General features: G+C 45.8%; 1 protein-coding gene across 1 annotated transcript; it reads right to left on the bottom strand.

The window, feature by feature from the left end:
* Positions 1-68542: 68542 nt before the first annotated feature.
* On the bottom strand, positions 68543-106315 carry SLC52A3 (solute carrier family 52 member 3). The gene is made up of 3 exons (XM_069243310.1): positions 104535-106315; positions 77371-77494; positions 68543-69889 (listed from the first exon to the last, which is right to left on the bottom strand). Exons 1-3 carry the CDS (start codon positions 105578-105580, stop codon positions 69677-69679), a joined length of 1383 nt encoding a protein of 460 aa, XP_069099411.1. The 5' UTR covers positions 105581-106315; the 3' UTR covers positions 68543-69676.
* Positions 106316-144179: the final 37864 nt, after the last annotated feature.

The raw sequence follows: 144179 nt of genomic DNA, 5'->3' as shown, positions 1-144179 counted from the left end.
TTATCTCTCCATGCCTAAAAAAAAGTGTAATGTAATCGAGCTTACTTGTAAAGTGCTAGTATGCCCTCAGACCAAGTTTGCTCTATATAAAACTTCAAAAAATACAGGTAGTATAACAAAAAACACAGCAGCTCATTTGCAAGGAGTTTGTGCTGCCATTGCATCATTTTTTTACGCAGGTGTAGCACTGTGCTAGTTCCAAATTTACAAAGTGACACATTTGGCCAAATGTGTCACTTTTTCTGGTCTTGCATTAAAAAAAACATGCGCAGGATCCGGCTGCATCACGTACATTTTAATGTATGGAGAGCGGGCATTCTGTCTGAAAACGTCACTTACAACTGATGCAGTGGTGTTTATAAGATTTTCTTCTTTTCATGCGTCTTCAAGATGCATCACACATTGCCTCCAATGTCTCAGACTTCCTATGCCACCAAAACCCAGGTGTGGGGACTGGTGAAGTGGCTTTATAACAGGAATCTGGACATTTGAAGTCACTTCACACCCTGGAAGATGTCTATTTTGCACCTCGCCACTGTTTGTAGTAAGCCTACACTTGTGCCAGTCATGTGGTAGACCCCTTGACCAACCTGGGACCATGTTCTGCCTTCCTACTTATCTCCTATCGGAGCTTACAGAACCTCTCTGGAATGCACTTCTGAGTTCAAAGAAGACCTTTATTGTTGTTAATTCTTCCCCACCCACAAGTTCTTGAGAGACGAATTAATAGATTTCAAGCACAAAGTAGTCGCAGCAAGAAAACAAAATATATCACAGTACTTCTCAGTTGCAATGTACACAGCATATATATATATACCTTTATATGATTATATTAGCAAAGCATAAAAATTAAAATTCATCACCGTATGAGCAAGTAGGACCTATCTTCAGCTTCATCTTTCTGGGGTCTGCAAGTTGATGACTCCGGTCAACTGCGAGAAAGAGATTATCTACCCACACGGGAGACTGGCAACTGGCGCCTAGTTCCAGCCTGAAGTCAAGCAGATTCGAATCTAACTCACTGTAGCCCAGAGTCATCCTTACAAAAGCGTTCCCCCTCCTCTCAGACTCGGGAAAACTACGCAAGCCTTTGGAGACTGGCCAGATCTCCTAGACTTCTCCTCTTCCCAAGCCTGAGCAGAAAGGAAAACACCAAATGTACTCTCTCTTATCAGGTCTAGTCTGGTGTGAAGAAAACAGCTTGGTTCATCTTGTGGAAAAACACAGCTTATGTTTCAACTGCAATGTCTAACTCCACGTTAAAGCCAATAGGCAGCTAACCTAAATATCAAATGTAATGTCTAGTGTCATGTCAAAGCCAATAGGCAGCTAACCTAAATATCAAATGTAATGTCTAATATCACGTCAAAGCCCGTAGGCAGCTAAGCTGAATACAGAATGTCAAAGCCAATAGGCAGAATACAGAATGTAATGGCTAATGCCATGTCAAAGCCAATAGGCAGCTGAACTGAACAAAACATATAGGCCCTCATTCTAACCGTGGCGGGCGGCAGTAGCCGCCCGCCATGCGGTAACCGCCATTTGGCCGCTCCGCGGTCAGAAGACCGCTGGGGCCATTTCAACGTTCCCGCTGGGCCGGCGGGCGCTGGCCAAGTTAGCACCCGCCGGCCCAGCAGGAAAGGGCCTGCAACACTGAAGCCGGCTCCGAATGGAGCCGGCGGTGTTGCAGGTGTGCGACGGGTGCAGTTGCACCTGTCGCGCTTTTCACTGTCTGCTATGCAGACAGTGAAAAGCATGCTGGGACCCTGTTAGGGGGCCCCTGCTCTGCCCATGCCAGTGGCATGGGCAGTGCAGGGGCCCCCAGGGGCCCCAGGACACCCGTTCCCGCCATCCTGTTCCTGGCGGTGAAAACCGCCAGAAACAGGCTGGCGGGATATTTGGCCAACCGGGGGAATTCCGGCGGGAAACCGCCGGACCCGGTTTTCTGACTGCGGCTTTACTGCCGTGGTCAGAATGGGCCAGGAAGCACCGCCAGCCTGTTGGCGGTGCTTCCGTCATTTGCGGCCCTGGCGGTCTTTGACCGCCAGGGTCGGAATGACCCCCATAATGTGCTACTGGTGAACATTGAACAACTAATATGCGCAGTGGTGAAACACAAAGTCATTGGTCAAACACAATTAATAGCATCACATTCCACCTTATGACCAATTAATTTTTGTTTCACATATCTCTTATTTCAAACAAAAACAAAAAACATCAGCACAAAAAAAAGCATTATCAGCAAATCAGATTTGAATGATCAAAGCAATCACTGTAAAGTAATGGAAGTGGATTAACATATTGATCTCATAACCTTTCACATCAGATACATCTACACAGAAAAGACTGAAACTTTTATACTCTGATTGAGATTATAGTGTCTCTAAAATAGCAATTTGATGTAGCATGAGTTCTACTCATGTAAAGGTGCACGGTCCACCTGAAAGGTTTGCTGGAATGTAAGCGAAAGTCAGAGTTCCACACGAAAAAAAACAGACAGTTAACTGTTAAGGTTGATTAGTTCCAGTGGAAGAATGTAATCAAACAAGTTGAGCTTGAACTGAAGGCGCCATTTGCGCAAAATGGATCCATGGTGCTTGCACTTTACTCAGTCAGGTTCAGGTTGGGGGTTCGGTCCCTTCCCCGACCCCACACGCACACACCCGAAGGGGGACCACACAGCACACTCAGGTACAGTGGCGAAACGTGGTAGGATCTGCAAAAGAAACAAGTATGACTTTTCTTGCAAATAACATTTGTCATTTGAAATGTACCCTTACTCTTTTCCCTGTTTTATAATCAGCAGGAGGTTTGTGGGGCCCCTTATTATAATTTCTGCAGGTTCTGGAGGTTCACTTGGGGCTTCAACCCACACCTCAGCACTGAGGTTTTTATCTGCGGCACCACAGCTTCCCTTTTCTTGCACTGTCAGAAGGGATGGGGCAGACTCCTTCTTTACCAAACCTCCATTCACTGCCTTTTTGACTAGTTGGGCCATTCTGTCTCCCATTTGTATGAATGAATCAGATTCTTTTCTAGTTATCAGCATAATTTTGATTTCTCCTTGGTAATCAGCAGCCATCACTCCCCCTAACACCTGATCAATTTGCCATATCTGTCCTGGTAACTTTTCTCTCCCCAACTGCTTTGTGACTGCTTGTGGGACAGATTGCTCTTGTGCGTGCTGGACAGTTTTTATCAAATCTAGGGGAATGTGCTTCTCTTTTATCTCTGCCCACCTGTAAGTGGCTTTTTCTCCCAGCTGTCCACATTTCTGGTGCACCCACTTAGCCATCCCCACTAAGTCACAATTCTGGGTGTACACTTCAGACTCTGAATTTTTCTTTTTAACATCTGCAAGGGAATTGAACCAGTTAGGTACAAGCCATGTGGAAAACCAAACGGCTAAACTATTGGCAATGAACCAAGAATCAGTGTAAAAATGACACATCTCACGCAGCTCTTGCTTTAAAATCTGACACACATTGTACAACACTGTTCCTTCTACTGTGCTAGAAAACAACATTTCAGTAAATGAATCATTAGTCAAACATGCTTTTTATCCTCAGGGGACACGGATTCAAATGGTGCACTCAATTTCACTGGTGACTCTTTTACCTGTGGTACTCTAGCCCTGTCTTGCAGGTACCAGATCCAGTGTATGATCCTAGCTAGGGGCACTCTTTTCTTCCCCTGTTCCTGATTTACATGTAAATCAGTGTTTCCCTCTTGCACTGCGCAGAAACCTAAAGTCTTCATTATTTCATTTGCCAAATCACAAGCGCGCAGCTGTATATAATTTTTCCTAGTGACCATATACCAAAGTGTTAGGATTTCACTCAGATGAGGGCTATTCTGTTTCCAAAAATCAAACAAGCTAATGAAACTCGGTGTCTCTTGCTTAGTGCAAACAGTAAGAAACTCTAAAATCTTTTATTTTACTTGTGCATTTTGCGATGGTATCTCGTAAATCACATTCTGAGCTCTGTTCTCTGTGTTGTCAGTTAAGGAATGCACTTCGACTGCCAAAAAACCTGGCTCACACGGAGGCTCAGACTGGCTCACAGCTGTCTTAACCCCCTCATTACTGGAATGGGAAAAGACAGATTCTTCTAAAACAGCAGTTTTATAACTTTCAGCATTATCTTGCATTAATGTATTCTGGCTAATTTGCTCACGTAAATTCTTATTTTCATGTTCTAACTGCCTACATCTCTCCTGCATTTTTCTGTAAGCAGATAAAAGTATCCAAACCCTTCTGTCAAAAACAAAAGGATCATCATTGCTTCCAAAAGGCACATTTTCTAAATATGCTTTATCACAGAAAGAAAACTTGTTTCTCACAGCACCATCAGGCAGTTTAACTACACATGCATTTTCAAACATGGTCTGCCGTGCTTCTGTAATTCTCCAAACAACAAAAAAGAATTACACTTTTAAATTGTGCATGTAGAAATATATAATTTGACTTTCAAGACTGCTGACTACGGCAAAATGTTCTGCCTTCCTACTTATCTCCTATCGGAGCTTACAGAACCTCTCTGGAATGCACTTCTGAGTTCAAAGAAGACCTTTATTGTTGTTAATTCTTCCCCACCCACAAGTTCTTGAGAGACAAATTAATAGATTTCAAGCACAAAGTAGTTGCAGCAAGAAAACAAAATATATCACAGTACTTCTCAGTTGCAATGTACACAGCATATATATATGTATATATATATATATATATATATATATATATATATATATATATATATATATATATATATACCTTTATATGATTATATTAGCAAAGCATAAAAGTTAAAATTCATCACCGTATGAGCAAGTAGGACCTATCTTCAGCTTCATCTTTCTGGGGTCTGCAAGTTGATGACTCCGGTCAACTGCGAGAAAGAGATTATCTACCCACACGGGAGACTGGCAACTGGCGCCTAGTTCCAGCCTGAAGTCAAGCAGATTCGAATCTAACTCACTGTAGCCCAGAGTCATCCTTACAAAAGCGTTCCCCCTCCTCTCAGACTCGGGAAAACTACGCAAGCCTTTGGAGACTGGCCAGATCTCCTAGACTTCTCCTCTTCCCAAGCCTGAGCAGAAAGGAAAACACCAAATGTACTCTCCCTTATCAGGTCTAGCCTGGTGTGAAGAAAACAGCTTGGTTCATCTTGTGGAAAAACACAGCTTATGTTTCAACTGCAATGTCTAACTCCAAGTTAAAGCCAATAGGCAGCTAACCTAAATATCAAATGTAATGTCTAGTGTCATGTCACAGCCAATAGGCAGCTAACCTAAATATCAAATGTAATGTCTAATATCACGTCAAAGCCCATAGGCAGCTAAGCTGAATACAGAATGTCAAAGCCAATAGGCAGAATACAGAATGTAATGGTTAATGCCATGTCAAAGCCAATAGGCAGCTGAACTGAACAAAACATATAGGGGGTCATTCTGACCCTGACGGGCGGCGGAGGCCGCCCGCCAGAGTTCCCCCCTCCGAAATACCGCTCCGCGGTCGAAAGACCGCTGAGGGTATTCTAAGTTTTTCCCTGGGCTGGCGGGCGGTCGCCAAAAGACCGCCCGCCAGCCCAGGGAAAAACTCCCTTCCCACGAGGATGCCGGCTCGTAATCGAGCCGGCGGAGTGGGAAGGTGCGACGGGTGCTGTTGCACCCGTCGCGTATTTCACTGTCTGCCAAGCAGACAGTGAAATACTTGTAGGGGCCCTCTTACGGGGGCCCCTGCAGTGCCCATGCCAGTGGCATGGGCACTGCAGGGGCCCCCAGGGGCCCCGCGACCCCCCCTACCGCCATCCGGTTCCCGGCAGGCGGACCGCCGGGAACTGGATGGCGGTAGGGGGGGTCGGAATCCCCTCGGCGGCGCAGCTAGCTGCGCCACCTTGGAGGATTCCAAAGGGCGGCGGTACACTGGCGGGAGACCGCCAGTGTTGCCTGTCTGACCGCGGCTTTACCGCCGCGGTCAGAATGCCCTGCGGGGCACCGCCGGCCTGTTGGCGGTGCTCCCGCCGACCCTGGCCCCGGCGGTCATAGACCGCCGGGGTCAGAATGACCCCCATAATGTGCTACTGGTGAACATTGAGCATCTAATATGCGCAGTGGTGAAACACAAAGTCATTGGTCAAACACAATTAATAGCATCACAGACCATGGCACCTACAATCCCATTATCCACTGCAACAAGACAGTGTGACTTTGTTTACTTTTTGCAAGGGACCGGCCAGAATTCTCCAAGGACGAATGGGACCCCGACTCCAGGTCTCCCTACTCCAAAGAACAACAGTTAAACACATAAGGTAAGTAACACATGTATTACCACTTCACACTAACATATACTTATATTCACTTACATTACAGTCACTCCCTACGGCACACATACTGAGGTCTCTCCATACACATAAGTAGACTATGCCCACTGTAATGTGACACATAACCATACTACATACATTACCTCTTACATCCAAGACCAATGTAAATGTGCAGATGGTGATATTCCACCATTTTACAGTCTTTTACATTGGTCCTCACACATTAGGCTCCTTTCGTCAATCTGTACTGACGCATCACCTCAATTTTTGATGCATTGCTGAAGTTGCAACAGTTCTGACACCAGCTTCAGCAATGCATCAGTTTTTGAGTGGATACCTTGCTGCATCCTTCCCTCTGATGTACCAATATTTCTGACGCATCCTGGGACCCTACGCCATGGAGTGCAGTATTGTAAATATGACTCATCCATGGTGTAGTTTTGAAGTGGCATACGTTTTTTGACACATCACTGCTACAACGCAGCAATGCGTCAGTCCTTGTAAATGGGGCCTACAGAAGGCAAATACAAAGAGGTCACTTTCACTAAACATTGAAAGTATTTGATCATGTAGATTGGGGATTGCCCAGAACAATTGGAAGGATTACCATAGGCCCTAATTACATAAATAAAATACAATTATTTTATGACCTTCCTACTTCAAAACATGATTGAACCTACCTTTCAGGCTCATTTGATATGAAAAGAGGCACCAGTGTAACCCACTTTGGTTACTGCCCTCTGTTCTAGATCAGGAACCACCAGCATGTGCCATCTGACAGAACCAGAATATTAAGCTTATTACTCCTGGTAGCCTTTCAGCCTATTGTGTTTATTTTCTCAATGTGCTACAACAGAACTCAAGCTGCACCTCACTGATGAGGCCCAACAGGTTTGAAAGTGGTCTGGAGTTGCTTCTGCTCCTGTTCAAAGTTGACTTGGCACAACAGATAGATCTGGACAGTTCCTACTGAAGCAGGAACAAGGCTGATTTGTATATGGTTGGCTTTGAGTCTAGTGGTGGATGCCAAGGAACAACTGCTGACTGAGGCTAATGATATCTGGGTGTGACTGGTGGTGAAGCTTGTTTCATAAGCGAAGGACCCAGTAGGCCACCAGGGCTCATGAGTGCATACTTATCTGGATACATTTACAATCATGCTTGGCTTTCCTCACCCTGCACTCTGAAGTAGCTAAAAGGTTACACTCTGTGCAAAATAAAACTCCTAAATTAATATGTATATAGATATCTATATATATATCCACACACATATATATATATATATATATATATATATATATATATATATATATATATATATATATATATATATTATTTTTTTTTCACTTAGAAAAACAAAACTTACAGGGACGTTACAGTTAGGTTCTGACTTTACTCGTTTTACTCGTTCAAAACCATAGAAATTCAGCAGTTATGTTATTTCAAGTAACTATAACCCACGCCCTAAGGTAACTATAACTCAGTCCTTCCACCATGCACAGTGTTTTCTTAAATAATTTGACTGCTAATGTTTCATTTATATTATTAATGATGTTATATAAGTTGTCATGAGTGCTGCAATATCTGAGGTAATTAGCAGTGCATGGCAAGGGCGCACGTTATAGTTACCTTAGGGCGCAAGTTACCAGGGAGGTGGTGGTCGCCGGTGCGTGAAGGGCCTGTGTGCTCCCCGCATATTTTATGAACATAGATCCAGAGGGGTGGGGATCCCTGGGGCTCCTGAAAACCCTCAGAACGTGGCCCACCGAGAGCAACAAAACAGAGAATCACTGGAGCCACATATTTTTTTTTTTTTACATCCTGCAAAATTTGTGTATCTGAGCAATTATCACCATGGAAATACTTTTAAGCCTTGGGGGGCTCCAGAGGGACCCGTGCACCAAGGCAAGGGGGGGTTGAGCGAATGTACACTGCCCACTTTTCTTTTTTGTCATTTATTTTTGAGACTACGCTTCAGCAGAGTCTCAAAATGGCTGTCAACACTTTGTGGTTGAAGTGTTGGCAGCCAATCAGATCTATGAAAGAGATCTGGAGTATCTGCGAAGCCTTCGCGTCTCCAGATATACAAATTTGGTTTTCTTTTAATATTTCAAAAACTACTGAAGGCTACCTTCCTGCCAATTCCCTCCAGAAGCTTGGGCTGTAGTTGTGTCTAAAATCTCTATGGGAATTAAAATGGAAATTTCTCTTTATTTTAGTCCTCTTTTTCTCTCCCTCCGCTTGACAGATCACTCCAAAACTGCCCATGCACAACAAGATTCTTGGGCAAACTTTTCTTGGGAAATTTCGTAAAGATTCGTCAACGGTCCCAAAGATACAGACAAGTCACTGCCGCGGCCGCGGAAATCCGCCACAGCTATTATGACCCACATGTCGGAATCCGCCAAAATTCAGACACCCACACAATTCCGCCACACCAAAGGTCAGTGATAAACTGGCGAAAACAAAACCTCCACCGTCACGCCAACAGAAATACGCCCACGCTATCACGACACACAAATCCACGTGGCGGTCTTTCAGCCGCGGTGTTCCATTGGCGGTACACACCGCTGCGCTCATAATACACACACATCTCCAAAACACCGCCACATAGGACAATTCAAAATACACACACCTGATACACATACACACACCTCTCCCACACACCCAATATAATATAAAACACATACCCACATCACCCACAAACCCCAACGACAAAAAAATCCGAAAGAAGGCCAGAGAGAGAGCACCAGCAAGAACAACAGCATCCACAGGCACACAACACCATCACCCACAGAACGTCCACGCCCCTCACACAACACACCACTACATATCACCCCACTTATCACCACACACTCCACCCCACACATCACCTACACCACCCCATGGCACGGCAAAGACACCCCAGGTTCTCGGAGGAGGAGCTCAGGCTCATGGTGGAGGAAATCATCCGGGTAGAGCCACAGCTATTCGGAGCACAGGTGCAGCACACCTCAATTGCAAAGAAAATGGAGCTATGGCGAAGAATGTTGGACAGGGTCAACGCAGTGGGACAGCACCCAAGAAATCGGGAGGACATCAGAAAGCGGTGGAACGACCTACGGGGGAAGGTGTGTTCCGTGGTTTCAAGACACCACCTGGCGGTTCAGAGGACTGGCGGCGGACCCCCACCTCCTCCCCCACAACTAACAACATGGGAGGAGCAGGTCTTGGCGATTCTGCATCCTGAGGGCCTCGCAGGAGTAACTGGAGGAATGGACTCAAGTAAGACAAATATAAACTATTACATCCCCCACCCTACCTGCATGCTATCACATACCCCCACCCTCACCCTCACCCCCAGCACCCAAACTCCTCACATATGTCCCAACATCACAAATCAGCCATCCCAACACCAAGCCCTGCATGCAACAACAAAGCATGGACACACATCACTAAAGCATTCCCACTGCACATACCCATACAACCCCCCAAACCATCATCAGACAAGGTCCCACACAGGAATGCAAGCACTGGGGTACACGGTCACCCACCCATTGCACACCATGACACACACAGATGTAATAAACATCCTTTTATACCCCTGCAGGACCCCTACCCAACGTCACCGGACAGGAGGGTCCACACATGTCCACACCACAGTGATGACAGCACCTCTGCCCAACTGGATCTAGATGTCCAGCCCGGCCCATCGGGGACCTCGGGACAGTCGGTTCCCATCACACAGTCACAGGCCACTACAGAGCTTCCACCCTCTGGAAACACCAGCACAGCACCCACCCAGCGGGCCCATACCTTCGTCCCCAGGACACGTCAATCCGCAGTGTGTCCACCACTACAGGGAACCCAGGATAACCCACCACCCCAACAACAACAGGGACCTGGGGGCAGTGGTAGTGGGCACACGGTCCAGGGGACGGAGGCCCAGGAACACAGGGGAACTGGGAGGGCTGCTGTGCGACAGGGGGCGGACAGGCCAAGGGAACCCACTCTCCACGAGACCCTCTCCTCCATCATGGGAGCATACCAACACTCCCAGGAGACGATGGCAACGGTACTGGCCAAGTTTCAGGAGACCTAGCGCCTGCAGGAGGAACAGTATATGGGCTTCAGGGAGGAACTCAGAACCATCAGCTCCACCCTGGCCACCATCGTAGGGGTGCTGAAGGAAGTACTCAACACCAGGAGGGACACTGTGGCACTACAAGGGGCCCCTGACACTAGCATGGACGATGAACTGCCCACCACCTCTGCCGGCGCTAGTGGACAGGAGACCCTGCCACAGGACCACCACAACAGCACCCCACCCCTGCAGAGGGAGAACCATCCCGCAAACGGTCCCTGAGATCCAGGACAAAGACAGAGCATGATGCCAAGACCCCCGCCAAGAAATGAGACCACCCTGATTGTCATCCTACTGTCCCACTTTGTCATCCTGTCCATCCTTAAACTGCCCCAGCTCCACTTCCTATGCCCATTTGGGCAATGCACCTGTGAGACTAATAGACTGGACTCTGCCATGGACATTCCTCCGCCATCACCCCTCACCATTTCACTAACCCCTCCAATATTGAGCACTTAAATAAACTCCCTTAAAGCACAAAACAATCTGGAGTCTGTCTGTGATTTCGAAATAGTGTATTAGCAATTACAGTGACAAAATGCTCTTTCAATTTTAATGTCAACATACCTATGTCACACAGCTCTAGTCCATGAGGAATCTAAGCAGATGTCACACAGTGGGACCCACATCTGTGAAATCATAAGGGAAAGTGACAACTCAGTGACCATACACTGGGTGAAAACGACAGACAGTCGAGAGGTAGTAGTGTGAAAGTACATGTAGTAGGCAGGACTGTACTCTTACCTGTGTCTCACTGGAAATATTGCTGGATCACTGAGTCCCTGTTGTGCATGTCTTCTTCCTCTGCTTCCTCGTCTTCACTGTCCACAGGCTCCACAGCATGTCTTCTTCCTCTGCTTCCTCGTCTTCACTGTCCACAGGCTCCACAGCTGCAACAACACCGCCATCTGGACCATCCTCCTGCAGAAAAGGCACCTGTCGTCGCAAAGCCAAGTTATGAAGCATACAGCAGGCCACGATGATCTGGCACACCTTCTTTGGTGAGTAGAATAGGGAACCACCTGTCATATGGAGGCACCTGAACCTGGCCTTCAGGAGGACGAAGGTCCGCTCGATCACCCTCCTAGTTCGACCATGGGCCTCATTGTAGAGTTCCTCTGCCCTTGTCCTTGGATTCCTCACTGGGGTCAGTAGCCATGACAGGTTGGAGTAACCAGAGTCACCTGCAAATGGTGAGGGACAACTGCTAGACACGCACTAACCTATAGGGATATCCCCAGACCCAGACAACCATTCCCACTGACTTGCCTCCAGGTGCTCACCTAATAGCCACACACGGTGCCTCTGGAGTTGACCCATCACATAAGGGTTGCTGCTATTCCGCAGGATGTAGGCGTCATGCACTGAGCCAGGGAACTTGGCATTCACATGGGAGATGTACTGGTCTGCCAAACATACCATCTGTACATTCATAGAATGATAACTCTTCCGGTTTCTGTACACCTGTTCACTCCTGTGGGGGGGGGGACCAAAGCCACCTGGGCCCCATCAATGGCACCTATGATGTTGGGGATGTGTCCCAGGGCATAGAAATCCCCTTTCACTGTAGGCAAATCCTCCACCTGAGGGAAAACGATGTAGCTCTGCATGTGTTTCAGAAGGGCAGACAACACTCTGGACAATACGTTGGAAAACATAGGCTGGGACATCCCTGATGCTATGGACACTGTTGTTTGAAATGACCCACTTGCAAGGAAATGGCGCACTGACAGCACCTGAACTTGAGGGGGGATTCCTGTGGGATGGCGGATTGCTGACATCAGGTCTGGCTCCAACTGGGTACACAGTTCCTGGATTGTGGCACGGTCAAGCCTGTATGTGATATTCAAATGTTGCTTCTCCATTGTCGCCAGGTCCACCAACGGTCGGTACACCGGAGGATGCCGCCATCTCCTCACATGTCCCAGCGGACTGTGCCTATGAAGGACAACAGCGAGCACAGAGTCAAACAACTCAGAGGTACGTACCCACAGTTTACCCAGAACACCAATCATACACAAAAGGTGGCCTGTATGTGTGTTGAGTCTAGGGCTAGGTATGTGTGACGCAGTTGGAAATGAAGCCATGTGGGCCCCTGAAATGGCGGCTGTCTGACCTGTAAAGTGGGACAATGGGATGTGAGGTAACTGCGCTGGCGTTGTACACCGTCGCGGTAGGCGGTCGAAGACCGCAGCACAATGCTGCATTGGTTAACATTGGACCCTATGGGTCCCAGGAGCCAATGACGATGTACGCCGGCGGTGACGGTACGCACCGCCGCGGACGTGACCGTCATTTTCTATCTGTTCAATCACTCGATACCTGATCTTCGACAGGAGAGGACCTACACTGCAAGTGCTGCTGTGACCTCGGTCTGGAAGAGACAATGGCTAGAGTGTCTGGGGAAAGGGCCCCTGCCTTCACATCGGAGGAGTTGGAGAAGCTCGTGGATGGGGTCCTCCCCCAGTACATGCTACTCTATGGTCCTCCAGACAAACAGGTAAGTACACAGGGAGCATGTTGTATGGGCTATGCCTGTGTGGAGAGGGCTGGATGTAAGAAGGAAGGGGGGAGAGTGCTGCGTGCATGAAAGACGGTGAATGCATGTGCCACATGGCAAGTGTAGGGATGGGGGCCAATCACTTTGACGGTGCAGTTGGTTAAAACTTCTCTTTTTCCCTGTACATTTCATGTAGGTCAGCGCCCACCAGAAAAAAGATATTTAGCATGCCATCACCAAGGACGTCCGGACCCTGGGGGTCTACCACAGATGGAGCACCCACTGCCGGAAAAGATGGGAGGACATTCGCTGATGGAGCAAGAAGCCGGCGGAGGCTCAGCTGGGGATGCCCTCCCAACGTGGGAGGGGTGCCCGTCGCACCATGACCCCCCGATGTTCAGGATCCTGGCGGTGGCCTACCCGGAGTTGGATGGGTGCTTGAGAGCATCACAGCAGCCACAAGGGGGTGAGTACACTCTCATTCTGCTGACTTTGCGCGCAGTGGAGGTGTCTGGGTGGGTGAGGTGGGCTGTGGGTTTCCCTAGGCCAGGACGAGTTCCGTAGTCAAGGCCCCTCCGTAAGGCAGGCCATCTGGCACCCCGCCCCACCTCTTTACAGTGCCAAGTACACCTAGTCATGCCCCTGTGTCATCTATATGTGCAGATGTCATCCATAGCCTTGTAGGCCATTTCCCAGGAATTGAACAGTGGAGCCCAAGAGCGCGGCGTAGTGCAGGGGGCTTCTGTTTCTGTCGTGTCCGCCAATCGTAGCGGAAATGCATGCACTCAACATGTCTTTCTTCTGTCGTCGTCCCCCCCCTTTTTGTGGTCTCCCTGTTCTTGTGTGCATTAGCATCATTAGGCAGAGGAGCAGTGGCACCAGAGCACGAGGGAGCTGCATCCCACATGGCCCTGGAGGGCGACACTACGGAGTCTGACTTCACCAGTGGGATGGAGGGCGAGGGGAGCTCCACAGCGGGGGCAGGAGCTGACACCAGTGACACAGACTCATCCTCTGATGGGAGCTCCCTTGTGGTGGTGGCAAAATCTGTGCCCTCGCATCTACAGGTACAGCCGCCACCCCCACACCAGCACCGCCCTCCCAGCAACCCCTCAGCCCCAGGAGGGTGGGCATCACCTTCGCCCCAGGCACCTCAGGCCCTGCCCCAGTCACCCCTGCTGCCCTCAGTGAGGAGGCTATTGACCTCCTCAGGTCCCTCACTGTTGGGCAATCTACCATTTTGAATGCCATCCAGGGTGTAGAGGCAGTTGCAACAAACAAATGCATTCCTGGAGGGCATTCATTCTGGTCAGGCGGCCCTTCAGCGAGCTTTTCAGACTCTGGCCTCAGCACTGATGGCAGCCATTGTCCCCGTCTCTAGCCTCCCCCCTCCAACTTCCTCCACCCGACCCAATCCCCTGTACCTCAGCCTATCCCAAGCACACCTACAGACCAACATGCACACACCTCAACACCCAAGGGAAGCTCAGGCAAACATAAGCACCACACATCCCACGGGCACTCACGCAAGCATCACACACATGCAGACACACCAACATCCACTGCCTCCACTGTGTCCCCCTCCTCCTCGTCTCCCTCCTCCCTCCCAGTGTCGTCTACACTCACACCTGCATGCACTACCTCTACAGCCAGTATGTCCCTCTCCAGCACACCCACCACCACACCCCGCTCACGTGCAGTCACCACCCCCACTACCATTCACACGTCCCCTGTGTCCTCTCCCAGGGTGTCTGTGATGCCCGCTCCCACGATACACAAACGCAGGCACACACCCACCCATCAGTCATCCACCTCACAACAGCCTCCAGCGCATGCACCTTCACCCAAAGTCAACAAACGAACACCTCCTACAACCACCACCTCTTCCTCCACTCCCAAACCTCCTCCAGCTACCCGTCCCAGTGTCTCCCAAAAACTTTTCCTGTCCAACCTTGACCTCTTTCCCACACCTCCCCCACCCCGTCTGTCTCATAGGTCCCGAACTAGCACCTCAGCCACAACATCTCCAGGACCAGTGGTGCCTATAGTCAACGGAATCTGGAGTGCACCGGCCACCAGGGCAGCCAGTGTGGCACGGAGCCACAGCACAGACAGTCCCCCACCTGTGAAGCATCAGAAGTTGGCCAGTGCCCGGCAGGAGAGGGGGAAGACTCCAGCCACTAAAGCTGCTCCCAGGGGTCCCGTTGGGAGTGTGGAGTCAGCTGTGACACCTTCCAAGGTGGGGAAGGGCCACAAGAAACCTGGCAAGTCTGGGAAGAGCAGCACGGCAGAGAAGACCGCCATCATCACCACTGCCCAGGAGGCCACCACCAGCACCAGCCCAGCTGCCCAGGAGGCCACCGCCAGCACCAGCCCAGCTGCCAAGGAGGCCACCGCCAGCACCAGCCCAGCTGCCCAGGAGGCCACCGCCAGCATCAGCCCAGCTGCCCAGGAGGCCACCGTCAGCATCAGCCCAGCTGCCCAGGAGGCCACCGCCAGCACCAGCCCAGCTGCCCAGGAGGCCACCGCCAGCCCAGCTGCCCAGGTAGCCACCGCCAGCACCAGCCCAGCTGCCCAGGAGGCCACCCCCAGCACCAGCCCAGCTGCCCAGGAGGCCACCGCCAGCACCAGTCCCGCTGGGCCATGAAGGACCACTAGCCCTGCTGGGCCATGAAGGACCGCCAGCAGCTGAGACCCTGCAATGGAGACCGCCATCTCAAGCACCGCTGAACAGGGCACCGCCATCTCAAACACCGCTGAACAGGGCACCACCATCTCAAGCACCGCTGCACAGGGCACCGCCATCTCAAGCACCACTGCACAGGGCACTGCCATCTCAAACACCGCTGAACAGGGCACCGCCATCTCAAGCACCGCTGCACAGGGCACCGCCATCTCAAGCACCACTGCACAGGGCACTGCCATCTCAAACACCGCTGAACAGGGCACCGCCATCTCAAGCACCGCTGCACAGGGCACCGCCATCTCAAGTACTTCTGCACAGGGCACCGCCATCTCAAGCACCGCTGCACCGGGCACCGCCATCTCAAGCACCGCTCAACAGGGCACCGCCATCTCAGGCACTGCGGAACAGGGCACCGCCATCTCAAGCACCGCTAGCCCATGAGCGGCAGGGGCACTGACGCAACTGAGTCCGTCACGGGGTGAATGATGCACTCTGGGCACCATGCCCCCTCCAGAACCAGTGGAGACTGTCATCCACTACCTCTGCCCTTAACAGGATGAAGCACTCTGGGCACAAAGCCCCCTCCAGAACCAGTGGAGACTGTCATCCACTACCTCTGCCCTTAACAGGATGAAGCACTCTGGGCACAAAGCCCCCTCCAGAACCAGTGGAGACTGTCATCCACTTGTGAGACTGGCTTTGCACTCCCCAGGATTGAACAGTGGGCAACCCACCCACTGTATAGACTTGTGAGACTGTGGCTTTGCACTCCCCAGGATGGAACAGTGGGCAACCCACCCACTGTATAGACTTGTGAGAGTGTGGCTTTGCACTCCCCAGGATGGAACAGTGGGCATGTGGCCCCCTCGTGGATTTGGCGTCGTGCACTCAAGCGGCTGAGATGCCCCCCCTTTCCCTCCCCCTGAGGTGCCTGTTTTATTGGTATCTGATGCCCCTGCAGTGTTCTCTCCATCATGATCGGGGATCTTGTGTGGGCCTCGCCCATACCGTGTGGTCCCAGTGTTCCACGGACTTTCTTAGTGCACTACCTGGACTACTATGCTTGGTATATATTTTGTACATGGTGTGTATATATATTTCTGACCTACTTGTTTTTAATATATTACAATGGTTACACTCATTTTTTATTGTCTTTGCATTCTTCCGGGGGGTTTGGGGGGTGTAACTGTGATGTATCAATATGCATTAGTGTGTGTGTTGTAGTGGGTGAGGGTAGGGGTGGGGTGTTGCGTGTGTGTGTCCCTGTTTTTTGCCTCCCCTGTGTCGTAGGTGCAGTACTCACCGTGGTCTTCGCCGCCGGCGTTCGTGCTCCTGGTAGAGGAGCAGGAAGACTATCGCAGGTAGAATTTGGAGTTCCGGGTCCATGGTGTCCTTGTTCCTCGTGGGCTGTGTAGAGGTGAGCGTTTTCCCTTCGAAATTCCTGTTTCCACTGTGTTTTTATCCGCGGTGAATCCGCCCCGGAAAAGGTGGCAGATTGGCCTGTCATAATAGTGTGGGCGGTACATTGTCTCCCGCCTGTCTGTTGGCGGTGACCGCTGCGCTGTTTATTTGTACCGCCGTGGCGGTCGGAGTGTTAAAGTGGCTGTCTTTGTTGGCGGTTTCCGCCACGGTCGTAATTGCAATTTTTTTACCGCTGGCCTGTTGGCGGTCTTACCGCCGCTTTAACACCGACCGCCAGGGTTGTAATGACCACCTAAGTGCTAAGTGTAACTACCTGCTGGTGACTGCCACTAGGTTACATAAATATTTCCTACTGGCGGTCACCAGTAGGTAGTTAAAGTTAGGACCAAGGGCCAGATGTAGGAAACGGTTTGCGACTCGCAAACTGCAAAATTTGCCGTTTGCGAGTCGCAAAACGCGTATCCCAATGCAGAAATGCATTTTGCGAGTCGTTACCGACTCGCAAAATACATTTCAGACTCGCAAATAGGAAGGGGTGTTCCCTTCCTATTTGCGAGTCGCATTGGGATGCAATACCATTTGCGACCGCATATGCGGTCGCAAATGGCATCGCAGTTACCATCCACTTCAAGTGGATGGTAACCCAATCGCAAATTGGAAGGGGTCCCCATGGGACCCCTTCCAGTTTGTGACTGGACCCCAAAATATTTTTTCAGGGCAGGGAGTGGTCCAAGGGACCACTCCCTGCCCTGAAAAAAACCCGAAACTAAAGGTTTCGGTTTTTTTGAAGTGCAGCTCGTTTTCCTGTAAGGAAAACGGGCTACACTTCAAAAAAAAAAAAACTGCTTTATTTAAAAGCAGGTCGCTAACATGGAGGTCTGCTGACGTCAGCAGGCCTCCATGTTAGCGAGTGCCCATACTCGCAATGGGGCCGCAATTTGCGACCCACCTCATGAATATTCATGAGGTGGGTCATTGCGACCCCATTGCGAGTTGCAGTCGGTGTCTGAGACACCGTACTGCATAGCAATTTGCGACTTGCAAATTGCGAGTCGCAGGGACTCGCAATTTGCAAGTCGCAAATTGCTTTTTCGCTACATCTGGCCCCTAGTTTCTATAGAAAAAGCTGTTTTTTGCTTGCCTATATCTTTAGCGACACTTGATAAATCTTCACAAACATTTCCAAAACAACTCTACAGTCACATGAGCTGCTGTCTGCGTGATCGATCAAGCGGGGGCCGGGATATAGGGGGTGAAATTTAGAGCATTTCCAATGTTAATTCTCATTGTAAAAATTGAACAGCAATAGCACAAAACCACTGTACGGCATTACACCAAATTTGGCAGCAAGGTAGCTCTTGGTCCAGAAAGAGCCCTTTTTGTTATTTGGTGTAAATCGTTCAGTACTTTTTCAGAAATTTTAGGAAATCCAAATTTGTACATATAGGGACACAAAGGATTCACGACCGCTACTGATCTTGTGCTGAGATCTGATTGGCTGATAACAACTCATCAACAGAAGTGTTGTAAGAAGCCGAGGCTCTGAAAAAAAAATAATAATAATACATAAGGGGCCAGGGTACGAACACCCTGACCCTTAGCTCCAGTGGTCCCCCCCCCCCAGCCTAAAAAGCATTTTGTTTTTTTAATTTACGGTCGGATCCGATGTAAAACAAAACAAAAAAAAACGAAGTGCTGTCTCCCACGCTTCTTTATCATAAAGCCCCTGGGTGGGCCAAGTTCCAGGAGCATTTATTTAGAAATGCAGGGGGCCCTCCTGGCCCCCTCCCGCTGCCTCAGATATTGCCACCTCCTTGGGTTTATAATGTATATACGGAGCGGGCATGCCCCCCTGCTGCCCTGGGGACCGCCACTTCCCCAGGGTTGTGTTATAATATGCAGGGGGCACCCGGCCCCCTCCTTTGGCCCCGAGGACCACCACCTCCACGGGGCATTTAAGAAATAATATATGAGGTGCATGTGCCCCCCCTGCCCTGGGGACCATCACCCACTGGGGCAAATATTTAAAAAAAGAAAAGTGGGTCTCTTTGGGACCCCTGCACCCGGGGGACCACCACCCCCTGGGGCATATACTTAATAATGTGAACGGGGTCTGTTTTGGACCCCCATTAGCCCTGGGGACCACCACCTCCTCGGGGCTAGGCCAACGTTGGAGGGGGGCTGCACGGATGGCCTTGGAGACTGCCATCCCCGGGGCCGCCTCCTGGTATGTCCCAGGGTGCCCATCCCCGGGTGATAGCTGTTTTCTGTGGCTTGGCTGCGGTTCTGCAGCCAAGCCAAGCCACAGCAAACACTTTGGGTATAGACAGCCGAACCCCTAAAGCAGGTCTTGCTATCAAAATATGAAGGTTTCATCTCTGTCCCCTGCATGTGTGCAGGGGACAGGGATGAAATGATTCAGCAAGTACGGAGCTGCTGTCAAAGCAGCTCCACGCTTGCTGAAGCAATGTCACTGCGGGGGAAGCCTTAAGGCTTCCCCCGCAGTGCCAGATAGCCCGTAAAGGGCTTTGCATTTAAAAACATAAATATTTTTTTTTCAAAAACATAAAAAATAAAGAAATATAAAGGGACCGCGGGGGAGCCCGTGAGGGCTCTTTCGTGGTCCCAGTTAGCCCATAAAGGGCTAACAAAAAAACAAAACAAAAAAACAAACTCATAGCTCAGTGTGAAGGTCACAGACCGTCACACTGAGCATTGGGGGTTTGAGTCCAGCTGGACTCAATTTCTTTTTTTTTTTTTTAATAAAAACAAATTATTATAGTTTTTTTAAAATAGCAATTAAATTTTATTATTTTAGATTTAATACAAATATCTCATTCTAAGTATATCAGACATCAAAAACCAACTCGATCTCTTTCCCTCTCACTTTCTTTCTCTGTTTCTATCTCTCTTTCAATCAATTTCTCTCACTCAGGCACCCACTCAGACACCTGCGCACCCACTCACAGAGTCACTCAGACACTCACGCACCCACTTACAGACCCTCTCAGACACTCACTCACCTACTCTCAGACCCACTGACACCCTCATGTACCCACTCACAGACCCTGATAAACCCACTAAAACACTGATGTATACACTGTCATGCTCAATCTGACAGCCACTCTCACCCCCAAATACACCCTCTCACCTTCTCTCACCTATTCTTACACCCAGAGAGGCCACGGCCAACTCCCACCGTGCACTGCCCAAGTCCCATGCACAGCATGGGGTACAATGGTTAGGGGGTGTTAGCTGCAGGGTCTGGCTGCAGGTCTTGCAGGCAACCTCCCCTGTGCACAGGTGAAGGCCGTGCACGGTTGGGTGCTTTTAGGGGGTTGGCATGAGGGCCTCCCCGGAAGCCTGGTATTGTGGCCAACAACCACCACGCATGGTCAAAGGCCATGCGCAGTGGTGGTTGGACTAACGCATAGTAATGAAAATTACTACACGTTAAAAAAACATAGAAATTCTCTGAAAAAAACAAAGGTTACAGGCACGTTATAGTTAGGAAATGGAATTTTGAAAAGAACCATAGAACTTCACTGAAAAAAACGAAGGTTACAGGGACATTATAGTTAGGCTCACATTTTAAACGTACAAAACTATAGAAATTCACCAGTTAGAGTTACCTCAAGTAACTATAACTCATGCCATAAGTAACATATAACTCACGCATGCACTGCTAATTACCCCAGAAATTTGATGATATATATATATATATATATATATATATATATATATATATATATATATATATATATAGTAGATTATGACCTCTAATCCTCTAATTGTAGACTAGGCAGAAAAATGCAGCAAGCACATTTAAAAAAAAGGTGTGCATCATTTTTTTAAAATAGAACGTTGATCGGGTGGAGGCCTGGCCTATGAAACTGGCTTGCTGGGTCCTACATGGGTCATCTGTGCGTCCTTATCTCTTTAATGTCCATGTGCAACCACTGCATAAGTAGATGATACACAAATTTTCTTCTCCATCTCTGGAGTTAATAAAACTAATTCAGAGGAACAAATGGGCTAATGTGAGTTGTCCAAACATATGATGGGTGCTAGATGAGTAGCCCTAAACTGGAATAATATAGAGTTAATGGTGAGAGTGGACAGGAGCAACTGGAAAGGGTCACCTGTAATTACGACTCATTCCAAATAGAGAAATACCTCATTTCAATATTATAAAAGTAAAAAGAAATGTTAAGAGTGACAGTGGAACCCCCAAACTGACCATTGAGCGACAGATACATGAGATTATGATTAATTGCTCATGTTATCCGAGATTACTCCATATGGTCCTGCATATTCAATCTGAACAAGAAAGAAAAACATAAACTAGAGCAATTAGAGAAGCAGGACTCGATTATTGTAATGCACTTCAAGAATAGTGCCAAGAAACCCCTCTGTAAACAAATTACTGTATGTTTTGTGGCATGCTGTGGAGTCAATCTTAAGTTTAAAATCATGATGGTCAAATTTATACAGTCCACAGCCCCACCATAACTGAAAAATCTATTTGTGCACGTGAGGATATGGAGGTACTATATGGTATAGTTGTGTGACCTTACCATGTAATACACACTATCTTGGGTCCAGTCAGTCTCGTTTTTAAAGCCTTTAGCTCAACCCTTGAAAGCTGTAGCTTCAAGGAGCAGGCTTAAACAAAAAAACTAGGGTAAAGCATTTAGAAGCACCAAACAACGAAATAAGAAAGTCATACAACACAAAATATATCTGCCACCAATTTATTAAAAATATATTAGATTTTTATGAATTTTTAGAGACCAAGATGAGCAAAATCCACTATAGGGTTCCGGACATATCGATTTTTAAAGAAAACGTAAATCTTATTTCAACTGCAAACAAGCACAGGTAACTGTATAGTTTCTAAACTTATGAAAAGATTGAAAGAGTTGTGTTTGGCTACTCTGGCCCAACTGGCGCAACAAATCTGACAGGGAGAAGGTCAGGCGTGCCACTAAGGAGTATTTGCACAGTCACCTGGCCACCGAAGGATTCTCCAATCCTGTTCAGAACTTTACAGCACAACCGCCATAGACTTCAATGGAGTGGTCCTCATGCTGAGAATGCAAGTGATGGAGGATGCTTATGGATGCTCTAGGTGCTGTGCGTTCGACGGAAGTGTCTTTGTGGGTACCCTGTGGTCTACGAAGCAGGAGGGGTGAATTTGGCCACAGACGTCATAGTCCCTTGGAGTCCTTTTTGAGCCAGTAGAATGCCAGCTGCTGATGGGCTACCAGTCTCCGACCACAGCAGGTCCAACAATATAATTTGGTGGGGTTTAGTGTCCCTCTTGAGTGCCCAATCTGGACTCAGATGACATTCATGGTTCTTACAAACTCAGGTGCACCTTTTAGTCATTGAGGATCAGTCTCTTTAGGTGCCCAGTAGCAGTCAACGGTGAATCTCCAGAAGTGGCTACTGGCTTCCGTATGTGGGCTATTTCAGTTTTGATGGCCCTGATGCTGGTTCCAAGAGGTCAGCCAACTGATCTTTGGAGTCACTGCTTTGGTCGGGGGCTTTGGAGCATGGTGTGCTTTTAGAAAAAGCAGAAAAAAGTTCCTGAAAAAGCAGATTCTTATGGAATAATGAAAGGACCCAGTCAGATGCTCAGACAGGCTATGATGCTCAAGAGACACACAAAGATTAGATGGACGGGCTAAAAACAAAAAAACATGGAATGGAAACCAAGAAAATAAGAGTGACAAAACAAAAAGGCAATAGAAAGCGATGGGCAGAGTTGCTTTCAAGGTTTGCTTTCCAGATCAGCTATCAACATGGCCCCAATGAGTCTTTAACAAATTTTCACAACCAGACTGCTGCACCCTCTGGCAGGCTGCGACAAAAAAGCAGACCAGAAATCATACAAAAAGGAGGTGTTGCAGGTCTGCAAAGTCTTACTTTTTGCAGTTGGAAAAAAAATCACTAAAACGTTTTGTTTTTAGCAGGAAGTTACATCCAATATTGATGCTGTGCAAAGTTCACAAAGGGCTGGTTTACAAAGGGGCTGATTTAAAGCTTGGCAGGTGTAGGGTACTCGGTTGTGATTCGGAGTGCATTGCCCCCACCATCATAAGGTATCGCCACCCGCCAAATCTAAAGTTGTCCACCAGCCCCACATACAACTCTTAACACAGAGACGCTGTCACGCTCGTTCCTGTCATTGTTTTAAAAGATTGATAGATGCTCAGTCGAATATTTATACAGTTTTTCATTTTGCAGTTTGTTTGTTTCAAAAACGTTAAAACTATTGGCCCCCTCCTTTCTCCCATGGTTTTAGGGTCATTATTAGGTCGAGCCTAGGCAGTGCTTGCGCTATCTCTTTGAGACATGTTGTATACCCTTTGTGGGCTTGCAGCCCACCCATTGCCTTTTTATTTGTTACTTTGTCCTTTAAAAAGGCTTGCTTGCTGGTGGTTAATCTTGCCTCTTTGTCCCTCCTTGTCATTTGTTTCCTCCCACAGAGCAGCACCTAGCTACTGGCATCTTTACACTTTTGATGCTTACCTATTTGTTTTGGGGCACAATTTTTTCTTAGTTTCATGCTCATGTTTGGCGAACCTTCTCTTTTCACTTGCGGAGAATTCTCGCTCCGAGCTCTGCTCTATTTTGTAAACAGGCCTGTAAATCAAATCAAAATTCTTCTTTATTCAGTTTACAATTTGAAACCATAAAAAACAGCAGCAAATACAATACAATAAACACATATAAGTAAATAGATAAAAAGATTAAAACATCATAAAAAGTTAAAGGTCATTTGTAACTTTGAACTCTGAACAGACACAGTAGCACAGGAGCATATTCTCCTGACAGCATTTGCAAGTATAAAAGTGCTGGTCAGACTTGCCTAAAACCACCCCATCGACTATAAAATGAATCCTTGGGGCATGATAACATTTACAACATAAAATGCAATGTGTCCTGAGACGACTCATTCTCACAACTACAAGGGCCCAACAAGTTAAAATCATGACATCTTAGTGGTGAAGGTAAGGACAAGTGCAAAAAGTTCAGCCTTAAATGGGTTAATAAGCTTCTAACCCTGTTTTTTTTCACCTCATTAAATAGGGCTTGATTTCCCATGTTGTGGTCATCAGGACATTCTTGTGGACGGAGGGTTTGACCAACTCAACCTCTTCCCTTAGTAAGGAAGCTCTTTCTCTCAAAGAGTCTTTGACTCACTTCAAATTGCCCTTCCCAATACTCTCTGGATTAAGAAAAACACCCACTCCACCTACCTTCAGAAAGGTGTCCTTCACGTATCTTAACCATGGTATTTTTAGGGCGTGAGCCATTTAAAAGCAATCCCTCCTGATCAGGCGATTTAGGGCCAACTCCTCTTTTGACCATAGCCTAATCCAGGTCATCAACGGGCGCAGTGCTATGAGGACACTTAGGCCCATATTTATACTTTTTTAGCGCTGCATTTGTGTAATTTTTTGACGCAAAAGTGGCGCAAATTTACAAAATACAATTATATTTTGTAAGTTTGCCCCGCTTTTGCGTCTAAAAATGACACAAATGTGGCGCTAAATAAGTATAAATATGGGCCTTAGATACTTAACCCGCAACTCCTCATGTACAACATAAGTTGATGTGCTCTGTAGAACACAAAGTACATGCCTTAAAAATGTATTCTCTTCTGTCTGTAATTCCCTCGAGGGAAGGTACCCCCAAATTTCACACCCATACATGACCTTAGATATGCACTTAGCTTCATAAATTTTCATAAAATCTTTTAGCTGTCTACTGCCCAGCCTGGTCACAAAACTAAAAACAGCCCCAAAAGTCTTACTAAAATACATTTTCTTTTTCTCAAACAAAGGTTTTCTACTTAATTTAGAATCAAACTGCACCCCCAGGTGTGGTAAACTCCCAACTTTAACTAAGGGGTAGTAGTTTAAAGCGAAAATCTTTGATTTTAAGGGTCTAAGGCCCAGCACCATGATATATGATTTAGACAAATTAACCGACAATTCTAAATCCTCCATCAAATTATTAAAAGCATTCGGTAACTTTTGTAAACAGTTAGTAGGTCTTGCCATGAGGACCACAGGGGACGTGAGCCAATTAAAGAACAATCGTCTTAGCATCTACTAAGGCCTTCCCCAGCCCATTCAGATACAAAGTAAACAAGAACAGGATGAGGATGCACCCCTACCACCTCGTTTTGAAGGCATCCATACAGGCCAAATCCGCGTAATTATCTCACCATGGCCTGAGTATCTAAATGTAGATCCCGGAGAAAATAAATAATATTAGGATCGACCCCCATACCCAAAACATTCTTCCACAACTTATCCCGGTTTACCCGGTCAAACGTGGCCGTTAAATCCATGAATTACAATGGTATATTCATTGCGCGCCATTAGCAAATTCAAACACTGGTCTATAGTTGATTTATCCTGCTGAAAAAACATATTGGCATCCGATCATATATTATTGTCCTCTGCCCAACAGCGCATTCTATCCAATACCACCCTACTCAAATCTTTTACTACAGAGTCAAGAAGGGATATGGGGCCAGATGTAGCAAAGGATTTGCGCGTCGCAAACGGCGAAAATCGCCGTTTGCGAGGCGCAAATGCCTCTTTGCAATGCAGAAATGCATATTGCGAGTCGGGACCGACTCGCAATATGCATTTCAGAATCGCAAATAGGAAGGGGTGTTCCCTTCCTATTTGCGATTCGGAGTGGAATGCAATACCATTTGCGACCGCATATGCGGTCGCAAAGGGTATCGCAGTTACCATCCACTTCAAGTGGATGGTAACCCACTCGCAAATTGGAAGGGGTCCCCATGGGACCCCTTCCAGTTTGTGAATGGACCCAAAACATATTTTTCAGGGCAGGTAGTGGTCCAAGGGACCACTGCCTGCCCTGAAAAAATACCGAAACTAAAGGTTTCGGTTTTTTTTTTAAGTGCAGCTCGTTTTCCTTTATGGAAAACGGGCTACACTTAAAAAAAAAAACTGCTTTATTTAAAGCAGTCACGAACATGGAGGTCTGCTGACTACAGCAGGCCTCCATGTTTACGAGTGCCTTGACTCGCTATGGGGCCGCAATTTGCGACCCACCTCATGAATATTCATGAGGTGGGTCATTGCGACCCCATAGCGAGTCGCAGACGGTGTCTGAGACACCGTACTGCATACCAATTTGCGACTTGCAAATTGCGAGTCGCAGGGACTCGCAATTTGCAAGTCGCAAATTGGTTATTTGCTACATCTGGCCCATGGATCTTTAACACTCAGGCTGACTCTTGTCACCTTTTTAAATACTGGCACAATAGCAGACTATGACCAGGAATAGGTAAGGCCACCCTCACTGCAGCATTCAAAATCAAGGTCAACATAGGAGCCCAGTCCTCAAGGTATAGCACAAATAATTTGGGTGGAATCCCATCAGGTCCCTGGGCCTTATTTCTAGTGAGACCCTTAACTCTTTCTAGAGTAAAGACCAAATTAGACCTTTCCCATCCCTTCTGGGCCTTCACTCCCAGGACTATCTGATCTGGGCAATTGTAGCTCTTCTCAAAATAGGCCATCCTTTTCTGGACCGGTAAATGGTGACATAAACTCAGAGCGTTTTACTGAGCAAAACAGAGCTGATTAAAAATGCTCCAGAACATTGTACTATTTTTAATTGTACTACATTGTACCAACTCCTCCCATGCCCTTTCCGTTAAGTGCCCCTTCCTCCTTTTTAGCTCATCTTTATATATAAGATGACACCTAATCACATATTCCTTATCTCCAGGGGGAGTTTTGAGGACTTATTTTAGGTTACTCAAGGCCATCGAACAACTGGGATTAAACCATTTTGGGGTCTCATTAGGGGTTCCTGTACTGGCTACAGAAAGAAGGGCTCTAACCTGATCTGCAATGGCACTAAAAGTGGTGAAAAAATCTCCGTCTGGGGAAGAAGGCTTTAAACACCTTGCCAAATAATTCAACTGCGAAATAAAGATGTAACGAAAATATCGGGCTCCACCAACAACCACGTTAGGTGTCTCCCCTGGCTCTGGATCTGGGGGGCTATTTGCTGATATAAGATATTCCTTAATAATGGCCTGGGGCTCCTCATCTTCAACGTTAAAGGGTTATGGTCACTAAAATGTTGACAAATTACATCAAATTTGGAACTCAAAGGATATAACGTAACTGATCCAAAAACATAACCAATAATAAAAGCGCAACCCCTTCCCGTGTACGTTGGGGCAATTATCCCATCTTGCGGTACTGTGAGCATATCCAAAATAAAGGCAAGATTAATTCACTCATCATCAACATTAAATCAGAACCTTCCCCTGTATGTTCCAAGTGGGGCCCTGGTATCAAACAACACCTATGTAAAGTATTGGAAGACAAAACCTGCTTTTCAAAATCCAAACCTCCAAGGTCCTCCAACCCACAGGGATGTGTATTAACATCCCCAACCAGCATCAGGTTTATCTGCCTCCCCCCAGTAGCGCTGGAGCAATGCCACAAACGTAAACAAAGTATGAACTCTAGAACTGAGCAAAGACCCAGTTTTAGCATTATCAAAATTTATCAGCACCTTTCCCAAAGAACCAGTGAATGTAATCTTGAGAGCTTGTAGAGTGGCAACTGAAGAAACTAGTTCACTGACCCACCCATTTATCATAATCGAAACAAAAATAACCAAACCCCCTTTGGCCCTGCCTACCATTGACTGAATCACCAGAGTAAATATGTTTTATAGCCCTTGAGGTGGAAGATATTCTTACATTCCCAGGTTTCTTGAAGACAGATCAAGTGGAAGCCTTTTACAAAGCTAATCCAGTTGGCATCCTTATGTATAGAAGAGAGCCCCGCAATTTTCCAACTAAGCAAGAGTATTTTGTCACTGATATCCAAGGCAAGGACATTCACACTATGAGATTGAGAGCCCAAACAGCTATGGGGCGCTAATCCTGCCAAAGTATCTGCCAATCACAATCATCCTGCTGGCTCAAAGGGGCAAACCTATTAAAGCAATTCACTTGGGGGAGGATAGGTCACATAAAAGTGCGACCCGTTTTCAGGGAGCCAACGAGGGCCCAGCAAGTAGACTACCTTGAACTGGTCTATTAAAAAAACCCAAAGGGAGGACCTGGATACTAGAGGACATGTTACCTCTACTGGAATCAGCCACTGCTAGCACATATTCAGCCATGTGAGCCCTGTTAAAGGTGATGACTATAAAGGCCCCCTTCAGAGATTTAAACCCCTTACCCAGCCATTTAATCTTCCCACCATGTTAATACGTTCAAAAGTACCTGCACCCAGGTTCAAGTGAGAGCCTAGCCAATAAACACATTTATTCTTCAACTCTGTATAAGTTTCCAAGGGATTGCGTGGCCAAGGGCAGAACTTTGCCAAGGACAATCCCATACACGGGTGCTTTGGAGGGGGTGGGGAGATTAATAGTAGGCATGCTCAACGAACTAGGCTTTACAGCGTGCTCCAGCTGGAATGGGGAAGACCTTAAGCTTATGAGACCTGACTCTGTGGGTTCTCTAATCGGGGCACCTTCACGGACTCCAACAACCTCATTTTTTTAAATTCCAGCCGTGGATGGGTGAGTAGTGTTAGTCCTAAAATTACCTTTTACAATCGTAGGATCTACTTCTGCTCTGGGCCGCCTTGGCATAGGGGATGATGAAACCTCAGGCAGAGTGAGCAAAAGTGTGGGAGGAGGCGCCGTCGGGGCGCTCCTCTTGCACCCAAAACAACTTGATCTATATTTTTACACTGAGTTTCTAGTTGGCCTAGTAACCCCTTAATCAAGAGTTCAAGACTGGAAAAGAGAGAGTCCATACAAGACTGTATCTTGCTATTAATAAGGTCCTCCAGGGGTTTATTTCTGTATTTAGTTTTCAATACAGAGGACGGGCCACATCCCTTCTCCAGATCCTGTCCATCCCTTCTTTTCTGTTTCTGTGCCACTGAGAGAGAATCTCTTTCTCTCTCTGAGCCTGAGGTGACCAAGGATGAAACAACATCTGATACCAAAGTGGCCGCACAATGAACCTGAGCTTCTACATTAACTATGTACAGAGCTGGCCCACCCGTTGTTGGCATGAGTGCTTTGGGGACGACTGATTGTACAACATCCCCCCACACTGCGCCAATTCATCCACCACAAAATTGATTTATTTTTTCCAAGGCCTCCACTGTAGATGATAGGAAAGACAGAATACTCTATTTCTCCTGGCGGGGTTTGGGAGCAGGTGGTTTGGGCCCACCAGATCCTCAGCCATTAGCCTTGCACTTCCCCATCAGCACACCCGGCTTCAGCCGGAACAAAAAAGATCCACCTGGCCCCCTAGAAGGTTAAGGATTTAACACCTGAAGTGGTACCAAAGTTTGCAATAGGCAGTGACCAAAAAAAGACCAGTAAGTTTCTTGCTTTCACCGTAACCACTTCCTCAGCCGCTTCTTCATCTGGATGCCCCTGAGGATAACTAACACAATCCCAAACTCCTGCGAATATGCAGAATAATGCTAACCAAGGCAAAAGTTCCAAGCTCTTACTGTTGACGTCTTCCGGAGCCCCTTAATGGAATGAACACTCCGACAACCACAGTCTATACCAGGTACCCTAGACCAGCTTCAAGAGATGCGGCCCAGCCCAGCCTTGTCCGGCCACAGATGGGCACAGATTGGTACATTCTTGGTCTGGTCTTTGCCCTGATATGTGGCTGGGCTCATCCCATGCAGGGGAGCCCAAGGAGCCTGGAAATAATGCCGCAACGCAGCTGTTATCCCCCACCTCCTGCGGGTAGTGGATTTTGGGGCTTCCAGTCCTCGGCCCCTCCCTCCAGCAATGCCTCCTATGTTCTTATCACATTTGCAGAACATGCAAAGACCGAGAACAAATGTCAGATGCTGTTTTCAGAGAGCGCCTGTTCCATGCCCTCTGTAAACCAACTCTTTGCTGACAGAACACAGCCGGTGTGAAAAGGTGGCATGTACGAACAGCCCACTTATTCACTTCCCTCGCATTTTTAAACCACCCCTGCCATTCTCCCATATCCACCACCCGTGCCCCAGAAAAGTGACTTACATGCAAGTGCCTGACAGAACACAACATAGCGGTTGCTGAAGGACAACACAAACTCAAAGGAGTACTTATATTTTCATAGTTTTGCCCTGTTATGTATACTTTACCTGCGCTCCTTGTTGCTCCGGATGCAACAAACTCTTGTTTGTTTCTCTCTCCCCTGCCATCCCCGATCTAGCTTCCCCCTAGTGGGCGTTGTTGCACCTTTTAATTTTTTTAATCCTATCCACCCATATGCATAGGGCAGGTTGTCTTTTAACAAACAATATTTTTACGGACCCTGATTCATCTTATGTATGACCTTGCTATCCTGTTTGCTGTTTGATTATGTTCTTGGTACAACTATGCCAGAGCCTCCAACGAGTTTCACTGTACAAATAGATAAGCAAAGTATAGCAAAGCTTCCCTTTTCATTTGCAGAGCATTCTCGCTCTGAGCTCTGCTCTGTTTGTAAACAGGCCTGTAATTCTTGTTCTTATCTCGTCACATTTGAATAGCATCCAAAGACCAAGACAAATGCCAGACAATATTTTCAGAGGGCACCTGTTCAGTGCTCCCGTCCCCTCCCTCATCCCTGCTTTATTTTGTTAAGAGCACTTCACACAAGTGTGCATCCTTGCTATGCCGCTGATTACATTAATATTTTAAAGGCTGGAGCAAAACATAAAAAAAGTGAATTACATGCTAGCACTTGACAGAACACAACGTAGAGGCACAATCCTGGGGGTTGATGAAGGAGAACGCAAACTCAAAGGAGTACTCATTTTTGCCCTCGCCTTTGTCCATTCTGCGTGTGGTAAGCAAGTTTCAGGTCGCATATTTTAGCCATTCTTTAAACTGAAAAGCACTACTAGGCCATTTTATTTTGAAAATGATGACTATGTTGATGACTTGGATAATGGTTATATATTGACCAGTACTTGATGCCTATACTGACCACTTCTTGTAATGAGTGCTCATGCTTAACGTGGGCAGATTCTGAGGAGTAGCACGTTTTATTTGCTGCAGTGGGCACAAGCACAGCTCAGCAGGGATACTGTACTTCCAATGAATTGGAAAGTACAAGCAGCAGGTACTCTGGAATAGCGAGTACCAGCCCGTCTAGGCATCTTTGTAAAGCATCAACAAGAAATGCCAGACTTTCGGTGGCGGAGTACCAACACTTCGTCTTAAGCGGGATTAGCACTTATAAGAGTTGCAGTATTTTTAATGTGCAGATGCCAGCAAGTATTGGCTGTGCCTGGCAAGAGTGCAGTGTGTTGTTCCCTGCTGCAGAGATGTCCATGCTTCACTGTAGCACTGTAATGAATCAGGACTTTAAAGTAGTTTAAAGGGGGTTGTGCCCACACCTCTCTGCAGCTGGATCCCGTGTACTTCATGGAGTATTAATGAAACTTCCATGTGCTGGCACAAGTTTTAGTAATCTGCTCCTATTTCTTATTCATAGAGCTTGCTGCCACAGATCTGTGGCTTTGTATTGCTTGTGGAAACAAGTGGTGCTCGCTCGTAACCCCTCTAAGGTAGCATAGCTGCAAGTTGTCACTTGGGCCAGCCCAGCCACTATTTTTAGCTAGCACCCAGCATGCTGGGATGTAATTGGGGGGGTATACCTAGCGCGAGCAAACCAAAACTACAAGTTCCAGAATCCAATTGTTCTTTTGGTTAAAAAGCTGCGACTATTCGAAGGTGTCACCTAAACCTGTCGCAAGAGTATGATTACTTACAGTACGCTATCCAAACTCATTCTGAACATGGGGGCGCGGCTCTGCTAATGGAAAATATTCCAAAATCAGTTGACACCCTTAGTTGACACCCAGCTAAAGTACAAGTTAAAAATAGTAATTATACAGTAAACAGTAATTAAAAAAAGTAATTGTATAGCTCTTCAATCCCTGGTGACACAGCACTCAGCATAATGTTCTGCATGGCTACACACTTATAAGGTCCAAAAGGCGACACCTTTTGGCTATGCCAATGCTTGTTTTCTATTGTCCCTAACCTGGCAGTGACAGATGACAGCAAAAAAAAAAAATCCCATCACCCATTGGGAAGGCAGTTGGATGGCTAGCCTGCGAGGACCCGGACTGCGTCGATGCACTGGAGGAGGATGGTGGCAACAGAGTGGGCTCCATCTGGACATACGTTTAGCCTACCCGCCTCTAGATCAGGCAGGTGAACCATAGGTTTGGCTGAGTGGGTCTGCCATTGCCGTCGGCACAGAGAACCTTCTCACCCAAGCTCTAAATCAGCCACAAAGTTGTCAAATTTGGTGACAGATTTAAATAGTGGACAGAACAACTGCTAATTCCCTATGCACTGTCACTCACTGCCGTCACCCAGTCACAATGCTCAGCTCAGCACTTCCTCATGACCAACACAAGTCAATATCGGCCTGACTCTCTCCTCATCACCTGCCTGCTCATGCCTCCTTATGTGCCTGCACCTCTCCCACTAGTATCTGCCTGCTCATCTTTGCTGGTGCCTGCACCTTTCCACGGAACCAATCTGCTTGCCTTCCTTGTGTGCCCGCCACCTCCTTCCCTTGGCCCCTGTGAGCCGCTGTTTTACTTTGCACCTCCCTTTCCTGTGCCCTTTCCAGGTTTTATGCTTCACCATCCCTCACCCTGCATGTCTGCCCTGCACAAGATCCATTTGTGAATTGTTGCCTGTACTTCCTGCTTGCTGTTCCTTTTAGTGTATTGAGGCCCGGATCTGCTCTCCCTTCATGGGGCTCTGCGCGTTCCTTCCCTGCCGTGATCATAGCACCCAGCTTTTAGATTGCTTAGCTGTGACATTTCCCTATATTTAGTGTGCTCATGTGTGACAATTCACCGTCTCGGGTGTGACACTTTGAGTGGCACTTTCTCATGAGTAGAATCAAGCAGTGATGTTCTTGTTATGAGATAATTTTAAAAAAACTACCCCTTTGTTCCACGCGAAGCTGCAGAAGTGACTTCATTATGGCTACAATGCTGCCTGGCTCCCACCAGAGAAGCATGAAATTCACCGCAGGGATGACACGGGTAACCAAAGTCAGCTGAGAGAGATCCTGTCCAACAGCTCTGAGGAGTAAATAAAGGCCATCACTTATGATTTGCACATGATACTGACCAAGTGATCCACGTCATGTGCCAGACACCTCCAGCCTGTGCCAAGTATTAACTAAAGTCCATATTTATACTTTTTTAGAGCCGCATTTGCGTCGTTTTTTGACGCAAAATCGGCGCAAACTTACAAAATACAATGGTATTTTGTAAGTTTGCGCCGATTTTGCGTCAAAAAGCGACGCAAATGCGGCGCTAAAAAAGTATAAATATGGGCCTAAATCTTTTCTCATTCTGGGACTTTTAATCCCGTAGTTTATTTTTGTAATGGGAAACCCCAGGCAAGGATTGGGTTGGTTTGTGCAACCTGCTACTCACACTGTTTACAAGATCTGCGTACAAGTGCATGTGAGTGTCAGCATTTATTTACGTGGGGAACTGTCAGGTAGGAGCAGGGGCATAGAATGTACACAATCCATCTTTAAAAATGTTTAATTTCATTGCTGTTAATAAGGAATATGATAATTTCCAGTGTTCCTGTCCTTAACTAGCAGGTGAGCAGTCTCAAAGCTTTCAATGCAGCTTGCCAAAGAGCATAGTCCTGCTAGTGCTAACAACCAGACTGCTGCTGCCAAAAGTGAATCCATAGGTCCATGCGTCCCACAATGCACAGGGATCACAGCTAAATAGCCAGGGCAGGTCAAAGCTGTCACTCATACAAGAAAATTCCACCATGTAAACATTTCATGAGGTTACCACAATCATTGCATTATGCACAAATATGTCGACTGAAGGATGTGCTCATCCCCAGAAAACAAATCAAATGGCCATTTCTTTCTATTTATTTAAATCATTTGTTTGACAAAAATCTGGACCTGCGACCATCAACGTATTGTACTTATGCAGTGAAATTCATAATGTTTTGAAATCATAGCATGATGTAGTCACCAGGGGGTAGATGCATGCGTAATTGGGTTATTCTGGCGACTCCGGGTTACTCTTGTAACGCAGATTTCCTGCCAAATTCTGCTAATCTCACCACGTGGTGAAATTATTTTGCCGCGAGGATCCAGAAATGCGAACTGGGGAGCGCAAATGAGGTTTGGCATCCCCTACCGCGATTTTCTAAAGTAGGCGGTCATGCACAGTCACAGTCTGCGCAGGCTGCTTCTCAAGTAGATTTGCTGCTTTTGAGCGGCAGCAAAATCATCTTGTATGGCCATGCACTCTTGCGCACCCATGGGTCCTCTTGTGCTGATTTTCCAGCACTGCTTGTGTTACCTACTCTAAATTGCAGCACGAGCAGCACAGCATGCATATTTTCCGCCAATTGGCAGAACTCCATGGAATCTCGCCGAGTTTTTATGTAACTCCATGGAATTCCACAGAGTGGAAATCGCAAGTTCTGCCCACTCCTAGTGGCCTCAAGTCATGACAAGTGCAATCCACGTCTTGCATTATTGTTGACAAGGCAGAGTGGAGATAAGTTTGCGTTCTGTCTAGCTGTCAAGTTTAGAGCCTGTTGGTTTTTGTGCAGCCATGCCAAGTTTCCCAGGTCCATGCACGATGTGCTACTCCAATCCATGTTTTTCTTTGAATTCTGGGACATGACAATTGTTAATTCCATTACAAAATTGACTACCAGTCCCAGAATTCAAAGGAAAAGAACCTGGACTGGAACAGCACATCACGCCTGGACTTGGGGAACTTGGCAGCTATGTTTGGGGTGATACACCCCCCTAAAAAATGTCTTCTGTATTTAATACTTGAGTACAAATGCTTTCAGTCTAATGCAATGGGTCTGTCGGATTTCACCTGTGATTTTTACAGGCCCTCCCTGACAAAAAACACACACTCGCCTCTATGTTTTGAAGACCTTAAAAATGTTGATTAGCTTGAAAATTATTGTGTTTTAAGTACCCCTAACAATCTGCATTCCTTTCTTTTTCCACTGCCCCTTTATCTCCCATCATGTCCTGTGATGTCAAGCCGGATTACTGGGAAATCTTCACACCCACCCCAATTATACTGACCATCACCATGAGTGACATCTTCTAGGAACTCTGTTTATTTTTCAACAGTGCACTCTCATCTGTTACTTATAAGATTTTATTTCGTGTTTTGTAGGCAGGACTCGCCGTCCCTTGCTTTTTTGCATCTTTGCTGCTGTCCATGCAGCTTGCCCTCCTAGGCGCCTCCTCACCCTTCCCTCCCACTCATCCTAGCCCCGCCCCTTGCGTCTGCTCCCTTCTCAAGCCCCTCCCACCTCGCCTGCTGCTGATGGCGGTGGGGTGTGTGTCAGTCATGCCTTCTCGGCGTCCTCCTGTTTAATTAAGTTCTCACACAGGCCGAGGGTGGGAACAATATTTTATCTGTTTCCTCATCGGAAATAAGGAGCGCAGCAGCTGCTCACGGCCGAGGGGGCTCCCGGGGGCGGTGCCAGGGCTGCTTATCGGGCAAGGCCATGTGAGAACGTCCGTCCGTCAGGAGACACAGCCTCTCTCCCGATAAATAATGGATCAGAGGTGCCAAGGAGGCAGCTTCGTGTAATAATAACAAATCACAGACTGTGACGCTGGGAAAGGCCGCGCACACTCGGTCGCAACCACCGGGACAAGTGTCAAGCCAGTGCTTAAATTGTAACCAAATGAGTCGGTGGGCGGGGGTTTACCGCTGCCCAAATGGGGGCTGTGAATACTGATTTTTTTCAGTTTCATATAGCACTAACTCCACGCAAAGGTATTGGAGCGCTTTCCACGAAAGTTAGTTCACTTATATTTTTTGGGGGGCAGGAGAAATTAAGGGCTACTTGTAGGACCAATTTGCTTTCCGACACGCAATTTGCAATTTTTTGGGAATCGCAAATTGTAAGTCACAAAACAAAGGGCCAGATGTAGCAAACAGTTTGCACGTCGCAAACAGTGAATTTCGTTGTCTGCGACGTGCAAACGGCAGTTTGCAATGCACAAAACCCCTTGTTGCTATTTGGTAACCTGGTTACCGAATCGCAAAACGGGTTTGCGAGTCGCAATTAGGAAGGGGAGTCCCCTTCCTAATTGCGAGTTGCAGTGTAATGCCAGATTGCCTTGTGACCGCGGTCGCAAAGCAATCACGGTTTGCACCCATTTGAAATGGGTGACAACACATTCGCAAAAGGGAAGGGGTCCCCATGGGACCCCTTCCCCTTTGTGAATGGAACTGCAAACAGTTTTTCAGAGCAGGCAGTGGTCCTATGGCCTGCCATACCACTGCCTGCTCTGAAAAAATGAAACGAAAACGTTTCGGTCCATATTTATACTTTTTCAGCGCCGCATTTGTCCGCTTTTTAACGCAAAAGAAGCGCAAACTTACAAAATACAATTGTATTTTGTATGTTTGCGCCGCTTTTGCGTAAAAAAATGACGCAAATGCGACACTAAAAAAAGTATAAATATGGGCCTTCATTTTTTAGTTTTGTAATGCATCTTGTTTTCCTTTAAGGAAAAAGGGCTGCATTACAAAAAAAAAAAATTGCTTTATTTAAAAGCAGTTACAGACATGGGGCCAGATGTAGGAAAATTGCAAATTGCGACTTGCAATTTGCGAGTCCTTCCGACTCGCAAATTGCAAGTCGCAATTTGCAATTCAGAACGGTGTCTCAGACACCGTCTGCGAGTCGGTATGGGGTCGCAGAGACCCACCTCATTAATATTAATGAGGTGGGTCGCAAATTGCGGCCCATACCGACTATAGGCACTCGCAAACATGGAGGCCTGCTGTAGTCAGCAGACCTCCATGTTCGTGACTGCTTTTAAATAAAGCAGTTTTTTTTTTAAGTGCAGCTCGTTTTCCTTAAAGGAAAACGAGCTGCACTTAAAAAAAAAACCGAAACCTTTAGTTTCGGTATTTTTTCAGGGCATTAGTGGTCCCTTGGACCACTACCTGCCCTGAAAAAATAGTTTTGGGTCCATTCACAAAGGGGAAGGGGTCCCATGGGGGCCCCTTCCAATTTGCGAGTGGGTTACCATCCACTTCAAGTGGATGGAATGCGGTCGCAAATGGCATTGCATACCACTACGAATCGCAAATAGGAAGGGAACACCCCTTCATATTTGCGATTCTGAAATGCATTTTGCGAGTCGGTCCCGACTCGCAAAATGCATTTCTGCATTGGAAACACGCATTTGCGAGTCGCAAACGGCAGATTTTGCCGTTTGCGACTCGCAAAGTGTTTCCTGCATCTGGCCCATGGTGTCTGCTGTCTCCAGCAGGCCACCATCCCTGTGAGTGCCGCGAGTCTCAAGGGGATCGCAAATTGCGACCCACCTCATTAATATTAATGAGGTGGGCCTTTGCGACCCGCTTGCGAGTTGCAGATGGTGTCGGGGCTACCATCCTACATTCCAATTTGCGACTCGCAAATTGCGAGTCGCTCTGACTCACAATTTGCAAGTCGCAAATTGGAATATACCTACATCTGGCCCCAAATGTACAACAGTGTCAAACACACTGTTTAAAATTCGCAAATGGGTCGCAAGGACCTGTGTCATCAATATTCATGAGGCAGGTCGCAAATTGCGACCCATTTGCGAATGGCAACAATTACAGGGATGGTGGCCTCCTGTGGTCAGCAGACCACCATGTCTGTGATAGCTTTGTCAATTAAGCATTTTTGCAAGTGCAGCCCGTTTCCTTGAAAGGAAAATGGGATTCATTTAAAAAACAAAAATGAAAAGCTACCTTTTAATTTTTTCAGAGTAAGCAGTGGTCCGTGGCACCACTGCCTGCTCTGAAAAAATGTCGTCCTCCACATTCACGAAGCAGAAGGGGTCCCCAGAACCCCTTCCCATTTGCGAATGGGTTTCCACCGATTTGAAACTGGTGGTAGTTGCGATTGTTTTGCGACCGCATTCACAACCACAAAACAATCATACATGGATCTCCGAGTCGCAATTAGGAAGGGATTCCCTTGGAACACCCCTTCCTAATTGCGAGTCGCAATCCCTATTTTCCGAGTCGGTAACAGGATACTGACTTGCAAAATAGGGATAGTACATCCAACAACGCCATTTTGCGGTTTCACCAAAAAATTACATCATATACCTGACCCTAAGTGATTTGCCCAGAATTACAGGATATTGAGACACCGTGAAATGTGGTTCCCCAGTAGCAAATTAGGGGAGGGCGTAACTCAAGTAGTTCAGTTTTTATTGTAATAATGTGGAATTACTAAACAATTCAGTGAGATTACTTTTGATTTCTGGATGAAGAGTAATGTTGCATGTAGCACTATTTATTTTAGCGCAAAATGCACCATTGCGTCCAAAATGCACAGATGCATTTTGAACTAAGAAACAGCACTAAATGCAGCAGAAAATAAATAGCGAGCATCTGCTCGCACTTGCTAAATGTGCTTTCAAGTTAGGATATTCCCCCTAAAATACTCTTAATTACATGAGGAAGAGTAATCATGTAATTATCAGTAATTCCACTTCAGAGTATAACCTTGAATTATCAAAAGTATTTCGGCATAATTGAAATTCTGCTCCATTCTATTCTCGGCAGCTCTGGCCCTAACACTCATCCTCTCCCGTCTTTCAAATATTACTATGCTTTATTCCACCTCATGCCACTTCCTTCCACCATCCTGCTACACGTCTCTTTATTATGCTTTCTCCATTTGTCACAGTTTTTTATACTTTTATTCTCTTTTTATTTAATCTCTTATGCCTTTGTTTTCTCTAGCTCTGGATCAAACTCTAATGATCAAAAATAAGACCCGGTCCCTAAAAAAAAAGAAAATGTTGGTGCCCCCATCTGCAGTCAAGGTGATAAAGCACTGTGCACAACTGTGTCACAAGATCCGCCTCAGCCTATACCAAAGAACATTGAGACGGCACTCTTGCCAAAGCGAACACGAGATGTTCGTCATCACCACACTGGCTACACTGGTTCTTGCTCAGCGTGAGCTTGATGCCAACTGAGAAAACTCAAAGCCGTACTCTTCCTCATCAGGTTCTTTCTATCATAATAAAATTGCCATTGATAATCCTGATTAGGCCAGTACCAGGAGTAAGAGGGGTCACTGGCATGGGAGTAGGAAGTGTGAGGGTTGTAGGGGATGTATCCGCCCAGATCTTGGACTCTGGGGACATGGAGGATGAGGGTGAGGGGGGGACAACATTTTCCCTTTTCATTCCTAAGATTTGCAGGGCCCCTAGCGCGTTAAAGTGCTACTTATACTGACCCTGCACTTGATCTACTGACCTGCCACCAGTTATCAGTGACCGATCTGATGGTCACGGAATCAAAGTGAGTCAGGATGCCATCCATGCCCCCTGCCCTTTTGTTTGTGCTGTCTACATCTTCCCGCATTAAGTACCTATAAGAACAAAGGGAGAGAGGAGACAACCGTGTTTGCTGATTGCTGCCATCCTCGGCCCTACCCCAACCTGCCGTCTTGAAGACGAGCCCTGCAGGACAATGAGGAAGAAGTAAAGAGGGAGCAGAGTACCATTGAGCTAAATGCCTGCAGGCTAGAAAGGAGACCCTGTGAAATGCAGCATTGGTATTTGCCAAGGATCACACCATTTGGTGAAACAGGAAAGGCGAGATTGAGCCTAGATTTTACCTTTTCACACCACACAATTAAGATACTAGAAGGGTATCTCTTTCTAACATTTACGTGTAATATTTTTTATCTACGTAATGAAGGGATAGATTACAGCGTGGGTAATAGGGAGAAATCACGTTTCATTTTGGGCAGTTTTGCCTTGTGTTATTATTTAAGTTGTTATAGTTAGCATATTGAAGTTTATTGAAGTATATTATCTTCTCTGTTGTTAACATTCTTGTTTGACATGAATTATAATGTTTTAAATGAATTTTCAAATTTCATGAGGACAGACAGAAACAATTGGCAAATAAAGAATAACAGTTACAAGTAGATACAGAGGTAATAGGTCCTCTAGAATTATGCAGTAGAAGAGGGCCAAATTATGTGGCAGGTTGACTAAATTATGCAGCAAGCAGAGGCAAATTATGCAGCACGTGACAGTATTTTATTATTTTGTCATTTTTGCACTTGTTAACACTCTGGATTTAGGTTGCACCTCATTTTTCCAGTTTAACATCTAAATATAGCAAGAAGCAAAAGAAAGGTTACCAGTCAACTTCTGCAAAGGGGCCTTCCGCTGTGCAGCAATTTGTGTCACTATGTTTTTAGTAACTTTCAAAGCATTTGAATTCGATTTTTTTTTGTTTAAATCTGCAGATTACTTAGCAGATGATGGATTTTGTGACAAATGTGGCAAATCCATAATGATATGAAAAACACTGCAGCGCACAAACGCATAATTGCAGTGGCCCTGTTGATAGCCGACCAATGCATCAGCAATAGTGTTCGTATCAACGCATTAGCATAAATCTGCACACATTCTACAATGTTATAGGAAAATACAGTGAGTGCAGTCCATGCCCATAAGAGCGTATGTAAAAGGCCCTAATTAGCAAGATACAGTTTGACTGTTGCAGTGGTTAGTTGGCATATTGTATTCTAGTCTATCACATCTCTGAGTAATGGCAGCATTTCATGGGCACAGGATCCTTATTCTGATATGTGGGTTTGGCTAGAGGAGGTTGATGGTTCAACATCATCGTCTTCAGCAACATGGAATAAAAAGGTACATAGCAGACCTCAGATATCTTTGGGTGTCAAAGAAGGGAGTGGTAGTTCTGCATATATTTTAATCTGTGTTAAACAGGGCAAGGTATCTCACCCAATCTTCTGATGTGTATCATAATTGATTCCTCATGAATATTCCATTACACACAGCGCCCCTCCAAGTGATGTAGGGGTGGCAGAAGGTCCACAGGTCCAGGAGGTGGGGGTATGAAGGTTCAGTGTACAGGTTCACCCAGCCTTGCATGAGGTTATAACTTTCAGTACACAGTTCTTAATATAAGGGATAAAGTACCCCCTGCTGTACAATATAAGGAGTTCCATAACTACGTAGAGGAACAAAGCCGAAGGCTGAGTTTATTAGGTTGAATCCTACCAGACCGCGCAGCTGTCTGGTTTGCTAACGACATTTTGAAAGTTTCCTTGGCAATGCATTCGGCCCATTGTTTACTTTTGGCTTTGTGGTTTGTAACTCACATTTTCTTTGTTTCTATTTGTTAGCTGTATTTGTTTTAGGCTGTCCAGCTTGAGTTCGTCCCTCCCGCAGAGCATTTCTTGTTTACTGTATCCTTCCACTAGTGTTCGGGTTCTGTAAACAGGCCTTTACATCTTGTTCTTATCTTGTCACATTTGCTGTGCATTGAAAGACCAAGGTCGAATGACAGGCTCTGTCTTCCAGGGAGCTTGATGTTTATCATTCTTTCTCTGGCTTCAACGTGAGAGGATTTATATGACAATCATGCTGGCTACTGTGGGTGTGCTTGAGGAAGTCTGAAGAATGCTATTTCTTTCTACCACACAACAAAATGTAAATGTATGTAAATGAAATGTACAGATATTTAAGAATATGTGTGGTTGAAACAAATGTTTTATTATGATCAAAACAAATTAATACACTAGATAATGTCAGTTCCACACATTAACATTTGTGCACTATATACTTTTAGCAGTAAAACTGTATGTCTGTCAAATGGAATGGTCATTTCAATTAAAGATGTGTTGTCTGTTATGGCAGTGTTCTACCACACCATGCATACTCCACTCTACACCACTCCATGCCACTGCACTGTACCCTGCACAACACCACTTTATGCCACTTCACTCTACTCTGAGACAATCTACTCTAAGCCACTGCACTCTACATCACTCTTCTCCACTCTGTGCTATTCTGTGCCACTGCACTCTATGCCAATGCAATTTATGCTGTACCATTCCACTCTACGCCACTCTACTCTATACCTTTCTACACTACACCACTGCAATCTACGCTATTCTACTTTAATCAATGCACACTACACTACTGCACTCCATACCAATGCACTCTTACCACTTTACTCAAAACCAATGCATTCTACGCCACTGCACTCTATGCCAATCTACTCTTCACCACTGCACTCTACGCCACAATACTATACACAGGTGTACTCTCCAACTCTCTAATCTGCAACACTGCACTCTCCACCACTGAAATGTATGCCACGCTACTCTGCACCACTGCACTCTATGCCGCTCTAATCTACTCTACACCACTCCATTCTAGGGCACTTCACTCTATTCTGAAACCATCTAGTGTATGTCACTGCACTCTATGCAACTCCACTCTATGCTACGCCACTTCAATCTACCCTGCGCCACTCCAATCTACCCTGCACCACTCCAATCTACTCTGTGCCACTCTACTCTGCACCACTCTATGCCACTGCACTCTATATCACTTTACTATGCACCACTCTACTCTACACCACTATACTCTACTCTGCAGCTCTCTTCTCTATGCCACTGCACTCTATGCCACTTTATTCTACTTTGCACCACTGCACTCTATGCCACTGCTGTCTGCATCACTCTACTCCACTGCACTCTACGACCCTCTACTCTGCAACCCTGCACACTATGCCACTGTATTCTGCTCTGCACCACTCTATGCAACTGCACTCTATACCAATGCATTCTATGCCACTCTACTCCACACCATTACCCTTTACGACACTCTACTCTGTGACACTCCACACATTGCCACTTAACTCTATGCCACTCTACTCTGCACTGCTCAACTCTATGTCACTCTACTGCACTCTACACCAGTGCTCGCTATGCTTCTACACTCTATGCTACTCTTCTCTGCATCACTGCAGTCTTCCCCACTTCACTCAGTGCCACTCTACTGTGCCCCACATCACTCTATTACACAGCCCTCTACACCATTGCACTCTGTGCAGTGCCTCTCTACTCTTTACTCTTCACCACTCTACTACACTGCACTCTACTCTAAACCAGTGCACTTTACACCACTTTACTCAAAACCAATGTGCTCTACGCCACTACACTCTATGCAAATTACTCTGCACCACTGTACTGTATGCCACTTCGCTCTAGACCACTCTATGACACTTCACTCTATGACATTACACTCCTTAATACTCCACTCTACTCCATTAAACTCTACTCCACTCTGTGCCACTGTAAACACTTTACTCCACTCTGTTACTCTCTACACAACTCTCTCTAAGCCACGGCATGCCACTTTACTCCACTCTATTCTATGACACACTACTCCACCCTATGCCACTCCATCTATGGCACTTTAATCTAGGATAGTGTACAGCACTGTACGCCAATCCACTCTACAACACTTTATCCCACTCCACTATACAACAATGTACTATGCTCAACGGCTCTCTGTTCAACTCTCTTTACGCCACTTCATGTTACTTCACTCAGCTCTATGCCACTCCGCTCCTCTTTATACCTCTCCACTCTGTCACTCTGCCACTGCACTTCTCTGCACTGCTCTACTCCACTCTATGACACTACTCTACTCTGAGACACTCTACTCAGTTTGTGACACTCTACACCACACCAATCGATGACACTCTATGGCACACTATTCTCCGTTACACCATTAACGTTTAGCCATGCTGAACAGTAGCCACGCTAGTGTACACATGGCTAAAACACATGGGCAAAGCCAATAGCTCTTAAATAAGCGAGACCTCTTGGCTTTGCCAATGCCTGTTTATAAGGTATGGAACACCGAAGGTACTTGCAATATCCTTAACATGTATGCCAGAGGGTACTTTATCCCACATAATGTATCAACTTTCCCACAAACCACTTAGAACCTTAAAGAATCGCTTCTGTCATTGTAAGCTACTAAGATAGAGCAGAAGAAAGAAAAGCTACATTCCATTTGTTGCTTTAAACAGCAGCATTAATTATGCTCTGCGACCTGACCTGTTTTTCACCTTGGCTGCTGGCAGAAGGTATTGTGACATCAGAATTCAAATGTAATAACATTATAATAGTTAAGTTCTGACGTCTTTTCTTTATAATCGTTGACTTTGTGAATAACAAGTACCCGATTATAAGGAAATAAGTAGCTGCCCTTTATACAAGGATCACAGAATCCCATGTATTATATAGCTTGGAATACCATGAACTTCTTCAGTGTAAATGCTCCCAGTTTTGACTGATGTGGATCTGAGCTGCCCAAGATCACACAGAGGAGTAGAAGTGTTATTAGAACTACCGTTTCAGAGCACAGTTTACAATTGTTGTACCTGCTAGCTTTTGATATCTGCAGTGCGGGTTCAATTTACATGAGGTGAACGGCATGATCTGTGCGGGGTACAAAGGGTTTGTTCCTCCTTTTTTGCCTCCTGCCTTTATCTGCTTGGTGCATGAGGATGCATAGTTAATCAACATGTTTTTTCACATTTTATCTAATTACTTTGTGAATGTAAATAAAAAGAAAACATATTTTGAAACTGGGGCAACCTGCCTGTTTTCAAACAACGGGCAATTTTCATAGGATCAATAGAAAAGTCCCCAACGCTGTCCTTGTCTACCCCCTCCCCCACCAGAAATGTATTGTCTCCCGTGCCGCTGGTCACTGGGTGAGCTATCAGGGAATGATCAGGATTTGCAGGTTGAAGTTGGGACCAGAATTACAGATTCATCCGGCAATGCTGCATTTCTAAGGGAATCTTCAAGGTCCCACTTGTAATCCTGAATAACTTTGCATGATGAGTGATCTGTCCCTCATATTGGGCCCCCAGAGTACTTAACTGGTTTGATAAGGTAGACAAGTGTTGCTGAAGTAAGCATGTAACATGTTAGATTTTACAGACTGTCCAGCAGTGGTGCTTTCAGTTTCTGCATTTTTATGCATGTCTGCTTTGCTGTCATCCTTCTTCGGACACCTATTCTGTTGCCCTAAATGTTTCCCATTCCAATCAAAATTATAAAGCCGTCGTAGCATGATGGGTCGATTCTGTACATGCCCAGATACCCAGGCCACAGATCCACAGCTGTTCTGGACCTGCAGGTTGGTGGAAGGGGTTGATGAACTGGGACAAATAAACAAAAGGTTAAGTTTTGAACTCTAATATGTTGCATATATTTTATTAAAAAAAGTTTTCAGCTTTGTGAAGCTGACAGAGTTTACAAACAATAGTATGCAGATAGCAAGGGGCTCTGCATGACTTGAAATATTGACACTGAAATTTAAGATGGCAAGTGGATCAACCCTGCTTGGTAGCCATGCACCGTCCATTTCTAACTGGTGGAAGTCTTGCCTTGATGGGCGGTGTAGGAAGTTGGCTCTGTATGCACTATTTCAAAGTAAGGAATAGTATGCACAGAGTCCAAGGGTTCCCCTTAGAGGTAAGATAGTGGCAAAAAGAGATAATACTAATGCTCTATTTTGTGGTAGTGTGGTCGAGCAGTAGGCTTATCAAAGGAGTAGTGTTAAGCATTTGTTGTACATACACACAGGCAATAAATGAGGAACACACACTCAGAGACAAATCCAGCCAATAGGTTTTGTTATAGAAAAATATCTTTTCTTAGTTTATTTTAAGAACCACAGGTTCAAATTCTACATGTAATATCTCATTTGAAAGGTATTGCAGGTAAGTACTTTAGGAACTTTGAATAATTACAGTAGCATATATACTTTTCACATAAAACACAAATAGCTGTTTTAAAAGTGGACACAGTGCAATTTTCACAGTTCCTGGGGAAGGTAAGTTATTGTTAGTTTTAGCAGGTAAGTAAATCACTTACAAGTCTCAGGTTTGGGTCCAAGGTAGCCCACCGTTGGGGGTTCAGAGCAACCCCAAAGTTACCACACCAGCAGCTCAGGGCCGGTCAGGTGCAGAGGTCAAAGAGGTGCCCAAAACACATAGGCTTCAATGGAGAGAAGGGGGTGCCCCGGTTCCGGTCTGCCAGCAGGTAAGTACCCGCGTCTTCGGAGGGCAGACCAGGGGGGTTTTGTAGGGCACCGCGGGGGACACAAGTCAGCACAAAAAGTACACCCTCAGCAGCGCGGGGGCGGCCGGGTGCAGTGTGCAAACACGCGTCGGGTTTTCAATGGTTTTCAATGAGAGACCAAGGGATCTCTTCAGCGGTGCAGGCAGGCAAGGGGGGGCTCCTCGGGGTAGCCACCACCTGGGCAAGGGAGAGGGCCTCCTGGGGGTCACTCCTGCACAGAAGTTCCGTTCCTTCAGGTGCCGAGGGCTGCGGGTGCAGGGTCTTTTCCAGCCGTCGGGACTTTAGGTTCAGGCAGTCGCGGTCAGGGGGAGCCTCGGGATTCCCTCTGCAGGCGTCGCTGTGGGGGCTCAGGGGGGACAACTTTGGTTACTCACAGTCTCGGAGTCGCCGGAGGGTCCTCCCTGAGGTGTTGGTTCTCCACCAGTCGAGTCGGGGTCGCCGGGTGCAGTGTTGCAAGTCTCACGCTTCTTGCGGGGATTGCAGGGGTCTTTAAATCTGCTCTTCTGTAACAAAGTTGCAGTTCTTTTGGAGCAGTGCCGCTGTCCTCAGGAGTTTCTAGTCTTTCTTGAAGCAGGGCAGTCCTCTGAGGATTCAGAGGTCGCTGGTCCTTTGGAAAGCGTCGCTGGAGCAGGTTTCTTTGGAAGGCAGGAGACAGGCCGGTAGGACTGGGGCCAAAGCAGTTGGTGTCTTCTGTTCTTCCTCTGCAGGGGTTTTTCAGCTCAGCAGTCTTCTTCTTCTTGTAGTTTCAGGAATGTAAATTCTTAGGTTCAGGGAAGCCCTTAAATACTAAATTTAAGGGCGTGTTTAGGTCTGGGGGGTTAGTAGCCAATGGCTACTAGCCCTGAGGGTGGGTACTCCCTCTTTGTGCCTCCTCCCAAGGGGAGGGGGTCACATTCCTATCCCTATTGGGGGAATCCTCCATCTGCAAGATGGAGGATTTCTAAAAGTTAGAGTCACTTCAGCTCAGGACACCTTAGGGGCTGTCCTGACTGGCCAGTGACTCCTCCTCGTTATTCTCATTATCTCCTCCGGCCTTGCCGCCAAAAGTGGGGCTGTGACCGGAGGGGGCGGGCAACTCCACTAGCTGGAGTGCCCTGCTGTGCTGGAACAAAGGGGGTAAGCCTTTGAGGCTCACCGCCAGGTGTTACAGCTCCTGCCTGGGGGAGGTGATAGCATCTCCACCCAGTGCAGGCTTTGTTACTGGCCTCAGAGTGACAAAGGCACTCTCCCCATGGGGCCAGCAACATGTCTCGGTTGTGGCAGGCTGCTGGAACCAGTCAGCCTACACAGATAGTCGGTTAAGGTTTCAGGGGGCACCTCTAAGGTGCCCTCTGGGGTGTATTTCACAATAAAATGTACACTGGCATCAGTGTGCATTTATTGTGCTGAAATGTTTGATACCAAACTTCCCAGTTTTCAGTGTAGCCATTATGGTGCTGTGGAGTCCGTGTTTGACAGACTCCCAGACCATATACTCTTATGGCTACCCTGCACTTACAATGTCCAAGGTTTGGCTTAGACACTGTAGGGGCACAGTACTCATGTACTGGTGCCCTCACCTATGGTATAGTGCACCCTGCCTTAGGGCTGTAAGGCCTACTAGAGGGGTGACTTATCTATACTGCATAGGCAGTGTGAGGTTGGCATGGCACCCTGAGGGGAGTGCCATCTCGACTTACTCGTTTTGTTCTCACCAGCACACACAAGCTGGCAAGCAGTGTGTCTGTGCTGAGTGAGGGGTCCCCAGGGTGGCATAAGATATGCTGCAGCCCTTAGAGACCTTCCCTGGCATCAGGGCCCTTGGTACCAGGGGTACCAGTTACAAGGGACTTACCTGAATGCCAGGGTGTGCCAATTGTGGAATCAAAAGTACAGGTTAGGGAAAGAACACTGGTGCTGGGGCCTGGTTAGCAGGCCTCAGCACGCTTTCAATTCAAAACATAGCATCAGCAAAGGCAAAAAGTCAGGGGGTAACCATGCCAAGGAGGCATTTCCTTACAGGCAGGATATCTGGTGGGTGGGGATTGGGAGGTGCTCCAGTGTTGACTGGCAGCTATCACACCAGTTCACCTGAGGAAGAATTGCAACCCTGAGTCACTCATGCTGAGCAGTAGATTCCCTGCCATCTGAAGCCTCATCCCTTCTTGGATGGGACATCCAGATGAAGGAATCACAGACCATCGAAGCTAAACTTTGCTTTGGGTTTAGTCTGGAAATGATGCCTGCCTTTATAACTGGAGACGTTTCTCCAGCTTCCACTGACGTCACAGGCACAGTTTAAACATCAGACATCCCTAAAAAGGATGCAGAGTAATGAAAATTACAAGTTGTCAACAGTGGTGGCTGCCACTGAACAGGGTGGCAGGCTGGGGAGTGATGGGACACACGGGGAGGTTTAAACAATAATAATAATAAAAAACAATAAAAAACACATACCTTCAAGGGGGGATGCGTTCGCCTCCCCTCCGTCCTTGTCATCTTTCTGTTCCAGGGTGCGCGTTCGCCTCCCCTCCGTCCTTGTCATCTTACTGTTCCTGGGTGCACACAGGCTCCCAGCCAATCACGATGCTGCTGTCACCAGTATGACAGCAGCCTCATATTTGTCTGAGCAGCCTGCTTTGCTGCCTAGATTGGGAGTGGAAGCCTGTCAATGTTCTCCACTTGGCTATGCAATACAGTCTGGTAGAGAACATACAAAGTGCGCATGTCTGTTTGGCCGGCCCAACACAGCCGGCCAAACAGCATAGCCCTCCTCCAGCCCCCTTCCTCTAGCCCAGACCCGCCCCTTACTCCCAGGGAAAATATAATGATAGTAACGTAGCATACGTTAATATCATTTTATTTTTCCTTTTTCAAAACTCCAGCGGGGTGACGCTTCTCTGCCTAAGTGGAGGAGCCGCCCCTGGTTGTCAAGCATTACCTCCTGTCCACTTTATCATCCATTTCCTTACATGTGTACGTACGCTAACGTCACAGTCGTAAACAACAGCACAGACCCACCCAAAAAATAGAAAAAAACAAACCTTTATTAACAAGTGCAACACTATTTTAAGAAAGAACAGAAATGTTAAGGAATATAAGAAACAACTGTAGAGTTTATATGAAACAAGGGTAGTGTGAAAGACCTGGATACTACTCTAGACATATCTGAGGGTTGAGGGTGCAAATTTTTTGTTCCTAAACAAAAGCGATCACCGCCTCTCAGACTGGTGGAAGTTCAACCTGAACAAGGATCGAGGCCATGTTGATTTTGTCACAGATCTTTGATGCTGTCTATCTGCCACAAAAGCGAAAAAAGAACACACGTGATGGGAAGAAGTCATACTAGCTAGATTTATGTCAACCTCTTTAATAGAATCAACTTGGTGAAGAAGGAAGCCTTAGCACTGGAAAAATGAAGGATCAACTTATGTGGATCAACTTGCCTGACACAACCTTTACCTTAGAAGGGAATACAGTAGAGTTGATAAATCTCTTCACCCTTTGTAGGTCTATGACAAGCCTCAGCCATCCGGATACTTCCATAACCGTAAGAAAAAGAATCATAAAAATCACTGTCCCTGTTTGCTCCTTGGCACAAGGATAAACACTTTTTTTGGTTAGAAACTGCTGGATCCCCGGCTGAAGGACCTGCCTCTTTCTTCTGTTCTTTCGCCGTGTGCTAAATTGGAAACCAATTCTGGAGGGAAGCAGGAAAACTCCAAGCAGTATCTTTTGGTGCCGCTTCCAGAAAGGTCTCATCAGCTGGTTGATTCTTCATCGGGGTCACCTCTATGTATGACAAGAACCTATATAAGACTTCACTGATGATGGAGCCACTGCCTTAGAACCAGAACTTCCTGCACCATGCTGTTCAAGAGGGAGACTGAACCCCTCGTGCAGAGGAGGACATTGATGAATCAATGACTTTGGCCGGTTCTAAGTAGGAGCATGTTCAGGAATCTCATATGCTGTTTGGTTAATGTCCTCAAGCTGGCCAAGAAGCTTCTGCATCCTCAAAGGTATGTTTTGCCATCTGATTCACCTGTACTGTGTGTATCTTCCAATCATGTTTCCTCTAGCCATAAATGATGCTCTAGGAGGAGGAGAAGTACTCCTTTCTCACACTACTTCTGCCTCCCTGGCCTTCAGTGCTCTGTTGTTGCAGGGATAGGGATAGGAATAGCGAGAGAAAAGGAATCATGGGGTGGACAGGACGCGCTGCCTGATGCCCTTCTGCAATTGAAGCAGGAGGATAAAGGGCTGGTCTTCTTGTTAACCAGGATCCAAAGCACATTTACCTGCAGGGCCATGTCCGCTAAAACCCATCCTGTGGGGTAACTGTTGGCAGACCTTCCACCATGCCACGGCACTGGAGATACTGATGTGCTAAGATTAAACATCTCACCTGATATGAGGACTATCAAACACATTAGGATGTTTTCAGTTTCTAATCGGGATCCACCTATAAGGCAAGCAAATAAAAAGGGACAACACTGTGCCTTCTTTTTATACTTTCAGCTGGAAGCCAGGGAGTGCTCAACAAACTTTGGCAAAGCCAATAGTTATAGATGAAAGTGATTTCCATGCAGTCAGCCATCCATACATCCAGTCGCTCATCATCGAAGCAATCAGTCACTCATTTTTGCAATCTGGCATCCATTGACCCACACATTGGCTCCTTCTTGCATCCACCCCCATTGCATACTCCATTCTCCTATCCACAATACCACACACACACAAATTCAGTCAACGAAGAGGAATTTTCAGTGATAAGCCAGGCTTATTGGCTTTGTCAATGCTTTTTTAAATTGCATTTTGGTACCTGTATTTTTGCTTTTCACATATTTATCAAGCGCTGCTGGTGTCAGTAGGGAACAGAAAAAAATGCTTTTGGATAACCTCAATCTTGATCCAGTAGAAATAGTGAGTTTAACATTCGGCATAAAGTCACAGTTAGTACCATAGACCCATTCCTGTCAGAGTGACGCTTGCACTACTACTGCATATGCTGGGCCTCTACAGTGTATGCAATGTTTTGGGGGAAATATGTTTGCACAGCTGCCGTTTGTGCTGTACTTGTTCTCTGCAAAGCTTGCACTGTTCTGAGTGCTCAATGCTTGAATGAAGGATAAGAGAAGCCTGCACTGTTCTGAGTGCTCAGTGCTTGATTGAAGGATAAGAGAAGCCTGCACTGTTCTGAGTGCTCAGTGCTTGATTGAAGGATAAGAGAAGTCTGCACTGTTCTGAGTGCTCAATGCTTGAATGAAGGATAAGAGAAGCCTGCACTGTTCTGAGTGCTCAGTGCTTGAATGAAGGATAAGAGAAGCCTGCACTGTTCTGAGTGCTCAGTGCTTGATTGAAGGATAAGAGAAGCCTGCACTGTTCTGAGTGCTCAGTGCTTGATTGAAGGATAAGAGAAGCTTGCACTGTTCTGAGTGCTCAGTGCTTGATTGAAGGATAAGCGAAGCTTGCACTGTTCTGACTGCACTGTGCTTTATGGAGGCAAAAGAGAAGTGTAGGAGGCTGGCCTGGCTTGTAGTGGGTACCAAGGGGTACTTACACTCTGTACCAGGTCCAGTTATCCCTTATTGGTGCAGAAGAGGTGTTTCTAGCAGCTTAGGCTGATAGAAAAGGTAGCTTAGCAGAGCAGCTAAGGCTGAACTAGGAGACTTGCAAAGCTCCTACTATACCACTGGTGTCATATGCACAATATCATATAAAAACACAATACACAGATATACTAAAAATAAAGGTACTTTAATTTTATGACAATATGCCCAAAGTATCTCAGTGAGTACCCTCAGTATGAGGATAGCAAATATACACAAGATATATGTACACAATACCAAAAATATGCAGTAATAGCAAAAGGAAGTAATGCAAGCAATGTACAGTCACAATAGATTGCAATGAGAGCACATAGGTATAGGGGCAACACAAACCATATACTCCAAAAGTGGAATGCGAACCACGAATGGACCCCAAACCTATGTGAGCTTGTAGAGGGTCGCTGGGACTGTAAGAAAACAGTGAGGGTTAGAAAAATAGCCCACCCCAAGACCCTGAAAAGTAGGTGTAAAGTGCACCTAAGTTCCCCAAAGAGCACAGAAGTCGTGATAGGGGAATTCTGCAAGGAAGACCAACACCAGCAATGCAACAAAGCTGGATTTCCGGACGAGAGCACCTGTGGAACAAGGGGACCAAGTCAAAGTGTCGCGACAAAGTCGAGATTGGGCAGATGCCCAGGAAATGCCAGCTGAGGATGCAAAGAAGCTGCCACCCTGTGGTAGAAGCTGTTGATTCTGCAAGAACGAAGAGGACTAGGAACTTCCCCTTTGGAGGATGGATGTCCCACGTCGTGAAGAAGCTTGCAGAGGAGTTCCCACGCAGAAAGACCGCAAACAAGCCTTGCTAGCTGCAAGGGTCGCGGTTAGGGTTTTTGGATGCTGCTATGGCCCAGGAGGGACCAGGATGTCGCCAATTGCATGAGGAGACAGTGGGGGCGCCCAGCAAGACAATGAGCCCTCACAGGAGCAGGCAGCACCCGCAGAAGTGCCGGAACAGGCACTACGAAGAGGAGTGAACCAGAGCTCACCCGAAGTCACAAAAGAAGATCCCACGACGCCGAAGGACAACTCAGGAGGTTGTGCACTGCAGGTTAGAGTGTCGGGACCCAGGCTTGGCTGTGCACAAAGGAAATCCTGGAAGAGTGCACAGGAGCCAGAGCAGCTGCAAATCACGCAGTACCCAGCAATGCAGTCCAAACTTGGACTGAAGAGTCACTGGACTGTGGGAGTCACTTGGACAGAGTTGCTGAGTTCCAGGGACCACGCTCGTCGTGCTGAGAGGGGACCCAGAGGACCGGTGATGCAATTCTGTTGGTGCCTGCGGGTGCAGGGGGAGGATCCGTCGTCCCACCGGAGATTTCTTCAGAGCTTCTAGTGCAGAGAGGAGGCAGACTACCCCCACAGCATGCACCACCAGGAAAACAGTCGAGAAGGCGGCAGGATCAGCGATACAAGGTTGCAGTAGTCGTCTTTGCTACTTTGTTGCGGTTTTGCAGGCTTCCTGAGCAGTCAGCGGTCGATTCCGTGGCAGAAGGTGAAGAGAGAGATGCAGAGGAACTCTGATGAGCTCTTGCATTCGTTATCTAAAGAATTCCCCAAAGCAGCCAGAAAAGGAGGTTTGGCTACCTAGGAAGGAGGATAGGCTAGCAACACAGGTAAGAGCCTATCAGAAGGAGTCTCTGACGTCACCTGCTGGCACTGGCCACTCAGAGCAGTCCAGTGTGCCAGCAGCACCTCTGTTTCCAAGATGGCAGAGGTCTGAAGCACACTGGAGGAGCTCTGGGCACCTCCCCTGGGAGGTGCAGGTCAGGGGAGTGGTCACTCCCCTTTCCTTTGTCCAGTTTCGCACCAGAGCAGGGCTGGGGGATCCCTGAACTGGTGTAGACTGGCTTATGCAGAGATGGGCACCATCTGTGCCCATCAAAGCATTTCCAGAGGCTGGGGGAGGCTACTCCTACCCAGCCCTGACACCTTTTTCCAAAGGGAGAGGGTGTAACACCCTCTCTCTGAGGAAGTCCGTTGTTCTGCCTTCCTGGGCCAAGCCTGGCTGGACCCCAGGAGGGCAGAAACCTGTCTGAGGGGTTGGCAGCAGCAGCAGCTGCAGTGAAACCCCGGGAAAGGTAGTTTGGCAGTACCCGGGTCTGTGCTAGAGACTCGGGGATCATGGAATTGTCTCTCCAATGCCAGAATGGCATTGGGGTGATAATTCCATGATCTTAGACATGTTACATGGCCATGTTCGGAGTTACCATTGTGACGCTATACATAGGTAGTGACCTATGTATAGTGCACGCGTGTAATGGTGTCCCCGCACGCACAAAGTCCGGGGAATTTGCCCTGAACAATGTGGGGGCACCTTGGCTAGTGCCAGGGTGCCCACACACTAAGTAACTTAGCACCCAACCTTTACCAGGTAAAGGTTAGACATATAGGTGACTTATAAGTTACTTAAGTGCAGTGGTAAATGGCTGTGAAATAACGTGGACGTTATTTCACTCAGGCTGCAGTGGCAGGCCTGTGTAAGAATTGTCAGAGCTCCCTATGGGTGGCAAAAGAAATGCCTGGAACCCCAATACCCTGGGTACCTCAGTACCATATACTAGGGAATTATAAGGGTGTTCAAGTATGCCAATGTGAATTGGTGAAATTGGTCACTAGCCTGTTAGTGACAATTTGGAAAGCAAAAGAGAGAGCATAACCACTGAGGTTATGGTTAGCAGAGCCTCAGTGGGACAGTTAGTCATCACACAGGGAACACATACAGGGCACACTTATGAGCACTGGGGCCCTGGCTGGCAGGGTCCCAGTGACACATACAACTAAAACAACATATATACAGTGAAATATGGGGGTAACATGCCAGACAAGATGGTACTGTTCTGACTGCAGTGTGCTTGATCGGGACATAAGAGAAGCTTGCACTGTCCTGTCTGAGGCATAAGAGAGGCTTGCACTGTTCTGACTGCACTGTGCTTGATAGAGGCATATGAGAAGCTTGCACTGTTCTGACTGCAATGTGCGTGATTGATTCATAAGAGAAGCTTGTGTTGTTCTGACTGCATTGTGCTTGATCGATTCATAAGAGAAGCTTGCACAGTTCTGACTGCACTGTGCTTGATCACAGCATAGGAGAAGCATGCACTTTTCTGACCGAAGTGTGCTAGATCGAGGCATAAGAGAAGCTTGCACTGTTCTGACTGCAATGTTCTTGATCGAGGAATAAGAGAAGCTTGCATTGTTCTGACTGCACTGTGCTTGATCGAGGCATTAGAAAAGCTTGCACTGTTCTGACTGGAAGGTGCTTGATCTAGGCATATGAGAAGTTTCCACTGTCCTGACTGCAATGTGCTTTATCTGGGCATAGGAGAAGCTTGCACTGTTGTGACTGCACTGTGCTTGATGAGGCATAAGAGAAGCTTGCATTTTCTGACTGCAATGTGCTTGATTGAGGCATAGGAGAAGCTTGCACTGTCCTAACTGCAATGTGCTTGATTGAGGAGGAGGAGAAGCTTGCACTGTCCTGACTTCAATGTGCTTGATCGAGGCATACAATAAGCTTGCACTGTCCTGACTGCAGTGTGCATGATCGAGATATAGGAGAAGCTTGCACTGTTCTGACAGCACTGTGCATGATCGAGGCACGAGGGAAGCTTTCACTGTTCTGAATGCATGGTGCTTGATCGAGGCATAAGAGAAGCTTTCACTGTTCTGACTGCACTGTACTTGATCGAGGCATAAGAGAAGTTTGCATTGTTCTGACTGCACCGTGCTTGATCAAGGCATAAGAGAAGCTTGCTCTGTTCTGACTGCACTGTGCCTGATTGAGGCATAAGAGAAGCTTTCACTATACTGACTGCACTGTACTTGATCGAGGCATAAGAGAAGCTTGTGTTGTTCTAACTGCACTGTACTTGATCAAGGCATCAGAGAAGCTTCCACTGCCTGACTGCACTGTGCATGATCAAGGCACGAGGGAAGCTTTCACTGGTCTGACTGCACTGTGCGTGATCAAGGCACGATGGAAGCTTTCACTGGTCTGACTGCACTGTGCATGACCAAGGCAAGAGGGAAGCTTTCACTGGTCTGACTGCACTGTGCATGATCGAGGCACTAGGGAAGCTTTCACTGTTCTAACTGCACTGTACTTGATCAAGACATCAGAGAAGCTTGCACTGTTCTGACTGCAATGTGCATGATTGAGGCACGAGGGAAGCATTCACTGTTCTGACTATACTGTGCTTGATCTAGGCATAAGAGAAGCTTGCACTGTTCTGATTGCACTGTGCTTGATCGAGGCATAAGAGAAGCTTGCATTTTTCTGACTGCACTGTGCATGATTGAGGAATAAGGGAAGCTTGCACTGTTCTGACTGCACTGTGCTTGATCAAGGCATACGGGAAGCTTGCACTGTCCTGTCTGCAATGTGCTTGATCGAGGCATAAGAGACGCTTGCACCTTTCTGACTGCACTGTGCTTGATCGAGGCACGAGGGAAGCTTTCACTGTTCTGACTGCACTGTGCTTGATCGAGGCATAAGAGAAGTGTGCACTGTTCTGACTGCACTGTGCTTGATCGATGCATAAGAGAAGTGTGTACTGTTCTGAGTGCACTGTGCTTGATTGAGGCATAAGAAATGTGCACTGTTCTGACTGCACTGTGCTTGCTCGAGGCATAACAGACGCTTGCACTTCCATTGCCTGTGCTGTTTCTGCTACATCAGAGGAGAATGCGTGCTACATGTTCACCTGCTCTGTATGTGAGGTAGACTTATTATGCGTGCTACCTGTTCTCGGTATCTAAGGGAAGCTTGCAATATTGTTGTACATGTGGTAGCAGTTATGTATCTGTGTGGGACTTGTGCACTTTTACTGTCTCTGTGCTGCACCTGTGATACGTGCGTGGGGTAACACTGCTACCAGGAGGGTTGTTTCTGTTCCATGTGCCCAGCGATGCATTTGCACAGTTGCTTTGTTGAACCTATCCTGTTTTGTAATAAAACTAGTCGTGTTCCTGCGAAAAATGACTGAATGCAACCAGTATTGGCACCAGATTCATTTCACAAGCGACAATAGAATCTCCAATTAGGAGTGTGACCTATGTGTGCAGCTACAGCGGAGCAAAATTATATCATCCATATCAAGGTACTCAGAGTACCGTTAAAGGGAGTGTATTTCTGCACCAAATCCCAGTCTTACTTTAGGGTGACCACCCGTCTGTAAATTTCACAGACTGCCCGTAATTTTGCGCTGCTGTCCATTGTCCGTGATGAAAGTCTTTTGTCCGTGGAGGCAGGGCGAAATTACCGGCAGATCCGTTTCCCCAGCTGGAATGAAGAGCAGGGAGTCTCCTCTGCTGGGAGGGAGGGGCAGACAGATAAGCAAAGGCCTTCTTGCCAAGGTGTCGCCTTCCCTAAGGAAATGCAAATGTGGGTAACTGGTAAATCTGCAAATTCAAAGGGGCTTGGAAACCTGCATCGACTTTAATCAAAGGAGTCACTTGAAGCTTTCTGATGGCAAAGATATTTTCTTTTAGTGAGGTACTGTAATGGTGAGCTGTAGAGTGTGTGGTTTTAATGGACTGTTATACATTTTATACCCAATACTAACATTTTTTATATTATTCAAATTTGAGAAGCACTTTTTTTTTATTTAACAGAACTGTATTTGCGCATTTTGTAGCAGCCTATATTATGATGTAATTGTATTTATATAGCGCTTACTACCCCTGATGAGGCATCGCATGCATATTTAAAAAAAGGACTTACACATTAACAGTCCTTTCAGGATCCTCGGTACCTCATAGTACTAACAAACATTGGCAAAGCCAATAGGTATTGTTTACGTAAGAGTTATTGGCTTTGCCAATGTGTTTTAGCCATGTGATCCACCAGAGTGGCTGCTGTTAAGCATGGCTAAAAGTTAGTGGCATAGTGGTGTGGAGTGGAGTAGAGTGGCATAAGAGCAGTGGCGTAGAGCCCAGTGGTTCAGAGTACAGTGCAACGGGATACAGTGCAGCTGTTTAGGGTGCATTGGCAGACAGTGCAGTGGTTTAGAGTGCAGTAGCATGGAGTGGCGTGGGACACAGTAGACTGGCATAGAGTGCAGTGGAGTAGAGTGGCAGAGAGTGCAGTAGTGCAGAGTGGTGCAGTGGCATAGAGTGCAGAGTAGACTCGCGTGACAGAGGGTGCAGTGGCGTGGTGTAGAGTAGTGCAGAGTAGAGTATAGTGTTGTAGAGTGCAGTAACTTAGAGTGGAGTGATGCAGAGTAGAGGGGCATAGAGTGCAGTGGCATAGATTGCAGTAGTACAGAGTAGATTGGTGTACAGTACAGTGGCGGAGAGTGCAATGATGCAGAGTAGAGTGTCAGTGCAGTGATGTAGAGTGAAACAGAGAGCAGTGGCAGAGTACAGTGGTGCAGAGTAGAGGGCAGTGACTTACAGTGCAGCTGTTTAGGGTGCATTGACGTAGAGTGCAGTGGCATAGAGTGGCATGGGGCAGGGTAGAGTAGCACAGTGCAGTGAAATAGAGTGTATTTTGGTGCAGAATGTAGTAGTACAGAGTAGAGTGGTGTAGATTATAGTAGCGGCCAGTGCAGTGTTGCAGAGTAAAGTGTCAGCGTGCATTGGTGTAAAGTGCATTGAACTAGAGTGCAGTGGTCAGAGTGGCATAGAGTGCAGTGGCGTACAATAGATTGTTTCAGAGTAGAGTGCAGTTGCATAGATTGGAAAGGTTCAGGGTAGAGTGCAGTGGCATACAATGCAGTGGCACAGAGTGCAGTGGCATAAAGTAGATTGTTTCACAGTAGAGTGAAGTGGCTTAGAGTGGAGAGGTGCAGGGTAGAATGGAGTTGTGCAGAGTGGCATAGAGTGTGATGGCATAGAGTAAAGTGGTGTAGAGTGCCGTGGCATAGAGTGCAGAGATGCAGAGTAGATTAAAGTGGCGTACAGTGTATTGATGTAGAGCGCAGGGGCATAGAGTTGAGTGTTACAGAGTAAAGTGCACTAGCATAGCGTGTATTATCTTACAGTGCAGTGGCGTACAGTGCAGTGTTGCAGAGTGGCATAAAGTGGAGTTGTGCAAACTAGATTGGTGTTGCCTAGACTGGAGTGGTATAGCGTACAGAGGAGCAGAGCGCAGTGGTGTAGAGAGGTGTAAAGTGCATTGGCATAGAGTAGAGTGGTACAGAATAGAGTAAAGAGGCATATTGTGAAGTAGCAGAGTGCAGTGGCAGAATGTGGAGTGGTTCAGAATGGAGAAGAGTGCAGTGCAGTGGCATGGAGTGGTGTAAAGTGGAGTGATACAGAGTAGGGTGCAGTGGTGTGGAGTGGTGTAGAGCAGCGTGGAGTGGAGTATGCATGGTGTGGTAACACACTCCCATTACTGACAACACATTTTTGATTGAAATGATCATTACATTTGCACAGACGTACAGTTTTTCAAATCAAACTATACTGTGCACAGACGATGATGTGTGGAAATTGCATCACCTAATACAATGATTTGTTTTAATCATATAAAGGTACAGGTATTTGTTTCCATCACAGTTTAGGATTAACAAAAATGTGCTTCATTTGTACTCCTAATTCTGATATATTCTGAAGTTTATTTAAATGTTGTTATGTGATAGAAAAAACTCTTTCCTAACCCCAGTATCCAGCAAGATTGTCGTATAAATCCTCTCATCTTGAAGTCAGAGAAAGAAAAGTAAACACTAAGGGCCAGATGTAGGAAGCCTTTTGCGCCTCGCAAATGGCGAAAAACGCAGTTTGCGAGGCACAAAAGGCCTTACGCGATGCAGAGTCACATTTTGCGAGTCGGTACCGACACGCAAAATGTGATTCCAACTCACAAATAGGAAGGGGTGTTCCCTTCCTATTTGCGACCGCATCGCGATGTTGAGTTGCTTTGTGACCGCGAAAGCGGTCGCAAACCAACTCGCAGTTACCATCCACTTTAAGTGGATAGTAACTCATTCGCAAAAGGGAAGGGGTCCCCATGGGACCCCTTCCCCTTTGTGAATGCCACAAAAAAGTATTTTTCAGAGCAGGCAGTGGTCCTATGGACCACTGCCTACTCTGAAAAAAATGAAACTAAATGGTTTCGGTATTTTTTCTTTTTGCAGCTCGTTTTCCTTTAAGGAAAACAGGCTGCAAAAAGAAAAGAAAAAAAAACTGCTTTATTTAAAAGCAGTCACAGACATGGTGGTCTGCTGTCTCCAGCAGGCCACCATCCCTGTGAGTGGCTAGACTCGCTATGGGGTCGCAAACTGCGACCCACCTCATTAATATTCATGAGGTGGGTCTTTGCGACCCCATAGCGAGTCGCAGAAGGTGTCTGAGACACCTTTCTGCATTTCATTTTGCGAGTTGCAAATTGCAAGTCGCTAGTACTCGCAATTTGCAACTCGCAAAATGACACCTACCTACATCTGGCCTTAAGTTCCCACCGAAATCAGAGCCTGACATTTGACTTTGTTCTTTGAATGCACAGCAAATGTGATGAGATAAGAACAAGATTTACAGGCCTGTTTACAGAAAGGGAGCACTCGGAAAGATACTGTAAATAAGGTTTGGACAAGGGAAGGAATGAACTCAAGCTGCATAGCCTAAAACAAATAAAGCCAGCAAATTGAAAGCAACAAAATGTGAGTTACAAACCACAAGGCCAATGGCAAGCAACAGGCGGAGTACATTCCCAAGGAAGTACTATGAATGTGCTTAAAGTGACAGCCGTGGGATACATTGTGGGGAAAGTCCAGTATTTTAGTCCAGTCCGTACCTTGCAGAGTTTTTGCCAAATCAATTACCCAGGTAGTATGACGAGAAGATCTGGAGTGGTTTCCATGTTGCAGGAAAAGTCTGTACATCCATTCTATCAGTTTGCCACCAGTTCCTATGGTGTAGAGCTTCTGTGACACCTCTTGTAGGGTTAGTGCTAGGTGGCAGACATGAAATAGGGCATTTAATGATTATTTAAGGTGGCTGTAAGTAAGGAGTTGACCTGGGTGAAGATGGTAGTCTGCCATAAGGGTTGGGAAATTTAGTTGCTCGCCACCCAGAAACAAATCCCCCAATTTTAAGATACCTGCAGCATGCCACTGATGGAGTTGTTCTGAGCACAGCTGTCTTGTGAGAGTGGGAAGGCTTAGCAAAGGTATTGCAGAAGCACAGGGTTTCTTCGTGTCAGTGAGTTTACAGGTTCCAGCAAGGCAAGAGAAAGCTGTGCATGATAACCCCGGATGGTGATCCGTAGAATGGTCAGTAGGAAACAATGTGCAGTGCATTAAGCCTTCCTTAAAAGTCTTTACTGATAAACCCCATCTCATGCAGCGGGGCGGGCAGAAAGCCAGTGAGCCACCCATTGGACCTGTGCAGCTGAATAATAGCATTCTAAGTCCAGAAGATCTAATCCACCCGCAGTTACAGGTAGTTTTATAGTGGAAAGAGCTACCTGACGGCGCCGCAGCAACCAAATCAGATGTGTGGCATATCTGAAGAAGGAATGAAGGTTGAGCAGAGGAAGGTTTGTAAAATAGTACTATGATTGGGGTAGCACACCACCTTCACTAGTGCCACTTGGCTCACTACTGAAAGCAGAAGAGAAGACCTAAAAGCAAACTGGGCTTGGAGGGACCGTGACACTCTGCTGAGATTTTCATCCTGGAAATCAGTGGGAGAATGGTAAATATTAATCACTAGGTATCGAAAGGTAACTGGTTCCCAGTTCAATCTGAGATCTAATTGTATATAAAGGGGAAAACAGTGCCATATGGTAAAGAAACACTAATTATATTTCAAAAAGTTTACAGTTTGTTTGCAATTTACGTCCCAATTATTTTGAAGATTCTATATGCACTTGACGCTTAGGGATAACCCAGATCACTAGTTTGGCCTTTGCTCAATTTCAAAACCATTTAAAGACATGGACGAAGCGGGCAATTGCCTTGCACAACCTTGCAAGGGGTCTGGCCCCTGCTCACCCTTCACAAGCACGAACATCGGACCATTGTACCAGAAGAGTTTGCCAAGGCGGATGGGTGTTGCTTCTTCAACCACTTGACAGTGTCTCTTCTGTTTCTCACCTGTGTGCAGGGCCAACTCCCTAGGTACCCAACACCTTCCGATAGTCTTGGTGGACCCATCTTGTCTGATTTTAGGAATTGTCCCACCTTGTTCTTCTCTTCCTTATTTAACCAGTTCTGAGCAACAACCATTTGAATCACTTGCTGTGGATCTCCCATTTGATCTCAATTTCATCCTCCTCTTTTATTATCTTTGATTGGTAGTCCGGGCTCCCATTTCTGAGATAAATGTAGTCCCAGACATACACTTTAGTGCTGTGAGACCACAGACAAGTTGTGGGTACCTCACATCCTGACTTTAGGTGTGAGACTGTCGCACACACCATCTGCCCTGCCTCTTTAAAAAAAATTAGGTTGAAACTCCAGGGGCGGTTGGGGTAAGCTAGATGTTTTTGTTAAATTTGTTCAAACTAGCGTAAGGTTTATTACCTTAATGTTTCCCAAACTGTTTGCCAGGGGTTTTAAAATGTTCAGAAACATAATCAAAATGTTGCTGTTACTTTCTCTGAATCAGTAGATTTGGGTAGGGGTGATGGCCTTGGTGATTGGCCTACGCTACTGAAGAAGGACGTAATGTGACACCTGAATTTAGCACACCAGGAGGCAATCCCCAAAAGACCACAGTGAATAAATAGTGCTATGTTAAAAAACAGTAAATAAATGCACTGACAACATAGTGAGGCATGGCCTCTCTTGTGTGTGTCTGTAAAACTGACGTTTGTTCTTGAATTTGTGTCATGAATTTTGACCCTTTGTCCTGAATTTTGACCTTTTGTCCTGAATTTTTTACAGTCCTGTCCAGAATTTGCTTCAATGCCAGGTGGTCACCCTATCTTACTTCCTTAATAATAACTCACCATGCAGCGCGGCTAGCATTCCTTTCTCCGAGCCGGCGATCCCAGGCTGACATTCAAGGCACTGGCACCCTTGAAACCCACCCTGGGTTACGAGCTTGCTCGTTGCTTTCCCGTGATCTGCAGTCTTGGCCTACTTCCTCCAGCACTATGCGGGTACCACGCCAGATAGGCAGGCTGGAAACACAGGCAGACACATAGTTCCTGCGTCCAGTGTGTGCAGGGATCTCTGTTGGCCAGTTATGGGGTGTCGTGCACCTCTGTAATTGATGCTTGGACCTCTCTCCATCTTTGCAGTACATTTCTGCTCTCCCCGGGGTCCTGATGCTGCTGGCACACACAGCATGAATTGCTGTTGCTGCATTTGCAGCAGAGCACTGGCCAGGCGCTATTGAATCATGGAGAGCTTGTGGTGTGACTGCATAGAGAACAGGGGCACCGTCAGCCCCAGTAGTAGGGCGGGTTATTCTGGGACAGGCTTGGACAACATTGATGAGAACAATGTACCGCTACTGCAGTGTATGCAGACTCCACTGTCCATGCACTGCAGTGGACTAACACTAGGGCTGGTCAATGAAATGCTGAGTTGGCGTAAAGAGCCTGGTCAACAAGGGTGAGGAGTCAAAGCGCATTTCTGTCTCTGTATACTTTTTTGTCTTTTTAGGTATGACACAAGCTCATGTAATCATGTCTGTTTCCACTGCTGTGCTCCTGACGTAAAGTTTTGTACTCTGCAGTCTGTGCTGAACTCCTGTAGTCTATCCTGTACTCATGCAATGTTTGATGCTCCTTCCATTCGTTCTGTGCTCTTGAAGTCACTGCTGCACGCGAACAGTCTGTGTTGTGCTCCAATACTCTGTGCATTCTCCTTCAGTCTGTGCTGTTGTCGTGTAGCTATTTTTTAGGCATGTTATTTTAGTGAACTAGACCTGCCGTTGCGCACTTTAGCCCAGTTACATTTTATTCAGCATTACTTTAATTTATTACCATTACCCACATTTGGGGTGTTTTCTTTTCTCTATATATTTGTTCCTTCGTCTAGGAAAGAAAATCGTTCTTAGCATTGCACTTTGTGCTTTCCTCAAGGCTGCAGTCAGATAGGGTTGCCGGCAAAAGTGGTACGCTGTGTCTCCAACATTCACAGAAGCATACATATCCTTACGTGGGGACCCTTTCTTAGAATATCAACTGTTTTATTATAAAAACACGTCTTTGTCCCATACACGTTGGAGGAAGGTTCCAGCCAGATGACCACAACTGCATGCTGATTGCCTTTGCTGCTGCTGCTTGCTCAGACTACCGAATCCCTGGCCTACATGGGGATGGTGTCTCTTTAGACAACAGGCTTCCTTGCTCAGGTATGGGGGATGTCGTCTTCCCAGGGGGGAAACCTGAAGGGCAGATAAGGGCTTATTATGCTGTGCTATAACATAGCTTATGTAGGAAAGATATACATCACTCTTATTGACTGTATGGTGGGACTGTTTTCTTGTTTCACACTCCTCGTCACCTTTTTGCTCTTAGTGTATTTTATCATCCTAGTTATTGCAATACATGCCATTTTATCTAAGATGCAGTTACTTCTATAAATCCTTATTGAACCATATTCTGCCTCTGTTGTCTTTGCCTGTGTGAGACTAATGTAACTGAGAGAAAGGGATGAGATCGGATCAACCAGGATTCCCCTGAGGAGTCTTCCTTGTCATGTGCCTGGTTGCCACAATCATTCCTGCTCTTTGGCAGACATGAGGTGCTGCTAGTTAGCCAGAAGAACCGGATCAGGCCAACAGGTGTCACATGGTGTGGACTTGTACCCAGTACCCCATATTTTAGGTGATTCTGCCACCCAAATACAGTAGTCTCATTAGGATAATGAGAACCTACGTGAAACTGTGCTCCTGCCATCTATGATGTGCTCCCAATGTACCTACAGAACTACTATAACCAGTGATGTGCTTGTTTGGTCTGTGCTGTGTTCTTGCCTTCTGTGCTGTGGTCCTAAAGTATCCACTGGGCTCACACAGTCAGTGCTGTGCTCCTTTAGACTGTGCTGTGCTCCCAAAGTATCTCCTATAACCTGTATTGTGCCCTTTTAGTCTATTGTGTGCTCTTGCATTCTGTGCTGCACTTCCACAGTCTCTGCTGTGTGCAGTCTGTGCTGTAGTTCTGTAGTTTGTGATGTCTGCATGCAATGTCTGATACTCCTACCAATCGTATTGTGCATCTAAAGTCACTGCTGCACGCGGACAGTCTGTGTTGTGTTCCTGCAGCCTTTGTTGTGCTACAGTACTCTGTGAATTCTCCTTCAGTCTGTTCTGTGTTCCTTCCATCTCTGCTGTGCTCCTGAAGTATCTACTGAGCTCCTATAGCTAGTGCTATGTTTGTTTGGTTCTGTGCTGTGCTCTCAAAGTATCCACAAGGCTCTTATAGCCAGTGTTGTGCTGTGCTCTTTCATTCTGTGCTCCTACAGTCTGTGCTGTAGTCCTGTAGTCTGTGCTGTAGTCCTGTAGTCTGTGCTGTACTCCAGCAATATGTGATACGCCAACCATTTGTGTTGTGCTCCTGAAGTCACTGCTGTCTGCTAGCAGTCTGTGTTGTGCTCCTGCAGCCTCTGTTGTGCTACAGTACTCTGTGCATTCCCCTTCAATCTGTGCAGTGTTCCTTCCGTCTCTGCTGTGCTCCTGAAGTATCTACTGAGCTCCTAGAGTCAGTGCTGTGCTTGCTTGGTCTGTGCTGTGCTCCTGAAGTATCAATAGGGCTCTTATAGCCAGTGTTGTGCTTCTTTAGTCTGTGCTGTGCTGTGCTCCTAAGGTACCCATTGAGCTCAGAGAACCTTTACTCTGTGCTGTGTTCTTGCATTCTGTGCTGTGCTCCTACAGAGATAAATCTTGATTTTCTGCCCCTATTTAGATAGAATATTATTAAAGGGAACAACTCTAGCCAATTAGGGCATTATTACGAGGGTCCCAGAATATTCAGTGCAGATAGTAACTGTATTACCAGCCCCAATGGAAATTGCGAGAACCACAAAAGCAACACAGACAATTTGTGTTTCCCTTGGAGCTTGTGGCTCCTCAAAACAGTGGGAAATCCAATGGACACTGTACTGAGGAACAGACAAACTACCAGGGGATTCAGACCTGGAATTATCATTTCACCCAGTAATTCTCAGGGTTTCACTCGGAACACCAGCAAACTCTGCACTTCTGGTATTACCAACCCCCCCCCCCCGCACAATTTAGGAGGGGTTTTTGAGATGTGACACCTCCCAAATAAATGCATTCTTGGCTTGGTAGTTAGGTCTTGGGGCCATGAGTCGGGTCTGTTATGTGTGTGTTAGATTTTTCCATCCTCCTGATTTCACTAGCAGGTTTAACAAATTCATTTTTGGATAAGGAGCTTAAATATATATATTCAATGGTTTACCAAAAAAGTAGCAACTCTGTACCCATAGAAGGACTCCTTCAAAAGGTGCAAATTTACTACATTTTAGAAGCCTTAAACATTAGCGGCAGTATGTCTGATAAGCTGTGACAGTATCTGCTTGCCAAACATACTATGGCCAATCAAAATACCCAAAATATTTTATGGCAACAGCTTGCAAACAGACTAACGATTAGCAATTGCCCAGGCTAGCATTGCAAACCACTGTATTTCACTGTTTTTCACCCACGGTGCAACTCTACACACAAGGCCTGATTTAGGTTTTTAGCAGATGGAGCAAATGCAGACAGAATAGCAGCCACCACCCTGCCTTTAATCTACTTGGCAAACTAAGATATGTGAGCTGGCCACATGGACATCCTTATACATTGGCAAAAACTGCCGTCATGGTGATTCCTGTCAGTGTAGGAAAAGTTTGAAGGGCGTCTTTGTCAAACAAGATTGGTGCCAGTCACATTTTTGAAAGGTGTTTTATATTTTTCAAAAACAAACATCCAAGAAGAGTTTTATTTTGAAAAATAAAAAAAAAACACTAATGATCCACACACCATGAGAGTTTTCTCCCCTGAGGTGGGTTAATTTTTCTTTTTATTCCATTCCTCACCACCAAGATATATCTGGGGTTGATTGACAGAAAATAAAAATATCTAACCATCGATTCTAAATAGGGAGGTTCGTCGGATGGCTTACTTTAAACACCACCTACTCCTTTGGGACTTTTTGGAGGATGTTTACACTGATAGAGTAAATTTTACTGCACCGATGTAAATCGCGAAGCCTGCCCGTCTGACTCAAAATCAGGCAGGTGGACCTGGCTTGCGTTTGGCAGACAGATTACTCCCTCACCACTGCAATGAAGTATCAGTCCTGTCAACTCACACAATACCACCATGTCTCACCCAGTATCGGCTCCTTTCACACGGTCACCCAGTGAAGAGCCAATATCACACAGTGGGCACACAAGTAGCTGGGAACCCCTGCAGAGAGCTGGTTTCTAGCTAACTGTTTGGAGGTTTAGCTCAGCCGATGTCCATTATGAGGACATCGCTGGCAGTATCAAAAGCTTTGATTTTGTTTTTTTGGCAGGGGAGGGTGTGTGTTATGGGAGTAGTGGAGGCGTGTCATGAGAGGGGGCGGTAGATTTTGAAGTGACTGAGCTGTGCTCGGCACTTAGCAATGCCCACTTCGTGGTTACGCCCCCTCCTGACACAATGAAAAAAGTTCAGGAGTTGGCAGATCTTGAGTATCTCTCTGCCAAACTTTAAATCAGCCCCACAGGCTCACCTAATACAAATCAGTACTGACCCTGCTCCCCACGGGAACAGTCCATCCTGAACCTTAGTCATCTCTCCCTTTCACCCTGCAGCTCACTGTTGTTTAGTTGGGATATTTGAGACTCACACCCCCTGAATCTCACTGACTTAACAAAGCCACTCCCTCTGGCTTTATTTCCAAGGGGCAGGCTAATCAAGTGTGGGGTCAAGGCGCTGTAATGAGACCCTTGATTACAAGTTGGTCGGTATATTCCAACTGGTTCATAAATCCCTGTTTATGCACAGGTTGGAATTACCAGTTGTTAGGTATTTAATGCATCTGAAAATTATTTGACGTGTTAAATACTTCAGCCTTCGTTAAAATTCAGCAGGTCAAACCTGCCAAAATTTAATGGGGGTAAAAGCATACTTTATTTAATATACCATGCAGATTGTGGCGTTTTAAACTCCAAAATCCTCATGTTATTCCCCACAAACTCATAATAGGTGTTATTTATTGCGCCCAATACATAACATACCATGTGGTATTGTTATATATCACATGTGATAAGTAACACAAACTCGAATCAGGCCTTAAGTGTCTGTCACTCCCCACATTTTTTGTAGCATTCTCCTACCGCGGGGCTGACTGTTTGCTCTCTAAGGGCCATATGTATGAACACTTTTTCCCATAGACACAGAATGGGTAAAAACCTTTGCTACATCTGGCCCTAAGTGTCTGGAAGAGAAGAACACATCAGTTAATTTTCTGCATTGAGTAAAGTGAACCTGAGCATCATCACGTGTACTGAATTAGACTGGGCATTTTTGCATGTTCCTATGACCAATATATACATCAGGAAATGTATATGAATTCATTGAGGCCCTTCTGCAGGAGGGGTTTTAACTAGGGGTGTTAAAAGGAATTACTCTCAAATTGGAAAACTTTGTTGTTTGCGAATGTGCATTAGGTTTTCCAGCTCTGCCTGGAGTAAGTTTTGGTCACTACGGCCCTGCAGCCAGATTGCCTTGACAAGTGTAGGGGACCCAGCTGCTGGGAATCATGGACTCTGACTTTAAGCAGCTGGCTTGTGGTGATTGTGTATGTGTGTGGAGGGGGTGGGGACTTGCTGCCACTCCAGTGTCCTTAGCCCTGAGCAGCAGAAGAGTCCATTGGTAATTCCCTGCTGCCCATCAGACACCACTAACACAAATTAAGCCTCGCAAAAGAGATGTGTGAAACTGGCAGCTCACTGATTTTAATAATAGTTGAATCAGCCTTAAATCAACATGACTGCACAAGGTCTGTTTAGAATTCTCACTTTCTGCGCATTCAGTTCTAGTGGATTTGTGTCTGCAAATACATTGTTTTTTTCTACAGAGTAATATTGCTTCTGCGTGCTGTAAGGAAACCTTAAGTGAGACAATATTTATTTAAGTACTAGTCAGAACACAATACAAATCCTATGACTATAGCCAATGGTGTTGACATCTGTGCTTTGAAATGCACCATCACTGCCATGTTGTTACCAAATGGTTCTATGGGGAGAACCCTTCTTCACAGCCACACCTACTGGGGTAAGTCTGGATCACTTGAGATTCATGTCCTCTTGATGAGATGAGAGGTTGGCATGGACATTTACACCAAGGCTGTTCTCCAGTCCAAGCTCTGTCCTGCTACAAGAGAGTTTATGATATTGCCGCCTTCTATAATAACAACCTGTGCCCAAAGGTGCTGAAGCAGAATCCCGCTACGTATAACACGAAACTAGTTAAGTGCCAAAAGGCCTGATTTAGAGTTGGCGGATGGGTTACTCCATTACAAACTTGACGGATATGCCGTCCACCGTATTACGATGTCCATAGTATATCATGGAATTGTAATACAGCAGACGAGTTATCTGTCACGTTTGAGATGGAGTCATCCCCTCCGCCAAATTCTAAATCAGGCCCAAAGTTCTTCTTTGTCCAGGCTTCTAGTCCTAGAATAAAGTTCCCAGAGATCTGAGGCTGATCCAGGCTTCGGGCCTCTAACAAAATAACTTAAAACGCAATTTTCAGTTGGGTATGATTACTCTTCCATTGGCTGCCCACACTGGCCGGCATGAGGTAGAATGATGTCTTGACACCCTCAGGTCAAAGATGCTATATGGCTTTACAAATATTAGTAGTAGCTGTTGTCATGACTTAAAGCCACATTCATTAGGTGTGCATCTAAAGCCAGAGATTACAATTTTCTTTTGACCATCCCCATTGGCTGCAGTTTCTGACTTGAAAACAATCACGCTCTGCTAACACATTCACTCTTGGCCCATTTCCAGCCATTACTCCATCATGGATTCTCTTGGATTGCACCTGCCCATCCCATGGTCACTCCGGGCACTTGAGGCTGCAGAAGTCTGCAGACTGGAAGAAGCTGTAGACATTAATGAGCGGGAACATGATAAGAGCCCCAATCATGGAGCCCAGCTGCACCACTGCCCCACACCACACGAGGGCGCTGTGACTGTGACCGCGTAGGATCACGGCCGTCATCACCTTCACGTAGCTGAGTAATCCACTGAAAAGGACCCAGGACAGCACCTGCAACAAGAGAATGACAGAGGCGTCGGTCACACTACATCAGGATAATACTGAAAGGGGACAATCAGAAGCAGACTTAAGCAGGGTCAGATTGGGAACACAATTAGGCCCGGGCACCCCCCAAAAAAGTGGCCCACATTCACAAATCATTATTATTTTTTGTAGTTTTATATAGTGTGAACTCCGCCGAAAAGCATTGAAGCAATTTACAGGAGAACCAGTTACATTGCACAAGATCAAATTCCTTTTTAGGTCGAGCATAGCAGCGCACAAGTGCTGCTTTTCCGACGTGTTGGTATGTATCTGGGCTTTTAACAACGTCCACCTCACACCCATCACTACCACTCGTTCGTGGGCTTGCCCTTCAAAAATGCTTTGATGACTTTGGTAAATGGTTTATGTTTGTCCCTCCTTGGGGAGGTTTTATTACCGCCTTGGCTATCGCCCCTGTTACATGGATTATTGCACTTCTGCAGATAACTTTGACTGCAAGCGAACGTCTTTTTCCTTTTGTGTCTCTTCACGCTGATGCTCATGGCGGCCGTGGCGCTGTGAATTGGCTCGCTTATGTGAAACTCTTTTACTTTTCAATTTATGTGGCAAGAAATGTCCGGTTAGGCGTTTACAACGCTAATAGCTCTAACTCGAGAAAATGTGAGACCCATTGCATTGCACATGCTTGTTTATTTTAGGGAGGGAGATTACGGGATATTCCCAGAATCACAGGAAGTCGACCTCCAATGTTGGCAGCTCTGACTAGCACGCTACACTCTATGTCTTTATTCCTCTGGAAAGGGTGGCCTCACAGTGAAGCCTATGTAAACGCCCCCCCCACCTCTACACCAAGGCCTAAAAGACACTAGGACCGCAGTTACAACAGCTTGTCCCTAGCGATGCCATTTCTCTTACTCACCCTCTTCCTAGACCACTTTAGCCTCAGATCGATGGCCTGGCAGGGGAGGGGTCAAGAAAAGCTCACACCTGTTGCTGCTCCATGGGCTTAGGTGAGAATTGGCCCCTGCAATCTCCCACCCTCCCCACGCCCACATGGCCTGAAAGTAATGACGGAATGGGGCGGGGTGACAATGCTTCTGGTCCAGGCCACATGAGGCACAGGGCCCGAGGTGATCATGCCCCCAGCCTCAGTTTGATAGCATGGCAGGGAAGTGCCCATGATGCTGCTGCCCCATTACAGTGGTCTGACAGGGAAAACCGGCCGATGGGTGATCCTCAGGCACCGGCCTATCGCTGAATGCACAACTGCCCACCTTTCCAATCCGACCCTGGACTTAGGGGAAAGGAAACAATAGAAAACACTGATAGTGAGCCCAAGACGTGGGTGAGTTTTTGGGGGCATGGAAGAGCATTGAGGCAGCAAGTTTTGGGTGTTCTTTGATGCCACAAGAGTTAGTTTATTAATGTTCAGTTTTTGAGTGAGTGCAATTGTGTGTTTAGACGCTTGACCTATTTGAGCCTCCATACAGGACACACATTTCTGAAAGACTGTATTGTGTTGTATTCTAGCATTTCTATGGGGTTTTCTTAGCCCAGAGTACTTTCCAGGTTATTGAGCAAGAAGCTATTCCATTAGTTCGGCATGGCTGCAGGGAGTTGTTGGTTGAAGTATCATCTATGAGTAGTTGGAGATGGTGTTGTACATGGTGCCTATAGAGCGTAGTACAGCATCATGAACTGAGTAGCCTGCAAAGAGAGTGCAAGTGAGAGTCTTGCATGCTGTGAACAGAGACAAGAATTTCTTGATTCTGAGAGACACTTGAACCATGATTCTGGGAAAAAAGTCTCATCTTCTCTTCTCAATTCCAGGTAGTTCTAGATGATGTCTGGGTAGTTCCTATTCTCTTTGAGACCATATGTCATATCCTACATGTTGGTACGGAGAAAGAGGTCCCACCGATGTGGTGACCAATCCCATTTGAGTCTACTTTCGCACTAGTAGCAGCGATGGGCTTTTTCAAGACCTGAAAAATAAAAGGATCTTACCAGACGCTATGGTTATGTTATTAGTCAATCGTATGCAACAGCTGAGGGACTTGTGTAGATGCCAGAAAACTGCCCACAGGTTATTCCCAGAAGAAAGAACTTTTGCTTAAAATCGTAGTGATCCTGAAGGACTCAACATTAAGGAGAAAATTAGAGCATGGAAAACATGGGCAGGGGAGGGAAGGGACAGTATCAGGAATCAGGGATCTTGAAGATAAAGCAGCCTCCTTCACTTATTCTGAAGTCTCCATGGCCCTCTCACAGGTCACACGTGGACTGGATTACAAGCAAGTGGAATTCTAATATCCACTGCTACTGATAGCTCTCTTAGCACGGTATGTCAAGAGGACACCTTTCCAGTCACTGGCTGTCCTTTTACCACAGAGGAGCGGTCTTAGAGGATGTAATGAGTTGGGCTCGTTTAGGGCATAGATTCTGGGGATCCTGAGAAGATGCAGACCCAAGGTGCCTACTGCGCAGTACACAGAATACAGACCAAGAGTGCCCTCCTTCAACCCTTGCAAAGAAACAGGTGTTTGTCTGTATCCTGTATTTTTGTACTTGCTCCAGAACTATATAGCAGATATACGAAACAATGGTAGCAAAATGCTGGTATCAAATTGCTACCAGTATTTCTGCGACCAGTGTGGGATTTTCTGAACCAACCGGTCTACTAAGAGGCTGGTTTACGAAATTCCAAATCGAGCTGTCCGAGTGGAAAGTAAAATAAACCAAACTTGGGAAACCAGCAAACAGCAGAGAGCGGTAAGATCAATGTCTTGGCCCGGCCAACTCTTTTTCTGTGTACCGTTTGAGCATAGATTTCTTATCTAGAAGCATTGCCCACTGCTGCCGTCTAGTGGTCAGTTTTAATAACGGACTATTGTCTTGGTACTGAAAGTGCTACTATTTGTAAGGAGGTTTAACTCCACAAAGACTCTTCTCTTTCGGGTTACTGAATACGTTTTATATTTGTTTCCAGACAGACGAAACGCTATTTAACTCCCTCAGAGCTAATTATTCCACATGCACATTCTTACTGTAGCATTTTCACACATTTTGTATCTGTCCTTATTTCATTTGTATCTATTTTTCTAACTTGGAGTGGGCCTTTCAGATTTTAGTTTCTGTGACTATAGTTTGTTTTTTCAATAGTTTTACACACACTCGCGGATAATCTTAAGAGGGCTGCCATGACTCTTCTGACCTGGTTACAAAAAATAACCCATGAATTTTCTCACACAAGCATGTTACCTCTGTGTCTGGGTTTTGTGAAAGTTCAGTCAGAGCTCGCACCAAGGATCTTTCTTCCACAGCATGGCCTCCTATTTCTCTACTGCTGAAGAAGTGTCGCACATAGGAGCCACGACGAAGTTATATCTCAGATGACCAGGACCTACCCAAGAAATAAGGTTTAATCGAAGAAGTTGAGAACTACAGGCTACATTTCAGGGCAGCTAGTGTGCGAGCCGACATCGTCTCCGGCACATTCCTACAACATCCCTAACTTTTTGGGGGCCTATATGTGCGTCCATCCTGACAGAGAGAGACACTGTAGTTATTCTTGGCATTTTTATTAGGTTACTAGGGTCTCATTGGCCAAGGTCAAATGCGCTAATTCCAAACCTGCTTCAGCAATGTCTCTGTCCTTTACCAATTGAATTTGCCATTTGACCCTATCATCAAATCCCAATATTCAACTGGTAGGTCTTGAGGTTTAATGGAAGTGGGGTCACCACATCCGGTGGTGTCCATACTACTAAAAACCTTTACTGAAAGTGGCCAGATATGGGGCTTTAGAAGTGTAATGACCTCAGGGGTTTCGATGCAAAAGTTTCCCGAGTAACTGTTCTCGGTGCTCTTGGACCAACACCACAAGCTTCCCTGTACCTACATAGAGACACTGAGATTTTGTGAGCCCACCACTGAGCACAAGTTTTCTTATCGGCTTGATGGGACCCTTGTATTCCATGAGTTTCGAGTCTTTCGGTCAACTGAATTTTGGAGCCTAAATTCTCTGAGTTATCCAGCATTTCTCCCATAGCTGTTGGGAAACTAAGGAGGAGGGCAGGCATGTCACAGGCAAAAATGCATTGTAGCATCCTGGCTGCCACCTCACCTCGGCTGCGTTGACTAAGTCAAGTAACAAAGCCTATGGTACCCCAGAGAGGTCACAAAGGCTGCAAAAGACATATATGCTAAGATTTTCTGTTCAGTGTGTAGTTTACAGTTTTATTGCCCTACTTTCCTACATAGAAAAAAATACCTGCTATTTTTCCTGAGACATAACTCTGAACATTGAGCTTATCCAGTGTAAATTACTTGTCTCCATATTAAATTCCAAACCCTATGCTACAACCTGAAGTCTACCTTGATTGACCACCCTCAATATCCTTGGAGAATCAAATGAACAAATGAAGTGATTTGTGCAACGGTAGGAGTGGCCCTGGGACACCACTGAAACAATAGTACCACCAAGATTACAGCCCTACTAACTGACAGATGACCGGGAGAAAAAGGCTCAAAGGGATGGGTTTGGTGTAACTGCTGGATAGGTGCTTCCATGACTTGCCTCTGAGCGTGGGCCGATCATTAGCATGTGCGAGCTGGGTCAATGACAAGGACACCGACCTTCAGAGGGGCGCTGGAGCTCCCTGCATCAGTGTCCATACGACCCTGGTCCAAAAAAAGAGTATGTAAACACTTTTTATGAAGGATGCTGGCGCCTTTGCTTTTTTTTAATGCCGCTTTTTAGTCTCGCCCACCTCACTTGCATCCTAATCATTTCAAATTTTCAAAACATAAAACAATTAAAAAGGACGAGTGGGAGAGTGTGGCTCATTTGGTTTCATCCAAGGCACTCTCTGAGCAAAGTCTGACTCGGAGGCTCTGGGTCCCGGATGTGGAAGGAACTAATGATTATTTCTCGCTGTCAGGTGCTCCTAAGTGCAGACTCTGGACCCTGATAACACACGTCACTTTTTCAGGTTATAAGCATTATCATGCAGGCTTGGTCTGCACTCTGATCCTGAGCACCTTGACGCAGGAAAAAGGGCAAGTATTTTGTCAGTGACCAGAAATGCCCGGAAACATGAGTGAAAGCGCCCCACAAACTTTCATTGGTCCCATGAGGAGCACTACTAATGCAATGCTGACAAAGCCAACAGATCTCAACTAGTCCTTTCAAAACAAAACAAAACAAAGTGATGTATAAGAAACTTTTTCATTTACAGTGGGGTGTATTGGTAATAAGAGTCCTCAGAGAGGTGCAAAGGGATCAGGAGTGATATAATGGTTATCTAACCCCAAGGAAGTGTCAAGAGATGAGGAGGTGTAGTAGCGATGCGAGGACCCCCCACGACATTTGCCACCCACGCCCAAGTTGTAAAGAGATCAGATGGTGTAATGGTGATGTGTAGATCGCCCACCATCACCCTTCATCCCCAGGTGTAAAGAGATTCGTAGGTGTAATGGAGATATGATGAATTCCTTGCTCCCAGGCTACGCCACACCTGAGATGTAAAGGGATCAGCTGGTGTAATGGTGAAGAGAGACTACTGGGAGATGGAAAGAGACCCACACAGGTGGAATTAAAATATTGCCTAAAGGGAGGAGTAGAGATAGGAGAGATGCAAAGGTTGTATGAGGTGAACTGCAACAAGGGTCTCCTTCAATACCTATTTATAACAAAGGCCTCTGGAATTATGTGGTTCTGGGGCTGCTGGGTTTTCCGCAAAATTATGGACTGGCTGCACTGAACACATAATCCATCATTTGCTGCATGACTTGCAGATTTTAACAAAAAATGTTTCCAGCTCAAATGGATCAAAAGGTACTACAAACCTTACCACATGTGTTGTTGCGCAGTGGCGGGTCTTCTGCCGTGCACAGGTATACCACCTGTCAGTTGATGATTGTTGTATTTGGGTATTTAATTGATATCAATATGGTGAACCATTTGCCCTTACACTCTTAATATGTCTCACAGTGAAAAAAAAGGGAAAGTCACACGGCCACGGAAAGTTAAAATAACGAAAGGTAAGTCATATAGTGGAAGTACAGATTTACTATTCCTAACTCCACATTTGTGTACCTTCAAGGTATATATGTTGTCAAGGTACATATATGCAGAGTTAGACATGGAAAACCTATACTTACCAGTCAATATATTGGATTTTATATTTTGACCTCCATAATTGTATACTTTGATACTCTTGCCTCGATAATCAGGGGCATACTCTTTACAACCTGCCCTCTATACTGTAAAGAGCGACACGTGTGCATGGACAGGACATGGTATCAGTGCTTCGGGTATGTGACGAGAAGGGCCCCTCAGGCTGGCATGCACATTGTTCAACTGTCCTATTCCACTCCAGGTGCCTTTTCTCTTTTGATCAGAACGTCTTGTAATCAAGGACATAATCCAGCACCGTAATATGTGCCACAAGTTTAGCTATTGACACATATATTCATTTGAAAAGATCAGATCCATGTTTGATTCCCTTTTTCATCAGTGGCTTTCTGAAACCTCCTTCTCAATCTTCTGCTAAGTCTATTGTGACAAAATCTAGTGTCCACAGGAATGTAACTGCTCAGGACTTCACCAAATCCGTGGCTTAACAGCAAAGAGGGATCCAGAAATGTCTAGGAATGGCCAGAATGCAATTGTATCCAATTTCAATTCTATTATGAAGCACACGTTTAATATCCAGGATGCCTGTCTAGAAAACGTAACAAAAAGTACGTTTCTAACATTCGATGTATTTTTCCATGTGTTAAAATCAGGAAAAAAATCTGTCTTCAAGAACTTTAAATGGTATACAGGATATTATGCAGTATAAGCAGCAATTGTTGATCCCATTCAATTGCAGAAGTTTAATTTTAAAGCCTTGCAGCGGAGAGGAAGTTATTCACTATAAGATCGCTATACCTGACAACTCGCTCAAGATTTCTTTAGAAGAGCACAGAATCTCTTGGACCCTTTGGCCCTGAAAATCGAACTGGCACCTTCTTTAGAGGTAGTAAAAGCGTTTTCAGTGTTCTTCATTGATAACGTAAAGGATATTAGAAAGGACATAAATAATGAAAATGTACCTTTGCTACATAACCATGTAATGTACAATACATTTTTTAAAAGCCTATGTTCAGATTTACTGTTTTAATCGAAGAGAGCATACACACCGGGATATGTTCCTTCTATTTATTCACTAATCATGTTTCATTGTGTATTGATGCAATTCTTACATCTTCGTTACTTTGTTACATTTTTTACATGTTCTTGTATACTTAATTCCTTAACTTGGGATCTATGTGTTTCGCTATATATCCTTAACCTTCTTCAGGATAAACTTTTGAATTGTTTTCTAGAAAATAAAACAATAACCTAATTCATTTGTTTGTGGTGTGGTTAGATCCAGAGTAAGCGGAGAGTGGATGTAAAGAAGTAGCCCTTGTGGGATAAGGTGCAAAGAAATACTTACAATCAGAGCGACACCCCACTGTGAACGCTGCAGGAACGGACAAGGACTCATAACAGCGGTGACCATGTTGTAGCATCCAAACGCTGTGCCAGCCAGCGACAGGGCACCCAGCAGTGGGAGCGACCTGCAGAGAATGAGAGACATCAGGAGTGATCTATAATGAGATAGGGAGAACTCCAAGGAGCAAAGAGTAGAAGACAGATCGAATAGATAGGGATCTACAGAAAGCAGAGAAAGAGACACCTATTAGGGTAGAATGAGGGAGAAAAAGGAGAAACTGAAGCATCATCAGAAAGAGACAATCAAGATTTAGAGCATGAGATAAGCCGGTGGAGATAGGGAACTAGGGGGGGGCACGAGAGATCCAGAGCATGAAAGAAATGACAAGTGACCTGATGAGATTAGCAAAGAGTAAATAGGAGAGAAACACGTGTTTACCCTGCTCCAGTCACTTGCAACACAATAATTGAGGACCTCATTTAGAGCTGGATGGCAAAGGGTCATCCATCACAAACCATCAGATGTCTAATGGAAGAGTCACAGCAATGGAAAAGCCTCAGCAGATTTCGTTGTAAAAGAAATCCTGCCCACCACACAATCACAGTTCAAGGGAGGGATTCCGACAGCATGTTATACTTTTTTTTTGCTGTTTGCGACCGCCATGAATAGCATCATAGTGCCATACAAGAAAAAATAAACAATGTTCCACACAGTCTTGGTTAAAACTCTTGCCACATCAGGGATAACGCCTGTGCATTTTCCAAAAGGAAACTCACACTTTAGAGGCGTGTCTTTGGAAAACCAAAAAAGCTAGCTGTAAGCCACCATTGTATGAGCATCTTCTCAACTTTGGGTTTGGTGGCAAGCAAGCTGTGGCTGTTCCAGGGGGTGCAGTACCTCTTTCTGTCCTAAAAACTTGTGGCCCACTCACCAAATTCTAAGATACTACTTTAGGAACCACATGAAACCTGTGTATAGATGAATGAAGGAGAATTTGTAACAAACCATGGACGTCATTTAGGGTTCGCCAGGGGTCACAACCGTGACCCCTGGTTTTCCCCTTTCGACCACCGGCTTCAGAGGTGGAGAAATGAGTGCCTGGAAAACAGAGGCAGATCGTCCGTGAGGACCCACTTTCCTGGTTTTCTGTCAATTTTTTACTATTCAAATAGTGAATAATATTAATCGCCATTTGTGTAATAAAAATGGAGTACAATTAGCTGGAATATGACCGTATCTGGCAGCAAGGGTAAGTAAATAATGCTTTCAAATGTATGTTGTATGCATGCTTGCCGGTGAGAGTGTGTTTATGTGAGTGAGAATGTGTGCGTTTGTGTAGGCGTGTGTGTGTAGGTCAAAGTAAAGGTCAAAGGGTGTGGCGTGTGATGTCACTTCCGCTACCCCTGGCATTTTGATGAATTGACACCCATGCTTGAAACTCGTGGATTTTCAATTAAGCCAGCAGGATTAATTTGGAAAAGGGATCCTGGTGGTTACTTTTCTTTCTCGGACTTCACAGTGAGAAGATTTATGAGGCATTTATGCTGACTACTGAGGTGGGCTTGAGGAAGGCTGTACAATGTTGTTTTCTTTTCTAGCACACAACAGTATCTAAATGTCTGTAAATGAACCTTGCAGATGTTTCAGAAAATATCAAAATTAGAAAAGCACAAATGAAGTATAGTTTTTGGTAATTCTGAAGTGTGGTGGAAACAAATATTTTATTATGATCAAAACAAATATACACTTGGTGATGGCATTCCCACACATTATCTTTTGTGCTCTGTATACTTTTATCAATAAAACTGTGTCTGTCCAAATGTAATGGTCATTTCAACAGATGATGTGTAGTCTGGAAAGGTAGTGCATACTACACCATGCATACTCCACTTTACCCCACTCCACACCACTCTACTCTACTCCACACTGTGTCACTGCGCTCTATTCTGCACCAATTAACTCATTGCCTCTCTACTCTACACCATTTTATGCCAATGCACTCTACCAATACCACTCATCTGATAGACTTCTAGCTGCAGCTTCTTTACCTTAGAATTCCCTTGCGTCAGCTTCGAATCCGGAATTTTTCTGCTGAGCAAGTACCCTGCGCGCTCTGTCAGGTGTCGTCGTTTGGCTCCACGCGGCATCGTCAGCATCGTTGGAGCAGTCTGTGATGTCACGGTCTTCTATATAGGCACCACCTCAGCCCGCATAAGTCAGTTCTTTTCCTTCCATGTCGGTTAAGCGTATGTCCGGATAGAGCTACCCTTTTTTCAATGTTTTTGTCGAGGATTTTTTTTTGATTGTCTGTGCAATGTCTTCGAGAAAGATTGGATTTGAACTGTGTGGTGCATGTCATTGCACCATGTCTGTCACGGATCCTCACCAGGTTTGTCTCTGGTGCCTCGAGAAGGACCACGATTCGAAGTTGTGTTCCGACTGTTGGGCCATGGCTGCGGAGGCCTTGAGAGAGAGCTCTCTCAAACTTCTAGCAGCCGTCTTCATTTAGCGCGACTCTGAGGAGGTCACAGTCCCGCTCTAGGAGGAAGTTGTGGCACCGCTCCAGGAGCCCCAAGTCATCTCCTCGCATTCGAGGTCTCCGGGGCATTCAGGTAAGAGGCACAAAAAAGATGAAGTCCATGCGGACTTCCACTTCTCCATGCCCGTTGGCTGACGAGACATATAGGGAACATCGACGTTCCGAGCGTGGCTCCGCAGAGCCGTCACCAGGGCCAACTCCACGTCTTCGTCCCTTTCCGGGAACTGGAGTGACCCCCGCTCAAATCAAAGAATTTAACGAGGCTATGCGCCTTTTTTTTTTTGTTAAGTGGGCTGCACCCTCGGGTGTGTCTTCGTGCCCTGTGGGGTCAGCAGGGGCCCCATCGGATTCGACATCGGATGCTTCAGCCTTGTGCCGTTCGGGACCCCGGGATCTGATAGTGTATCCAGACTGGCACTGGCTTCTCATTGTTGACCTCCTCCGGCGCCGGGCCTGACGTCGAATCTCCCTCCACCACCGGCGCCCCCTGGTGGTGGTAGCCTCATCCTCAGTCCGGATGATCTGGAGCCAGAACAACGTTGTAGGACGCCGATTCCGACTTTGAAGGCGCCAATTAGGCCCAGATCAGTACCTGAGGCTTATTCAGAACAGCCAGGCACAGGAGAGGAGTGGGAGGGGTCTGAGGACCTTTCAGAATATGGATTGGAGCATAAACAAGACTGATATGAGGATGTAGGGGGAGCCAGTGGACCAGATACTTCTCCAGATGCTGGCATGCTCTCTCCTCCCTCTGTGGCTACAGAGGAGGGGGCATCTTATGCCATGGTGGTGCGTAGGGCAGCTGAGGTCTTGGGCCTAGACTTGCCTACGGTGCCAGTCAGGACTAATCTCCTGACGGAGGTGTTTCAGCCGGGGGTTGCTACATCAGAGCCGATGTTACCCTTCAATGAAGCCCTCACAGATGTCCTTCTGGGAACATGGTCCAAACCTAGCACAGGGGCTCCTGTGAATAGGACAATCGACCGCAGCCATAGACCAGTTCCAAACGACCCTAGTTTCCTCACCCAACAGCCTACCCCGGAGAGCTTGGTGGTCCAAGCCTCCACTTCCCGTGGTGCCTTCCCTTCCGACCCCTCTGGATAGGGAATCCAAGAGGCTGGGCCAACTTGGAAAGAAGTTGTTTTCTTCCTCCAGCCTGGCATTTAGGTCGGTAAACGCCTCTTGCCTATTTGGCCGTTTTCCCATATTTTATGGGATACAGTGGCACAAATGCTGCCTCAGGTCCCGGAGGGCGTATGGGACACTCTCACCCAAGCTGTAAAGGATGGGAGAGATGCAGCCAAGTTTACCATCAGGTGTGGCTTAGACACGACCGACTCGCTGGGCAGAGCAATTTCATCAACGGTGGCCCTCCGACGCCATGCCTGGCTTCGTTCCACTGGCTTTTCGGGGGATGTCCGGTAAAGCTTGATGGACATGCCTTTTAATGGCTCTCCCCTTTTTGGTGAGAAGGCAGACTCTGTGCTTGAGAGGTTCAAGGATTCTTGAGCTACGGCCAGATCCTTGGCCTTTCAGCGCTGGCTCGCCAGTAGTCTGCCTATCGCTTCTTTCGAGGCTTCGGATGGGGCGCAGTACCACGCCAACCACAGGTTAGCCACCGTCCTCCGGCTTCACAGCATCCCGTGCGAGGACGAGGTCTTGGTACCGCCAGACCCAGATGGTCAAGCCAGAGGTCGGCCACCACCCTGCTCCCGCCTTCCGCTGCGCCCAAACCCTCCTAGTATGGTTCTGCAAGACCATGTCTGTCCAGTTGGAGGGAGCATTCAATTTCATCTCCCTCACTGGCGGTCCATAACATCGGGCAAATAAGTCCTGCAGATCATACAGAAGGGCTATTCCCTGCCCTTGCTGTCTTTCCCTCCCTCTATTCCTCCCATAAAAGAATGGCTGATGGAGGATCATTTGGTTTTACTCCGCGTGGAAGTTACGGCTCTCTTGGCCAAAGGAGCCATAGAAAGGGTCCTGATGTCAGAAGTAGGCAGTGGTTGTTATTCCAGCTACTTTCGGATTCCAAAAAAGAACAAGGGTCTTCACCCCATCTTGGATTTAAGGGATGTCAATCTCTTCCTCAAAAAGGAAAAATTCAAGATGCTCACTCTTGCTCAGGTCTTGTCTGCCGTAGACCAAGGAGACTGGATGGTAGCGCTGGACTTGCAGGATGTGTATTTCCACATCCCCATCATGCCCGCCCACAGGCATTACCTGTGGTTCAAGGTGGGCCACGAGCACTTTCAGTTTACCGAGCTCCCCTTCGGTCTCACCGGTGCCCCTCGGGTGTTCACCAAAGTAATGGCGGTGGTGGCAGCTCATCTGCGCAGGTCAGGGATTTCAGTCTTCCCCTACCTCGACGACTGGCTGTTGAAGGGTCCAATGCCCCAGGCTCTCGTCACCCACCTTCAGACTACGGCAGACCTCCTGCATTCACTGGGGTTCTCTATTAATGTGACAAAGTCACACCTGACTCCCTCTCGGAAGCTCCCTTTTATCGGAGCTGTTCTGGATATAGTGCAGTTTCGGATTTATCCTCCCGAACAGCGAGTCCAGGATATTCAGGTTATGATACTGATGTTTAAGCCTCTATCCTGGATTTCAGTGAGACAGACTCTGAGGCTGTTGGGACTCATGGCTTCCTGCATCCTGTTAGTCAAACATGCCAGATTGCATTTGAGGGCTCTGCAGTGGGACCTGAAGTTCCGATGGGCACAGCATCAGGGAAATCTTATTGAAATGGTTCAGATCTCGGAGGGAACTGCAAAGTATCTGCAGTGGTGGTTAGTGAACTGCGATTGGGTCAAAGGCAGACTCCTCTCCCTTCCCCAACCAGATCTTACAGTGGTGACAGATGCGTCACTTCTGGGATGGGGCGGCCATCTGGGATAGGCTGAGATCAGGGGCCTCTGGTCTCCGGCGGAATCCGGGCTCCATATCAACTTAATGGAGCACCGGGCGATCTGGCTAGCATTAAAGGCATTTCTTCCTGTTGGAAAAGGGAAGATAATGCAGGTGTTCCCAGACAACACTACCGCAATGTGGTACTGCAACAAGCAGGGTGGTGTGGGGTCATGGACCCTTTGTCAAAAGGCTCTACATCTCTGGACGTGGCTGAAACACCAGGGCATAACCCTGGTGGTTCACCACCTGGCAGGTTCTCTGAACGGCAGAGCGGACAAATTCAGCCAGCAATGCTTAGTGGATCACAAATGGTGTCTCTATTCGGAGGTGGCACAAGGACTCTTTCAGCAGTGGGGACAGCCTTGGGTAGATCTGTTCGCCTCTGAAGAGAAGGCGCAATGTCAGCAGTATTGTGCATTGGAGTTTCCAAGGCGGCTATTGATAGGTGACGCTTTTCGTTGCGATTGGAGTTCAGGCCTCCAGTACGTACACCTTTCCGCCCATACTACTTCTGCCCAGAGTTCTCAAGAAAATCAAGAACGACCGGGCCCAAGTATTCCTAGTGGCTCCGGATTGGGCACGAAGAGTCTGGTATCCAGAGCTTCTCAAAATGAGCATCAGTCTTCCATTCAGGTTACCTCTTCGGGAGGATCTTTTGTCGCAGCAGCAGGGGAAGGTTCTCCACCCAAACCTGCCAACTCTGCGGCTTCATGCATGGAGATTGAGCGGTGGCAGTTGATGGTTTATGACCTCCCTCCCGAAGTCTGTAATGTAATTCTGGCAGCCAGGTGTCCCTCTACCAAGACGGCTTATGCCTGCCGTTGGAAGCATTTTGTATTATATTGTACAGAGAGGTCTATTGATACTCTTTCTTCTTCTTTTTCTAATATCCTTCTTTTCATTCTGACACTCGCCCAACAGGGTTCCTCCTTAGGGACTCTTAAGGGCTATCTTTCTGCCTTATCGGCTTTTCTCCGATTGCCTGATCAACAGTCTTTGTTTAAGTCTCCTATTGTACAGAGATTTTTAAAAGGGCTTGTACATAAGTTTCCATTTATGCCTTTTGTTATGCCCCAGTGGGACCTTAATCTAGTGCTTACTTTTCTAGTGTGTGCTCCTTTTGAGCCTTTACATAATTGTCCTCTCCCGCTGCTCACATCAAAACAGCTTTCTTAGTGGCGATCACATCTGCCAGGCGAATAAGTGAGATGCAGGCTTTATCATCAAAACCACTGTATCTCACGATATATCCTGATATGGTAGTCCTCAGAACTCGTGCCTCTTTCCTCACCATGGTGGTGACCCCTTTACATCTGGGTCAAAACATCACCCTGCCCACCTTCTTTGCTCCACCGTATGACCAACTCTTTGTGGGGTACGTTGGTGCAAAGAAGGGTCGGGTAGCCCAGAAATGAACCATTTCACGCTGGGCTGTTCTCTGTATTAAAATTTGCTACGCGTTGGCTAAGAAGCAGCCTCCTGAGGGCTTGAGAGCTCACTCTATAAGGGGGAAAGCTGCTACCATGGCATTAGCTTGAGGCGTGCCAGTTCTAGACATCTGCCAGGCGGCAACATGGGCTTCCTTGCACACGTTTGCAAGGCACTACTGCCTGGATAGCCAGGTGAGAAGAGAGGGGCATTTTGCTCGCTCGATCCTACAGGACTTCCTTGTTTAAAGTAAAGGTCCACAGCCCACCGCCAGGAGGTTATGGCTTGGGTATCTATTCTAAGGTAAGGAATCTGCAGCTAGAAGTCTCTATCAGATGAACAAGTTACTTACCTTCGGTAACAGGATATCTGGTATAGACTCTATCTAGCTGCAGATTCCTTACACCCACTCATGCCTCCCCGCTCTGCGGATATATACTAAGTATTTTCAGATTTTTACCCTTTTTCCAGGGAATGTCATTTAGCACAGATAATCAGAAAAAGTTGGTTCTTCCATGACTCTGCCCTTCTGGCGTGGGAAGTTGTGGAAAAGAACTGACGTACGCGCGCCAGGGTGGTGCCTATATAGAAGACCGTGACGTCACAGACTGCTTCAACGACATTGACGACGCCAAGCGGAGCCAGATGACACTCGCGGATCTGAATGGCGCCACCGGACGGCGTGCGGAGGGTACTGCTCAGCAGAAAAGTTCTGGATTCTAAGCTGACGCCAGGGAATTCTAAGGTAAGGAATCCGCAGCTAGATAGAGCCTCTATCAAATAATTTGTTACCAAAGGTAAGTAACTTATTCTTCCATGCACCATCCACTCTATGCCACACTACTATTCAAAACTGCACTCTATGCCAGTGCCCCCTACTCTGTACCACTCCTCTCTACCCCACTGTACTCTATTATAACCCACTCTATGCCACTCTGCCCTACTCTGCACTCTACACCACTATTCTCTGCCATGCATCACTCCACTCTATTCTGAGATAATCTACTTGGTGCCACTGGACACAGCACCACTCCACTCTGCTCTGGTCCATGGAACTCTATACCAATGCACTCTACACCACTTTACTCAAAATCAATGCACTCTATGCCACTGTGGTCTCCACCAGTCTATTCTGCACCACTGCACTCTATGCCACTATACTGTACTCTGGAACACCACTCCACTCTGTGTCTATGTACTCTACATTACTGCTCAATACGACACTCTACACCACTCTCTCGCACTGTACTCCACACCAATGCACTCTATGCCACCCTATTATACACCACTGAACTCTACAATAGTCTACTCCACAACACTGCACTCTCTCCCACTGCACTTTATGGCACTGCACTATTTTACTCTATGCCACTCTACACTAATGCACTCTATGCCACTACACTCTGCATCACTCCACGCCACTCTGTTCTACCCTGCACCACTCCACTCTGCTCTACACCACTTTACTTTGTAACACCTCCTGTAAGTCCTCGCTACGCCACTTCACCCTACTCTGAAACAATCTACTCTACATTACTGCACTCTACAGTCTATGCCACACTCTATGCCACCCAACTCTACGCCACTGCACCAATGCGCTGTACCACTCGATGCCACTGTCCACCACACTACTCTACACTCTGCCCTCTACTCTAAATCACTGCACTCTATGCCAATGCAATCAACACTTTACTCAAAACCAATGCACTCTACACCACTGTATTTTACACTACTGCTCTCTGCACCACTCTACTCTGCACCACTCTAATCTGCACCACTGCACTCTACGACATTCTACTCAGCAAGACTGCACTCTCTGACACTGAATTCAATGTCACTCTATGCCACTGCAAGCTACGCCACTACACCATTGCGCTCTAAATCACTGCACTCTACACCACTCTATTATACTCTGCACCACTGTACTCTACACCACTGCTCTCAGCACCACGCTACTCTATGCCACTGTACTCTACAACACTGCTATCTACACTGCTGTGCTCTACTCTGCACCACTCAACTCTACTGAAGTCTACGCCAGTGCACTCTATGCTACTACACTCTGCATCACTACAAGCCACACTAATCTATTCTGCACCACTGCTCTCCACGCCACTGCACTCTATACCGCTCAACTCTACACTCGACCCTGCACCACTCTACCCTGAACCGCTCCACTCTATGCCACTGCACTCTACTCTGAAACACTCTGCAGTGATGAAGAGAGCAGTGGCTCAGAGCAATCTCCTAAGTACCTTTGTACTCTACACCACTGTACTCTACAACAGTGGTTCCCAACCTGTGGTCTGGGGACCCCTGGAGGTCTGCGAAGCCTCCTCAGGAGGTCCGTGACTGCTTAAAAAACTAAATAATATTAACAGATTAGGTCTCCAGCTTCCAGTAATGACTCAATGGGGGGGGGGGGTCCTCGGATTCCAATAAAAACTCAGTGGGGGTCCCCGGTCTCCAGTAATTATAAAGTGGGGGTCCACAGAAGTCAAAAGGTTGGGAACCACTGCTCTACTCCGTTAAACTCTAATCCAGTGGTTCCCAACCTTTTGACTTCTGTGGACCCCCACTTAATCATTACTGGAACCCGGGGACCCCCAATTAATCATAACTGGAATCTGGGGACCCCTCACTGAGTCAGTATTGAAAGCTAGGAACCAAATCTGTTAATATTATTTAATTTTCTAAGCAGTCGCGGACCCCCTGAGGAGGTTTCGCGGACCCCAGGGGTCCCCGAAAAACAGGTTGGAAACCACTGCTCTAATCCACTCCACAAAACTCTATTCCACTCTACGACGCTCTACACAACTCCCTCTATGGTATACCATACTATGTTACTCCACTCTATTCTACTGCACACAACTCGACTCTACTATTCCACACAACACCAGCCCACTCCACTCTATGCCACTCTACTCTGTGACAATATAAGCCACTCCACATGCCTCTCCTACACTACTCCACTCTACAATAATCTACTCTGCTCTGTCACTCTACAATGCTCTACTCTACGTAACACCCACCTGTCCCCTCCACTCTGCCCTGCACCACTCCACAACTCTCTACACCAGTCAGCTCTATTACTCTCTCCTAGACACTCCACAACACGCCACTCCACTCTAAACCACTCCATAACACTCCACTGTACTCCACTTTCCGACACTTCACTTCAAGCCACTCTCCTTTACCCCACTAACTTTTAGCCATGCTGAACACCCGCTCGCTAGTGTACATCATGGCTAAAACATATTGGCAAAGCTAATAGCACTTGTATAGGCAAGGCCTATTGGCTTTGTCAATGCTTGTTGCGTGGATGGGGCCAATGATTAGGATTATTCCAGGATATTCTAAATTTCACAGCAGAAGCAATCAGGTTTAATTTGACAGAATTTTTCCCACGGTCTGGGCTGGGTGGTTCTTGGCTTCCAGGAGGCAGGTTGGTTCCGTGGCTCGTTTGATGCTCCACAGGGTAGTCCCCTGGCTACCGCCAGAGTGGACCTTGGGAACTCCTGCGTGAGTCCCAAACTCCAGGGGGCTCCTCAGCAGAGTACCATGGCCCGAGAGCTTCTGAATGTGTTCGAAAGGGGGCTCCTCCATGTACTATACAAGGGCCCCCCTCAAGTTTCGTTATGCCAGTGCTTGGGAAATAACTTTGGATCTAATGTCCAGGAACAGATCCTAGAGGGCGATTTTGACGCGCTCAGACCCATGTAAAAAGTGGAAAACTGGTCCGCATGGAGGGCAACCTTTTGTCTCTGAAAGAATGTTGTACTTTCTCAAAAACAAAAAAGAATGTAGTATCAGATTACGAGGTGATGCTGGTCCTGCACGATAATATTAGTTTCCTGCGTGGAAAAGGAGGACCTCACAGCTGGCCATGGATAAATGAATGTTAAAACCGAGATCGAAGTGAGCGGGGGGACGGCGCTCCAAAGCTTTATTAAACTGATCGAAACAGTTCCCACGTTTTTTAGATTAAAAAATAAATAAATAACCGTTCCGTGACGGTTGAGTGCTGTGGAAAAGAGAGCGAAGGGAGAAGGACCTGAGGTGGAAACAGGTCTTTCCTCTAATGTGTCTGCTGCCTGGAAGGAATGGGCATGTGGGCGTCCGGTTACTTACAAGCATCTGAAGTGATCGCATTAACCAGCCAAGCTGTCCTACGAAAATAATGCATTGTCCACAAATACATTTAAGTTGAATTTCTTTTTCATTTATGGTGTGTGTATTATGTATGAATTTACCTGTAAGTGAAAGTCGAACAAAAATGTTGCAGAATATTTTGTTCTTTTTAGCCATGTCTCTGACCCCGCTCACGCCTCCATTGTACGAAGGATCACAGTTCCCACACTTTTCTTTATCCACTTAAAAATTCATGTTTCTTAATTCACTAATTTGATGCTTACTTTCCTTATTTACATGGTTAAATAAATACGACCCAGGATGTTTTAGCAAATAAACAAAATGTCCTCCTGTTGTTTCTCTTCTGGTGACGCCATCGTAGCTCGCCAAGGCCCACGGATTTGTGTTGGGGAGTTGGAGGGTGGCAGGAAAGAGTCACCCCCAGCAACCCTGATCTGCAATCAGGAGGTCGGTGACTGGGCTTTTGCAGGTGCCCGGTAGGTAATGCATCTGCAGGGATGACTTTGGAATGGATACTTTCAAGCGTACAAGTGGCCATCTTGTATCTGCCATGTGTCGGAGGGCGAGTCAGGTGAGGAATGAGCCTGGCTTTTGTCGCTTGGACTAAATAGCTGTGGCTCAGCCCATATGTACAATGTGAATAACAAACTATTTTCGGAGCCCAGCTCAGCATCCCAACCACTGCTATAGGCAACAAGCATTTGCAATGAAATGGGTCTCCCGTTTGCTCGAGGTAGAGCTATTAGCGTTGTAAATTCCTAACTGGACTTTTCTTGCCACACAAACTGAAAATAAAAAGTAAAACAGCTGACATAAGCGATTCGATTCAAAGTGCTGCTGTGAGCATGAAGAGAGAGACAAAAGGAAAAAGAAGTTCGCTCTCAGTCAACGTTATCAGCAAAAGTGCAATTATCCATGTAACAGGGTCAATGGCCAAGGTGGTAACAAAACCTCCCTAGGGAGGGACAAACGTAAAGCATTTACCAACAAAAACAAGTATTTGCAATGCCACTGGTCTTGCATTTGCTTGAGCTACAGCAATTAGCATTGTAAACTCCTAACCGGACTTTTCTTGCCACGTAAATTGAAAATGAAAATAAAACAGTTTCACATAACTAACTGTTATAAAATGAAAAGAAAAAGTTTCACATAAGCGAGCTGACGGCCGCCGTCAGTGCAAAGCAGACACACAAAGGGAAATAAAAGTTCACTCGCAGTGAAACCTATCGGCAAAAGTGCAATTATCCATGTAACCGGCAAAAGTGCAATTAACTATGTAACAGGGTCGATGTCATGCAAAGCGCTCGACTTCTGCCCAGTGAGATCGTGCTATGAAAAAAGAGAAAAAGTAGTCCAGAAACCAGTCGGAAAGCGTGGAGCTTCGTATGTTTTCAGTAATTGGGCGATGCACTCGAGGAGGGCTAAACACCGGAAAAGGCATGACTTATGCATGCCTTTCACAAATGGAAGCAAGCAGATTTTAAAAGACAAGCTCACGAACCAATGAAAGACACTGACGTGACATGGGCGTGGTTTGAAGCCCAAAGAGAGATTACAACACGAGACGGAGCGCTTTGCGCTCCCCCGTAACAAAGTATTTTTGAAAGGCAAGCCCAGGAACAGTGAAAGTGATGGGGTGCGGTGGGCGTGGTTAAAAGCCCAGATACATACCAACACGTCGGAAGAGCAGCGCTTGCGCGCTGCTTTGCTCAACCTAAAAAGGGCACATATTAAATTTCAAGAGGGTGCTTTCGTTCTTTAACTATTTACACAAATTATATTTTAAATATGTGTGACAGTACGTCTGCAGTAAGACCGGGTGAATTTTGTTTGCACAGGTGTAGTTTTGCATAATTGCCAGGATTGCTTGCTATGTTTGTTACTTAAAATGCCCAGATTATGCTTTTACACCACATCGAATAATTGAGGTTTAATTCGGGTAAAAATCCTATTGCGGGAGTACCGGACCACTGTAAACAAACCGAACATGAGCCCCGGTTGTTTGCATGAAAATCGATGCAAGGATGCAGTTTGTGCTAAGATCAGCATTTTGCATAATGACACGTAATGTCATGTATACCTTTGAAGATTTATTACACAGTCCTTAGCCGAGCTGCAGTTTTGCAGGTGTTGCTATCGGTATTGTTAATTAGTACTAGTACTTGGCACAATCTCCCAGGAGCCCATATAGCAGCTTCCTTCAGTAATCCAAAGCATGATTTTCCAAGCGTCTCTACTGCAGATCAAAGGCTGATATTCTTCTGCGAAGGTGTTTGGACTCTGGGTGAGTAGTTCAGTTTCAATGAGTTGTGAGTTTTTTTTGTTTTTTTGCTGAGGCCAGAAGGCTATACCAGATTACTTGCATATCTACTCAATTCGGTGCTCATGGAAGAAAGTTTTGTTAGATGCCTTAACAGACAATTTTTCTTTTTTTCGGGCTGTGTTGGGTCTATGTTCAGAGTCCTGTCTAGTGTGTGCTGGTGTTAGACGGTCTCTGATTTGTCGTGGTCTTTGCTTTTGTGACAGTTGTATGTCAAAATAGCAAATGCAAAAATATCGCCCACAACAGTATACACTGCTCGACATCGATTTTTTACATTATCAGCAAGGCTAACAGAGAAAGTGGACTATAGCTACAATATACTAATTCCCCATCTAACTACCTTTATGATGTTTTGAGTCGCTGTGCTGCACTCTGGAAGTTGCAGTTCAATATTTAGAAGGTGGGCCTGTGGGACACATTCTTGTGAGCATATTGATACCCAACTGTATGGCTGATTGGGTCATTTCTAGAGAGCTGTCTAATACATTCTGGTGGAAATATATGATTTTGTAAGTCCTCAGTGGCCATGAAAGCCATAGCATGTGCATTAAAGGTGAATTGTTTTTTCAATAGGTTTATTACCTGAGCACAGGCTCTAGAGCATTGATTGAGATGCTGGAATTCTACTTTGCAGAGACGTTACAGGCAAGTGATATTAACATACAATAATACAGGGAACCCTGAAATCCCAGTATTAAGCTCTAATACCGTTATTACAGTCAATTATATTTCATTATTGTGACGTCTCTAGTCACCTGGAATAAGAAAATTGCGTAGCTGCTCAACTGTAATAATTTATTACATCGGAGTTGTGAGGTCAAAATGTCTTTGGCGAGAGACAGAATTCAGGTTGAAAGGCAGAACATGCAGCATTATTTTAGCTGAAATTTTAACAAAAAAGGAAAACTGGCTTTTCGTGCTTATGATGTTTTTAGGTTTTGCCTGTCCTTGCAAAATCACTTGTATATTAAAAAAAAAAAAAAAAAAAAAAACTATAATGGACTTAAAAAAGGAACGGAGACAGTGTTATTATGTAGTAGAAGGAATAAAATACCCTCTGCCATACATTAAAAGTATATTGAAAGTCACCCCAGGATTCGATGACCTTGTGAAAGAACCAGCCTTCAGCCTAGTTTCTCTATATAGTCACAGAACTCCTTGGTAACATGCAATATTCTTACAATGTACACCATGGGGTGCTTCATGCCATTTATAAATATAAGTATGAATATGTTTTTTCTGTACCACAAACCCAGCCAAAAGGCAGCAGAACACTGTGTATGGTAAATAGGAATAAAGGGAATGAGTAAGAGAAACAGAATCTGGCTGTGGAAGGTGTAATGGTTATTTTTACATTCTGATGTAGTGTTCTTTAAAGAGGTGAGTCTTCAAATCTTACAGAAATTGGAGCAAAGTTGAACCTGTCCCAATGGATACCTAGATGTTATTCCAAATCTGGGTGCATAGATGGAAAGGCCACTGTCTTGTTTTTTTCTTACACACTTCTTAGACTGCAGTGTAAAAGAGCAGGTGTCCAGGCATATCTCTTCTGCTTCAGTGCGACCTTGACCTTTCCCTTCTAAACCGTATTGGTGTCTGTCTCCAGCCATTTTACATGTTCACTGCTAATTCCGCCCGACTCGGTAACTACTCTTCCTTGCTTGTGCCACCTGTTCTATCTGCCCCTTGTCTCTGTTTAACTGTTCCTTTATGCAAACTTTGTTCCTCTTAACTGCCCCTTATTGCATATTTTGCACCTCTTACTGCTCTGTTTTGCATCTTGGTCTCTTTTGTCAGTTTTTGCCCCCCAACTAGCTTCATCGATCATGTTTTTCCACCTTGGCACTCCCGCCAGACTTTCCTGCTCTCCTCGTGGACTTTCCCGCTCTTGCTGAGCCCACCTACTTCCCACCCCACTCCTCCCACTCTCCAAGGCCCTACTTAATGGAGGCTGCAGTGTGGCCACACAGCATACACATTCAGCGGACATGCCAAAGGCAAGCCCATCTGCGCTCGTCCATGCCTGGATCGCACCCAGCACCAGGAGCCCTGGTCCAAACGCCTTCCACAACTACACCGTTGATAAACTCCACCTGCTCAACTCTGGATGCTGCTGCAAATGCTGCTGCTGAGCCACAAGTAAGTCCACAGTAGGCCCCTTTGCCTCCTTCCACACACCCGCTCCAACTACTCACACACACCGCATCCCTTACCAAGTGAGAACTCAAGACCCGCATTCACACAGCAACACACACCCACCCCGCACAACACTCAATCACATGCAAGTTCCTCAACACATCAAGATTTGGGACCTCATCTACTCCAATGCAACAGACCTCCTTCTCTGCACCGTAAACTGGCTCAGCACCGCATCAGCACCGGGCATCACCGCAGCAATCCCTACTGGATAGAAAATCCTGCACAGGACTGACCCCATAAACCAAGATGAGGACTTGCAATCATCTACAGAGACACCAGCAAGTGTACCTATTACCCTGACCCAGAAGCCACTTTTATGGAACACACGCACTTCAGGCTTCTGATGGACAGTAAAGCTGCTATCAAAGGAGCCCAGGACCTCGCACCCACTTCATCACCCTGCTCACCGACCTCACTGCACCCCTCGCCATGGGCAGCAAAGATTTCATACTCCTAGGCAATTTCAACTTTTATCTCGAGGTCCCCATGGACTCCAACTCCACAGTCTTGCTTGAAAGTCTACAGAATATCGGCGTCACCCAGCTCATACACAGCCCTCCCCACATAATCGGACACACCCTGGATCATGTCTTCTACTCCAGCGACAAGATTAAAGTTAGCCACATCAGTCCACACACATGGATGGACCACTCCATCATTCATTTCCACATAACAGGGCCACTGACCACCCCTACAGAGTCTAGCAATACCCCCATGCTGCTGCTGGAAGAAAGTTACAGAAGCGGAATGGCTCAACACCCTCGAACTAAACTACCCAGATCCACAAAGAACTTAATCATCAACACAAACAACTTTAACAACTGGATCACCACCTGCACCAGTACCTTGGCCCCCTGAAAAACACCAAACCCAAAAGATCCAACAAACAAGCTAGCTGGTACAATGCTGATCTCAGACAATCCAAGAGATTTTGCAAACAACTCAAAAGGAAATGATGAAGCACTCAAGGAACCACTCCAAGAAACACCTACTAACCCACAGTTAGACGATATAACCATCAAGTAAAGAGATCAAGGAAAAGGCTCCTACCCTCAGAAATAAATCTAGCTCCAACTACAGCAAATACCTTTTCACCACCATCAGCCAAACAGCCACAATTCAAACCATCAGCCCCATACAAGAATTCAGCAACAACCTCTCCAACTTCTTCCATAAAAAAACCCACAAAGATCTGCAGCAACCTCAAACCCCAGCTACCCCCCCATCGACCTTCTCAGCATGCTGAGCTCATCAACCAAAGATTGCCAATTGACAGCATGGAACCCTCTATCCATCAAGGACACTGCATCTATAATAAAGACTGTCCACTCAGGGGCTCCCACAGACCCCTGCTTCCACCAAATCTATAACCTGAGAAGAGCCATAGTCAGCACTGCACTAACTTCCATCATCAACACCTCCCTCAAGACAGCCACTTTCCCAGATAGCTGGAAACACACCAGTGTCACCGCTCTCCTCAAAAAACCCTCAGGTGACCCCAAAGTACTCAGCAACTACAGACCTATCTTGTTGCTCTCCTTTCCCACCCAAGGTAATTGAGAAGACCATCAATAGAGAACTCTTTACCACCTAGAATGCCACAAAATCCTGCACAACATCATCTCCTACGCTGACGACACCCAACTCATTTTTCCCTCTCAGACAACACCGTCACCACCAAGACAAAGTTCAAACAGTGCATGACCAGCGTGGCCAATTGGATGAAAGAAAACTGCTTCAAGCTCAACACCGACAAAACTTAAGAGCTGATCTTTGGGAATAAGAGCTCACCCTAGGAGTCCATGTGCTAGCTGGCCCATCTTGGACCCACCGACCACGCTGGGAACTTAGGCCTCATCTTGGACACCAATCTCACCATGAAGTCCCAGGCCAACGTCCTTACCTCCTTATGTTATTAAATCCTCTGCATGTTATGTAAAATCTTCAAGTGCCTCCCACTGGACATCAGATGTACCATCATGTGGGCCCTAATCACAAGCAGATTAGACAACAGCCGTGCACTCTACGCCAGCATCCCAACCCATCTTCTTAACAGACTTCAAACCATCCAAAACTCTGCCGCCAGAATCAACCTCCCACGCCATATCCATACCACCCCTCAGAGGGCTCCAATGGCTCCCTGTACAGAAGCATACCTCAATCACCATCTTCACTTCCACTAACCCACCAGACAATGTTGATGAGCATCACTGTCACTCGTCCATACAGCCTGCATCCACAGAAGAACGGGAGGTCGACATTCGCCTTCCAAGCCTCCAAATCCTGGAACGACTCCCCTTACACATTAGGACCTCCTCCTCACTTCTTGTATTCTGCAAGATGCTGTATTTCAATTTGTTTTCTTGCAAGACCATCAAGACTGCCTGTATTTGGCCCCAGCCTCACCATATGCCTACACTCACCTACTTAGTACCTAGATACCCTCATGTGCGACAAGCAGCGCTCTACAAATTCACGTTACATTACATTACAGTGTGATGGTGTCCTGGCTGCTGGCGTGCCGAGATCCACCAGAGATGGCTAGCTTGTCTGCCAGATAAACAGGGTTGCTGGTTGTGGTAGCTTTGAAAATAATGCAGCTAGTTTTGAAGATGGTGCTTGCCGGCAAGGGTTAGCCAATGGAGTTCCGTCATGAATGCAATGCTGCTTCTTCCTTACACTTAACATTGTGATTTTGGGAAACAGTACATACACATTGTCACCATATTTAGTTTGCTTGATTCTCTTTTTGTCCATATCTGTAACTACATCATACTAACTTTTACAGTGTGAGATTGGTTTATCATGTGCTCCTGAAAGAGAAATAAACAAAGAGAGTTTTTCTTTGGTGTCAAGCTAGGGAGAAAAGGAGCTATTCACCAGATACTGAACTGTAGGCTCCATAATCAGGAAAACCTAGAGCTCACAATCCGGCTTTCGCATGTCACGCAAATTATGTGAATCTAGGTAAATAACTTAACTTCACTACTGCTCATTTTCCATGACTTTTAAATTTAGGACACCTTAAGGTAAGTCAGTTCAGAATGTGAGCTATATAAGATCCTAATTAGTAAATGGTTTATTGTATTACAGTATTGCACCAGATATAAACATACACATATAAGAGATTGAAATGGCTCTAGGCTCAGTCATGGCAACGTCAGGGCAATTGGGATACTACAGGAGTATTGAATCTTTCTAAATTCATGGGTAGAATCTAGTACTTTCAGCACATAGTACCCAATATAGTAATATGACCCAACAAACTAATTCTAAAAACAAATGTTGAAGAAACTTTTTTGTATTTGTATGACATTTGTTGTGTGAATTACATGCCAAAGCTTTTGATGGCTTGACTAGAGTTTTGTCTCTTTGGACCAGTTCAGAGTCATGGCTCGGCTCCACTGTGGCTCAGATATATCTATAAATGGGTTTGGCCTGCAAATGCTACTTTAGTTTGTGCTATAGGTAGTGTTTGAGTTATTTTTTAAACGAAGAAGGAGCTGGTGAGAAGTGACCTGTTTTCAATTTGGGAATAATGTGGTGCCTTTTATTCCAGTGCTTTGGGCCTTAAAGACATTTCGCAGTTTTTCTAATATTAGAATTGTTTTACCAAGTTTTCTGGAGTGTCACAAATAATCACGAGGTGGTGAACCTGACTTACTGTTCTTTTAAAATAATATGTTATTGCATTTTAAAATTTAAACAGAGCATTATAGGGAGTACAATCACAATATTATTTCCATGCAAAAAAAGACACTACTCCGGTTACGTCGAGGCGGTTTATCATCATCGTTCCCATATTCTTTCAAATCCCGCAGGAGTTTATCCCATAGAATTGAAATTGGCAGTTTCCGCAATTCCTGTTTTATCTCTCTATGGGGTGCTTTACTTTCCGCTTCGGTCTAATATGTCAAGTCTTATAACCAGGTGCAAATAGTGGATTCGCAGTGGACTTTCGTGGCATAGTTATAGCTCGCCCATCAAAAGTGCAAGATCTGTAAATTTTGTTGTAACTTTGGCTTTTTGGGATCTGGAATACAGGCTCCAGATAGTCTAGATTTACTTTTCCCGTCACTAGAGATATGCTACTCAGCACTGCCACCCTAAACTCAGAGTTTTAAGTAAGCCGACATCATGTGCTGGGGCAATTTGCGTGGCTCCAGGCTAGATTTGACTCTGTTTATGTGGCGTGACTTAGGCCCTGTACAAAATGATAAACTGAATGAACTTGAAGAGGGCATTTCTGGAAACCTGCCGTGGATAGTCAAAGGTTTTCAGCCACTTTTTGTTATTGTAGATACAGCCAGAGTGTGCTTCCTGCCATCAGAGACTGAAGGGAAACCCCGGTATGTTCAGGCATAGCTTTGTAAAGCCAAGCGAGTAAAGCCTGCGGCCATGCCCAGTAGTATACAAGGGTTGTATGACAGCAAGTATAGTGGGCTTAGTGCGATGTGTCCTCCACAACTTCTTGAGTGAGTGTTTTATCCTAGCGAAGAAATTGGCCTTATTGTAAACCATAAGCACCAGCCAGCATCTGAAAGTCGGGGAGCAATTCATCCTCAAAGAGGTCTCCTGTTGTATGTACACCGATCACTTCCCACTGCGTCAGCTCTTGAGTTATGGTGTGCCCATAGTGGGCTTAGTGCCATTTGTCAGCTACAACTTCTTGAAGGAGTGTTTTATCCTAGCGAAGAAATTGGCATTATTGGTCAGCATCTGAAAGTCAGGGAGCAATTCATCCTCAAAGAGGTCTCCTGTTGTATGTACACCGATCACTTCCCACTGCGTCAGCTCTTGAGTTACGGGTGTGCCCATAGTGGGCTTAGTACGATTGGTCTGCCACAACTTCTTAAGTGAGTGTTTTATCCTAGCGAAGAAATTGGCCTTATTGTAAACCATAAGCACCAGCCAGCATCTGAAAGTCGGGGAGCAATTCATCCTCAAAGAGGTCTCCTGTTGTATGTACACCGATCACTTCCCACTGCGTCAGCTCTTGAGTTACGGTGTGCCCATAGTGGGCTTAGTGCCATTTGTCAGCTACAACTTCTTGAAGGAGTGTTTTATCCTAGCGAAGAAATTGGCATTATTGGTCAGCATCTGAAAGTCAGGGAGCAATTCATCCTCAAAGAGGTCTCCTGTTGTATGTACACCGATCACTTCCCACTGCGTCAGCTCTTGAGTTACGGTGTGCCCATAGTGGGCTTAGTGCCATTTGTCAGCTACAACTTCTTGAAGGAGTGTTTTATGCTAGCGAAGAAATTGGCATTATTGGTCAGCATCTGAAAGTCAGGGAGCAATTCATCCTCAAAGAGGTCTCCTGTTGTATGTACACCGATCACTTCCCACTGCGTCAGCTCTTGAGTTACGGGTGTGCCCATAGTGGGCTTAGTACGATTTGTCTGCCACAACTTCTTAAGTGAGTGTTTTATCCTAGCGTAGAAATTGGCCTTAGTGTAGAAATTAAATAATGGTCAGCATCTGTAAGTCTCGAGGCAATTCATTCTCATAACGGTTTCCTATTGGATGTAAACCAACCTCTTCCCACTGCGTCAGCTCTTGAGTTACAAGTGTGTCGAATCTTGTTGGAGGCCCTGCAGGGGAATGGATGATACATACAATAATGCTGAATGTGTATATTTAAGGCACCGCTTCACGCTTTTGACTGCTGACCTAGCAAGGTGTTGGAGGTCTCCAGGAGGTTTAGAGTCCATGAATAGTTTTTTTTTTTTTTTTTTTAGAGATCACCTTCTCAGAGCTGTTCTACAGTAAGCCATGTTTCACATGGGTGATGGCCTCCTGACAGCGAGCCGCCGATTGAAGCTGCGCAGGGCAGTAATACCCTCAAAAGTCAAGGGCATCCATACCACCCGTGTTGGGGATAAGTATCCGTAAAAATCACTCTTCGTCTCCACCACTCCATATTAGTTCCACCAATAAGTAATCCAGTTGTTGGAAATAAGGTGTTGGTATTATCAATGGTAGGTTTTCAAAATAATAAAGGAGGTGGGGGGCACTAACGTTTTTGCTAGTACATGCGGCCATCCGCCGACAACGGCAGAGCAGACAAGAAGGCAACCTGAGGTCTTCTGGATCGTAGAGTTCTACCCAGATTGCCATCCAGTAGATCAGCCTGTTATTGATGTATATTAATCCATAAATATCAGAATGTACACAGTGCCCATTGTTGTGTTTGATCGCCTAGCATAACCCCCTGTTACGGTTGCGTTTGTCTGAATGGGAAAATATATAAATCACTATGGTTGACTCTCAGGCTGGAGATACTACAAAAATCTTGCATGATATTCGAGATTGGCGTGAAGTTGGCTGCCACATAAGGAACGTGGAGCACCATATGACCTGTGTAACGAGAGATGGCTTCACACATCCCATCAGTGCGTTGCCTGGGCTAGTCCCTGGTGGTACAATTTTACACCCAGGGATCTACTGCAAGGGGAAACAGAAGTGGAGATACTGGACACCTTTTTCTTGAAACTCCTGGCAATTGTGTAGGCATCTGATATGTGGTGGCCAGTTCTGGCCATAGCCGTTGGTGTCATGTAAAGAGGCCTGATCCACTCGATTGTTAGACGACCACTTCCGTAACTACCAGGCTCCCTGATCGGGTATGTCCAATCAAGGGTGTCACAGTCCTGGTTGAAGTCCAATGCAAGGTAGGCGAAACTGGGCCGGTTCGAGGGGGCCTACTCCAGTACATGGTAGAACCATCTAATGTTCAGGGAAGTGTTCCTTCTGCGAATTAAGCCACTACAGTCTTCATGAAGAAGCTCAGGCGTCTGCAAGAAGTTTATTCAGGGTTTTATATTCTATATATAGATTTGATACTGGTTGGTAGGAGGACAAGTTTAATGGGTCTCGCCCATAATTAAGGACTGGGGTGACTAAAGCTTCATTAGTCATGGTTGGAAGATGGCCAAGTATCTTCAATTATTTGTATAATTTAAGCAATTTAGGTACTAGCAGTGATTCATAGGTGGAGTAAAATTTGAAGGGTAGGCCATTACAGCCAGGTGCCTTGCCCCTAGCAAGAAAGTAATTTGCTTGATAAGTTACCTGCACCGAGATGGGGGGGGTGGGGAGGGGGGGGGGGGAAGTCAAGTGTTCAACAGTGCCGTGAGGCACTTGGGGGAATGCTGTGTAGCTCAAGAAAGTTTCTATGTTTTTAAATAGGGTCAGGGATGCTAGAAGATTAGAATATAGTTTAGCATAGTAATCTCTAAAAGTTTAATTGCATATGGATCTCTTTCCCTTCTTTGTCTCTGATGGATAGTACTGATGTTTCCGGGTGTGGGGACCTTGCAAGCAATGGCAGTAGCTTCCCTGCTTTATCACCCTACTTATGGGTTCTTTATGCATATGCTGCATAATCAAGAAATCTAAGCTGCCGTACTAATTCAGCGGGCTTCTCCCTACCTTCATGCAGGCTCTCAAATCTAGTATGGGCTAGGGCTGCCCTGTTTTTTTATCTAGCATGAAGTCCTCAACCTTTTTCAAATGTGACTTAATCTTCCCACAAGCACCTATGGCAGTTCTGATAGACAATGCTTATTTTGAGCCAGTGGTTTCTGGTGCGGGCACCAGCTCTTATTTTTTAGGCTGACCCTTATTTTTCTGCATCAGGCATTACTGTGAGCGAAAGATGCATATGGGGAAGACCAAGGGAGAAAAACCGAAAAGCGTCACAAAGGGAGAAAGCAGAAAGCTGCAAGAGTGAGCTGAAGGAGCAGGGAGTGGCTGTAAAAAGATGAAAGTGGCCCAAGATAGCTTTAGAATTACGCTGCCTCAGTATTCTGTGCTCGCACAGTTAATTGTTGCAGCTGCATGTTTCAAAGGAGAGTTTTGGGCTCCAGCACGTTTTTATTTACAAATTAAGCACTGCTGATACATGAGCTTTACACCACAACTTTACACATATCCCACTCCAGTAAGGGTGAGAAGCATTATTCTCATTTTCACAACCAAATAGCCGAAACTCTAAGTCATGTTAGCTGTGGTTTCCAGGCCGATATTGAGACCTCCTCCCGAGTTATAGCCCATTTCCAAGGGGCTGTGGTCTTATACTGTCTTGCCGATGTATGTTTCATGTTATATTGTGGGTAATCAGAGCACGCTACTCGGTCTAGCCTAACATGTAACTTGTGTGGGTGGAACAGAAGGAGCATTCTCACATCCCTTCAATCCTACTCTGAAAGGAGTCACTCACATAACTAGATCTTTATTCTCAAGTGCCTTGTTGCAGGCCGCAGGCATGCTCGGCAAGGGGATGTGTGAGGGATAGAGGTCCAAGTCTAGCTCACTATTACTGTCCCCTGCCCTGCATTGCCACCTAGTCAGCTAGCCCCCATGACAGGGCAGCCACCGGTCACCTTTAGGTGAGTATATGCTGCCCAGCACTATGGGGAGCGCATCCTGCCAACTGCTGAGCAGGACGTACCACATATTTGGATTCAGGCATATTTCCTCATTGGCTGGCTTCATAATATTAATGGTTGACTTTATTTTCACTCGTCTGCTTGCTTCTTGTGTGTGTGTTTTAGTTTGTGTGCGTGCAAAAATCCCAGGCGAAATCCAACAGACGCCTCACCCTACCAGACGGAAAGTAGCTGTACCCAAATATTCGTCAGAAAATAAATGTTTTAGGGGAGTGTAACACCCCAGGCACCCTCCTCCACCCCTAAAGCTATGCCCCTGAATAGGGCTTGTCAAGCTGCAGGGGTTTGGGTTTCCTGCAACCATTCTGTTGTGCTTCCAACATATTGCAAACAATGGTTCTCGAGATTCATTTAAAAAAAAAAAAAAACAGCAATAAGCGCAGTAAAAAGACCTGCAGTAGTCCTAGACAGAGACGTCCAGGAGGCCACAAGGGGACCACGTGCACAGACATCTTCCCCCTTTGTTTTGGGTGACTTACCAGCCCTCCTATAGTATACAGGTATTGCGTCAAGAGCCCTCATCCATCTTTCCTCCTTATTGCATCTGGATGCAGACACATCACTCCCTCTATTTGGTTGCCCTGATGATGACCTCACAACTGACCAAGTGCTGTCGAGACGCGATCAAACAGACGGGGCTCCCTCTCGCTGTTTAAGAGTGCACTGTGGATCATATCCTTGAACCCAGGGTTCCGTATTCGAACCCAAGTAACTTACGTTGTGGATTTTACACGCCACCAGTTACGTTTACTCTTCCCGCACTGTGTGGTCACTTAGGGAACTGATCACTACGGTCGACATCCTTTTCAGAAATATTTAGTCTGTGGTTGATTAAAAAACACTTTTTTACTGTCTAGGTTTTCTTACTACAATTCTTTCAGCGGCGCTTATGCTACCAAAAATGATATGAATATATATATATATTTTTTAAACTTAGTCTTTAGGGAACCATGGTTTTCAAACTACTCGTTGACCCCGGTTCCTTTCAGGTGCATGGAGTTGCCCTCGTGTACATTACCGGTGCTGAGTTATCAGGCAATGCCCTGCTGGTGATGAGTGCAAGACGAGCAGTCCCTAGGCGGGTGCGGATTTGTGCATCCTGGAATCGCTGTGGTTCCCTCATGTTGTTCTTTGGATGCATGCGCGAACAGTCAGCCGTGGACTGCAGTGGATTGACTGGTGGTTGAACGCGTGGGAATTTTGTGGTCTTTGGAATTACTGTGCATTTTGGGAGTTGTAGTCCTGATCTGACCCAGATGCAAGGCAACATTTTGGCTGGGTGAGCCCTCACTCCTGGTCCTGGGAAATTGCTTTCTGTGCCAGGGTAGGCGTGTGGTATCGCGGTGTGCTGCATAGTGCGTGTGAGGGGCCTCCTTGCTCAGTAAGTGGAATACACAGGTTGTGTGCGGTGTTCTGGGACGGTGTCCGGTCCAGGTCAGACAAATGAGGAGTTCAAGGAGCTGGGTATAGCAGGGGGACCGGCTGTTCTTGGTGTGTGTGTGTGTGTGTGTACGCAAGGATAAGGTGTGTGTTACGAATTTAAGAGTTTGATTGTGAATTGAATATCTGCTCTGGAATTCTACTGGGCGGTTCGAGTTGTTTGCTGTGGCCTGCAGGGATCAGCACAGAGCTCCGGTGCCAGTAAATCTTACGAAGATAACTTGGATCGGGCAATGACCAGGCCATGCCTCCTAGGACAGAGCGCTCCTTTTGTGAGTACTCGTTTAACAACCACATGCATTCTGGGAGTTGTAGTCCTGTCTCTTCAGTCGCTACAGTTGAACTAGCACGCATGAAAACAATTGTTTTTTTGTTTTTTTAAAGCCTTAGTATTGGATTATTGTGCTTTTGGTGACACGTTTCCCCGGTTCATGCGTGACTAGTTAGACCATCCATGTGTTTTTTTCCTTAGAAGACTTGGATGAACTTGTAGTTTTATTTAACACCGTATAAAACCAGGACTACAAGTCCCAGAATTCTAAGGAAAAAAGGGTACTAACTAACCACGCATGGACTTTGGCATCTTTGCAGTTATGCTTGAGAGTATTTAACCCCGCCATCCTCTGCTCTCCGAGGGACTCCCTACTCATCGCAGAGGGGCAATTCCTGACGGGGCAATGAGGGTAGGACTCTTTCAGAGTTGTATTACTGTCCAGTGTATTGGAGTCCTACATACCCCCCACAGTGCCCTCCTCTAGCTTCTGAGGTGCTCTTCCTATCTCTTGCACTTACATCCCCTAGCTAGCACTGTCAAGCTTCCCAGGGCTATGTCTGATGTGCTTCTATCGCCAAGGTGTTTTCCTTTGAATTATGAGACTGGTAGTCTTCCTTATTTCATTATAAACCGGGACTACAACTCCCAGAATTCAAAGAAACAAAACCTGGACTGTCCCATCACATCTGGACCTGGGAAACCTGGCAGCAGTGCCTAGCATTTCCTCCGATTCTCCCTCTCCCCCCTTTCTCTGGGCTCACCTCCCTAACTGCACGCTCCTCATTCTTCCACACTGTGCCTGCAGTCCCAGATGCTCCACCGCACCTCTGAGATTTACGTCACCACCTTACAAACCCATGGTTAGTACCTTCTGCCTCATGTCTCGGACTCACATCGGTGAGTGTGAAGTCTGCTAGGTGACCGCCTCCCTCCAGGACATTACGGATATTGTTTCCAGTCCTGGACTTTTGTGTGATAGCCTAATGCATTCTGGATGGTGCGGTCTTGTTTCTTGTTTTGCTTCCATTAAACTAATTTGCCTAACACATGAAATCCGTCATGTGGACTGAAACGTTCAGGACTGACTGTGTTTGTAATGACTTGGGGTGAGGTGGAAAACCTACGTGCAACCAGTCTCCGTGCTGTAGCTCCATCGCTGCCCCTCAGTGTGTCCATCATCAACCATCCCTCCCAGGGGTCTGTCTCGACCCTTCAAGGATTTCTGAAATAAAATATTTTCCACACTTGGGAACTAGCTATTTATAGCCTAGAACTCAAGGTGACTGCTAGAGAAGCCCAGAAAAAGCGAGAGCAGAGTCACTTACAAACTTGATGCTAGAGATGTTCTGTGCTCAGGGGCACAGTGCCCTCTCTGAGACTGAACTGCCTCCTAAAGGTCAGGCAAAACCAAACTGTCCTCCGTAAAGCATGTGGCACACCTACCTGCTGGGCAAGAACATGGCGATGATGCAGGCGAGTGGATTGGCCATGGAGCCCAGGGCTGCGGAGAGGTGGTAAGCCATGCCACCATATGGCATGCAGGAGTATGTCTGAACGGATGGCAATACCCCATTGGTGAGGGAGTTCACCCAGGCAACCAGGAAGTATATAAACACCAAGTGAGAGCAGGAGTAGCTGGCCTTTTCCGGGTCAGTGTTGGGTCGTCCATCTGGGCTCGTGTGCTGGGGACCTTCGACAGAGGAGTTCCTTTCACCTCCAGAAGGTTCTGGTCCATTGGTTGAGTGGACAGCCTCTTTAAAGGAGGTCACTGAAACAGACCCTGTGAGTAGATTCTCCCTGGACAGGCCCTGCTGTGATCCAGAAATGCGCGTGAGGAAGAAGAATGCGACCAAGCAGACGATCATCATGGCAGTTAGGAGGAAGAAGAAGACATTGGTCGGAAAGTTGGCCGGTAGATACTTTGTCTGGATTTGGTACCCACCCTCTGTGGTGTTCTCCAAGGTGTTGTTAAGAGACAAGGACACATTAACACAACTGTGCATGCCCACCCCTTGAGCCAGGGCCAACAGGCCTGGAATGAAGCCACTAAGACCCTCGCCTACATAATACGTGGTCAGATAATTGGGTGGAAGTTGCATCATAAAGGGCAGGAATGTGACCGATGAGGTGCAGTCCACCAAGGACAACAGGAAGGTGATGGAAAGGAAAGCGGTGCTATGAAGGACCCCTCCCACCACGGAGGTGTACCTCCAGAGGAAGCCCAGAAGAAGGCATGCAACAACTCCGATAGCCACAATGGTGTAGATGGCAGCCACTTCGTTGAGCTTCCCTGGCTGGAACCTGTGCATCAGGGTGACAAAGAGCGGCCCAACGTTGGCCAACTGGATGATGATGGTGAGGTAGGAGGGGAGATACCAGCCTTCGGGGAGCTCGTTCACAATGAGTGGGAGCTCCACCCATAGTCCATTGATGGCCACCCAGGCGCCAATGCCGAACAAGCAGGCCAGAAGGTGGACAAGGAAAGCCATGTTTGGTGGACTGTCGCCGATATCCCGGTAAGTGTGAAGCTATGGATAGAAGGAACCCTATACACCTTGTAGGTCCTTGTACTCACACTGGATGAAGTCTAATGAGAAGGTGAAGCTATCGTGCAGTCGCACCTAGGACACTTTTCACACGCTTTCCAGCGGCCCAAGCAGAGGTGTGTATGCAGTCAAAGGCTGTTGCAATATGTGGCAACTTTTCATCTCTTTAAAGCAGCAGACGGCGTCGGGCATTTCCTGGAGCCCTGTGTGCCTTGCTAGGGAGTCAGGGCGCCAGTAACTTCAGGTTGATTCCAAGTTTCCCCAGTACAACAGATACGACGGTCGGTTGGTTGGTGTTTTATGCTCATTCTGTGGGAACTGCGACGCGGGGTAAGTGGTCCGTTAACGCCATCCTTGCTTGTGTGGGTAGAGTCCGGGGGCTGTGACGCCTGACAGCTTCTCGTGGTCTTCAGTCAGACGCAGAAAACGACATGATTGGGTGTTTTCTGTCTGTGTGTATCCAACAGGCGAGCGAACCAGTTACCGTTCCGGCTGCTGAAAGGCGGTATAATGCAACTCGTAGACCAGAACGGATCCAGAATTCGCTTCTCTGGTGAAGATGCCCATCTGTGCCCTGTATCCGGGGGTCTGTGTGCGGTGGGTGGGCCACGGAACGTCCTGGTTGCTGCGGGAGCGCCGCAAGCGGACTACTCGCCTGAACTTTGGCAGCAGGCCTCTAGGAGTACACCACGCCCCCCTTTTAGCAGGATTTGGAGGCGGTGCCACCACCGAGGGGGAGCAGGAAGGCGCGGGGCCCTGCAGCAGCAAGGTGCGATTGCCAGGGCTTGCAGGTGTGCGCCGTCAGCAGTGCTTAGTTTGTAAATAAAAAGGTGCCGGTGCCGGTGCCCAAAGCCCTCCTCTTAAACACGCAGCTGCTACAATTAAATGCGCAAACACGGCACACTGAGGCAGCGTAATACCGAAGCCATCTCGGGCGTCTTTGATCCATTTACACGCACTCCCTGTCCCTTAAGCTCATTCCTGCAGCTTTCTGCTTTCTCCCTATGTAACTCTTTTTCGTTTTTTTCTTCCTCCGTCTTTCCCATATGTGTCTTGTGCTCGCAGTAAATGCTTGAGGCAGAAAAATAAGTGCCGGCCTGCGAAAATAAGTGCCGGTGCCCCGCACCGGACACAACAAGCACAAACTAAGCACTGACCGTCAGCCTCGCACGCGGGCTGCACCTGACGGGCCGGTGTCTGCGCGAGAGCACAACAAAGGAACGCGAGAGTGTGAACAGGGACAGGTGGGAGTGATCGACGGCGCAGGCAATGAGAGCAGTGCCACCTGTACACTAAGGTCCCTGGAATAATGTGGCAGTGGGGGCCCAAATTATGCGACACTTTTGACTATATTATGGGGCAGGAACCTTCAAGTTATGCAGCTGTTTCCTAGGCAGTATTATTTCGCTGCACACTGAGAAAATGATTCACCTCAGGAATACCAGTTTAACGCACGAATGCAGCAGCCAGCATCCGAGGCCTGAACCGTTAACATATGCAAACTGCCCGCCACTGTGACACTTGCTCAGTAAGTTTTTATCCCTTTGAGTTAGACACACTTTTTTTCTGGGATCTATAAATAATGCAGCTGATGGATGGCAAGTATGGTAAATCCATTATTATGTGGAAGAATCCGCATAATTACAGTGGACCTCCTTTTCACCATCTGGCTGAGAAAGAGTGAGAACAGGCACACATGAGATCCACGACGGACTCCGAGATGGGTGCAATGTTACCTATACATCACCAGGGTCATCACATATAGAGTGAAAAGTTTTACCCAATCACTGTAGGAAATACATAGTGAAAACCGGGCCGCCTGCAAGCCATGAGCTGCATATTGAATGAGAGACATGTTACATGGAAACCATCAGAGGTAAACAGAGTCAACAAGGTCGCCTGGGGACCATCTTCTTCTCTCAGTTGAGCCCAGAAACACCTCACCACGTCACTTAACTCTAAACTTCTTCGAGGAATTTAAGGGCACTCTACACGCAGTTCTAGATGAACACTTTTTCCCTTAAACCTCTACTCCACTCAGTGATGCTGGAACAAGTTTTATACTGAGGGTGCTGGCCACTAATGTCACATCACTAAAAGTGTGGGGGATATGCCGCAAAAACATTTGCGCGATGCAGTCATTCTTCATTCTCAATCTAAACTTTTTCAAGTTTTAAACGAGTTCCATGGACTCAATTCTCCAAAATGCATAGGGTAGCAAAAGTGACAACGCATTCCCTTGACCTAAATTTTCACTCACGCATACTTATGCATACACACAAATTAACCCTTTCATACACTCTGGTGGTCATACTGAGTTTGGCGGGTGGCAAATGCTGCCTGCCAAACTCAACCTGCCACCTGACCGCTAGTGCCGCCAGGACACCGCCGGACCTATTCCAAGTTCACCGCAGGGCCGGCAGGTGGAAACAGTGTTTCCGCCCACTGGCCCTGCGGTGAAGAGGGCCTTAACATTTACGCCAGCTCAGAATCGAGCCGGCGCCAATGTGGCGGTGCAGCGGGTGCAGCAGTACCCACCACACATTTCACCGCCCGTAATCTGGGCAGTGAAATGCGCAACAGGGCTGTGCATGGTAGCCCCTGCACTGCCCATGCAAAATGCATAGGCCATGCAGGCCCCCCCCCCATCCCGCTAGCTTTTCCACAGTGGTGCAAACCGCCATGAAAAGGCTGGCGGATGGGGACTCGTAATCCGGAGGGCAACTCTGCTTGCAACACTGCCCTGGTGGAATACAACCACTGGAACTGCCAGGCTGACTGCAGCCTGGCGGTGTCGGCGGTCGGACCGCGGCAGCTCAGCCTCGGTCAGAATAGGGCAGATCGGACCGCCACTACTGTGGCGGTCCGACAACCACTCCAAGTCTGGCGGTCTCAAGACCACCAGAATCAGAATGACCCCCTCTGTCTCACATAAACACACTCGCACCCACAAGCACGCAAACAACATACATTTAAAAGCATTTTTTATGTACCTCAGCTGCCATGGAGAAACATTTTCCAGCTAATTGGACTCCATTTTTATTACACTAATAGTGAATAATATATTATTTTTCACTTTTAGTGTAATAAAAATTTGAAAGAATACAAAGATAGTGGAGCCCCAACTGACTTCCAGAAGGACGAGCTGCCACTGTGTTCTTGGCACTGAAAATGCCACCTCTGAGGCCAGGGGTTGCAATGGCAGTGAAAGGACAGGGATGTGGAATTCCTATTGCCTGACGCCCGGGACATATTGTTTGGGATCCAGGACAACAAGTTTTCATGTTTACTTTGTCCTTGGGACAAGAAGGCCCAACCTCCTACTACACAAACCCTTCTACTGCCAGTTTACAGGGAAGAAAACTGTCTGTAGTTGAGGTAATATGTGTGTCCATATGTTAATGCTGTTCGAACTTTTATTTATGGTTCGTCAATAATAAGCCTTTATTATTAGGGTGAGTGCTGTAAATAAACATTTTACGGTCAAACTGCACTACTGACAGTAATTCCAGTAAAAAAAAAGTGTTCCCACAGATTTGAAAAGTTTAATAATATGAGGTGAAGTATAATGCTACCAGAATGCTCTCTGATTAGATGCAAATGTTTGCAGATGCTTTTAAGCAATAGTGATTCCTTTCAAAATAAAATGTTAAGAAAAAAATGCAAGTAGGAAAAAAAATTTTTGCTACTATGAAATTTTAGGTGCTATTTCTTTGAAGGGTCATTTAGTAAAATGTGTTGATGCATGCTAATATTATATTTACAAAAAATATTCCTAATGGAAAATCAGTGTAGCCATGTTCAACAAGATTATGGTAAGCATGAAAATAAACAAGCACCGGCAAAGCCAACCGATCCAAAAAAATGTGTGAGTCTTTTGGTTTCGTCAATGTATGTCTTGTTTTGACAAGGCTTTTATAACACTTTATTGTTGTGAGAGGTGCCAGGCTCTCAGCCTTGTAATAAACACTGGCAAAAAGAAAAAAAGGTTTTGGACTCACAAAGCACATATTGCCACCAGTGGCATAACAGAGGCCCTGCAGCCCCCCTCAGCACAGCACCTGTCCTCAGTGAGTCTGGGGGGACTTATATGTTCTTTGCAGGGGAGCCCCCTTCAGTTTTGTAATTTACGCCACTGATTGCCACAGTAGTTCGTGGCACTGACCAAAACTACTTTGTGCACCAATATGCACCTTGTGGAAGAGCAGAATGCGATCACTCACAGTCAAGCCGATAGCGAGAGAAATAGAAGTTTAATAAAAACAAAATGTCTTTGTATACGCCAGACCTAATTAGAGACCCAATTCTTAAACAAAGTCACAAAAGTGCACCCATGGAATATGTCTTTGAGTTAGTGGCTTTCATGAATTCACAAGAACTTACAGAAGTAGACCAGGAAATCGTACTCCTAGAAAATCTTTGTGAACTTTATTTTAGCACGAGCAAATATGCACATGTAGATTTGCTCATGTGAAAATCTATTGAGCAAGTTCACTTTCCCTCCAACAACTTTTTTCCCCAACCCTGGAAGAACTTCTACTTCTGCCATTGTCAGTAGTACATTTCCAACCTTTCTCATTATGGAAAAAGATTAGAGAAGAGCTGGTGAAAAGCTTTAAAACATACAAGTTAGTAGGTTTGGCGACTCAAAGGAATTCGAGCCCTGGAACTATTTCTTACTGCTTCCTCCAGCCCCAGTGTGTAGATCTGTGGAAAGGTGGCAAAATAAGTAAATTGATAGAGTAGGGATTGAAATTGCAAGTATTCAAGACCTACTCTAGTATTAGTCCTGATATAAGCAGTGAGGCTATTATCAGAGCTCTTACATAATGAGTTTGCTGCCATAATTGGTCACAGCACTACATGGCACCAAAGGGACAAGTATTTTTTTTTTACAGGACAAGTAGATTTGAGAATTTTTTTTTTCTAGTAATGGCTACATTTGCAATGATGTTTTATTTTTTCTCCCTCTTATTGTTCTTTCGCATAGGAAAGCATAGTGTTCTTAGTAGAACATTTAGTTCACTTTGTGCTTTCTCCAAGGCTACAGTCATATAGGGTTGCCGACAAATGTGGTATGCTGTGTCTCCAGCATTCACAGAAATACACTCATACGTGGGGACCATTTCTTAGAGTGTCAGCTGTTTTATTATAAAAAAACACCCTTTAGTACCAGACACGTTAGAGGGAGATTCCAGCCAGAGGACCACAACTGTATGCTGATTGCTGCAAGCTTCACTACAGCTACTTGCTTAGACAGCCGAACCCTGAACCAGATGGGGATGGTGTCTCTTTAGTCCTCAGGCCTCTTCTTCAGGTATGATGGATGATGTTCTCCCAGGGGGAAACCCGAAGGGCAGATTAGGCTTAGTCTGCTGTGCTCATACTTAGTGTAGGTGAGAGACTATAGATCCCCTCCCCTGTTTAGACAGCATGGTAGGACTGTTTTTGTGTTTTACACTTTTAGTCACATTCCTGCTCCTATTGCCTTTTATTATCCTTGTTATTGCTACGCACTTGCTTATATCCAAGATGCAGATATTTTGATAAATGTTTATTGAAATATATTCTGCCTCTGTTGTCTTTTCATGAGGGAGATCTTGGTAACTGAGAGAAAGGGGTGCAATCTGATGTACCACAATTCCCTGGGGAGTCTATCTTACCATGAGCCCGGTTCCCACAATCATCCCGGTCAGAGATGGGGCGCTGCTAGTTAGCTGGACACGCTGGATTAGGCCGACAGGTGTCACCTGGTGTGGAATCGTACTCAGTACCCACATCCCAGGCGATTCTACCGCCCAAATCCAGTAGCCTCATTACCCTAATAAGAACCTACGTGACATCCCTTCTGTCTTGTTCACTTTGTTCTGCATTTTGTTTCTAGTTCTTTCCCCTTTTTCCCATGTATGCCTTTATATAGGGACAGAACTCAGAGGCAACTTGCTGTATACTGATAACTACAATTAATTAATACAATTGTATAATGTAGTCTCCCAGTTGTCTGGCCTCCCACCGTTGATAACAGATGTGTATTATTACTACCCAAATTAATCTTATTAATTGTATTGATCTCAGAAGAATGAAAGTCTGAGTAAAGTCACAAGTATTAACACCTGTCAATTTCAATTTACACACAGATTTTAACAATTAAATAATTATTCCTTGGCCTATCTTATCCGGCCCGAACATGTATCTATAAGGGGGCGCTTTTAAAATAAAAAAACGAATAGTTTGTATTTTCCCTAACCAACCTCCCGATATTCATATTGTAGCAGTGAATCTTCCTGTGGTCGAATGGATTCTTATAGACCACTCTCGCTTATCAACACTGATACACAGATCCTGGCCAAAATCTTGTGAATCGTTTGCTCTTGCTCCTTCTTGACCATGAAGGCTTTATACCTAGTAGATCAATAATCCTAGTACACTCTTTGCCTTACTGCTTCGACTAAACCCTCACAAGGAGGGCGTGGCGGTATTTGTAGACTCCACAAAGGCTTATGATTCTTCAGCATGGTCCTTCCTATGTGCCATATTAACTCTTTTAGGATTACTGGCAAGTTTTTTTTTTAATTAAGTGCAACTACTGTACACAAACCCCACAACATGAAGCTGGCTTAACAGTTTCCTTTCCTACCCTTTTCCCATAGGGAGGGGCACCCATCAGGGTTGCCCACTGTCTGCTAAATTGTACACCATGGGTTCAGAGCTTTTGGCATGTGCTATCTGGCATCTGCTCAGACACAGAGGCCTTGCCTTTTGCCCTTAAAATATCATTGTATCACTTTACGCTGATGACGTTACGCTCTATTTGTGCAATTTGCTCCACAATCTTGACCCGGTCAGGAGCGCTGTCCAGTATAATAATCAACTGGGATACGTCAACTATTTCCCTCTAACCCAGGCCACATGGACCCATGAGCTGGACTTCCCACAGGCACGGTCTTCAACCTCTGTCAAATATTTGGGGATATTAATAAATAAATATAAGGCCACAGTTATTGAGAACATTTATGGTATTGCCATTTCGAAATTAGAGGAGCAAATACAAAAGTTAAATAAACTCCTGATATCCTTAATGGGCAGGATTGTGCTTATCAAAATGATTATATTCCTCAAATTACTGTTCCTCTTGTACAACATTCTGATACCTTTAACTTGGCAGATGTGGAGGGCCTCACCGTTCTCAATACATTCACCTATTTTCAACTTCAGGCTGTCTGTAAGGACCACTATCTGACATTCCCCCCAAATCAGTTATTTCTTAGTCCCTAACATTATGGCTAACTATGCAGTCACCAAAAGGCTTACTTTCAAGACTGTACTTGACGATGCATACAGAAGCCCTGGTGGCGGTACCTGGCGCTAGAGCAAAATGGCAGGCTGGCCTGAAGGAACAGGTCTCAGATAAGTGCTGGTTACATTGCATTCCCTTGCCGCCTTCGTCCTATACATTTCAAATTCTTCCACCAGATGTACCACCCACTGTTAAAACTGTTTAATAATCAACTGAGGGACATTTTCATGTTTGTGAGATGCAAAGCACAGGATGCCAACTTCATACATTTAGTCTGGCGCTTCTATCTTGGTTCTAGATACAGGTGCAAGGTATTTCAAGTCCTTTCGTGCCTCATTGGTACGATGATTACGCTGTCCACACTGCTAGGTTGTACTGCGGCAAAGTTCAGAGCATGCAATAGCTCTTGTCTGTGGCACTGTTATTGGCCAAGAGACAAGTGGTCTGTGTATGGTGACCGAGCTCTTGTGGTAAAAAACTGGTTAAAAGATGTAATCCAGTGGTTCCCAACCTGTGGTCCGGGGACCCCTGGGGGTCCGCAAAGCTCCCTAGGGGGTCTGGGACTGCTCAGAAATTTAAATAATATTAATAGATTAGGTCCCCAGCTTACAGAAATGTCTCAGTGAGGGGGGTCCCCGGATTCCAATAATGATAAAGTGGGGGTCCACAGAAGTCAAAAGGTTGTGAACCACTGATGTAATCTACTCAGTGGCAGCTTGTCACATTTGTAGTGCATAAAAGTTGGGTATGACTTTTATGTGGCGAGTGAAATGAGCGAGCTTAATATACAAACGTAGTTTCAGATGGTCCTCTTCCTGAGAAAATGTTTAAAAAAAAGATTGTCACTGTGCATTTTAAAGCAAATTTTAATAAAGAATTTAGTGTGAAAGATAGGTTTATAAAGCAATTGTGAACGTGTAGTCTTGAAATATATAAACACAATAAAAACTGTCCCATATCTTACTGCATTAATGTATTCAACAGTTACTCTTATGAGAAAATTGTACAGTGCGACAACTTCAAGACCATTAAAGTGTGTGCTTGCCCAGTGCCTTGCACTGCATGCGGCATCAACTTTGGAAGAAGATGCTGTAGTCAGGCTTCAAGCAGTACCCACAGCTTTTGGCTGCAATCAGTGATATAGAAATATCTGTAGGTTTGTCTTAAGTGGGATGAAATAAGTGAGGGTCTCTAAAAGGGAGCATGAAAAATATAGTTCTGTGATTTCCATAGTGTAACACCAGGCTGATATTTTTGTTTCTCTTGAGCTATTATTGCATCCATATGTATAACTGGCATACACCTAAAACCTCCCAGGACTATTGACTTAATTAGCTCTTCAAGATAAATGAGTAACGACAATCATTTGTCATGTATAATTAACACTGAAGATAATACATCTGAAATACTGAGACTGTGAATTAAATATTATTGAGGCCTGTGGAAGGAGTATTGGTCCTCAGTTATGTGCACTTTATGTTAGACATGTATGCCCTTTTTCTTTCACTTCTTATCCATCTGCACGTCTTCAACTGCATCTCCGTCCTCTTCAGCACCCTCTTTTCACTCTCCCTTGGGTGCACTTCTTCACATCTCCATCACCTCTCCGCCCCCAAACTTACACTGCACTCACTGACTCACATGTAATCACTTTATTTTCTTTTACTTATGCCTTGTAAATATTTTACTACTATGTACCCCATCACAAACTTTTACACACAATTTCTATTGCAACTGGAAATGCAACTGGAACCATTGCTCTTTGTGCTCTGCAGAGAGGCGAGCCTACTGACAGACACTGTGAGAAGCTCGCAATGCTTTCAGCCCCCGCACCAGCGCTCTTACCCGTAGCTCCTCATACACAGCCGGGTAGTCTCAAACTATGCACTATACATGAGTTGTAAGATGCACGGGAAAAAACACAGAAACACATCACGATGGAAATAACTAGCACTCTTGGGGAATGCAAGATTAAGTAATTATGCGAAATTAAAAAGGAACTTAGGGCCAGATGTAGGAACTTTGCAAATTGCGACTTGCAATTTGCGAGTCCGAGCGACTCGCAAATTGCAACTCGCAATTTGCTATGCAGAACGGTGTCTCAGACACCGTCTGCGAGTCGCTATGGGGTCGCAAAGACCCACCTCATTAATATTAATGAGGTGGGTCGCAAATTGCGGCCCCATAGCGGGTCAGGGTAGTCACGGGTATGGAGGCCTGCTGTTGTCAGCAGACCTCCATGTCCGTGACTGCTTTTAAATAAAGCAGTTTTTTTTTTCCAAGTGTAGCCCGTTTTCCTTAAAGGAAAACGAGCTGCACTTAGAAAAAAAAAACCGAAACCTTTTGTTTCGGATTTTTTCAGGGCAGGTAGTGGTCCTTTGGACCACTACCTGCTCTGAAAAAATAATTTGGGGTCCAGTCACAAAGGGGAAGGGGTCCCCTGGGGACCCCTTCCAGTTTGCGAGTGGGTTACCATCCACTTCAAGTGGATGGTAACTGCGACTCCATTTGCGACCGCATACGCGGTCGCAAATGGAGTTGCATACCACTGCGACTCGCAAATAGGAAGGGAACACCCCTTCCTATTTGCGACTCTGAAATGCATTTTGCGAGTCGGTTCCGGCTCGCAAAATGCATTTCTGCATAGCAAACTCACGTTTGCGACTCGCAAACAGCGATTTTTGCCGTTTGCGACTCGCAAATGGTTTGCTACACCTGGCCCTAAATTGCTAACATACATTACCTTAACGTTTTTAACATTCATTGTTAAGAAATCAATCTGTTTTTTGGCATTATTGTTAAGGGCATGAAGATAGTAGATGGGGCCATCTTAGTGCCTTATGACAGAACCAGATCCCCAAAATAACGCAACCACAAACATCAAACATGCTACAGCGTGTAACTGTCTTTAAAATCCAAGCAGGTCCACAGTGGGGATAAAGCATTCTAGAACGTTTGCGCCAATCAATCTAAATAAAAAAAAACAACCTTAATAAGCAGGAAGTATATGCCACACTCTAGAGATGCATACTCAACAGTTAATGTTTTTGACATTTTCTGATATTCCACAGATCAGGACACTAAAAGCACATATTTCTGCTTTTGCACTTGTCGCAGATATTTGAATCAACTTTGAAAAAGTAACAAAAAATCCCTGCTTGTCTTCTCGATCCACTTCACCAGGGAACAAACACAGCAGCTCCACTTCTAAATGGCCAGCGACCTACAGCCACAGCCTGGAGTGTTACTGAGGTGGGGGGGGGGCATTGGAGGGTGAAGGGGGTCAGCGTGACCAAGCGTCTCAGCACAATATGCCTAATACAAGTTTACAACACTTACCATCACCAAAGAAAACAAAGCTCCAAATCTTGCGGTGCTCATGTCCATTCCTCTGATGAATGTGAAATGGTGGATTTATATCTGTGAATGACAGATGTCTGACCTCAAACAGGAATTCAGCCTGTAATTCTAAAACCATGATCCTGACAGTGTCACTAGCCTTCATGGATACCACCATAGACTACCATGGCAAAGAAGGGCTTTAGAAAAGTAAGCCTTGCGTCATGTGCCACATTGGAGAAAGTTGTTTTACTATCTGGCTTCCATCTCACAGTTCAGAGCAAGACAGGGCAGGCAGCCTAGGACAGGAAGCCCAGACTTAATTACATCGATTTGTTTAGAGATACCATTGTATCTCTAAATTAATCATTCTATTTAATAGTTTTTGCAGTAAACATGTTCAAATTTCAGAGGGGCTGAGACCCAGAGCCCTCATGAAGGCATCTCCCTTGTTGCGGCAAGCATTTTGAAACATATGGTTTTACAACAGGCAAACCAACCTAAAGACATATGGAGCCCTCTGCAATCGTACCTCCTATTTCATGATGGTCTCACCTTAGGAATCAGTTGAGGCATTTGCGTAGTTATGGGAGGAGGTGTAATACTATATGGAAACTACACAATACCTATTTATCAATATCAATTTATATGATCTGAAGGTGAACCATTTTTGTTTAAACTTGACCAGGTTCCATAGCATACACAGCAGATCCCAGGTGTTTCTTAATCGCATCTGGAACAGGTGTCAGACCTATATCCAGTGGCGTAGCGTTGGGGGTGCAGGGGGGGCCGGCCGCACCGGGCGCAACATCTGGGGGGGGGGGGGCGCGCTCGCACTCGCGAGTGCTAAAATCCACGGGTTAGGGGGCGCAAATTACTTGCCTTGCCCCGGGTGCTGACAACCCACGCTACGCCACTGCCTATATCTGATATCATTGCATTATGTATTGGCTACGCCTGACCAGAAACCAATACAGAGAAGTATATGTAAGAACCTCAATTGAGATGTCCACGAATGGCAAGGTTTCTAGCAACTTATGGGCAATACATGTTAAAAGAATGCTTTTGGACCTGGGGTTCAAAGATCTGTGGTATGATCCTGAAACAATCACCCCTAAAGTTCTGCACAAGTAAAAAAAGCACAGATAAGATAAGGTGCATAGATAAGATGAGCATAGGTAAGATAATGACCATGACTGCAGGCATCACAAGTGATTGCTGTCCACCTCTAGTTAAACACTCCTATTAACTAGAAGGCTATTTTGACTACATCTTACTGTAGGAACATCACACTTTACATCTAAATTTAGATTTCGTGTTCTCCCCATAAGAATATATTAGTTAAAGTCTATTAGCGACTCCATGTTTAGAGAGCTTTGTGATTGTGAATATTGGGGGGTGGGTCATTGAACAACAATGCACAGTTTGAGGGTGGGTTGGAAATAAAGCCTCGAAAGCTTACTTATGCATTTCGAAATGTTGATTTAATGATCAAAATTTCTTGGACTAAAGAGACCAGGAAACCCAAAGTTCTCTTCATAGTGTACATGGTCTTCCTCTTTTCTTGTTTTAGGTAGAGCTGTCACAAAAACAACCTTAACCCAGGTAAGTGTTAAGTGAATCAAACAAAAAAACTATAACTAATACTCCCTTAATCTAAGGATACTTCGCTCTCAGGGAGGTTGGTCCAGTCGTAGGCCTAGGCTTCCCTTTTTCCCATCCTTATTCAGTCGTAGGGTAAAGTATGTTTAGCATCTGGCTAAAGACTTTTTCAGGGTGGTTTTCCTGATTTATGAGGGTCTTGGGTGAGTCTTTCAAGATCATACACTTTGGCCTTTGAGCTGTCTCACAGCCTAGAAGTGGTTTGTACTTTTCTCAAACTACTCACTACTGGAGTTTGCCAATATAAGTTAGGGGCTTATTTAGGTAACACCTGTCAGGGCAATCAGTGGTGACATGTTTTTTGTGTTCCTCTTGTCCTGATGGGCACCAGCATTATCAAAAAAATGAACAGAAAAATTAAATAAAACCCAACCCTAAGAACTCCTCTCCCATTCCTTTCACCCTCCCTTTCTTTGGCTATGCTCACTGATCCATGTTGCCACAGCCCTTCAGGACTGAGACCTCTGACCTATCCGTCCTCCGACCACATGTCTATACTCTCTTCCACTCGTCGCTGGAGTCTGCTTCCTCATCAGCATGGACAGCCTCAATATTATCCCTGGCGTGGTCTGCTGTCTAGTCCCGAAGGTCGTGCTCCTTTCCCAACTGATGGTCTTCCCTAGTGTCTTCTTCCTGCTTCTCTGCATTTTCTCCTTGCTTCTTGCAGTCGTCTCCTTGCTCCAAGTGGTAGACAATTCTCTCTTTCTTATTTGTAATCCTTCATTTACTTTCCCCGTCTTGCCCGAGTCATCTTTCTATATGCTTTGCCCTATCCTTCTGACACCGTCCTTTTTATAGGTCGTAGCCTACCAGACAGCACAGGTGTCCGGTTCTCTAAAGACATCACCAGGACATTCAGAAAGCTGGCCTAGGAATGTATTCTGCCCCTTGCTTACTATTGGCTATGTTGTCTGTAACTCACATTTTCAGGCTTTCTATTTGCTGGTTTTATTTGCTTTAGGCTGTCCAGCTTGAGTTCACCTTTCCCATCTATCTTCAATCTACCTCACTCATTTCAATCTACACAAACTACCCCACTCCATCATATTGTTCCCCACCACACTCCACTCTTCCCCAATCTCTCTCACTCTGCTCCAATCTCAACTCCACTCCAATTTATCCAACGTCACTCCACCCCACTCTAGTCTACCCCACTCCACTCTACCCAACTCCAGTCTACCAACTCCTATCCACCCAAACTACCATCCTCCACTCTACTCCAATCTACCATACTCTGTTCTGCTCTACCCAATCTACCCCACTCCACTTCAGTCCATACTACCACATGCCACTCAAATCTACTTCACTCCAGTCCAATCTAACCCTCTACACCCAAATCCAACCCACTCCAATCTACCTTACCCGCCCCACCCAAACTAACCTACTCCAATCTAGCCATCCAATCCGTCCACTCCAATCTACCCAAATCTACTCCACTCCCATCTACCTCTCTCCACTTCAATCTACCCCACCCCAACCCAATTTATTCCACTCCAACCTACCCCACTCCAACCTACCCCACACCACTATATTGAACTCCTCTCCAAGATACTTCACATTAGTCTACCCCACTCTACTTCAATCTGCCCGAATCTACCCCACTCCTATCTATCTCAGTCCAATCTACCCCACTCCACCCTAATCTACCCCACTTCAATCTACCCCACTTTAAACTACCCCACTCCAATCTACTCCAATCCACTCCAATCTACCCCACTCAATCCAGTCTACCCCCACAGGAATCCTCCCCACTGTAATCTACCCCGATCTACTCCACTCCAATCTACCCCCTCACCCCCTTTCTACAGCACTGCATCCCAATATACCCCAATTTATTATACCACCCTCCAATCTACCATGCTACTCTACCCAGCTCCCTCCCCCACTCCAATCTACTTCACTCCACTTCAATCTACCCCACCCCAACCCATTTATTCCACTCCAACCTACCCCACTCCAATCTACCCCACCCCATCTCAATCTACCTCACACCACTATATTGAACTCCTCTCCAACCTACTTCAGAGCAGCTCCCCCACTCCAATCTACCCCAATTCACCTCACTCCATTCTACCCCACCCTACCACACTCCACTGTACGCCAATTTCCCCCCACTCCACTGTACCTCAGTCTACCCTACCCCACTCCAACCTACCCCACTCCAACCTACCTCATCCCTCTCTTTGCCACTAAATGTTAACCATGCTGAACGGCAACCTCACTGGTGTACAACATGGCTAAGACACAATCACATAGGCGAGACTATTTGGCTTTATCAATGCTTGTTATTTCTAGGGATCATGAAGGCTGGCACCCCGACCCATGGGGGTAAGTGTTTTTCTTCTTATATATCTCGTAGTTTCCTACTTGCACTTTATACTAATTATTTTGCACAAACACTAAACCAGTGCACCATCAGCTGTTAGCTCCTTTATTCAATCTTTTTTGCAACAGCCTGAACTAACACACTCGCACTTTGCTATAGAACCGATGACTCGGTATATTTATGTCTGTCACGAGCTATATTTGGGCTGCATGTCTTACTCTGAGAAAACAATTTTGCACACCATATTAGGCTAGCTGAGGTTTGCTGACTAATAATGATTTATTGAATATTAATACCCTTGTTGCTGCATACATTCTGTTTTTAGAGTAATATTTAAAAAAAATAGGATATTATTGAATAAATATCTGGAATGTTGTGAGCTTTCTTCATTTTCTTTCCTTCTATTTGCAACTTTTTTTAAACTCTCAATTTTATTTTTATTTCGCTTTTTAATGCACATTTCTGAAAACAATAAGTATGGCTGACTGACTCCATTGTGTATGGATTATTCATTGATTTCACATGCTCAAGGAAATTGAGTACAAATCGAATAACTTCCATTAATATTGACAGAACATTCTGTTCAGTATACTTTTAAAGCATTTAAGTAGTGTCCCTTGATTAGTTTTTTCAAGGGTCTACCTTGCATTCTTTTGTAGGCAAGAGAGGGCACTGCATTTTAATCGTAAGGAAGCATTCATAGGCACCTATCACACGTAATTAACTACTATGTATGAAATACAATGCAAATAATGTAAACATGTATATTGCATTGAATGTGTTAAGTCAACCTGATGTTAATTTCTCATGCTAAAAATACTTTTTATTACAAAACACCACTAACATTTCAATTGAATAAAATCTGAAACTAAATATCAATTATTGAGAAATCATGGCACACAGGTTGTGAATATTCATGAAAGAAGACTCCACTTTAATTTTGGGTATAAAGCTGGGGAACTTGTTGCCTGCACAGAAGTGGTAAGTAAAATCTCATAAAATAGAAAACGATTCAGTGCATTTATTTTTAGATTCTTCTGGCGTTACATACATATTTAGAAAATGTTATACTCAGGTAATTGTTGGAACATCAAACGCTGTGACTGAATATAGGAATACATTAATTGGAACGAGCAACTCACTTAAGTGATCAGGGAATTCTAATTATGGTTTTAATTCTACAATTACAATGAAAGAAGCACAGATGTTATTGATATTTAACAAGCAATGGCAAAGCCAATAGGTTTCACCTTTAGGACCTATTGGCTTTGCCAATGGTTTTTAGCAATGCAGTACAGCGTCCCTGGTGGTGTGCAGCTTGGCTGGAGGGTAAACTGCCTCATTTTTAGGGTCGAGCCTGCGTAGCATGCGCTTGCGCATGTGTATTGCTTGCGAGACGCTGTAGTAGTTAGAAAAGGACTCAGAGCTCAGTCCATGTCACGTCAGTGTCTTTCATTGGTTTGTGGGCTTGCCTTTTAAAATCTGCTTGCTTTCATTAGTGGAAGGCATGCATACGTCATGCCTTTTCCGGTGGTTAGCCCTCCTCGAGCGCAGCGACCAAGTACTGAAAACATAAGAGGCTCGTTATTTTCCATCCAGTTTGTGGACTACTTTTTCTCTTTTTTTTGCAGCGCGATCTCACTTGTTTAGCAGCGCGATCGTGCTCGTTTTTATTCCATATAATGAGGCAAGAAAAGTCCAGTTGGGAGTTTACAACTGCTAATAGCTCTAACTCGGAGAAATGCAAGACCCGTTGCATTGCAAATGCTTGTTAATTTTTCTTTACAGTGTCTTTTTTGTTAGACACCTGTGTGAGAAAGCCGCATAGCGAATGCAGGTAGGGGGAGCAGCACAGAAGGCACAGATGTGAAAGGAAGCTATATGGGATGGAAAAAACAACATGGGGCAGAAGCAACATGGAGGGAGTGGGTATTGGAAGCAATACATAGGCAAGGGAAGCAACAGGGAACAAAAAAAAGTGCGGTGGAGGGTGAAAGAGCTGTAGATGAAGGAGATAGCTGGAAAACGTATGCACTCTTGTGTAGTGCTTAACCAAAAAGAAGAAAGTAGTAGTGAGGAGTGGAAGGAGACAAGTAATGCATCTATGATCCAGGGGGAGGGACAGACACAACAAGCCTACACAAGCTGACGAATGAAAAGCAAGCAAATGAGAGTAACAACTAATCCAACCAACGATAAGCAGCCCATGATAAGCAGACAATTGGTCTTTTGACCAACAGATAAGTTATGCTTTCTGGTAGGCAAGACATAAAAATGTAACTCACTAGACCCAGGAGAGCTTTCTACACAATGTTATCAACTCAATAAAAACATGTTGCTCCAATTCTTTTTTGTTTTGTTTTTTTTGCAGCGGTAACTTGGACCAGGAAAATGTATTTGTCTTTTCTCTATAAAAAGTAACCTGAAATGAATTATGTAGTACTTGATTAAGATTGTGCCTAGACCATCAGTATATGTTCTATGTAATCCTGCACTTTATTGAGGCAAAGCATGTTAGCTCTTTATTGGGGCAGTGCAGGTTAGCAACGTTGTGGATTTGATATTTGAGAATAAAATAGTATCTTGCTCCGTACTCCTCTATTCTCCTCTTGGCTACTCCTGTTATCCCTATGCGGATGACACTGAAATCTTCGTTGTCCTCTTTCAGATCTCTGCTCCACTCTTGAATGCCAAACTCTCTCACTGGTATACCCTAATTGCTCAAAGGCCTCTCATGCTCAACTAATTGAAAATGTTACTCATCTGTTTGCTCACCTCGTCTAACACAACGTCCATGGTTTCGCTAATCACCTTCTCCCTTGAAGTCCTCACTTCCCCATTCTGCCATACATCTTGAAGTGACATTGGACACAAACCACTCCTGTATTCCTTCATCTCCACTGCAGCTAATACTGCTAGAGCTCAGCTACTGAATATCTGATAAACCCAATCCAACCTCCATTCCACAGGTTTGAGTCCCTTATAAGCACAGTTGTCATGCAAAAACTTAACTAATCATATTTTCTGCTAGTTCTTCTCCCAAAGAATACATTTCCCCCTTTATCAAAATCTTCCCTCTGTGTGCTCTTAGATCTCCATCAGCCTGATCCCATTCACTGTACTGGTGATGGGCCAGTTGGATTTCTACCAGCAGCAGAACTCGATTCACGCTTCTTGTCTTGGATTTCAATAGGACTATCCTCTCCTTTACATGACACAAACTCTCCCGCCACTCACCTTCTTGAATCTCGTATCACTCCAGTAACTCATACCTGCTCACTCTTCCCAACAACAAGCCCACAACCGTACTAGAGCCCATTTCACCTACTTTCCCAGGGTCGCTGAATGCCTTTGTAAGAGCGTTTTAATTTACTAGAAAACAATGACAATGGGCCTGATTTGCGAAAATTAAATTTACTGATTCCTTATTTGTACTCTTACTAATTCGCAAAATAGGAAATATTAAAGATGGTTTACGTAGCTTGTCTTTATATAAATGGCGGTTTGTTATGATACAGTGTTTTGAAACATTGAACTGGTATGAATCACAATTTGCGAATGTCGCAACTGGAGGGAACAAGGACAACCCCCAGTTCAGGAAATATATGTCCTGGGATCAGCGGAGCGGAGCCATTGTTTGTCTTCTAATCCAGCACTTTCAACATGGATGATGTTGAGCCAAGAGCAACAGGAGGAGGGGGAGGAAGAGGAAATAAAAATGTAATGATGCAAAGCATTCTCGTTGAAGTGTGCATGCACGAGCTTGACAGGCTCTTTGGGAAGGGTTCCCTGTCGGTTTCTGAGTCTACAAAAGCAAGTACGGACCAGGATACAGAACACAATAAATGCAGTTGAAGTAACCAAAAGATCAGTGGAAGACATGCGCAAGAAATGGTACGACCTTTGCTCCCATACCACAGAGAATCTAGCAAACCGAATGAAGAAGGCAGATTCTGGTGGGGGCAAGAGTAAGGAACCAGCCCCCAGCCCCTGTGGAGGAGAAGATGGAATTGACCTTTCAGCCAGAAGATATCTCTAGTGTATCTACTGTTGATTCTTCTGCCCCTGTATCAAAAAATCAAAGTTTGTTGTTTGATATTTTCTTAATAAAATAAAACTCATTTTGTTAACTTACGCTTAAACATTGCAAAATAAAAATACCAATTATTTTTGTATGATCATATTTATCTAATATGAGCAATATAACATTAGCCAAATCACGTTCATACAACCTTGTTTGCAAAATACATATTAGCTTTCCATAGGGTTCTATACAATACATTGTTAGTAATGTAGTCCCGAGATGGTCACGTTGAAAACATTGTCAGCGCAAATAGACATGTAAATTCTAGGTTTGTGGCATAAACAATAAAAATAATCATCGATCATGTTGACATTTGGTATCCCTGTAAAGAAAAGAACATATATCAGTGTAAGCATTCCTCCTTTTTATAAATCAGTAACATCCCTGATAAACAATTTCTTTCATTTTTTCTTGCAACCTACTAATAATGCACAACCTGAAACTGAGGATGAAGGTGAAACAGCATATCCCACTGAGATTCAACGGGCAGAAGCTGCAATTAATATTTCCAATGACACAGAAAGTGGAGTCAGCACTCAGTACAACACAAATACTTCAGCTGACAATGAAGAACAAAGCACGCCTGTAGTGCATAGAGGAATACGGCCTGTGATTATGAGAATAGGCTTTGATGACTTTAGTAGGGCTATACAAGATGTGGCCACTCAGACGGCACAAGACTCTGCTTTACACAGGAATCAACAGAGACACAAGAACACTTGTCTTCAAACATTTGGCTGTTCTGTGGAAAGGTTGGCTACAGTGACATTGATGATATGTAGGAGAAGAGCTAACATGCAGGTTGAGTCACAGCAGATATGTTGCAAAGAGCCTTGCACAAATAACCAAGCCCTTGAGGAAATGCAAACTGCTAATGCAGGAAATAGGCCGCCAAGGTTGGTTGGGGAAACTGAGGGGGGCTCAACTGTGAGCATTATGTCCATTGGTCAGCCTGCTCCATCAATGAGCACTGGAAGCCAAAGTGTGGAAAGGCAAGGAAGGGCCATCCAGCATTATCAACAAAGGCCAGGTATTGGATGTTAAAGATGTAAATAATGACATAACCTTTGTCAAGCTGTACATTGCAGCAGTGCAGAGTTTGTTTATTGTAACTTGCAAATCAAAGAGCACATTTGTGATGACAAATACAAATTATTTTGTACGTTTTGTCCATCTTCATCAGAATTTATGACTCAGCAGATTTTCTTAGTATGTATCACATCATGAGTGATGCTTTGCTTTATATTTGTATAACATTGATTTATCTGTCTTACAAAGTTACTTGTAACGTCATCTTGAGGTGTATTTCCCACTGCAGCTCTTACAGAATCTGGTCCAAGAGGAGTCAAACGAGGAGGGATTTCTTCATTGTCGTCTCCAGAATAATCACTTGCTGCATCCATGGGGACCACTATGAACAGCTAAGTTGTGGAGCGTAACACATGTGGCTATAATATTAGAGCACCATGTAGGGTAATTCTCCAGAGCACTATTATTTTAATGGAGACATCTAAATCTACCTTTAAGAATGCAGAACTGGGTAAAGGTGTCCAATCTCCCCTTTATTATTTGCCATCACAAAGGAGCCCCTGGCCAGCTGTGCTCACACAGGAAGGTCTTGCCATGGGTAGGAGATCTGTGTGCAATCCCATTAGGCTGCATTATATGCTGACAATATGCCACTTTTTCTCTGGAATGTTGGAGTGGACTTACCAGGAGCAATAGACTCATTGGGACTCTTTGGTGCAGTCCCAGGGCCTGCATATTATTTGGCAGAATTCCCATTTGTTCCCACTCTGTGAAGATGCTAAGCCTCCTCTGGCGCTGCGGGGACTTACCTGGAGCCCTACATGTCTTAAATATTTAGGTGTTAAAATATACCATAACCAGCAGGATCTACTAGATGGTAATGTTGGGGAAGCCACCAGAGCATTTTGAACTAGTATAAAGTTTTGGATGAACTTGCCATTATCAGTGGCTGGCAGAATAGCAGTGGCTAAGATGGTGGTGCTCCCAAAATTGCTTTATTTCTTTGCCACGCTGCCATTGCTGGTGCCTCGTCAAATGCTCCGGGACCTGGAATTTCTACTTTTAGAATTGATCTGGGGGACAGGTAGATGTGGGTGGCACTAACAAAATTGCAGCACCCTGTGGTGGAGGGAGGACTGGCGGTGAGTGACCTAGGGCCAGATGTAGCAAAGGGTTTTACCCATTCTGTCCTTATGGGAAAATGTGTTTGTACATATGGCCCCTAATTACTTAGCGGCCCCACCGCAATGGTTAAACAAGTAGGTTTACTGCAGAATGAAGTCAGAAGACGAGGGTATCATTGGCTTGCCCCCTCATTTGTGGGACTTATTGCCGTTCCTTTTGGTTCCCTGGTGACGTTAACCTGCGGTCTTTTGGGAGCTCCGGCTCGCGCAGGAGCTTTAGGGGGGATAAAGAGATGAGCTGATTATGCAGTTAATCATGTAGGGGATTTATATCAGGAATGAGTATTGCTCTTATTTGAAGACTTTGCTGCAGAATTTGGTATTCCAAGAGGCCAATTCCTGTTGCACACGGCAGTGGTTGCCACAATTAGGAATCACTTGGGGAATAGAGGTGCTGAACCTGTAATACACCAAGGGGCATATTTGAGAGCCCCTAGCGCCACCTTAGTGCCATCATAGCATACGTTTTTTGGCGCTAAAGTGGCTTTTTCCATGTGACATATTTACGGAGTGGCGCAGTGCATGCATTGCACCACTATGTAAACCCTTGCGCCAGATTATGCCTTTACCAGGCATATTGTATGCAAGGGGGGTGTTCCGGCACTAGGAGGCCTGCAAAAATGGTGCAGTGAAATTTAAAAGATTTTACTGCACCATTTTGGGCGTCATTTGTAACGCCTGCTCAGAGCAGTTATTTTACGTACTTGCTTGCTTGTCATTTTTAACCTATTTATTATATGTATTTACTTGCTTCTCATTTAAAAAAAATCTATTTACTATGTACTGTCGTAGTGTATTTTTCATTATTTGTAATGTATCCTGGCAACTATTGCTTTATGTTTTTAATTGAAAACAATACAATTTTGTTTAAATCAAGAAGCCCAACATTTCTCTATATAATGCCCCTTGCTTGTCTGAGGGCAGCATTGTATCTCCTTTATCTTGGAATTTTAGGCTGTACATATGGACTCATAAGCCAAGGTCTTAAGGAATATACACTGTCACCTGAAAATTAACACCACAGGGTTATTGTTTATATCCTATTAAATTAAATAAAAAAATATTTAGACATGTTATAAAAATTACCTAGCAACTCGCCATGTCCAAACTCTCCTCTGGATAGCCGCTCATACAGTGCGCAGTGTCTAAATATATAGGAGTCACGAGTGCTTCCACGGTATTGTGCAACCAGGTCTGCAATCATCCATTTTGAATTGCATACTACTTTTCTGTTTAAAGAATGGTGGCTCTTACAGTTACGATACACATACTCTGTGAATCTCCCCTGTGTCCCGATACAGCCCAGTGTTCAAGGATTGCAAAGAGACCTAGGTAAGGAGCCCAAAGATTTTTCTGGGTAAATAGTATTATTTGTTCAAAAAGTGTTTGTTTTACTGTGGACTCTCTGTGTTTCAGGCAGCCTGGCCTCTTTTAAAATGGTGTTTTTTCAAAAATCGTTTTTTGCCGTGACTGTGTGAATTCCCTTGCTAGTTTGTGGCACCCCTCCCCTCTGCCCCCCCCTTTTTTTCCCCCCTATTCTTAGTAAAAAAGGCTACATACATCTTTCAGAGTGTGGTTTTAATCTGTTTGTGTGATTTAAATTGTGTTTAAAAACTGTCTGCCCCCCTGTATTTTTGCCTTAAAAAAAGCCCGATTTTAGAGTGTGCGCCCAGCACTATTGCAGTGTTTGTTTCTTAAACAATCTCCCCCTTACCTGGAAAGTAGACTCTGCTAGCTTGGAAGTGTGGATTCAGCCTGTCTGTATCCAAAGAGATTCTGAATAGAGCAGCAGTTGCCTTTCCCCAGGCCACAGGGACTGGAGTTTAGTTAACTTGCTCCTTATATAAGTTCCTCGTGATTGTAGCATATGCTGTTGTGATAGGTTGTTGGGAGATGGTGTTTCATTGGTTGCTAGCTCCAGGGATGTAGTTATGATTGGTGGATAGGGCTGAGATTTTGATTGGCTGTTGGTTCTAGGGCTGCGATTGGTGGATAGGGCTGAGATTCTGATTGGCTGTTGGTTCTAGGGCTGTGAATGATGGATAGGGCTGGGATTCTGATTGGTTGCTGGTTTTAGGGCTGGGGCTGTAATTGGTGGTCAGGAATAGGGCTATGACTGGTGATTAGGGCTGGGTCTCCCATTAGTTGGCAAAATCAGGGTTTAAAATCGGATTGGCTAGGGTTAGGACCAGCTTCTTATTGGCCAGTAGGGCTATAAAAGGCCAGGATTCAGGGCGTCTCAGCCCGGGCGTCGAGGCAAAGGGCGGAGAGGATAAGGGCAGTTGTCTGTTTGGGCCTGTTGGGCGGAGAGGATAAGGGCAGTTGTCTGTTTGGGCCTGTTGGGCGGAGAGGATGAGGGCAGTTGTCTGTTTGAGCCTGTTCGGGACAGGTAGGGACTAGGGACTAGGGCCATATATGCTGCCCAATTCACATATGGCCAGGGATGGTGTCAACCAATACACATCCCTCAAAATGCAACCACATATTCTACAAAGACATCCAAACCATGCATCACAAACGGATCACAGACAGATTGCATTGCCCCACCACCCAATACAATACCCTGCATACAACACATATACACATACCCCCCACAACTACTACAGTCAAACACCTTCATTCTCACAACAAACACTACCCTGTCCACTCCCACTAACACTACCTGCCACCACCCACACAATACAAAACTACAACATACATTTCCCTCAGTTTCAGTTTCCCAGATACACACTCTCTGCTGATACTAACCAACAACACTATCTGCTGTTCACTCCACACAGACCACCTGTCATCATAACAATGCCCAAACCCTGCATTCAAACACATCATCTACAAACACTCTTTTCCTCTCCTCACCAATTACACACAACCGTACAATCCCCACATTTCACTCCACCACACATATTACCTCTTCCAGTCATCTCAACTAATACTTACTTCCCTGACACACACCCATCACCTCTTACACACCTCATACATTCATCTCCAAAACACATCAACACCACATCTAACATTCAAATTCCACTTAGCAGCACTAACTCACATACAAATCCCTCACCAAAAACAACTACACCAATATCACCTCTCATTATTCCACAAAAACAAAACCGACCACAAACATCAGCACACCAAAGCAACACAAACTTACATTACACTCATCGTCATACCCACTCCCACCCCCAGGACTACACAAAGGATACAAATTCCATCCTATCTCCACCCCTACCCCCCCACTCTTCACAAACTCCTACCTCATGCACCCCGACCCAGCAACTTTCATTCACTCGCCTCTCCTCCATTGCACAATTTAGAGCCTTACATCATGATCCACATGCTCCTCCACCACCCCTAACCCATACTCCATCCACACTAAACAAACAGAAACAAAATAAAATACATGCCACTCATAGCAACCTCGCATCCCCTTGTCTGTTACATAATAAAACTACCCTACAAAAAACACTACACACCTCATGGCTCTCTCAGCCACCAAGTCTACCACCCACACACACAGACCCAACAAAATGCCTCCTTAACATGCTGGAAGAGGAACACTATATTGAAAAGCAAGACTATTGTGAGCCTCAAACAGTTATCACAACTAGCAACCCTCCTGCTTCAAGCTCACATTACACTACTTACACTCCTACTAAACAAAACAACACTACCACTAACACACCTTATCTAAACTGACAGCTTATAAATGCTCGATCACTCTAAAAAAACAAGCACCACATCTACGACCTGCTCACAGACACACAACCTGACTTACTATTCATTATGGAATCCTGGTTGGGAGATGACATGGCACCAGTGTTGCACAAAGCCGTTCCTCCGGGCTATCAAACCATCACACAAAACCGTATAGGCAAGAGAGGAGGTGAACTAGCTATTATATTCAAACAGGCAATAAACCTCAATAAAACAGACAACATCTCCATACAAGGTTGTGAAGCCCTCCTTACCAGATGCCACCCTACTCCAACTTCCTCCTGTAACTTTCTCCTCCTTTACAGACCTCCACCTAACAACTCCACTTTCCCTGATGCTTTTCATGACACAGTCTCAAACCTTATTACACTATACTCCAATCTATGCATTCTTGGGGATCTAAACATTTGGTTTGACAAACCCAATATGCCCCATGCAAAAGCTATCACCACTGGCCTACTCGCATGGAGCCTACATCAGATTATACACAATCCCACACACCTCGCTGGTCCCATCCTAGATGTCATTTTTGCTAAGCCTGAACTCGTTACTATTCATAGCATCACACCAACCACCTGGTCAGACTACCATATGATAACTTTCCGACATACAACTCCACAAATCAACACACCCCACAACTACTTACACACATACACCTATCGACCATGGAGCAAACTCAATTTGGATCACTTAGAAACACAACTAACAGCAAACACAGATCTAGGTACCAATTCTGTACCAAAACTTTATGAGTGGCTACAGGAAGCTTTTGATGTCCTAATACCACTCAGAAAAACTAAACACCACAAAAGAAAACCAACACCTTGGAGAAACACAGAACTTAAAAAGATAAAGCAACAAATCCGAAAGTTGCAGCGGACCTGGCTCAAAACAAACAACAGTCAAGACAAACTGCAGCTACACAAACTTAACAGGATATACAAATCATCAATCAAAAAAGCTAAAAAAAGATACTACTCAGACAGAATTCAAAATGCTCAATCTACAACCAAGGAATTTTATAAAAGTCTCAATGAATTTCGAAAACCTACATGCATGGAAGGAAGTCATCCCACCACTCAAGATTTCACAAACAAATTGGCAACTCACTACACAACCAAGGCAGACACATTGGACTCCTATTTAAAACAGAAGAAAACCATCAGCACCAACCCCTTTACTAAAATACCCTTTAAGAATAAACCATCCCAACCTCTACAGTCCTTCAAACAAATATCCCAAGATGAATTTATGGATTTGGTCAAAGCAAGCAGACCTTCTGGTTGCCCTTCTGACCCTTGCCCACCACAAATCTTCAAGAACATCCTGCTATCTACTTCTGCTGCCACACCTGTAAGAAGAATCATCAACAACTCTTTAACTTCAGAAACTTTTCCTGCAGACCTGAAAAAGGCATACATACGACCATTGTTAAAGAAAACAAACCTAGACCCGCAAGACCCCAACAACTACAGACCAATCACAAATGGACCTTTCCTGGGCAAATCGATAGAAAGAGCAGCATTCGCCCAGATGTCACAATTCATTGAAGACAATTCTATACTTTCAGACTTCCAAACTGGATTCCGCTCAGGAAGAAAAACTGAATCGGCACTCATGGCAATCTGGGACGATCTTAAAAACACAGTCGACCGAAATGGAGTTGCTGCACTACTTCTCTTGGACCTCTCAGCTGCCTTTGATACGGTTGACCATGACACCCTAACTCAAAGACTCAACGAAGCCGGCATACAAGGGATTGCTCTCAACTGGATTACTTCCTATCTCCAAAAAAGAGCGAATATCATCCACTCGCCCCCCTTCTCGTCCGAACCCTACCTCACAAAAGCAGGGGTCCCCCAAGGATCAATCATCTCACCTTTGCTTTTCAACATCTACATGATATCTTTACCAGAACTGATCAATGATTTCCATCTCACATGCTACAACTATGCAGATGACACACAAATACTACTTAAATTAGAAGACCCCAAAAACATTGAAAACTCCCAAATCTTCAGTTACCTCAGAGCCGTTGATCAGTGGATGACCTGGAGCCATCTCAAACTAAATACCTCCAAAACAGAAATACTCATATGTGGTGACTGGAAAAATTATGACCCTCTGTGCGCCTGGCCTGACGATCTCGGACCACCTCCTCAATTATCCAAGGAAGTTAAAAACCTAGGAATCACCATGGATTCCAAGTTAACTATGAATGCCCAAGTAGACAAATTAGCACGCACAAGCTTCATCACCTTAAAGACTTTACGACGCATCTTCCCCCACCTCGGATTTCCACACAAGGTGCAAGCTACTATCTCGCTTGTACTATCCAAACTGGATTATGCCAATAGCCTCTACCATGGATCATCTCTATCTGTTATGAAAAAACGACAACGTATCCAGAATTCCGCAGCCAGGCTACTACTACATATAAAGCCGCAAGCCCACATCTCCCCTGCCTTGAGAGCACTACACTGGTTACCCGTTGCCAGAAGATGCACTTTCAAGCTGCTTTGTATCACCCACAAAGCTATACATGGAACAGGACCACTTTTTATCAGAAAGAAAATTACCAAATACATCCAACGAAGAACCCTCCACTCAAGACTGGCACCCCGCCTTAGAACACCACCATACAAGAAAAAGACTATAGGTAGTACATCCTTCTCCGTCCAAGCAGCCAAACTATGGAATTCATTACCCCCAACTATAAGAGCCACAGATAACTTTCTTGTCTTCAGGAAACTACTCAATAGTTGGCTCTTTCCTTCATAACCACCTTTTTCAAACAAATATGAACTGTAAATGCCTATGTGGATAAAAAAAAAATCAGATTATATGTATATTTCTATTTATTTATAGTTTCTTTGGAAAATATGTATTGCTACTGTCATAACAATAAAATACACACACACTCTTTAAACCTGTCTGACTAAGTATTTTTTACCCATGATTCTAATTATGTATTGTATGTGTGTGTATTCATGTGTGTGTGTGTGTGTATATATATATATATTTATATGTGTATGTATGTGTATATGTTGTTTCTGTGCTTGGCATGTTCGTGGATCATTGCATGGCTCCTGGTTTTGGGTTGTTATACTAGATATCTATGAATTCCTGCTCTCATCTTATCACACTTATCTACTCCTCACTCTTATGTCATGTCTCTATCAAACTATCCTCCATTCTCACTCTGACTCATCCCAAATCCCTTCTACCACTTTCATCTCCTAAATATCTCTGCCTAAGCTCTTCCCACCACCTCCACATCTAACTCACCAAACCTCACTCTACCTCTGTGACCTCCCACACAACCCTACTAAATTCTCCTGCATTCATCTCACCCTGCTACTATGCTCTCCCTAACCCTTCCACATACTCTTCCCCCTCTGCCCCCTTTTATTCATCCCAAGCCTTTGGGTTGAGTAAATGAAGGATATACTCCCAATTAACACTTCTGGATTTCTTTCCTCCTCCACCCCTCCATTACTCCAGTCAATCTAACTAACAAACTCTCATATCCGTGGCTCAAATTAACTCATAATAATACTAAAACTGTACTCATTATTAAACAATACTAATCCATCACTAATTCTTGTTGGGTTCCGGAGTAGCGTGGTACTCATCGAAAAGCGCTTCGACGCCTCGTCAGGGGTAGTAAGCGCTTATATAAATACGATTACAATACAATACAATACAATGTACACAAGCAACCACATGCGGGAAATGTGCTACAGTAAATAACTGAATTTTGGTATTTTCCAACTCTGCAGGGGTGCTAGGGAAAGAAAAGTGGAAATTAAATTGAGACAACATTGCCTCTAAAAAAAATCCTGAAAACCCTACATAAAGTACTTTGTGAAATTCCAGCTGCGACAACCAAAGTGCATTGATAGCTACGAGAAGCTTGCAGGTGTAAATTACACACACTGCCTGAATTGTATAGATATTGCTACACTCCTCTGGGCATGCCCGCTTAATACAGGGACAGTTCATTAATTAAGCTCAAAATAACCTGTTTGGTAACCTGTATCTAGCATAAACCTCCTCATCAGATTGTTCAGACAAATTCACCCTAGGCTTGGATATCCTTTTTCTCCTGCCCTTCCTCGTCCACCTCTGTTGAGCTCCCAGAATTCACATCCACCTCAGTACAGCACGCAGTGCAGCCATTTTGAAAGATTGCAATGAATTTTAGGGGCTCCTTTATCTTGCACCTGGTTACCTTCTGTTTGGAATCAGTGCTGGTTTCCGTGTGCAAAACGCAATGTGTTTACAAATTTCCTAATTGTGAATGCTTTGTAATTCAAAATAGTGACTTGCTATTTGGAAATCACTTTTACCAACTTTGTCACTTCTATAGGAAATCATTATTTATTCAGTATAGTAAGAAACACTAATTTAGAGAGGCTTTGTGAATGAACAGCCTATTTAGTGAATGGTAGCCAGTTTACGACTGATTACCGACTCCCAATCTGTAAATCAAGCGCCGAGAGCATGATTAGGTAGCAGCCTGCTGCACTGACAATCATTCATGTTTTGCAGATAGAAAAGTGCATTTTTATTTATGACAAAAAAGCTTTGTGAATAAGCTTTCCACATACATGTGTGATTTTCCATTTCAGAAATGCATCGAGTTCACAGCAGAAGAGCTGATCTCTTGGTTCAATAAACCTATAACATTTGTGTTAACTGGTATAAAGAGTGTTCAACACATGTATTGCAAGTTTCAAGGCCATTTTGCTGATGCATTACTGTAGTGAACAAGCCATCGTATTCTTGTGTCTCACAAGACGTGATTTCACATCCTTAAGTATGCACTGCTCAAACCAATGGGCTGTGACAGGAAGTAAGGGCCAGATGTAGCAAAGGGTTTTTCCCATTCTGTGTCAATGGGAAAATGTGTTCCTACATATGGCCCTTAGTGTTGCAGAGATTTCACTGACTCTACATAATGTGATACTGCGGAATGTGTGTCCCTTGTGTCCCTAATTTATTGTAAGAAGGTGTGATATTTGAAGATGAGCCTCGCTTTCTGCTTTGGGGTCGTTGCTTACAGACATGTAGACATTTTGCTGCAGATTTCCTTCCAGGCTTTGCAAGCAGAGATATTTGCTCTGTCTGAGACCTTGGACGTGAGTTTTATGGCTCCGCCACACTTCGCTCTGAGAGCTCTTTGAACTTTTCCTTGGAGACAGACCTTATGTCAGTCTGCTTGCTAATTCATTTGATTTATTAATTAACTAGCTTACTTTCTTTAAGGAAACAATTTTTAATAAAAAAATATGAGGTGATAACCTTAAAGATCTTGTTGTGTGCAGTTTAAGAAGAGCCTTGGACTGAGTCCATGAGAGAGTCAGAGAGTCACGTTCCCCCTAACAGCCATCTTGGTTTATTGATTAGAGTGTCTGCAACCTTTAGGTTTCAGGACTATACTCACTCTGAGGCCTCTAGGGTCTCTTTCAAACTCACCTCCTCAGCTGTGGCTCTGCCCTACATTGACACATCTAGCTCGTTCCTCTTGTCTTCTGTTCTGGCTGTCCTCTTTAAACAGTCATATTGCTGACACCCCCTCACCCCAGAATTATAAATGTATATCATGCAATGTATATGCCTTATTATAGTGCATACTGTATTGGTCATTGGCTTAAAACTGTCCCCCTTCTTGCAAAGCTTAATGTAACTACCCCCGGTGATCATTTCCTAACTTTCCTTTGGTTTGCTATGTGCAGTATTCATAGTAAAATGATTATTTTCCCAGCAAACACAAATATAAAACATACACATAGAGAACAGTGCCAGCTTGAAACTGACAGTTTTGCATACACCGTGGACAGAATTACCTGGGAACCATGAAGGGCACTTAAAAGTGACTGTAGCAAGCTGGCCTGGTGTGTGGTGGGTACTTATGGTACTTACCCCTTATACCAGGTCCAGGTATCCCCTCTTAGTGAAGTGTAGGCAGTGTCTAGAAGCCAGGCTCCCTAGAGGTAGCTGTTGATGAGCAGCCAATGCTTACCTAGGAGACATGCACAGCCCATGCAATACCACTGTAATCACACAGCACTTACACACATGAAAGAAAAAACTCAGTTGTTCAAAAATAAAGGCACTTTATTTTTGGAGCAAATCACCACAAAACACTAGAAATGTAATCCACCCTGAGAAGGTAAGTAATACACTAAATATATACACTAGTAATCAGAAACAGGCATACAAAAGGTTAGAAAACAGTGCAAGTAGCAATAACCAATAGTGACCCTAGGGGCAGCACAAACCATATAATAAAAAAATGGAATGCGAACAAGGTACCCCTGTAGGAAAGTACCATCTTGCCTGGCATGTTACCCCCATATTTCACTGTATATATGTTGTTTTAGTCTATGTGTCACTGGGACCCTGCCAGGCAGGGCCCCAGTGCTCATAAGTATGTGCCCTGTATGTGTTCCCTGTGTGATGCCTAACTGTCTCACTGAGTCTCTGCTAACCAGAACCTCAGTGGTTATGCTCGCTCTGCTTTCCAAATTTGTCACTAACAGGCTAGTGACTAAATTTTCCAATTCACATTGGCATACTGGTACACCCATATAATTCCCTAGTATATGGTACTGAGGTACCCAGGGTATTGGGGTTCCAGGAGATCCCTATGGGCTGCAGCATTTATTTTGCCACCCATAGGGAGCTCTGACAATTCTTGCACAGGCCTGCCAGTGCAGCCTGAGTGAAATAACGTCCACGTTATTTCACAGCCATTTACCACTGCACTTAAGTAACTTATAAGTCACCTATATGTCTAACCTTCACCTGGTGAAGGTTGGGTGCAAAGTTACTTAGTGTGTGGGCACCCTGGCACTAGCCAAGGTGCTCCCACATCGTTCAGGGCAAATTCCCCGGACTTTGTGAGTGCGGGGACACCATTACACGCGTGCACTATACATAGGTCACTACCTATGTATAGCGTCACAATGGTAACTCCAAACATGGCCATGTAACATGTCTAAGATCATGGAATTGTCACCCCAATACCATTCTGGTATTGGGGGGACAATTCCATGATCCCCCGGGTCTCTAGCACAGTACCCGGGTACTGCCAAACTGCCTTTCCGGGGTCTCCACTGCAGCTGCTGCCAACCCCTCAGACAGGTTTCTGCCCTGCTGAGGTCCAGGCAGCCCTGGCCCAGGAAGGCAGAACAAAGGATTTCCTCTGAGAGAGGGTGTTACACCCTCTCCCTTTGGTAATAGGTGTGAAGGCTGGGGAGGAGTAGCCTCCCCCAGCCTCTGGAAATGCTTTGATGGGCACAGATGGTGCCCATCTCTGCATAAGCCAGTCTACACCGGTTCAGGGATCCCCCAGCCCTGCTCTGGCACGAAACTGGACAAAGGAAAGGGGAGTGACCACTGACCTGCACCTCCCAGGGGAGGTGCCCAGAGCTCCTCCAGTGTGTCCCAGACCTCTGCCATCTTGGATTTAGAGGTGCTCGGGACACACTGGACTGCTCTGAGTGGCCAGTGCCAACAGGTGACGTCAGAGACTCCTTCTGATAGGCTCTTACCTCTCTTGGTAGCCAATCCTCCTTCCTTGGTAGACAAACCTCCTTTTCTGGCTATTTAGGGTCTCTGCTTTGGGGAATTCTTCAGATAACAAATGAAAGAGCTCACCAGAGTTCCTCTGCATCTCCCTCTTCACCTTCTACAAAAGGATCGACCGCTGACTGCTCAGGACGCCTGCAAAACCGCAACAATGTAGCAAGACGACTACTAGCAACCTTGTATCGCCTCATCCTGACGGCTTTCTCGACTGTTTTCAGGTAGTGCATCTCTGGGGGTAGCCTGCCTTCACCCTCCACCAGGAGGTCTGAAGAAATCTCCAGTGGGCTGACGGAATCTTCCCCCTGTTAACGCAGACACCAAAAGACTGCATCACTGGTCCTCTGCGTCCCCTCTTAGCCTGACGAGCGTGGTCCCTGGAACTCAGCAACTCTGTCCAAGTGACTCCCACAGTCCAGTGACTCTTCAGTCCAAGTTTGGTGGAGGTAAGTCCTTGCCTCCCCACGCTAGACTGCATTGCTGGGTACCACGTGATTTGCAGCAGATCCGGCTCCCGTGCACTCTTCCAGGATTTCCTTCATGCACAGCCAAGCCTGGGTCCCCAACACTCTATCCTGCAGTGCACAACCTTCTGAGTTGTTCTCTGCCGTCGTGGGACTCCCTTTTGTGACTTCGTGTGGACTCCGGTTCACTTTCTTTCCAAGTGCCTGTTCAGGTACTTTTGCGAGTGCTGCCTGCTTCTGTGAGGGCTCCCTGAGTTGCTGGGCGCCCCCTCTGTCTGCTCCTCCAAGTGGCGACATCCTGGTCCCTCCTGGGCTACAGCAGCACCCAAAAACCTTTACTGCAACCCTTGCAGCTAGCAAGGCTTGTTTGAGGTCTTTCTGCATGGGAACACCTCTGCAAGCTTCATCGCGATGTGGGACATCCGTCTTCCAAAGTAGAAGTCCCTAGCTTTCTTCTTTCTTACAGAACTCCAAGCTTCTTCCAACCAGTGGCAGCTTCCTTGCACCTTCAGCTGGCATTTCCTGGGCTCCTGCCCACTCTCGACACCGTCGCGACTATTGGACTTGGTCCCCTTGTCTTACAGGTACTCAGGTCTGGAAATCCACTGTTGTTGCATTGCTGGTGTTTGTTCTTCCTGCAGAATCCCCCTATCACGACTTCTGTGCTCTCTGGGGATAGTAGGTGCACTTTACACCTACTTTTCAGGGTCTTGGGGTGGGCTATTTTCTAACCCTCACTGTTTTCTTACAGTCCCAGCGACCCACTACAAGCTCACATAGGTTTGGGGTCCATTCGTGGTTCGCATTCCACTTTTGGAGTATATAGTTTGTGTTGCCCCTATACCTATGTGCTCCTATTGCAATCTACTGTAATTCTACACTGTTTGTATTACTTTTCTTGCTATTACTTACCTAAGTTTGGTTTGTGTACATATATCTTGTGTATATAACTTATCCTCATACTGAGGGTACTCACTGAGATACTTTTGGCATATTGTCATAAAAATAAAGTACCTTTATTTTTAGTACTTCTGTGTATTGTGTTTTCTTATGATATTGTGCATATGACACCAGTGGTATAGTGGGAGCTTTACATGTCTCCTAGTTCAGCCTAAGCTGCTTTGCCATAGCTACCTTCTATCAGACTAAGCTGCTAGAAACACCTCTTCTACACTAATAAGGAATAACTGGACCTGGCACAAGGTGTAAGTACCTCTGGTACCCACTACAAGTCAGGCCAGCCTCCTACAACCCCCACCTAGGTGTGTAAAATGTGTAGAGGGAAGCTGGGAGTACTAGAAAACCACAGAGGTAAGTAACACAGTACCCCCCAGCAACCAGGAATGCAGCAGTAAAACACTGGGGGCCGTATTTATAGGCCCCTAGTGCCACAGGAGCGTCACTTTTAGTGACGCCTGTGTGGTGCTAAGCACAGTGTCATATTTACAAGGTGGCATTAAGCCACTTTCTGTGGCTTAGCGCCACCTTGTAAATACGGCCCCTTCCCGCAAAGCACTGTGTGGGGATGGGGCGTGCAATGGGTGTTGCTATGGGCGGGCCACAGCAACACCCATTGCATTTTGACGCTGCCTCAGATTTATGAAATCTCATAAACCTGAGGTAGTGCCAAAATCTAACACCACCCCCAAGTATTCCTCCTCGTTTTTTGCTTTTTCTATGCGTGCTGTATTCTGCCGCACGCATAGCAAAAGCAAAATGCCAGAAATGATTGTGTATGTGCGGGAAGGTGTCCCTTTCTGCACATAAACAATCATTTAAAAATGACGCCCCTCAGCACAGACATCTTTGCATGATGTTACAAGGATGCCTGCGTTGGCACTGGCAACTAAATTTAGCACCAGCGCAGGGGGAAACGCAGGAGTGTGCCCTATTCCCTTAAATACAGCGCATCCCTTTGTTTCTAAAGTGACGCAGCGCGGCACTGCCAATTTTGGCGAAGCACCGCGCTGCACCACTTTTCTTTAAATCTGACCCTGGATTTTCCCCAAACCACCCAAAAGGAGGAAAAGAAGAAACAGAAGACACCCAGACAAGACTGCAAGAAAACCAGCGGTGAATTCCTGAAGAAAGAGACCTGTGGAGAGAGGGGACCAAGTCCAAGAGTCACAGTGGAATCCAGGAGGAGTAAGAGCTACTGACAGCTGTGGATGTAGGAGTTGGTCAACGGTGATGAAGAACAGGTCAGCACTGCAGCCCTGGAGTCGGAGAAGAGTTTATGATGGATGCAGGTAGAGTCCCACGCTAGAAGAAAGATTGCAGACGGGTGTCGGTGCAGGAATTCCACCAACTAGCCTTGGCAAAGGCAAAATTGCAGTTAGTGGAAAAGAGGTGCTGCCAGGGACCAGCAAGGCCCGGGAGGGGGAGTGACAGGGGACCCTCCACGTCGCAGAGAGTCCACGGGAGCAGAGGCAGCACCCACAGGAGTCCCACAGGATGAGGACACAGGAGTCACAGAAGAAGCCCTCGCAGCACTACAAAAGAGGATCCCACACCACAGGAGAACCACGCAGGAGGCTGTGCTTTGCAGGATGGACTGCTGGTGGCTGGAGCTACACGTCGCCTGGAGATCCCTTGGAGGAGACGCAAACAAGCCTTGGCAGCTGCAAGAGACGTGGTGCACGGGGGTACTGTCCTGCATGAGAAGGCAAGGGCTTACCTTCACCAAAGTTGGACAACTGGCAGAGAGGACCAAGAGGACTACTCTGGACCACTATCCGTGATGCAGGATCCAATCAGCTCATCAAGAGAGGGGATCCACGCAGCCGGTCTTCGCTCGTTGCAGGCTGAAGAGTTGCAGTCTTTGGAGGATGCCCAGCTGGGGAAATGTTGCAAAGCTGGCAGGAGATGTGGAAACAAAGTTGCAGAAGAGTCTTCTTCATTGTAGCAGCATCTGTCGGTTTCTGGAGGGTCCAGTCACGGTTTCAGTGGGCAGAAGTCAAAATGGAGGTTGCAGAGGAGTCCTGCTGGAATCTTGCAAGCCGAATCTGAGGACCCACCCAGGAGAGAGACCCCAAATAGCCCTGAAAGGGGGATTGGTCACCTAACCAGGTAAGCACCTATCAGGAGGGGGCTCTGACGTCACCTGCCTGGCCTGGCTACTCAGATGCTCCCGGAGTTCCCTGCCAACCTTGGAAACAAGATGGCAGAACCCAGGGACCCTCTGGAGGAGCTCGGGGCACCACCCCTGGGATGGTGATGGACAGGGGAGTTGTCACTCCCCTTTCCATTTTCCAGTTCACGCCAGAGCAGGGACTGGGGATCTTTGAACCGGTGTGGACTGGTTTATGCACAGAGGGCACCAAATGTGCCCTTCAAAGAAAACCGGTGGCTTGGGGTGGCTACCCCTCCGAAGCCAGTCACACCTATTTCGAAAGGGTGAAGGTGTTACATCCCTCTCCCAAAGGAAATCATTTGTTCTGTCTTCCTGGGCTTGATCAGATCAAGCAGCAGGAGGGCAGAAACCTCTCTGAGGGGCGGCAGCAGCTGGGCTCTCCGGATAACCCTGTAAGACTAGGGGCAGCAATGCTGGGGGTCCTCTAAGGAACCCCCAGAGTGCATGCAATCATACTTCCAATACTTGCAACAGTATTTAGGTACGATTCCGATATGTTTGATACCAAACATATCTAGGTTCGGAATTACCATTATGTAGCTGGACCTATGTCCAGTACATGCATAAAATGGCATCCCGCACTCACAAAGTCCAGGAAAATGGATCTGGAGTTTGTGGGGGCACCTCTGTTAGTGCAGGGGTGCCCCCACACACAGGTACCTGCACCCTGCCCTCCTGGCTGAGAGGGCCTACCATAGGGGTGACTTATGTCACCCCTATGTAGTGAAAACGGGTGCATGCAACCGTTTCACGCAGGATGCAATGGCAGGCCTGCAGAACCCTTTGTATGGGCTCCCTATGGGTGGCAGAATAAATGCGGCAGCCCACAGGGATCCCCTGGACCCCCAATGCCCTGGGTACCTAAGTACCACATACTCGGGACTTACATTGGGAGACTAGTATGCCAATTGTGGGAAGAATAAGGTACAATTTAGAGAAGAGAGCAAAACTACTGGGGTCCTGGTTAGCGAGGAACCCAGTAGACACAGTCAAACTTACTGACAACAGGCAGAAAATAGAGGTAGCCATGCCAAGCAGGAGGGTACTTTTCTACGGTGACCCACCGGGGGTGTTAATAAAGAGAAGTGTGTTACCTGGGAACCACCAAGGGCACTTGTAGAAAGACCAGCGTGAGCTCGGAACCCTCTCCGAACTGTGCGGGGAGAATAATGTTAATTGGGAACACTCAAGCATGCAGACAGAGAGAACAGTGTTACTGGGGAACCACCATGGGCACATATAGAGAGGGAAGGGTTACCCGGGACCCACTGGGTGCAAATACAGAGGGACAATGTTTCTTGGGAACTACCAGGGAAACATATTGAGATACAAATGTTATCAAGGGACATGCATACAGCGAGAACATTGTTACCTGGGATCTACCACAGGGACGTACAGAGATAATGGTGTTACCTGGGAACAACTTCGAGAACATACAGAGAAAACAATATTACCTGGCAACCACGAGGAGCCATTACAGAGACAACAATGTCACCTGGGAGGCACCAGAGCAGAAAACAGTCTAATCTCAGAACCAAAAGAGTAATTAAAGAGACAGCATGATCTGGGAATCACCAAGAGTGTATACAGAACAAACCCTTTTACCTGGGAACTATCAAAGACATAAAAGGAGAGAACAGTGATACCTGGGAACTATCTGGAGTGAATACAGAGAGAAGAGGGTTACATTGGAACCATGAGGTGTGTTTACTGAGATTAAGCATTGACTACATGTCATTGCCTGTTCCATTTACCTGTGCCCTTCACTGGACCGAACCCACCCTCGTCCATTTCAGCCTCCTCACTACACTATCATGGAGAATCCCCCTCCAAATCCACCTAACTAAATTGGAATAAAATCCGGGATAAAAATGGGATTTGGAACTCCATCAACACCATCACGACCTCTCAATGATCCATCTCTATCTGCGATGCCTGGATCACCTTTGCCGACAACACCCTAGTCCTGTTCAAAACCACCACCGCCACCAGGACCAGACTACAGGTAAGTTGGTATAGGGAAGAATATAGACTCACAAAATACCACTGCAAACAACTTGAATTCATTTGGCGACATATCCATGACGAAACCTACAAAAGCATCTACAAGTCAGCCATCAGGTTATACAATCAGCAGATCAGGAACATAAAAGATTTCCAACCAATCCAGCCCTTCAACAGGACACTGCCAGCTGTGAACCTGATCTGCCAAATGATGCCACCATAGTCTTTGTCTCTTGGAAGTAGATCTCAAGGTGCTGTTCCAGCACAACAACCGCATCTCCACCGTTGCGTGGACAGAAACAGTGCATCTCTGTCATTGCATGGATAAAACCGGCGCATCACTTTCAGAACCTGCACTGCAGCGCTTTCTCTGGTCAAGGTCCCTGCATCCCCATTGACAACAACCTCTAAGAGGACGACGAACTCCGCATCACACCCACTGTGCTCATCCGAATCAGCACATTGACGCTGACGCAGCTGGCACCTGCACCCAAACACCACCCCATCTCAGCTCTGATGCATATCCATCGCTGCTTGGGGAACTTTGACGCATCGCCTTGACTGCTTTTGGAAAATCGGTTCATCTCCTCTACGTCATGATTCAGAACCAATGCAATTCTCCTGCTCTAGGATTTTAAGGTACTTTGGTTCAGCGGACTCAACAGGGTCCCTGTAGCAGCCCAGCACCCCACTGTGGTTGGCCTGACCTTTTT

This window comes from Pleurodeles waltl, chromosome 7 (assembly GCF_031143425.1).
Source record: "Pleurodeles waltl isolate 20211129_DDA chromosome 7, aPleWal1.hap1.20221129, whole genome shotgun sequence".
NCBI lineage: Eukaryota > Metazoa > Chordata > Amphibia > Caudata > Salamandridae > Pleurodeles > Pleurodeles waltl.
This window is presented reverse-complemented; position numbering and strand designations above follow the sequence as displayed.

What these genes read in the sequence shown, in the direction of transcription:
- SLC52A3 (XM_069243310.1), bottom strand. Translation starts at nt 105,580, where the DNA reads ATGGCTTTCCTTGTCCACCTTCTGGCCTGCTTGTTCGGCATTGGCGCC. An exon ending in GCCATGTTCTTGCCCAGCAG is followed by an intron (nt 77,495 to 104,534) that starts GTAGGTGTGCCA and finishes CATTCTCTGCAG; the next exon opens with GTCGCTCCCACTGCTGGGTG. An exon ending in AGTGGGGTGTCGCTCTGATT is followed by an intron (nt 69,890 to 77,370) that starts GTAAGTATTTCT and finishes CTCTTGTTGCAG; the next exon opens with GTGCTGTCCTGGGTCCTTTT.